The 119,326-nt window shown below is 38.1% G+C and overlaps 7 protein-coding genes across 7 annotated transcripts; 5 read left to right on the top strand and 2 right to left on the bottom strand.

Annotated features, from left to right (window-relative positions):
* Positions 1–3,014: 3,014 nt before the first annotated feature.
* On the bottom strand, positions 3,015–9,009 carry LOC134813547 (uncharacterized). The gene is made up of 13 exons (XM_063821378.1): positions 8,720–9,009; positions 8,336–8,576; positions 7,991–8,122; positions 7,739–7,842; positions 7,280–7,483; positions 6,324–6,423; positions 6,030–6,161; positions 5,585–5,695; positions 5,298–5,460; positions 4,684–4,843; positions 3,819–3,982; positions 3,525–3,669; positions 3,015–3,382 (listed from the first exon to the last, which is right to left on the bottom strand). The coding sequence occupies exons 1-13, from the start codon at positions 8,870–8,872 to the stop codon at positions 3,215–3,217; spliced, it is 1,977 nt and encodes a 658-aa protein (XP_063677448.1). The 5' UTR covers positions 8,873–9,009; the 3' UTR covers positions 3,015–3,214.
* A 14,129-nt stretch (positions 9,010–23,138) lies between these two features.
* LOC134812903 (zinc finger protein 681-like) lies at positions 23,139–25,540 on the top strand. Its single transcript, XM_063820509.1, has one exon. The coding sequence runs from the start codon at positions 23,147–23,149 to the stop codon at positions 24,743–24,745; it is 1,599 nt and encodes a 532-aa protein (XP_063676579.1). The 5' UTR covers positions 23,139–23,146; the 3' UTR covers positions 24,746–25,540.
* Positions 25,541–25,891: 351 nt separating this feature from the next.
* Positions 25,892–27,751, top strand: LOC134812902 (zinc finger protein 271-like). The gene has a single exon (XM_063820507.1). The coding sequence runs from the start codon at positions 25,908–25,910 to the stop codon at positions 27,630–27,632; it is 1,725 nt and encodes a 574-aa protein (XP_063676577.1). The 5' UTR covers positions 25,892–25,907; the 3' UTR covers positions 27,633–27,751.
* A 737-nt stretch (positions 27,752–28,488) lies between these two features.
* Positions 28,489–30,150, top strand: LOC134813126 (zinc finger protein 572-like). The gene has a single exon (XM_063820813.1). It carries the CDS (start codon positions 28,489–28,491, stop codon positions 29,740–29,742), a length of 1,254 nt encoding a protein of 417 aa, XP_063676883.1. The 3' UTR covers positions 29,743–30,150.
* Positions 30,151–39,075: 8,925 nt separating this feature from the next.
* LOC134812362 (uncharacterized) lies at positions 39,076–53,516 on the top strand. The gene is made up of 24 exons (XM_063819753.1): positions 39,076–39,133; positions 39,370–39,550; positions 39,714–39,926; positions 40,150–40,315; positions 40,888–41,055; positions 41,312–41,405; positions 41,613–41,689; positions 43,313–43,477; positions 43,830–43,984; positions 44,097–44,238; positions 44,399–44,533; positions 44,661–44,848; positions 45,006–45,223; positions 45,529–45,646; positions 45,849–45,985; positions 46,106–46,249; positions 46,440–46,567; positions 46,765–46,908; positions 47,102–47,249; positions 47,421–47,540; positions 52,333–52,479; positions 52,614–52,774; positions 52,901–53,227; positions 53,433–53,516. The coding sequence occupies exons 1-24, from the start codon at positions 39,077–39,079 to the stop codon at positions 53,491–53,493; spliced, it is 3,594 nt and encodes a 1,197-aa protein (XP_063675823.1). The 5' UTR covers position 39,076; the 3' UTR covers positions 53,494–53,516.
* On the top strand, positions 53,458–105,960 carry LOC134812361 (serine-protein kinase ATM-like). The gene is made up of 31 exons (XM_063819752.1): positions 53,458–53,561; positions 53,688–53,780; positions 53,961–54,081; positions 55,174–55,505; positions 55,616–55,895; positions 56,050–56,140; positions 56,300–56,438; positions 56,665–56,781; positions 63,025–63,197; positions 63,388–63,504; positions 63,873–63,985; positions 64,221–64,393; positions 67,497–67,625; positions 67,847–67,962; positions 68,118–68,284; positions 68,445–68,680; positions 75,564–75,690; positions 75,910–76,022; positions 77,435–77,568; positions 81,183–81,342; positions 81,506–81,622; positions 81,747–81,894; positions 82,055–82,149; positions 82,972–83,115; positions 97,826–97,936; positions 99,796–99,984; positions 100,165–100,294; positions 104,027–104,130; positions 104,325–104,453; positions 104,626–104,746; positions 105,275–105,960. The coding sequence occupies exons 1-31, from the start codon at positions 53,511–53,513 to the stop codon at positions 105,460–105,462; spliced, it is 4,458 nt and encodes a 1,485-aa protein (XP_063675822.1). The 5' UTR covers positions 53,458–53,510; the 3' UTR covers positions 105,463–105,960.
* LOC134812223 (polyunsaturated fatty acid 5-lipoxygenase-like) lies at positions 68,821–71,454 on the bottom strand. Its single transcript, XM_063819486.1, has 2 exons — positions 68,905–71,454; positions 68,821–68,862 (listed from the first exon to the last, which is right to left on the bottom strand). The coding sequence occupies exon 1, from the start codon at positions 71,358–71,360 to the stop codon at positions 69,108–69,110; it is 2,253 nt and encodes a 750-aa protein (XP_063675556.1). The 5' UTR covers positions 71,361–71,454; the 3' UTR covers positions 68,821–68,862; positions 68,905–69,107.
* Positions 105,961–119,326: the final 13,366 nt, after the last annotated feature.

A 119,326-nucleotide genomic window follows, 5' to 3' on the forward strand; every position in this document is an offset into this window, starting at 1 on the left:
CAGAGATCGTGCATCCTGCGTGCATCCTGCCTGCAGGCGGATATCAAGCAGGCCCACAGAGTAAGCAGGCACGCAGGAGCTGACTACGTCGGCAAGTACACGGCACAAGATGGCAAGGTAGCTACAGCTGATATAAACAGTTGAGAGCTGCTTGTCCATATAACAAGTATATCTTCCTCCCGCCTTACTTGCTCCATGTAGTCTCACTTTTATCCATGTCTTTTCTTTTGCTTCTCTATGTTTGTTTCGCGTGGAATGTGTTTTCTTCCGAATGAGGCTAGCTTATTCTGCAGTTTCTCGCATCTTCGTTCCGTTTTTGGTTTTCTTACCGCGGCACAGAGAATATTCAGCTGTTTGTTTTAATCTTTGGCTTTTTAGTATGGTCTGGCTTTTCAATTTATGCAACGGCTGCTTCAAATTTCTGCAGAAGATCTTAATGCCTTAACTTTGGACTGTAAAAATTTAAATACATAGAATTTTAAAACCTGCGAATGATCAATGATAGAAACAAGAAGTATGGCAACAATAACCACACCAGCCCATATTTTTCCGGACCCAAGGTTTCGGTCGCGGTTTCGGTCTTGCAAATAAGACAAAAGAATAAAAAGAATGGATGAACTTGAACCTGACGCCAGGAAACTGGTTAAAAGTTTGGTTATTACTTCCTGAAAAGTGCTTTTGTCCGAAAACCTTTGGCTGACATGTTTGATTTTAGGAGGATAGATTTATCATCTTCAATAATAATTATTTACCCGTGGTACTAATCCCACTGATATTTTTCTAAAAGATATAATATTGAAATAAATATTCTTTACATGAAGGGTCCGCTAGTTTTTACTCAACATTTTTTGCAAACCTATTGACATCATCAATATCTCGCACGATTTTATTTATCAGACTGTTTATTTCCATCGAATAAGAATGACAGACTATCTCGCCTTAAATTCGTTAATCTGTAATGTTTACTTCTATTTCAGAATTGCATGTCTCTGTTGGACAGTTTGGTCTCCCCTTAACCTCAATGTAAAGATCGATAATGTAAAGCAGGTTGGAGTAATGATAAGATCCTGATTGCATGCTGATGACCGTTGATAAGCGGTAAGGTTGGGTAAAAAGAGCTATAAAATAATCCTGATTGCCCAATCTCCATTAGCCGTCTAATTGGTGGAAATTAGTCCCCTAATGAGTTCGTACGTTTCAACTTCAGCAGGTCTGTTCACGTCTGGACTTGGCCTACTCAAGATATTTTTGCAAAGGGGGAAGTAGATCTGAAACAGAGCTCGGTTTAAGGGTGGAGCAGGGGTTCAGCCAATGAAAATAAGTTAGTTCTGCCGAGTGTGGGAGGATCGTGCGAGGCCGTTAGTCATGTCGGATCTCATACGTTTAGACCTGGAGCCCAACTCTCAGTCGGCTGGCTTCCGGCGTTGTGGAGCCTGGCGGTGTTAAAATATGTAGAATTCAGGGGTTAAAATATGTAGAATTCAGGGTTTCTGGGGAAGTGTGATATACTCCATTACTCATGGAGTATATTTAGATAGCTACCTCAGTTGAACTACCTATAAACTGCACGTACGATCATCACCACAAATCCTGCTCCTTTCTGTCTACAGATTTAAAAGCAGTTTTTAAAGACCCCGCCCAGAAATACTCGTTCTAGACAGTGGAACTGTCTCCTATAGTAAACTGTTGCAGTACTCTATCACAGCTTTTTATACACGAAGTAAAACTAAAAGGTTGCCACTGACTATACGTCTATAAGCTGCTATATATAATTATAAAGGCTTCCCTTTCTTCTTCCAAAAGAGTTGAGAGGCTAGGCTCTGGAAACTTGTAACGACAGGTTGTTTGTTTCACAAGAGACCTTGATAGCTTCAGAGATCACATAATTCACCGCTGGGAGAGTATTGGTGTGGCGTCCGCAATATTATTCAGTCGCCTTTGAAAATCTACTACTACAGATTTTCTTTCTGTACTATCATACTATACAGGGAGAGTGAACGAGCGAGGATTGCTTGCGGAGAGTGAACAAGCAGCTTTATTCAGCACTTTCTTTCTTCTTTTGTAAGCGAGGTTACAGTATCTTATAGGCTTATGTCTTATAGGCCAACCTATTGTACACTGCTAAAGCATTTTACTGCCCAAAAACATGTTCTAGCTGAGATAAAACATTTTCCAATAGGCGAGTGCTTCAGGGGCTTTTGCATCGTTCAGAACGGTTAATGCAGTAAATCTTCCCGCAGTTTTGATTATTATAAGTTCGGGCGTGAAACAAAAGAAAAATCTGTCACCATTACAACAGTTGATCAGAAATGATCAGTCTCACAGAGAATGACAGTGTTTTGCAGATAAAACAATCAATTTACATTATCTATTAACATACTCTTTATAATGGGCTATGACGAGATGACAATGTTGGACTTGGATAATACTTGTAAACACATAGCCGACGCTCACTAATGTTTTAAGTATGTATCGTTTTATTTTTTTAACTGATTGAGCTGAGATCATTCTTATTACTGGAATGACTGATGATAGCGGTAACGCGGTTTATCATTTTCTTCTCGGTTCTAGTATCAGGGATAGACACGTTTTCATTGTTCTAGATCTGAACTAGATCACCCAAGTTGGCAATGTGTCCACAATAACTTTATAACTTGACGGTAATGACTATGGCCTGATAAAGTTTGATCCGTCATTCTGAACTCGCAACCACGCCATTGGCCATGGGAATATATAAATATCTGAAGGTCCGGCTTTAAATGAAGATAATTTTGAAGAATCTAGTGCATGCTGCGAGCTAATCCCAGAACAGAGAAGTTGGATGAGTCCCACGACAAAAGAGAGAAACAGTCACGTGACATATTGGTCACGTGACCCGAACAAAGTGCGTTTGTAGCATGCACGGCCACGAGCTTGTCATGCAACGGTCACTCTGCCAAGACTCCTCGCGGTCAGGAGTCACTCTGTGAGCTCTACAGAGTTTTAAATTCGAATACAATTTAATAAAACCAGTTAGCTTGGATGTAGAGTTTATTGAAGTGTTTAAAAGTGTATGATTAAAATCATTACATTGGGTGATCAATTAATAATGAACATAAAACAGCAAAAGAAACAACATAGAGATAATTACAAATTATAATTAATAACATACTATAAATTGGAAAAAATACAAATTAAAACAGTTGACTCTCTCAGTATGAAATATTAATCCTCTTTAACAAAATTCCTGTCTGAGGCACCACCAAAATCCCAGGACGTTGACCCATGATGACCCGACATTCCAAAGAGCAAACGAACGTCCGTGTTCTGCGCATTTTATCTCATACCCGAAATCAAGTTCAAATGATTGGGTTGAAGACTCAGAATCCAGTTCAGATGTAATCTGAAAATACAATTTCCACTTAGATTTGTATAACAACAGTTTATTGCAGCAAGTGTTCCATTTTGTTTTAATTACCTGCGCGATCGAAAAGTCAGGTAATTTGAATCTAGAAATTAAGTAAAACATAAAAGACATAACGCACCTGTGGGGGAGAAGAACGTTTGGAACGTTTATCGCTATCCTCCAGTTTCAGAGCTAGAGTCAGTGTGTATTTTCCAGTCGGTGAGGTTGCGAACACTTCAGAGACTAACATAAGCGAACAAATACCAGTTGAGGAGCAGCTGAATCTGAAGATGATGAAATAAAGAATTAGCGGTATTGAACCAGGGCAGGAATAGGGGCTAATTATATTTATAGACCCTGACTAAAAATACGCCCCCAAACGAAGAGTTTAAGTTAGAAATGAGTGAGTGTAATTTTTCTTATCTGAACATACTGGCCGAATGAGTCCAGCTGTCTGTCTTGATACCCGGCTAAATTGGGAGGTGCCTCACTCTCGTAGGATGAGTTCATATAGATTAGGTAGGAATAACTGTACTCATTGTTGGATAGGAGGGTCAGGGTCAGATACATCAGATGGATATCCCTGTTCTTTAATACCTACAGATAAGTCAAATAAATAATCTAGCAAGCACCTAGGTCCTAGTTATACTTGATATTTATTATTAATCTTTCAATAACGAGATCTTTTTTTCTATACTTCTCAAATAACTCCAAATCTTTTACTCTATAAATATATCCAAAATGTGTCCAGAGACTACCCCTCCCCGGCTACCTATTCAAACTGTAATCCTACTTGAGCGGATAACGCATGTCAAGGTTTTGATACTCTGTATCCCTAACGGTTACTTTAGGAATGTACCGACATTCCTGAGCAAAAGCCAAGCGGAGTTCAGTTTAACCGTTCCACTTTGGTAAACGATCACGTGCGATCCTCCCGGGAGTTTTATACATCGATCAGTATAACAGTTCAAATTGGTGCATGCTTGTTGGAGGAGGGGTGTGACCGTTGTTGGGAGAGGGTGGTGAGGAGGTGATGCAGCAGAGTCTTGCTTGAGAAAATAGAGGAACAAACCACTTCACCAGACTTCTTGACACAAGAGAGGGGGAGAAAGTTGGAGGATTGTACTTTAAGAATTGATTGTATACTTATGTGTAGCTTGAACAGATTATGCTGAGACTTGCATGTTTTACTTGCATGCTAAAGCAGCATTGTTGATAATAAAGAGCAGTACCATATCCTAATATGGTTTACCAAAAATCGAATCTGTTAGATTCAGAAGTTTTCACTTTCCACTTACGTATTTGGGATAGATAGAGAAGTCAACAAACAGAGATTCACTCGAGTAGAGTGGACGATTTAAGGTCTCGTTGAGCTGTGAGCCGATGTTATCTCCATTACCTGCCGACACGGAAAGTAGTCTTATTGACCAGCTGACCTCAGTTTCTGCAGTATAGTACCTGAGGAAGGGTAACAAATGGTCAGTTTAAAGACAAAGTAAGCAGTGGAAACTTGAAATATGGAAGTTAGAGAGTTAATGTGGCCGAGTAAAAGTTACAGGAAGGACTTAAGTGGGAGATGGGCGAATATGGGGGTGAGAAAAGGGTTTGATAAGTTTGAGAAAGAGATAGTTGCGAAGAATGGGACAATAGTTACAGATGGATAGGAGTAAAAGGAGCGACAAATTATGCGGCGATTTAAAATAGAATGAGTGGTAAAATAAGTGTAGCATGAACAAAGAGATTACCTTAAGTTTGCTGCAGAATACTTAAAACGTTTAACTTGCTTAAGTTTAACTATTATATATTAAATTTGAAATTTGAAATTAGCATATCTCTACCGAATGCAACGATAAAATTTGGATAAATATAACTCAACGATCACAGTCGTACTATCTGTTTTTCTAAGACTTACGCTTGAGTTTCAGACTCTACTTCAATCACAACTCCAGTAGAAATAGTGGTTAGAGTGTGACCAAACCTACACATTTGGTCTGTAACCCCGTCTACCTCAGAGTTACAGGTAATGAAACCAAATTCTTGTTTCACAGACACCTTCTCTCGGGTCTTGTTCCAGCCTGTAATTTATAAGTTTATTAAAAAAAAACTTTTTTTCTCTATTCTGTGTTAAAACTCAAAATAAAGATATTATTGAAATGAATTGCGCCGAGCTTTAACAAAAGGAATTTCGGAGAAACTTACCGTTTACAAATTTAAACTGAAAGCTAATAGTATCGGACAGCCCCCTGGGTAGAAGAGAAATGGGGAATTTAGTTCCAGCAAGGTATTTGGTGTAAATCTCCGAGGTAATATCTGAGAGGAGACAGACATAAGATATCCGTCATAAATTACGTAATACCCGGCATAAAGTACGTAATATACGGATCCCGTGAAAAATACAGGACAGAGCCTCATCTACTGAATGAAATAGGTGAAAATTCTTATATAATATAAATTGTTTGTCAAGATTTCCCACAATTATACACTAATTGAATTTATTCAGAATTGAACCAGTATTTCACAAATTCTGGTTTGGATATATTTCTTGCAGGATGAAATCTTGCAATCACGGAATACTAATATTGGCTATTTACAAGCGTACGTATCTCAATACGCATCTTTTTACGTTTAAAAGTATGTTACTTACGATTGTCTCCTTTAATTTCAATATCAACATTTTGTTTGACAGTAACGAACTGGAGTGGTTCAGTGAGGTTTATGTTTGTGATGTCTAGCAGCACCCATTCGTCAAGACCATCTGAATCCAGAAAGTATGGCCCTGAAAAGAAATAGTCCCAAATTATGAACACTGATTATTTTCCGTTGTTTCATGATGAAAACAATATCGTTTCAGTATTTACAATTTAAACCATATCGATCAAAACTATGATTTTGAACTACTGTATTCATCATGGTCATCACGGTGATGTCATCGCCGTACCTGTTATCCTGAAAGACTGCGGTATGTAAAAGTAGTATTCATCCTCCGCAACGCTGAATGTCAGATTCAAGCTTACTTCTCCCTCAACCACTTCTGTGCCCTGTAATAGCACGTGTTGTGCACGTGTTGTGCACGTGTTGTGATACACTGTCTAGTTCATGAAAATGTGGAACTGGATATCGGAGGTTCAGAACCACATCAGTCACGATCTAAAGTTTAACAATAAGGCATTCATTTGATCAAGTCCATTATGTTTGCTCAGAATTGACAGAAGTGAAATCAATGCCGACTTAAAATTCACTTCACAATTCTCCCACTAAAATCCAGGCTAGTAGTGTAAAATATATCGGTTATAACAGCAACAATGAGCTTATAAACCTGCGCGAAGGAGTACTGGAAGCAGCTTATAACCCTGAGTGGATGAGTACTGGAAGTAGCTTATAAACCTGAGCGGAGGAGTACTGGAAGTAGCTTATAAACCTGAGCGGAAGAGTACTGGAAGTAGCTTATAAACCTGAGCGGAGGAGTACTGGAAGTAGCTTATAAACCTGAGCGGAGGAGTACTGGAAGTAGCTTATAAACCTGGGCGGAGGAGTACTGGAAGTAGCTTATAAACCTGGGCGGAGGAGTACTGGAAGTAGCTTATAAACCTGAGCGGAGGAGTACTGGAAGTAGCTTATAAACCTGAGCGGAGGAGTACTTGAAGTAGCTTATAAACCTGAGCGGAGGAGTACTGGAAGTAGCTTATAAACCTGGGCGGAGGAGTACTGGAAGTAGCTTATAAACCTGAGCGGAGGAGTACTGGAAGTAGCTTATAAACCTGAGCGGAGGAGTACTTGAAGTAGCTTATGAACCTGAGCGGAGGATTACTGGAAGTAGCTTATAAACCTGAGCGGAGGAGTACTGGAAGTAGCTTATAAACCTGAGCGGAGGAGTACTGGAAGTAGCTTATAAACCTGGGCGGAGGAGTACTGGAAGTAGCTCATGTCGTAACCCCCGGCCGTGACATGGTGAGATTCAGTGACCCACTCGTGAGCTGTAGTGGCGATGCTGCTGTCCACCAGAATGTGGGTGGTCAGTTTCCAGACTAGCAGAGTGGAACGCTCCAATATTTCGATACACTGGGTCGCGTCAAACCTGGGTACGTTCACACAGTCCTCCTGTGGATATCAGGTATTTTAGGAGATAGTATTTCGGGAAGATGGTTGTGTTTTTTCGAACAGTGGTCGTGGCGCCTTTTCGTGCAATATTCATATCCAAAACAAATTTATTGTTGACTTCTTTCTCTTCTTAGAGTTAGACTACAAAATGATCATGCCTGAGATATTAGTTAAACTAAAAATTGAAATTCAATAAAATGAGCTCAAATATATTAGAGTTTTACATGTCGAAAAGAGCCTTGATTAAAATTATACCTTGATTCTAATGTAAGTGTGAAATAGGTTCTTCTTGTATACAACCGCTCCATCCTTATACTCACTGGACATGTTCATACAGTTCATCAGGGTTCTTAGTGTAGCTGTTAATAATTTGTTCATGTTTGGAGAACAAAAAAGAATCTTAGTTTATTCGATTTGACAAGGGAAACAAAACGTTTTTATTTTAAGTCGTTGAACTTGAACCTCTGATAAGTCAACAGTTAGTTTTACCAAAAGCCAAAACAATACCTGACATAGCTTTGAGTGCGGATTTGTCATATTCGTTTCCACCAACAGCAATTATAGGGTTATATGGAGGTCGAGATCTCCAGTCAAAGATTGAAAGAGGTTCTCCAGAGTTGTCTTCTTTGTAAAGAGAATCTGAATAAAATCACCTAAAATAATTTGTCTCGTTCTCAATAATTCTCTCTATCTACTTTACTGGGCGGTGAGTGCTCAGCCTGTCATTCCGCCGCAGCTTAAATCTACGTAATAGTCTGGGGTAGCCAGGTAATATTTACTCTTTTAGCTCGCAGCAGAATGAAAAGGAAATATTTCTACTTAATATCTGTAATTCATTTAGCTGGAACTTACCGTTTTCTAATATATCTGATATAGTGTAGTTGTAGAAATAAGGCAAACTGGAGCAGTAACCATTCCTATATTCATCTTTCAACATTTTCATTTGTCCCAAGTTCGATATCATAGCGTAAACATCCTGTACAGGTCTTGACACGAACCCAACGATCCAAAAACCCTGCTCGTCTACTGGAACGAAGGATTCCACTCCTAGAATAGCCGAAGAGGAGTGCAGGAAGACGTCCCAGTCCGTGACCTAATCAGGGAAATTACATATGTTTATAAGTTCGAATTCCGCTATAAATGATAAATGTGGCGTTTGATAATGATAATCAATAATACGATCAATATGCTGGCTTATAAAGTTACTACGATGCAAATAATAAACAGGATTCCAACCTTTGAGTAAGCAGTTGTCTGTTGGAAACTTGACTGAATCGGAGAATCTTTCTCTTTAAAAATAAACTGATCGTCTTCGAATGAGGATGCAAACAAAGCCAAATGAATTGTGACGGTTTTAAGTAAGCAAATGCACCGATAATTAATAGACATAATTAATAGACGATTATAAGCAAAGGTAGGATTAGTTGAAATAATGTTCAGCTAGCTAATGAACTGAAGGTAAGACCACATTGCCCGTCACATGAGTTATTAAAATCGGAGTTATCTCCTCTTATCAATATTTAATCAGTGGTTTTAGTTGAGGCGTGTTTGCTACACTATACACTTTTACATTTAAATGATCGTAAGTGGTAAGGCAAAATTTAGAATTTCTCAAAAATGGATTATTGCTTTCAAATTCAATTCAAAATTAAATTATTATGTGTAGAATTAGTAGAGATCTCAAGGCTCAAACATGTACAATATTTTTTATAAAATACACATCCTCGGTGACCCGGTAATTTTATGCCAATGACCTACATCGCGTGGAAAAGAATTAAAGAATTAACAGTTTTTTTGCCATGAAATTAGAATCAATAATAAAGGAATAAATCAAAATAAAAGAGTAAAAATATTGTTCCTAACCGAAGTTATCGTCTGTCAAAGGTCATCGCTTATGAGTAATTGTATTGTGTGAGCGATTTTCAATTGCACGCCCTAAAAATCAAACTTCAAAATCTATCTTCTCCTAATCACAATGCTGGCAAGCATAACCGTTGCCCTTATATTCACAACACTATTTACCCCCTATACTATTATATCCCCTTTATTGTTTTCCAGGCATTAAGATTCATCGAAAGTAATTCAGCAGGTATATTTAAGTTCAAAACATTCTAATTCAATGTTAAAGATGACAGGAATAAGAAATAGTTATGTGGAGGTTTTTAAGAAATTTGCGCAAAATACGCGCCAGCATGTTATACGAAATTAGGTAAAAAACCCAAAATCGCCATATTCAGGTGCCTTAAAAACCATGTTAAAATTGAGTTAGAGATCTGAATCTTTGCAGAGCGTCTAGACCTTGTCCAAATCGACTGTAAAAAAAATTTCATGTTTCAGGAGTATCGGGAAGTGGGTTTTCTGGAACCCCTGTTTTACAACAGATTGTCGTGAAGATATATAATAATATGTATAGACGCTTTTTGCAGTCAATTGTAGCCTACATTTAAGTGTCCGTAGATTCAAAAGTATAAAAGATACAGTCATTTCGAACCACAGGTTTTAAAGATAATCGTTTATACTTTACTTTACTTTATATTGAAAAATAATTTATCATCATCATCATCACTTGATGACGTCATCAATTTAAGTGTTTTTAAAACTTGATTTTTGACAAAACAACAACTTTTCAAATCGATTTTACACCATTAAAGAGTAATTTTATTCAAAATCTGAGGACATTTTCACCTTAGATAATTGTTCAAGTATTCTAAAAATCTACCGGAAAAGTTTCCTACCTTACTCCTTCATAAAGATATTTGCTATTGAAGTTAGTGCTTTTTTGAAGAATAATTTTATAAAAACACAAAAGTTGTGAATTAGTATTCTCTGGTGTTGGGCTATCCCTTGGGTTGTGGAGCTCAATTTTGCTTCTTAAAGGTGTAAATTGTGTTATAGGCTAGTTTTAAAGTTAAAAATCGAAAAGTTGCACACGTGGGGACACGCCCAAATTGATTTAAAATAGCTAAAATCACTAAAAATTTTGATTTTCACGATTTTTATCAACTTTGGAGTCCCGTTGTGATCCAAGTTCTTTTTGAAATCTTCTGAAACTTTGCATGCTTATCAAACTATATATTAAATACCACAATGCAAAAATTTACGGTGATTCAATATTGTATGCGCACGCAACGTCCGCTCAAAGTTTGCACGTGCGAAAGGTGAGAATTTTGCTCATTCGTGATTTCGAATATATTCTGCTTTCCACGATATTTAAATGGCATTATATATGAATTTAATGCCAACTTGAATGAGTAAAAAGTGCCATATTCAGTCGGTTATCGACAGATATACCTAACTAAACACAAGGAAACGTTTTCAAAGGCAGAATTTCGAAATCGTCGAAATTACCTCCTTGTTAATGAAGTTTCGACTAGCTGTGTAAATTATCCTGACATTATAATCAAAAAGAGATGATATTTGACCAAAACCCATAATCATGGGTAGAGTGTACCGCTGCCAGTGTCTCTCTTTTCCAAACAAAAGGAAATGATATTAATTTGAGGAACAGTCCGCTAATGCAAATTGATACCGAGAATGAAATCGGTCGCTCGCTTTTCCCATTCATTAACGGCTTACGTATTGTAATAAAGCTTATTGAATGGGAAAAGCGAGCGACCGATTTCATTCTCGGTATCAATTTGCATTTGCGGACGGTTCCTTAAATTAATATCATTTTCTTTTGTTTGGAAAAGAGAGACACTGGCAGCGGTTCACTCTACCCATGATTATGGGTTTTGGTCAAATATCACAGTGCTGGCAAGCACGACCGTTGCATTTATTGTGGGTATACTATGTACCCCCTTTACTATCATACCCCCTTTACTATTATACCCCCTTTGGTACACGTTACACGCCTCCGGCAGGAGTTTTTCAGGCATTAAGACTCATCGGAAGTCGTTCAGCAGATTTATTTTTAGTTGAAAACATTCTAATTTAATGTCAAAGATGACAGGAATAAAAAATAGTTATGTTGAGATTTTTAAGAAATTTGCATAAAATACTCGCCAGCACTGTTATATATACGAAATTCGGTAAAAACCCAAAATCGCCATATTCAGGTGCCTTAAAAACCATGTTTAAATTGAGTTAAAGATCTGAAATTTTTCAGGGCGTCTAGACGTTGACCAAATCGACTGCAAAAAAAGTTTCAGGTTTCAGGAGCATCGGGAAATGGGTTTTCTAGAACCCCTGTTTTACGACAGATTGTCGTGATACATATCACAATGCTGGCAAGCATTACCGTCGCCCTTATATTCACAATACTATTTACCCCCTATACTATTATATCCCCTTTATTGTTTTCCAGGCATTAAGACTCATCGAAAGTAGTTCAGCAGGTATATTTAAGTTCAAAACATTCTAATTCAATGTTAAAGATGACAGGAATAAGAAATAGTTATATGGAGGTTTTTAAGAAATTTGCGCAAAATACGCGCCAGCATGTTATACGAAATTAGGTAAAAAACCCAAAATCGCCATATTCAGGTGCCTTAAAAACCGTGTTAAAATTGAGTTAGAGATCTGAAACTTTGCAGGGCGTCTAGACCTTGCCCAAATCGACTGTAAACAAAATTTCATGTTTCAGCAGTATCGGCAAGTGGGTTTTCTGGAACCCCTGTTTTACAACAGATTGTCGTGAAGCATATATATATATATATATATGATGTATAGACGCTTTGGCAGTCAATTGTAGCCTACATTTAAGTGTCCGTAGATCCAAAAGTATAAACGATACAGTCATCTCGAACCACAGGTTTTAAAGATAATCGTTTAAACTTCAGTTTACATTGTATTGAAAAATAATTTAACGTCATCATCATCACTTGATGACGTCATCAAATTAAGTGTTTTTAAAACTTGATTTTTGACAAAGTAAGAAATTTTCAAATCGATTTTACACCATTAAGGAGTAATTATATTCAAAATCTGAGGACATTTTCACCTTAGATAATTGTTCAAGCATTCCGAAAATCTACCGGAAAAGTTTCCTACCTTGCTCCTTCATAAAGATATTTGCTATTGAAGTTAGTGCTTTTTTAAAGAATAATTTTATAAAAACACAAAAGTTGTGAATTAGTATTCTCTGGTGTTGGGCCATCCCTTGGGTTGTGGAGCTCAATTTTGCTTCTTAAAGGTGTAAATTGTGTTATAGGCTAGTTTTAAAGTTAAAAATCGAAAAGTTGCACACGTGGGGACACGCCCAAATTGATTTAAAATAGCTAAAATCACTAAAAATTTTGATTTTCACGATTTTTATCAACTTTGGAGTCCCCTTGTGATCCAAGTTCTTTTTGAAATCTTCTGAAACTTTTCATGCTTATCAAACTATATATTAAATACCACTATGCAAAAATTTACGGTGATTCAATATTGTATGCGCATGCAACGTCCGCTCAAAGATTGCACGTGCGAAAGGTGAGAATTTTGCTCATTCGTGATTTCGAATATATTCTGCTTTCCACGATATTTAAATGGCATTATATATGAATTTAATGCCAACTTGAATGAGTAAAAAGTGCCATATTCAGTCGGTTATCGACAGATATACCTACCTAAACACAAGGAAACGTTTTCAAAGGCAGAATTTCGAAATCGTTGAAATTACCTCCTTATTAATGAAGTTTCGACTGTGTAAATTATCCTGACATTATAATCAAAAAGAGATGATATTTGACCAAAACCCATAATCATGGGTAGAGTGTACCGCTGCCAGTGTCTCTCTTTTCCAAACAAAAGGAAATGATATTAATTTGAGGAACCGTCCGCTAATGCAAATTGAAACCGAGAATGAAATCGGTCGCTCGCTTTTCCGATCCCATTTAATAAGCTTTATTACAATTCGTAAGCCGTGAATGAATGGGAAAAGCGAGCGACCGATTTCATTCTCGGTTTCAATTTGCATTAGCGGACGGTTCCTCGAATTAATATCATTTCCTTTTGTTTGGAAAAGAGAGACACTGGCAGCGGTACACTCTACCCATGATTATGGGTTTTGGTCAAATATATATATACATATTCAGGGATAGACGCTTTGACAGTCAAATGTAGTCAATTGTATCACGATTACACGATTTTTTACACGATTAGAAAATGTATTTGTTATACTGGAATAATAACAATTTTATAATATAAAATAAATCACTTCCCTCTGAAGTAGAACAGATGATGGGAGAGCTTCAAACATGGCGATGGAGGGAAGCGGTGTCTCACCGCTGGGAGGTAAATTAATACCCGTATCGCGATGGTATCCTAAATTTAAGTTTCCATAGATTCAAAAGTATAAAAGATACAGCCATTTCCGACCACAGATCTTGAAAATAATTGTTTACATTTTAGATTATATTGTATAAAAAAATTATTTGACGTCATAAACACCCCTTGATGACGTCATCAAGTTAACCGTTTTTAAAACTTGATTTTCGACAAAGTAATAACTTTAAAAATTGATTTTACACCATTTAAAAGTAATTTTTTTCAACATCTGAGGAAATTTTTATCTTAGATAATTGTTCAAGCATTCTGAAAATCTACCGGAAAGTTTTCTTATCTTACTCCTTCATAAAGATATTTGCCTTTGAAGTTAGTGCTTTTTTGAAAAATTATTTTATAAAAACGTCAATTTTGCGATTTAGTATTCTCTGGTGTTGGGCTATCCCTTGGGTTGTGGAGCTCAGTTCTGCTTCCTATAGGTATAAATTGTGCATTAGGCTAGTTTTAAAGTTAAAAATCGAAAAGTTGCACACGTGGGGACACGCCGAAATTGATAGAAAATTGCTAAAATCACTGAAAATTTGTGTTTTCACGATTTTTATCAACTTTGGAGTCCCGTTGTGATCCAAGTTCTATTTGAAATCTTTTGAAACTTTGCACGCTTATCAAACTATATATAAAATACCGCTATGCAAAAATTTACGGCGATTCAGTATTGGATGCGCACGCAACAACCGCTCAAAGTTTGCACGTGCGAACGGTGAGAATTTTGCTCATTCGTGGTTTCGAACAAATTCTGCTTTACCACGACAGTTCAATGTCATTATATATGAATTTAATGGCAACTTGAATGATTATAATGTTTTATGTTCAGTCAGTGATAGACCGATATGCTTACCTAAACACAAGGAAATGTTTTTAAAGGAAAAATTTCGAAATCGTTAAAACTTCCTCCTTATTAATGAAGACATCAGTTTATATTTCGACTTTATAAAGTACCCTGACATTATAATCAAAAAGAGATGATATTTGACCAAAACCCATAATCATGGGTAGAGTGGACCGCTGCCAGTGTCTCTCTTTCCCAAACAAAAGGAAATGATATTAATTTGATTGACCGTTCTCAAATGCAAGATGATACCGAGAATGAAATCGGTCGCTCGCTTTTCCCATTAATTTACAATTGTAATAGATTAAGAAGAACTACCCGAAGGCAGCTGTACTCAGCAATAAAGAATCAATAAACTTCAGCTAATTCACTAACTACCAGTACCACCCTTATCCCGAAATACTAGGTATATCGACCCGAACGCAACCCAAAGAGATTTTTACAGCATGTGATTGATTGTAAGCCGTGAATGAATGGGAAAAGCGAGCGACCGATTTCATTCTCGGTATCATCTTGCATTTGAGAACGGTCAATCAAATTAATATCATTTCCTTTTGTTTGGGAAAGAGAGACACTGGCAGCGGTCCACTCTACCCATGATTATGGGTTTTGGTCAAATTGAATATAAAGTTTTTGAGCAATCACCCTGAAATTTTCGAAATATATTCTAGAGATCATTTGAAAAAGATTACCAAAACAAAATATTGTGATAGGCCTTTTAAACATTTTAATTCGATTTTAAAATTGACAGCCCTCTAAAAATCAAGCAATACAATATGCAATATAATATGCAATGTAATATGCAATATAATATACAATATGATGATGATGAAAATCTTAATAAATAACTGGCAACGCAATTAGCATTTTATTCATTATTAACAATAAATAGTAGAGATCAAAGACTTTAAATTCCAACAGACTAATTCTGAATTCTAAACACCCACATAACAATTGTATCACGTGGTGACCCCCACTGTCGCTTCACTATAGACCCCCTGAAGAGTTTTTACGATACAGGGGGAGCTGCGCACCCGTGCGCGGCGGGTCATACAACGTATGAAAACTTTTGACCAAAACCCATAATCATGGGTAGAGTGTACCGCTGCCAGTGTCTCTCTTTTCCAAACAAAAGGAAATGATATTAATTTGAATAACCGTCCGCAAATGCAAATTGATACCGAGAATGAAATCGGTCGCTCGCTTTTTCCATTCGATCACGGCTTACGAATTGTAATTGGTAATAAAGCTTATTGATTAGAAAAAGCGAGCGACCGATTTCATTCTCGGTATCAATTTGCATTTGCGGACGGTTATTCAAATTAATATCATTTCCTTTTGTTTGGAAAAGAGAGACACTGGCAGCGGTACACTCTACCCATGATTATGGGTTTTGGTCAAAAGTTTTCATACGTTGTATGACCCGCCGCGCACGGGTGCGCAGCTCCCCCTGTATCGTAAAAACTCTTCAGGGGGTCTATAGTGAAGCGACAGTGGGGGTCACCACGTGATACAATTGTTATGTGGGTGTTTAGAATTCAGAATTAGTCTGTTGGAATTTAAAGTCTTTGATCTCTACTATTTATTGTTAATAATGAATAAAATGCTAATTGCGTTGCCAGTTATTTATTAAGATTTTCATCATCATCATATTGTATATTATATTGCATATTACATTGCATATTATATTGCATATTGTATTGCTTGATTTTTAGAGGGCTGAAAATTTTAAAATCGAATTAAAATGTTTAAAAGGCCTATCACAATATTTTGTTTTGGTAATCTTTTTCAAATGATCTCTAGAATATATTTCGAAAATTTCAGGGTGATTGCTCAAAAACTTTATATTCAATTTGACCAAAACCCATAATCATGGGTAGAGTGGACCGCTGCCAGTGTCTCTCTTTCCCAAACAAAAGGAAATGATATTAATTTGATTGACCGTTCTCAAATGCAAGATGATACCGAGAATGAAATCGGTCGCTCGCTTTTCCCATTCATTCACGGCTTACAATCAATCACATGCTGTAAAAATCTCTTTGGGTTGCGTTCGGGTCGATATACCTAGTATTTCGGGATAAGGGTGGTACTGGTAGTTAGTGAATTAGCTGAAGTTTATTGATTCTTTATTGCTGAGTACAGCTGCCTTCGGGTAGTTCTTCTTAATCTATTACAATTGTAAATTAATGGGAAAAGCGAGCGACCGATTTCATTCTCGGTATCATCTTGCATTTGAGAACGGTCAATCAAATTAATATCATTTCCTTTTGTTTGGGAAAGAGAGACACTGGCAGCGGTCCACTCTACCCATGATTATGGGTTTTGGTCAAATTGAATATAAAGTTTTTGAGCAATCACCCTGAAATTTTCGAAATATATTCTAGAGATCATTTGAAAAAGATTACCAAAACAAAATATTGTGATAGGCCTTTTAAACATTTTAATTCGATTTTAAAATTTTCAGCCCTCTAAAAATCAAGCAATACAATATGCAATATAATATGCAATGTAATATGCAATATAATATACAATATGATGATGATGAAAATCTTAATAAATAACTGGCAACGCAATTAGCATTTTATTCATTATTAACAATAAATAGTAGAGATCAAAGACTTTAAATTCCAACAGACTAATTCTGAATTCTAAACACCCACATAACAATTGTATCACGTGGTGACCCCCACTGTCGCTTCACTATAGACCCCCTGAAGAGTTTTTACGATACAGGGGGAGCTGCGCACCCGTGCGCGGCGGGTCATACAACGTATGAAAACTTTTGACCAAAACCCATAATCATGGGTAGAGTGTACCGCTGCCAGTGTCTCTCTTTTCCAAACAAAAGGAAATGATATTAATTTGAATAACCGTCCGCAAATGCAAATTGATACCGAGAATGAAATCGGTCGCTCGCTTTTTCTAATCAATAAGCTTTATTACCAATTACAATTCGTAAGCCGTGATCGAATGGAAAAAGCGAGCGACCGATTTCATTCTCGGTATCAATTTGCATTTGCGGACGGTTATTCAAATTAATATCATTTCCTTTTGTTTGGAAAAGAGAGACACTGGCAGCGGTACACTCTACCCATGATTATGGGTTTTGGTCAAATATCATCTCTTTTTGATTATAATGTCAGGATAATTTACAAAGCCGAAATGTAAACTCATAACTTCATTAATATTTATATTAATAATTAGGAGGTAATTTCATCGATTTCGAAATTTTACCTGACTGAATATGGCACTTTTTACTCATTCAAGTTGGCATTAAATTCATAAATAATTCCATTTAAATATCGCGGGAAAGCAGAATTTATTCGAAATCACGAATGAGCAAAATTCTCACCTTTCGCACGTGCAAACTTTGAGCGGACGTTGCGTGCGCATACAATATTGAATCACCGTAAATCTTTGCATAGCAGTATTTTATATATAATTTAATAAGCATGCAAAGTTTCAGAAGATTTCATATAGAACTTGGATCACAACGGTACTCCAAAGTTGATTAAAATGGTGAAAACAGCAATTTTCAGTAATTTTAGCAATTTTCTATCAATTTGGGCGTGTCCCCACGTGTGCAACTTTTCGATTTTCAACTTTAAAACTAGCCTATAACACAATTTAGACCTTTAGGAAGCACAGTCGAGCTCCACAACCCAAAGGATGGCCCAACACCAGAGAATACTAATTCACAACTTTTGTATTTTTATAAAATTATTCATCAAAAAAGCACTAACTTCAATAGCGAATATCTTTATGAAGGAGCAAGGTAAGAAAATTTTCCGGTAGATTTTCAGAATGCTTGAACAATTATCTAAGATGAAAATATCCTCAGATTTTGAATAAAATTACTCCTTAATGGTTTAAAATCGATTTGAAAAGTTGTTATTTTGTTAAAAACCAAGTTTTAAAAACACTTAACTTGATGACGTCATCAAGTGATTATGATGACGTTAAATTATTTTTCAATACAATGTAAACTGAAGTTTAAACGATTATCTTTAAAACCTGTGGTTCGAGATGACTGTATCGTTTATACTTTTGGATCTACGGACACTTAAATGTAGGCTACAATTGACTGCCAAAGCGTCTATACATCATATATATTATATATATATGCTTCACGACAATCTGTTGTAAAACAGGGGTTCCAGAAAACCCACTTGCCGGCAAGGTCTAGACGCTCTGCAAAGTTTCAGATCTCTAACTCAATTTTAACACGGTTTTTAAGGCACCTGAATATGGCGATTTTGGGTTTTTTACCTAATTTCGTATAACATGCTGGCGCGTATTTTGCGCAAATTTCTTAAAAACCTCCACATAACTATTTTTTATTCCTGTCATCTTTAACATTGAATTAGAATGTTTTGAACTTAAATATACCTGCTGAATTACTTTCGATGAATCTTAATGCCTGGAAAACAATAAAGGGGATATAATAGTATAGGGGGTAAATACTCAAATAGTATTGTGAATATAATATAAGGGCGACGGTAATGCTTGCCAGCATTGTGATAACAAATTATACCCGTAATATAATAATTGACGATGTCAATCTACTGAGCTATCGTTGCTTTTCGTAAGCGCGGCGAAGCAGAGCTAGCAACGATCTTGAATATTATATACGCGAAGCAAAAATCAGCCTGTCATGTTCATTCCGCCGAATCTCTGTTTGTGAACATAATATGTGAAAGCGCACCATAGGTAAAATAATAATTCGCGTGGTGTGTCCAGTGTCGAATGTCGGTGTGGTGACGTCCGCGTCCTCCCAAAAAACTTTATTGGCCAGGGCTGGGGCTAACTACAAAATTAAAAGACATAGTGAGCTTCCGGTTTATTTTACTGGGCCGCGCTCAGCCTGTCATTCCACCTGATCTCTATTCTTTTATGTTTATGAACATGATAGCCTGAGGTCCCCAGGTAAGGTTTTTTGCGGAATGTTCGCCGCGCCTTTAAAAAATATAAACGTTTCCCTTTTAAGAAAACGTAAAGAGTAACTTATTTTATTATGAGTTATTTTAAAATTTCCAGAATAGTGATTTTTGGCCCGATCAAAAATTTGAAACTCTAACTTGGCAGATTTCTGCACTGAGCACTTTGATTGGTTACTGGGCCACGCTCAGCCTATGTCATTTCGGTTAATTGCATAATCTTTATTCGTTAATGAACATGATACACTTTAACTTTGCAAATTTCTGCACTCTGATTGGCTGCATTGTGTCACGTGCTAGCTGCCGCTCCTACTACAAACTATATATATATATATATATATATATGTGTGTGTAAACTAGACCTGCATAAGCCAGGGGAACGGCCCGTACAATATCGCTCGCCCAAATTTTAGGAAAATTCAAGTGAAATGGTCCTGAATGTTTAAGTAGAATGTCATTTATCTGCAGCATGATTTTTAATGGCAGAGTAAATATTTTCCACTTTTTCGTTGACAAACTCTTTCATTTAGTTTTGTACTACTAATATGGAAAGTTGGGATTTTATTTGACAATGACGACAAGGTTGAATTTTGAGACGCAAGCCTAAATTGAATATTTTTATCAGATTTTGAAAATCTGATTATCTTCTGCCACTGGCTCTTACTAAATCGCTCGCCCAAAAATTTCACGTGACTTTAGTTTTTTGGTTTTGCAACCGTACAAAACGGTTTTACATAAACCCTAACCCTAACCATAACCCCGAAGCTATCCATAATCTTAACCACAACCCTAACCCTAACCTGAGCCCTAAATAATCGAATTCACGTTTTACTAGCCTGTCACGTGACCAAAACGGTTTTTCCCATAGCTATCCAGGGAAGCATTTTAACCCTACGTCATGGGGGGTGATTCGGAATCAGCGTCCAAAAATAAACCGATCTAGATCACTTTCATGCCCAAAGAGCCTTTTCACAATAATTTTCTTAAAATTTGGGCGAGCGATTTAGTAGGAGCGTCTGCCACTGCTATCAATTAAAATATGAATTGATGACCCAAGTACGAATTCGTAAATAAATCGAGGTTTGACTTTGGCCCTAAATTAACTCATAATTTTTTTCACATGGAATGATACCTTTTATTGACTTAGTTATTAACTTAGTCGACCTAATTTAGACAATGTTATAAAATCTTGCAACCAATGAATTATATGAAAAAGGAAAAAAATTCTTATTTAAATCAGTGCAAGCAGTTTTATTTCATTTTATCGCTGATAATTTCAATTATTGTCGATAACATTCAAAATTTTGTTGGTTATCACAAAAAAATATTTGACCGATATTGCAAACTTAAGAGTGTACTTTGTTTTTGGTTACTTGCTAAATCAAATTTGATTATATAATTTATTTGGTATTTTTCATGATTGAGTCGTTACAAATTGTAGTAAATAATCTTGTTATATTTAATTCTGTTCGCTTAAGACATAAATAATATTTATACAACAATTTTTATCAGGAATGTCACTTCAAAAAACAGAAAGGTTTGATGAGATTGATATCAAAGAAGAGATGACAGACGACCAACAAGTTAACACTACTTCAACCTGGTCAGTATGCAATTGTAAATGCGAGGAAGATGACAGAAGTAACAATCTGAAAGCTGAAGCTGTGCTGTGTAATCAGCTTGAAGCTAGTTCACAACACTTCAACCAAGTAGGTGAAGCTGTAAAGATTGAGGATTTCAGGATTTCCCGTGATGTCCCGGCTAAAGATGAAAATTTGGACTATAAAGAACTTCGGTGTGATAACTGTAACCTTGCGATAACAACATCGAATGTAATACCTGTGAAAAGAAAGTCTTCTTCTTTTCCTATACCTACTGAGTCTGATTTTGGTATTCAGGCTGAAACTCTATCTATTGGAGAAACCTCTCCGTCTGGAAATAAACATAAGTTGAAAAAACAGAAACAAAAACACACCGGGGAGAAACCTTATTCTTGCAGTTTATGTGATTACAAATCGAGTCAATCGAGCGATCTTGCTCGTCACAAACTGACACACACTAGAGAAAAACCTTATTTTGCAGTTTGTGTGATTACAAAGCGAGTCGATCATTCGATCTTGCTCGTCACAAATCGACACACACCGGGGAGAAACCTTATTCTTGTAGTTTGTGTGATTACAAAGCGAGTCGATCGAGCACTCTTGCTAATCACAAACGGAAACACACAGGGGAGAAACCCTATTCTTGCAGTTTGTGTGATTATAAATCGAATCATTCTGGGGATCTTGCTCGTCACAAACGATCACACACAGAGGAGAAACCCTATTCTTGCAGTTTGTGTGATTATAAATCATATCACTTTGGCAATCTTGCTTCTCACAAACGGACACACATCGGGGAGAAACCCTATTCTTGCAGTTTGTGTGATTATAAATCAAATCGATTGGACAAACTTGCTTCTCACGAACGGACACACACCGGGGAGAAACCTTATTCTTGCAGTTTGTGTGATTATAAATCGAATTATTCGGGGGATCTTGCTCGTCACAAACGGACACACACGGGAGAGAATTCTTATTCTTGCAGTTTGTGTGATTATAAATCGTATCGATCGAGCGATCTTGCTCGTCACAAACGGACACACACTGGAGAAAAACAGTATTCTTGCAGTCTGTGTGATTATAAATCGAATCAATTGAGCTATCTTACTGCTCATAAACGGACACACACCGGGGAGAAACCTTATTCTTGCAGTTTGTGTGATTATAAATCGAATCTATCGAACGATCTTGCTCGTCACAAACTGACACACACAGGAGAATAACCTTATTCTTGCAGTTTGTGTGAAATCTTGTAAACCTTTTTTGGTTCATTGCTAACTACAATTTGTAGATTGATTATAATATATTTTATTTGATAATTTGATGATTGAATACTTACAAATTATAATACACTTGAAACCCGCTAATTGAAAGCTTTGTTCGAGGAATTGTTAAAATTCAGTTATGTTTAATTTCTTTTTATCATCTAGTTCTGTACTACTACTATAGAGGGTAGGGATTTTATTTGACAATGACGATAACGTTGAATTTTGAGATAAGCCTTTGAACATTTTTATTAGATTTTGAAAAATTCTGCCACTGTTATCAATTAAAATATGAATTGATGGCCCAAGTACAAATTTGTAAATAAATCGCGGTTTGACTTTGGCCCTAAATTAACTCATAATTGTTTTCCATGGAATAATACCTTTTATTGACTTAGGTATTAACTTAGTCGACCTAATTTAGACAATGTTATAAAATCTTGCAACCAATGAATTGTATGAAAAAGGAAGAAAATTCTTATTTAAATCAGCACAAGCAGTTTAATTCATTTTATCGCCGATGATTTCAATTATTGTCGATAACTTCCAAAATCTTGTTGGTTATCAAAAACAAATATTTGACCGATATTGCAAACTTTAGAGTGTACTCTGTTTTGGTTAATTGCTAAATCAAATTCTATCATATGATTTATTTGGTATTTTTCATGATTGAGTCGTTACAAATTGTAGTAAATAATCGTGTTATATTTAATTCTGTTCGCTTATGACGTAAATAACATTTATACAACGTTTTTTCAGGAATGTCACTTCAAAAAACAGAAAGGTTTGATGGGATTGATATCAAAGAAGAGATGACAGACGACCAACAAGTTAACACTACTTCAACCTGGTCATCATCAGTGTGCAATTGTAAATGTGAGGAAGACGACGGAAGTAACAATCAGAAAGCAGAAGTCGTGCCTTGTGATCAGCTTGAAGCTAGTTCAGAACACTTTAACCAAGTAGGTGAAGTTGTAAAGATTGAAGATGTCAGAAGTTTCCGCGATATCCCGGTTAAAGATGAACTTTTGGACTATAAAGAACTTTGGTGTGATAACTGTAAACTTGCACTAACAACATGGAATGTAATACCTGCGAAAATAAATTCTTCTTCTTTTCCTATACCTACAGAGTCTGATTGTAATATTCAGGCTGAAACTCTATCTATTGGAGAAACCTCACTGTCTGGGACTAAACAGAAGTTCAAAAAACGGAAACAAACACACACCGGAGAAAACCCTTATTCTTGCAGTTTCTGTGATTACAAAGCAAGTCAATCGAGCACTCTTGCTCGTCACAAACTGACACACATCGGGGAGAAACCTTATTCTTGCAGTTTGTGTGATTTTAAATCAAATCAATTGGGCCATCTTGCTTCTCACAAACGGACACACACCGGAGATAAACCTTATTCGTGCAGTTTGTGTGATTATAAATCAAATCAATCGGGCAATCTTGCTTGTCACGAACTGACACACACTGGAGAGAAACCTTATTCTTGCAGTTTGTGTGATTATAAATCAAATCAATTGAGCGATCTTGCTCGTCACAAATTGACACACACCGGGGAGAAACCTTATTCTTGCAGTTTGTGTGATTACAAATCAAATCAATCGGGCAATCTTGCTATTCACAAACTAAAACACTCTGGGGAGAAACCTTATTCCTGCAGTTTTTGTGATTATAAATCGTATCGATCGAGCGATCTTGCTCGTCACCAACGGACACATACCGGGAAGAAACCTTATTCTTGCAGTTTGTGTGATTACAAAGCGAATCGATTGAGCACTCTTGCTAATCACGAACTGACACACACAGGAGAGAAACCCTATTCTTGCAGTTTGTGTGATTATAAATCCTATCGATTGAGTGATCTTGCTTGTCACATACGGACTCACACCGGGGAGAAACCTTATTCTTGCAGTTTGTGTGATTATAAATCCTATCGATTGAGTGATCTTGCTCGTCACAAACGGACATACACCGGGGAGAAACTTTATTCTTGCAGTTTGTGTGATTACAAAGCGAGTCGATCAAGCACACTTGCTCGTCACAAACTAACACACACCGGGGCCGGGGAGAAACCTTATTCTTGCAGTTTTTGTGATTACAAAGCAAGTCAATTGAGCGATCTTGCTTCTCACAAACGTATACACACTGGGGAAAAACCTTATTCTTGCAGTTTGTGTGATTACAATGCGAGTCGATCGAGCAGTCTTGTTCGTCACAAACTGACACACACCAGGGAGAAACCTTATTCTTGCAGTTTGTGTGATTATAAATCAAATCAATCGGGCAATCTTGCTAAACACAAACTGACACACAAGGAATTCAGGATTCAGGAGCAAGAATTTTGCTAGTTAATACATTAAAACATTATTTAATATAGTATGTTTGATAAATTAACTTGAACAGAATTTAGACAACCAAAATCTTGTCGGTCATCCCAGAAAATATATTTGAATGATATTGCAAACTTTATATTGTACTCCGTTTTTTGGTTAATTTTGCTAACTACAATTTGTGCTTGATTATAACATATAATTTAATTTAATAATTTGATGAATGAAATTAGTTACCAATTATAATACACTAGAAACTCACTAGTTGAAAGATTTGTTCAAGGAAATCTTAAAAATCAGTTATGTTTAATTTCTCTTTTAAATCATCTAGCTCTGTACTACTACTGTGGAAAGTAGGGATTTTATTTGACAATGACGAAAGCGTTTAATTTTGAGATAAGCCTAAATTGAACATTTTTATTAGATTTTGAAAATCTTGGACCACTAAAAATTGTCAAAAACCGAGGTTTTCATTCTGCCACTGTTATTAACTAAAATATTAATTGATGGCCCAAGTACGAATTCATAAATAAATCGTCGTTTGACTTTGGCCCTAAATTAACTCATTAGTTTATTCACGTGGAATGATAACTTTTATTGACTTAGTTATTAACTTAGTCGACCTAACCTAGAGACAATGTTGTAAAATGAACCAATGAATTGTATGAAAAAGGAAGAATTTAAATTAGCACAAGCAGTTTCTTGTCGGTTATCACAAACAAATATTTGACCGATATTGCAAACTTTAGAGTGTTCTACTCTATTTTTGACAATGTTGTAAAGACGACTACTCAAACGTAACAGTTAAATAGGTGTGACATACTAGTATACTATTATTTTCTTATAATTAAATCATAGGATTTGATTGCACTGCTAATAAATAAAATACTTTGTTTTACTAAAATCTTGCAACCAATAAGTCATATAGAAAAGGAAGCAAATCCTGATTTAAATCGCCAATAGTTTCATCTATTGTCGATAATTTCCAAAAATTTGACCGATATTGCAAACTTAAGATAATACTCTGTTTTGGTTACTTGCAAAATCAAATTTTATTATACAATTTATTTGGTATTTTTGATGATTGAGTCGTTACAAATTATAGTAAATAATCTTGTTATTTTTAATTCTGTTCGCTTAAGACATGAAGAACATTAATATACAAACATTTCTATCAGGAATGTCACTTCAAAAAACAGAAAGGTTTGAGGGGATTGATATCAAAGAAGAGATGACAGACGACCAACAAGTTAACACTACTTCAACCTGGTCAGTATGCACTTGTAAATGTGAGGAAGACGACAGAAGTAACAATCTGAAAGCTGAAGCTGTGCTGTGTAATCAGTTTGAAGCTAGTTCAGAACACTTCAACCAAGTAGGTGAAGTTGTAAAGATTGAGGATGTCAGGATTTTCCGTGATGTACCGGCTAAAGATGAACTTTTGGACTATAAAGAAATTCGGTGTGATAACTGTAATCTTGCGCTAACAACGTCGAATGTAATACCTGCACAAAGAAAGTCTTCTTCATCTCCTATACCTACTGAGTCAGATTGTGGTATTCAGGCTCTATCTACTGGAGAAACCTCACCGTCTGGGACTAAACAGAAGTTGAAAAAACAGAAACAAAAAAACACCGGAGAGAAAACTTATTCTTGCAGTTTGTGTGATTACAAAGCGATTCGATCGAGCACTCTTGCTATTCACAAACGGACACACACAGGAGAAAAACCTTATTCTTGCAGTTTGTGTGATTATAAATCGAATCATTCGGGGGATCTTGCTCGTCACAAACGGACACACACCGGAGAGAAACCTTATTCTTGCAGTTTGTGTGATTATAAATCATATCAATCGGGCGATCTTGCTTCTCACAAACGGACACACACCGGGGAGAAACCTTATTCTTGCAGTTTTTGTGATTTTAAATCGAATCGATCGAGCAGTCTTGTTTCTCACAAACGGACGCACACTGGGGAGAAACCTTATTCTTGCAGTTTGTGCGATTATAAATCAAATCAATCGGGCACTCTTGCTCGTCACAAACTGAAACACACCAGGGAGAAACCTTATTCTTGCAGTTTGTGTGATTATAAATCAAATCAATCGGGCAAACTTGCTTTTCACGAACTGACACACACCGGGGAGAAACGTTATTCTTGCAGTTTGTGTGATTATAAATCATATAACTCTGGCCATCTTGCTTCTCACAAACGGACACACACCGGGGAGAAACCTTATTCTTGCAGTTTGTGTGATTATAAATCGAATCAATTGAGCAATCTTGCTTCTCACAAACGAACACACACCGGGGAGAAACCTTATTCTTGCAGTTTGTGTGATTATAAATCAAATCAGTCGGGGGATCTTGCTCGTCACAAGCGGTCACACACAGAGGAGAAACCCTATTCTTGCAGTTTGTGTGATTATAAATCATATCACTCTGGCAATTTTGCTTCTCACAAACGGACACACACCGGGGAGAAACCCTATTCTTGCAGTTTGTGTGATTATAAATCAAATCAATTGGGCAAACTTGCTTCTCACGAACGGACACACACCGGGGAGAAACGTTATTCTTGCAGTTTGTGTGATTATAAATCAAATCGATTGAGCGATCTTGCTGCTCACAAAAGGACACACACCGGGAAGAAACCTTATTCTTGCAGTTTGTGTGATTATAAATCAAATCAATCAAGCAATCTTGCTTCTCACAAACGGACACACACCGGGGAGAAACCTTATTCTTGCAGTTTGTGTGATTATAAATCAAATCACTCTGGCAATCTTGCTCGTCACAAACTGACACACACAGGAGAGAAACGTTATTTTTGCAGTTTGTGTGATTATAAATCGAATCTATCGAACGATCTTGCTCGTCACGAACTGACTCACACAGGAGAATGAACTTATTCTTGCAGTTTGTGTGAAAACTTGTAAACATTTTTTGGTTCATTGCTAACTAAAATTTGTGGCTTGATTATATATAATATATTTTATTTGACAATTTGATGATTGAGTAGTTACAAATTATAATACCCTGGCCCTAGAAACCCGCTAATTGAAAGCTTTGTTTGAGGAATTTTTAAAATTCAGTTATGTTTAATTTCTTTTTATCATCTAGCTCTGTAGTTACTACTATTATAGAGGGTAGGGATTTTATTTAACATTAACGACAACCATTGAATTTTGAGATAAGCCTTTGGACATTTTTTATTAGATTTTGAAAATCTTGGACCACAAAAAATTGTCAAAAACCGAGGTTTTCGTTCTGCCAATGTTATCAATTAAAATATGAATTGATGACCCAAGTACGAATTCGTAAATAAATCGCAGTTTGACTTTGACCCTAAATTAACTCATTATTTTATTCACATGGAATGATAACTTTTATCCCTTTTATTGACTTAGTCGACCTAACCTAGACAATGTTATAAAATATTACAACCAATGAATCGTATCAAAAAGGAAAAAAACTTATTTAAATCAGCACAAGCAGTTTTTCTTCATTTTATCGCTGATAATTTCAATTATTGCTGATAACTTCCAAAATCTTGTTGGTTATCACAAACAAATATTTGACCGATATTGCAAACTTTAGAGTGTACTCTGTTTTGGTTAATTGCTAAATCAAATTTGATCATATTATGATTTATTTGGTATTTTTCATGATTGAGTCGTTACAAATTGTAGTAAATAATCTTGTTATATTTAATTCTGTGTTAACACGTAAATAACATTTATACAACAATTTTGTTCAGGAATGTCACTTCAAAAAACAGAAAGGTTTGATGGGATTGATATCAAAGAAGAGATGACAGACGACCAACAAGTTAACACTACTTATACTTCAACCTGGTCAGTATGCAATTGTAAATGTGAGGAAGACGACAGAAGTAGCAATCTGAAAGCTGAAGCCGTGCTATGTAATCAGTTTAAAGCTAGTTCACAACACTTCAACCAAGTAGGTGAAGCTGAAAAGATTGAGGATTTCAGGATTTCCCGTGATGTTCCGGCTAAAGATGAACTTTTGGACTATAAAGAACTTTGGTGTGATAACTGTAATCTTGCGATAACACCATCGAATGTAAGACCTGCAAAAAGAAAGTCTTCTTTTCCTATACCTACCGAGTCTGATTTTGGTATTCAGGCTGAAACTCTATCTATTGGAGAAACCTTTCCGTCTGGGAATAAACATAAGTTCAAAAAACAGAAACAAACACACACCGGAGAGAAACCTTATTCTTGCAGTTTGTGTGATTACAAAGCGAGTCAATCGAGCACTCTTGCTCGTCACAAACTGACACACACCGGGGAGAAACCTTATTCTTGCAGTTTGTGTGATTATAAATCAAATCGATTGAGCAATCTCGCTTCTCACAAACGGACACACACAGGAAAGAAACCTTATTCTTGTAGTTTATGTGATTATAAATCAAATCAATCGGGCAATCTTGCTATTCACAAACTAAAACACTCTGGGAAGAAACCATATTCCTGCAGTTTTTGTGATTATAAATCGTATCGATCGAGCGATCTTGCTCGTCACAAACGGACACACACCGGGGAGAAACCTTATTCTTGCAGTTTGTGTGATTACAAATCGAGTCGATCGAGCACTCTTGCTAATCACGAACTGACACACACAGGAGAGAAACCCTATTCTTGCAGTTTGTGTGATTATAAATCCTATCGATTGAGCGATCTTGCTTCTCACAACCGGATACAAACCGGGGAAAAACCTTATTCTTGCAGTTTGTGTGATTACAATGCGAGTCGATCGAGCAATCTTGCTCGTCACAAACGGACACACACCGGGGAGAAACCTTATTCTTGCAGTTTGTGTGATTTTAAATCGAAGCAATCAAGTGATCTTGCTCGTCACGAACTGACACACACTGGAGAGAAACCTTATTCTTGCAGTTTGTGTCAATATAAATCAAATCAATCGGGCAATCTTGCTAAACACAAACTGACACACAAGGAATTCAGGATTCAGGTGCAAGAATTTTGCTAGTTAATACATTAAAACATTATATAATATAGTATATAATGAAAATATATTTGAATGATATTGCAAACTTTAGATTGTACTCCGTTTTTTGGTTAATTTTGCTAACTACAATTTGTGGCTTCATTATAACATATTTTATTTAATAATTTGATGATTAAAATTAGTTACCAATTATAATACACTAGAAACTCGCTAGTTGAAAGATTTGTTCAAGGAAATCTTAAAAATCAGTTATGTTTAGTTTCTCTTTATCATCTATCTCTGTACTACTACTATGGAAAGTAGGGATTTTATTTGGCAATGACAAAAACGTTGACTTTTGATAAAAGCCTAAATTGAACATTTTTTATCAGATTTTGAAAATCTTGGACCACTAAAAATTGTCAAAAACTGAGGTTTTCATTCTGCCACTGTTATTAATGAAAAATATTAATTGATGACCCAAGTACGAATTCGTAAATAAATCGCGGTTAGACTTTGGCCCTAAATTAATTCATTATTTTATTCGCGTAGAATGATAACTTTTATTGACTTAGTTATTAACTTAGTCAATCTAACCTAGACAATGTTGTAAAATCTTGCAACCAATGAGTCATATGAAAAAGGAAGAAAATCCTGATTTGATTCGCCGATAGTTTCATCTATATTGTCTATAATTTCCAAAAATTTGACCGAAATTGCAAACTTTAGATAGTACTCTGTTTTGGTTACTTGCAAAATGGAATTTTATTATACAATTTGTTTGGTATTTTTGATGATTGAGTCGTTACAAATTATAGTAAATAATCTTGTTATTTTTAATTCTGTTCGCTTAAGACGTAAAGAACATTAATATACAAACATTTTTATCAGGAATGTCACTTCAAAAAACAGAAAGGTTTGATGGGATTGATATCAAAGAAGAGATGACAGACGACCAACAAGTTAACACTACTTCAACCTGGTCATCATCAGTGTGAAATTGTAAATGTGAGGAAGACGACAGAAGTAACAATCTGAAAGCTGAAGCCGTGCTGTGTAATCAGTTTGAAGCTAGTTCAGAACACTTCAACCAAGTAGGTGAGGTTGTAAAGATTGAGGATGTCAGGAGTTTTTATGATGTCCCGGTTAAAGATGAACTTTTGGACTTAGATAAAGAACTTTGGTGTGATAACTGTAATCTTGCGATAACACCATCGAATGTAAGACCTGCAAAAATAAAGTCTTCTTCTTTTCCTATACCTACTGAGTCTGATTTTGGTATTCAGACTGAAACTCTATCTATTGGAGAAACCTCACCGTCTGGGACTAAAGAAAAGTTGAAACCATCGAATGTAAGACCTGCGAAAAGAAAGCATTCTCTTGTTCCTATACCTACTGAGTCTGATTTTGGTATTCAGGCTGAAACTCTATCTATTGGAGAAACCTCTCCGTCTGGGACTAAACAGAATTTGAAAAAACAGAAGCGAACACACACCAGAGAGAAACCTTATTCTTGCAGTTTTTGTGATTTTAAATGCAATCGATCGGGCAATCTTGCTCGTCACAAACTGACACACACAGGAGAAAAACCTTGTTCTTGCAGTTTGTGTGATTATAAATCAAGTCAATCGGGCGATCTTGCTCGTCACAAACTAACACACACCGGGAAGAAACCTTATTCTTGCAGTTTGTGTGATTATAAATCAAATAACTCTGGCAATGTTACTTCTCACAAACGGACACACACCGGGGAGAAACCCTATTCTTGCAGTTTGTGTGATTATAAATCGTATCGATCGAGCGATCTTGCTAAGTTCACAAACGGACTCACACCGGGAAGAAACCTTATTCTTGCAGTTTGTGTGATTATAAATCGTATCGATCGAGCGATCTTGCTGCTCACAAACGGACTCACACCGGGGAGAAACCTTTTTCTTGCAGTTTGTGTGATTATAAATCGAATCGATTGAGAAATCTTACTGCTCACAAACTGACACACACAGTAGAAAAACCTTATTCTTGCAGTTTGTGTGATTATAAATCGTATCGATCGAGCGATCTTGCTCGTCACAAACGGACACACACTGGAGAAAAACATTATTCTTGCAGTCTGTGTGATTATAAATCGAATCAATTGAGAGATCTTACTGCTCACAAACGGACACACACAGCATAGTAACCTTATTTTTGTAGTTTTTGTGATTATAAATCAAATCAATCGGGCAATCTTGCTAATCACGAACTGACACACAAGAAATTCAGGATTCAGGAAGAAGAACTTCGCTAGTTAATACATTAAAACATTATACAGTATACGGTATTTGACCAAAACCCATAATCATGGGTAGAGTGAACCGCTGCCAGTGTCTCTCTTTTCCAAACAAAAGAAAATGATATTAATTTGAGGAACCGTCCGCAAATGCAAATTGATACCGAGAATGAAATCGGTCGCTCGCTTTTCCCATTCAATAAGCTTTATTACAATACGTAAGCCGTGAATGAATGGGAAAAGCGAGCAACCGATTTCATTCTCGGTATCAATTTGCATTTGCGGACGGTTCCTCAAATTAATATCATTTTCTTTTGTTTGGAAAAGAGAGACACTGGCAGCGGTTCACTCTACCCATGATTATGGGTTTTGGTCAAATATCATCTCTTTTTGATTATAATGTCAGGATAATTTACACAGTCGAATCTTAATAAGGAGGTAATTTCAACGATTTCGAAATTTTACCTTTGAAAACGTTTCCTTGTGTTTAGGTAGGCATATCTGTCAATAACAGACTGAATATAGCACTTTTTACTCATTCAAGTTGGCATTAAATTCATATATAATGCCATTTTAATATCGTGGGAAAGCAGAATATATTCGAAATCACGAATGAGCAAAATTCTCACCTTTCGCACGTGCAAACTTTGAGCGGACGTTGCGTGCGCATAAAATATTGAATCACCATAAATTTTTGCATAGTGTTATTTAATATATAGTTTGATAAGCATGAAAAGTTTCAGAAGATTTCAAAAAGAACTTGGATCACAACGGGACTCCAAAGTTGGTAAAAATCGTGAAAATAACAATTTTTAGTGATTTTAGCTATTTTAAATGAATTTGGGCGTGTCCCCACGTGTGCAACTTTTCGATTTTCAACTTTAAAACTAGCCTATAACACAATTTAGACCTTTAGGAAGCAAAATTGAGCTCCACAACCCAAGGGATAGCCCAACACCAGAGAATACTAATTCACAACTTTTGTGTTTTTATAAAATTATTCTTCAAAAAAGCACAAACTTCAATAGCGAATATCTTTATGAAGGAGCAAGGTAGGAAAACTTTCCGGTAGATTTTCAGAATGCTTAAACAATTATCTAAGATGAAAATGTCCTCAGATTTTGAATAAAATTACTCCTTAATGCTTTAAAATCGATTTGAAAAGTTGTTATTTTGTCAAAAATCAAGTTTTAAAAACACTTAAATTGATGACGTCATCAAGTGATGATGATGACGATAAATTATTTTTCGATATAATGTAAACTAAAGTATAAACAATTATCTTTAAAACCTGCGGTTCGAAATGACTGTATCTTTTATACTTTTGAATCTACGGACACTTAAATGTAGGCTACAATTTACTGCAAAAGCGTCTATACATATATATATAGCTTCACGACAATCTGTTGTAAAACAGGGGTTCCAGAAAACCCACTTCCCGATACTCCTGCAACATGAAATTTTTTTTACAGTCGATTTGGACAAGGTCTAGACGCCCTGCAAAGTTTCAGATCTCTAACTCAATTTTAACATGGTTTTTAAGGCACCTGAATATGGCGATTTTGGGTTTTTTACCTAATTTCGTATAACATGCTGGCGCGTATTTTGCGCAAATTTCTTAAAAACCTCCACATAACTATTTCTTATTCCTGTCATCTTTAACATTGAATTAGAATGTTTTGAACTTAAATATACCTGCTGAACTACTTTCGATGAGTCTTAATGCCTGGAAAACAATAAAGGGGACATAATAGTATAGGGGGTACATAGTGTTGTGAATATAAGGGCAACGGTTATGCTTGCCAGCATTGTGATTTATAATATGTTTGATCAATTTACTTGGGACAGAATTTTTATAACTTCCAAAATCTTGTCGGTTATATCAAAAAATATATTTGAATGATATTGCAATCTTTTTTAGTTAATTGCTAACTACAATTTGTGGCTTGATTATAATATATTTTATTATATAATTTGATGATTGAGTAGTTACAAATTATTATACACTAGAAACCCGCTAGTTGAAAGCTTTGTTCGAGGAACTTTTAAAAATCAGTTATGTTAATTTCTCTTTATCATCTAGCTCTGTACTACTACTATAGAATTTAGGGATTTTATTTGACAATGACGACAACGTTAAATTTTTAAGATATGCCTCTTCAAAATTTGTATTAGATTTTGAAAATCTTGGACCACTGAAAATTGTCAAAAACTGAGGTTTTCATTCTGCCACTGTTATTAACTAAAATATTAATTGATGGCCCAAGTACGAATTCGTAAATAAATCGTCGTTTGACTTTGGCCCTAAATTAACTCATTATTTTATACACGTGGAATGATCACTTTTATTGACTTAGTTATTAACTTAGTCAACCTAACCTAGAGACAATGTTGTAAAATCTTACAACCAATGAATCGTATGAAAAAGAAAACAAATTATTTAAATCAGCACAAGCAGTTTTTCTTCATTTGATCGCTGATAATTTCAATTATTGTCGATAACTTCCAAAATTTTGTTGGTTATCACAAACAAATATTTGACCGATATTGCAAACTTTAGAGTGTACTCTGTTTTGGTTAATTGCTAAATCAAATTTGATCATATGATTTATTTGGTATTTTTCATGATTGAGTCGTTGCAAATTGTAGTAAATAATCTTGTTATATTTAATTCTGTTTTAAGACGTAAATAACATTTATACAACAATTTTTTTCAGGAATGTCACTTCAAAAAACAGAAAGGTTTGAGGGGATAGATATCAAAGAAGAGATGACAGACGACCAACAAGTTGACACTACTTCAACCTGGTCATCATCAGTGTGCAATTGTAAATGTGAGGAAGACGACAGAAGTAACAATCTGAAAGCTGAAGCCGTTCTGTGTAATCAGTTTGAAGCTAGTTCAGAACACTTCAACCAAGTAGGTGAAGTTGTAAAGATTGAGGATGTCAGGAGTTTCTATGATGTCCCGGTTAAAGATGAACTTTTGGACTATAAAGAACTTTGGTGTGATAACTGTAATCTTGCTCTAACACCATCGAATGTAAGACCTGCAAAAAGAAAGTCTTCTTTTCCTATACCTACTGAGTCTGATTTTGGTATTCAGGCTGAAACTCTATCTATTGGAGAAACCTCTCCGTCTGGGACTAAACAGAATTTGAAAAAACAGAAACAAAAACACACCAGAGAAAAGAGCCATCTTGCTTCTCACAAACGGACGCACACTGGGGAGAAACCCTATTCTTGCAGTTTGTGCGATTATAAATCAAATCAATCGTGCACTCTTGCTCGTCACAAACTGACACACTCCGGGGAAAAACCTTATTCTTGCAGTTTGTGTGATTACAATGCGAGTCGATCGAGCACTCTCGCTCGTCACAAACTGACACACACCAGGGAGAAACCTTATTCTTGCAGTTTGTGTGATTATAAATCATATAATTCTGGCCATCTTGCTTCTCACAAACGAACACACACCGGGGAGAAACCCTATTCTTGCAGTTTGTGTGATTATAAATCTAATCATTCGGGGGATCTTGCTCGTCACAAGCGGTCACACACAGAGGAGAAACCCTATTCTTGCAGTTTGTGTGATTATAAATCATATCACTCTGGCAATCTTGCTTCTCACAAACGGACACACACCGGGGAGAAACCGTATTCTTGCAGTTTGTGTGATTATAAATCAAATCAATCGGGCAATCTTGCTAAACACAAACTGACACACAAGGAATTCAGGATTCAGGAGCAAGAATTTTGCTAGTTAATACATTAAAACATTATATAATATAGTATGTTTGATAAATTAACTTGGACAGAATTTTGATGACCAAAATCTTGTCGGTCAGCCCAGAAAATATATTTGAATGATATTGCAAACTTTAGATTGTACTCCGTTTTTTGGTTAATTTTGCTAACTACAATTTGTGGCTTCATTATAACATATTTTATTTAATAATTTGATGAATGAAATTAGTTACCAATTATAATACACTAGAAACTCACTAGTTGAAAGATTTGTTCAAGGAAATATTAAAAATCAGTTATGTTTAATTTCTCTTTATCATCTATTTCTGTACTACTACTATGGAAAGTAGGGATTTTATTTGACAATGACGAAAGCGTTTAATTTTGAGATAAGCCTAAATTGAACATTTTTATTAGATTTTGAAAATCTTGGACCACTAAAAGTTGTCAAAAACTGAGGTTTTCATTCTGCCACTGTTATTAATTAAAATATTAATTGATGGCCCAAGTTCGAATTCGTAAATAAATCGCGGTTAGACTTTGGCCCTAAATTAACTCATTATTTTATTCTCGTGGAATGATAAATTTTATTGACTTAGTTATTAACTAAGTCAACCTAACCTAGACAATGTTGTAAAATCTTGCAACAAATGAATCATATGAAAAAGGAAGAAAATCCTTATTTAAATCAGCACAAGCAGTTTTACTTCATTATATCGCCGATGATTTCAATTATTGTCGATATGTTCCAAAATCTTGTTTGTTATCACAAACAAATATTTGACCGATATTGCAAACTTTAGAGTGTACTCTGTTTTGGTTAATTGCTAAATCAAATTTGATCATATGATTAATTTGGTATTTTTCATGATTGAGTCGTTACAAATTGTAGTAAATAATCTTGTTATATTTAATTATGTTCGCTTAAGACGTAAATAGCATTTATACAACAATTTTTTTCAGGAATGCCACTTCAAAAAACAGAAAGGTTTGATGGGATTGATATCAAAGAAGAGATGACAGACGACCAACAAGTTAACACTACTTCAATTTGGTCAGTATGCACTTGTAAATGCGAGGAAGACGGCAGAAGTAACAATCTGAAAGCTGAAGCCGTGCTGTGTAATCAGTTTGAAGCTAGTTCAAAACATTTCAATCCAGTAGGTAAAGTTGTAAAGATTGAGGATTTCAGAAGTTGCTATGATGTCCCGTTTAAAGATGAACTTTTGGATTATAAAGAACTTTGGTGTGATAATTGTAATCTTGCGCTAACACCATCGAATGTAAGACCTGCGAAAAGAAAGTCTTCTTCTTTTCCTATAGCTACCGAGTCTGATTGTGGTATTCAGGCTGAAACTCTATCTATTGGAGAAACCTCTGCGTCTGGGACTAAACAGAAGTTGAAAAAACAGAAACAAAAACACACTGGAGAGAAAACTTATTCTTGCAGTATTTGTGATTACAAAGCGAGTCGATCGAGCACTCTTGCTATTCACAAACGGACACATACCGGAGAGAAACCTTATTCTTGCAGTCTGTGTGATTTTAAATCGAATCATTCGGGGGATGTTGCTCGTCACAAACGGACACACACCGGAGAGAAACCTTATTCTTGCAGTCTGTTTGATTTTAAATCGAATCGATCGAGCGATCTTGCTCGTCACGAACTGACACACACAGCAGAGAAACCTTATTCTTGCAGTTTGTGTGATTATAAATCGTATCGATTGAGCGATCTTGTTTCTCATAAACGGACACACACCGGGGAGAAACCTTATTCTTGCAGTTTGTGTGATTTTAAATCGTATCGATCGGGCGATCTTGCTCGTCACAAACGGACACACACCGGGAAGAAACTTTATTCTTGCAGTTTGTGTGATTATAAATCGTATCAATCGGGCGATCTTGCTCGTCACAAACTGACACACACCGGGGAGAAACCTTATTCTTGCAGTTTGTGTGATTATAAATCAAATCGATTGAGCAATCTTGTTTCTCACAAACGGACACACACCGGGAAGAAACTTTATTCTTGCAGTTTGTGTGATTATAAATCGTATCAATCGAGCACTCTTGCTCGTCACAAACGGACACACACCGGGGAGAAACCTTATTCTTGCAGTTTGTGTGATTATAAATCAAATCAATCGGGTAATCTTGCTAAACACAAACTGACACACAAGGAATTCAGGATTCAGGAACAAGAACTTTGCTAGTTAATACATTAACACATTATATATATATATAATTATAATATATACGTATTATGTTTGATAAATTTACTGGACAGAATTTTGATAACTTCCTAAATCTTGTCGGTTATCCCAGAAAATATATTTGAACGATATTGCAAACTTTAGATTGTACTCCGTTTTTTGGTTAATTGCTAACTAAAATTTGTGGCTAGATCGGCTAGATTATAATATATTTTATTTAATAATTTGATGATTGAGTTGTTACAAATTATAATGGGGGGGGGGGGGGGTGTCACGTCCGTCTATGTCCGCTTGTCTCATAGAATCCAAAAAGGACAGGACATAGGCGGACATAGGCGGACATAGACGGACATAGGCGGACATTGGCGGACATTGACGGACATAGGCGGACATAGGCGGACATTAATGGACACCTAAATTGCTAAATAAAATGTTCAATTTTTGCTGTTATAGGGGGATCATGTTTTTTGTCCGTTCGGTACCCTATATTTTCAAAACGGACAAAAAATAGAGCGGACAAAAATGGACAAAAAAGGGCAAAAATGGAAATAACATTTAGATGCTTCCTCCTCCTACTCTTCCTCCTCCTCCCCCTGGGTCTTCCTGATCTTCCTCAGTCCTCTTCCTCCTCCCCTCCTCAGTCCTCCTCCTACTCCTCCTCCTCGTCCTCAGTCCTCCTCATCAGTCCTCAACAGTCCTTCTCCTCCCCAGTCCTCCTCCTCCTCCTGAGTCCTCCTCCTGGGTCCTCCTCCTGGGTCCTCCTCCTCCTCTTCATCCTCCTCCTCTTCCTCCTCAGTCCTCAGTCCTCCTCCTCATCCTTCTCCTCAGTCCTCCATCCTCCTCCTCAGTCCTCCCCCAGTCCCCCTCCTCCTCCTCCTATTCAGTCCTCCTCCTCCTCCTCCTCCTTCTCAGTCCTCCTCACTCCTCAGTCCTCCTCCTCCTCCTGAGTCCTCCTCCTCCTCCTCCTCCTCTTCCCTCTCAGTCATCCTCCTCAGCCATCCTCCTCAGTGCAATTTCTTGCTGTTGCCAGAGGGTCTTTTTTTTGTCGAATTTAGTGTTTTTTTTCTGTCCGTTTCCGGGGGGATTTCAAGTTTAAAATATAATATAGATATTATAACTGTATACCTACTGCAAACTAGGTTTTATGTCATTTGAAGATGCATGCGAGTGGCTACATGCTGGAACAAAAACACAGCGCAAGGTATGTTCTAATTTTAGTTTTAAAACAACATTTATCTCATACCCAATTATAGTTTGAGTACTCCACCACCTTTTAGAACTGTTAATTTTTCCTTTACTTATGAGATGCAGTATAGCTCAAATAAGAAATATGGAAAACAATTAAATATTTCAGAAATGTAGTTGCCATCTAATTTGTATAAACATTAATCAATACACTTGATTTGGTACTACAATCCTAATGCCACTAACTCTCAGAAAGGTTTAGATGCGGTAACTAACCATGTAGCAGATCCGGAAATACAGAGAAAGATTGACAGTAAAACTGATCAGAATAACAAAAAACTCAACTGGACGAAGCTACTTGATTGGGTCCATGAAGCTATTATCCAAAATGTTGGCAAGCTTGGTCCCAACGACCATGTCAATAAGGCTAAAGGTTTTAAATTACCAGCTGAATTGTTAGATTAAAACTATAAATTTCAAAATTAATTAAAAGGGGATGATTTTAATCAGTTACATAAGTAAATCCTATTTAAAAGAATTTGGTTGACCAATCTAATCATCAATTATATATTAACGTCTTATTTTGCTATCTGTAGGTCTAACAAATGCATACTCCAACGTGTTACAATCTGCTGATGCTCGAGGTGAACGGATCAAGAGCAATCTAGTGATCTCATCCCATGTGATGGATGTAGTTATCAATAACAACAACTGCAGATTCTTAGGGAAGGACTACATCCGGATCATGTGCAAGTATATCCTCTCCTCGCCTCACCACTGTGCTAACATCGCCGCACCCAAATGGATGGGTATGTTTTTTCTTCTATGTAACACGTCAACTAACACTTTGTTCATTTGGGAGGAGGTAATTATTTATTCTTAATTGAATATAATATAACCTTATATAATAAGGTGTTTACCTCGTTACCTTCTGACCTCCAAGATAGATTAATGACGATTGAATGACAACTTAACCTATTAACTAATTAACTAATGACCGCTTAACTAGTATTTAAAACTCCCATTGTTCAGCCCTGCTGATGAGATTGTTTGAGGTTTGGACTTCTCACAAAGACCTTGTCCCTGCCCCCATCCTCGTCACCTGTATTTACCGAGTTGCGGCCAGCACCTCTGTCAAACACCACTTTCCTAAACCTGAGGTGTTTCTCTACTTCTCCGACTTCATAAGAATGGAATGGTAAGTGGGCCTACATATTATAATGAAAATGTTAAATTTCCTCCTAGTCCAACAAACATTTTTGTACCAAATACAAAAGTTTCTTCTGCCCTTAAAAATGTCAGGTCTTTTAAAAATTTCCTCTTTCTTTGGATAAACATTTCCTCCCAGTAAGAAGCTAGATTGTTCAATGGTCAAAATTACAGTCAAAACCGCCAAATTTCGGTCAAGGAGACAGCAGAAAAGCTTCTCTTACAAAATCTCACAAAATTTGTTCTTCTATTCTGATGATTTTCCGTTTATCCAAAGATCCAAGCTTCCTTTCGGGATCCAACTTTCAGTACCACAATTGTGTCTTGTGCCATCCTCAGTGACCTTGCTAGATGGTCATCCAAGAAAAATTCAGTCAAAACAGCGAAGGAAACGGCAGAAAAGCCCTATTTCAATGATCTGCATTCCAATCAGAACTTAAGAGAAAATAATTTGATATGAGAGTCGAAAAAGCTGCTGAAATTAAGAAGCCGAATAAATGATGTGGTGTATTTAACTCTTCCGGACGATATTTGTAACTCTCATAACTCCCACAAACTCAGGGGCCGGCACCACGAGAAGAGCAGCAGTTTCACTACATCCTGTGTAAACTTCGCCTCTCTCTACAACACCCAAATAACCAGATCTGGTGGCTCACCTCACGATATCCTGGAGCTAGGAGCCCTCATTATTCCCCTTATCTTGAGACCAAATCATGCGCTGCTGTACAGGTATTTCTAGGATTTTCTTTTTGTGTTGTGTGCTACGGTACAGCGTTTCATTTTTTGGAATTTATAGTGGTATGTTCTATTATAGATATCAGGTATATTTATCTAATTTTAATGTAATATTCCCGTTATCTTGCGACCAAATCATGCGCTGCTGTATAGGTATATCTATGGTTTTCTTTTTCTGAGGACGCCTTACCAAGTTACCAGTAGTTTACCATCTAATTCTAATGTAATATTATCCACAAATCATGCGCAGGGGGGTTAGAGGAGAGACTATGGAGTTTGTGAGTGGTGTTGTGGGTGTTTGGCAGAGTTTAGATCCCGAAGAGCGATCTGTTGATCTTCAAGAGGTATGTTTACTTGCTGATTTGTAGGAATAATTTATAGTTCAATTAGTTACAACTGGAAAATTCTCGCGGTAAACAAAAAGAGGTTCATATGATCCCAATCTTGAGTATTTGTAGCTTCTCAAATAACATTTCAAGCGTTTCGTATACCTAAATGATAAACATAAAATATCAAGAAACTCGTACTTACAGTTTTAATTTTCGTTTCAGATGATCCGACTATTACAAGATAGCCTTTTGTCTGACCTAGAAAACTCGTCTGTCAATTTAGTTTCCTCGAATACAAGGTGAAGTAAAACAGTAAAAGTTTTTATTTATTTGTTTGTAAGGTTTATTTTACCAGGCAAAAAATCCAAATTTCTATTAAGCTACAGTTCATGAATTTGGTCTTCTCTGAGGTATCATAGTATGCTTTTTAAAAGAAAACCCCGTATAGTGATGATAATAGGCAGTTACGATATTGTGATCTATTTTATACAGACCCTAATTATTAGTATTTAGTATGTGGTCGATTAATTATCTCGAATAAAACAGATTTCCCACCTCATTAACAACTAATTACTTCAGTTATTATATTAGTTTAAGTGAAAACAAATGTGGTGATTTAAACAAGTAAAGTGTTGCTGTCACGGTTACAAATACAATGCAAGAATAGAATGTTTAAATATTTAAATATTCAAATTTTAAATATTTTTATTTATGAGACAATTCAACAACCTCCCAAGGTAACCCAAAAATTGAATTGCAATCCCTTTCCCAATTTTGGAGTTGACCGCACTCCAGGACCATCAGCCAGATCAGATCCGCGGCAGTGGGACCCCCAGACACACATAGCTCAACTTGAGAGAATGTGTCTGTTCCAGAGAAACAGGTCGCTAACCAATCTCGACCTGCTTCTCCGGACATGACTAGAGTCATGGGGCTGGCACAAGGAGTCAACTACTCCCCCCACTGTGACCCCCCTTAAAGGGAGATCGTCTAAAATCGTCCTCAGTGGTGTAAAATCGTAGGGATGTGATAGTGACGCTCCTTAATATAAGGAATATCGTCTAAAATCATCATCTTTGGTTTAAAATCGTAGGGTCGCTGTAGTCCAATCTTCCTTAATATAAGGAACTGAACTACAGTCGACAGTGGTATAAAATCCTCATCCTTGGTGTAAATTGTGATGGTAGTCCACGATCCACTCAGCCACTGATGGGCAGTACAACGTCTCCAGAAAGAGCCGGTCGCACCATGAGAGGAGGCAAGCTGTTCTTCCTTTCCAGATCAGTCTGGCTTTCTTCGTCTTTTGTTAGGAGACCAAGCTCCAAATCAGGTTGGTCAGTCTGTGACCAGTTGTGGAACCTTTTCTTGCTTCGGGTTTTCATAAACATGAACTTCATGCTACTATCCAGGTGGTGCTGGAATTCACCGAACGTCCTTTCGGTGGCATTATCCAGCTGCTGGATCATCATTGTGCAGGTTCTAAGCCTGGTAGTGGCAGTCCTACTGTCTGCCTTCGTGGCCACCAATAAGTGGACAAAGAGTCCGAGTAGGCAGGACGTCAATATCAGAGTGAATATTGCCGCCACTAACATGGAGTCTTTGTCCAGTACCATATTAGTGTGTGAGTTGGATGATCAAAGTTGAGATCAAATTGCGAATCGAAGCGAATTCAAAGAGAGTTCTAACAGATTGGCTGCTGTACAGACGTGTTGCTAGGTTTTATAGATAAAAACTGCACGTGCGACACTATTTTCATCTGTGCTTGCCAAAAAATCAAAGTCGTGCGTGCAATTACCAATTTTACAGCTTGTCGCCTAGCGACGGATCTTCAAGGTATCAGGACGATTTTCTAAACTGCTGGAAACTGAAATATTTATCAAACTATATTCAAATTTTAAGTTTAACGCTCAATTTCTCCGCAGCATTGAAGGTATTTATTACAAGCTCTGCTCACGTGTAATGATATGCTGTAAAAACTTGGGATGTGATGAAACGTTGGAACCGTCCAGAAGGCGCAGAAAAGTCACATCTCTTCTGGATTTATTTCGAAGACTTCATTCTTTGCCTGACATTATCAAAACTTCAATGTGAGTTGTGTTGTGTATGCGACAGTCAATGTTGCTATGAAACTTTTCTTGGCGGGAATAAGGACGGTCGCTCTTTTTAAACATATTTACTGTAGGACGCAAAAACAATTGTCTGGAGAATAGATCAAATCGTAAGCACTTTCGCGAAAGCGCGCGCCTACCTTTCGGCATGGCTAGGCTGTCTGGATATTTACAATTTCCTCGGCTAAACATGCATTTATGCATTGGTATAACAATTAATACACCACTTTTTGTCATGCAGGACGATAACTCAATTGACTTGCTCACTAGTCTCAACCAAAGATTGTGAGGACGCAAGGGAACCTCTGTCATAACATCGATTTTCCTTTAGGTGTAGAATCGGCACATTACTGAATCAAGAAGAGTATTTTGAGAAGAGTGATTTGAAAAGTATAGTGTCAAACCTGTTGACGGCACTCAAAGAAACGAAATCAGATGCTAGCTTTGTCGATGCTTTACTAACCTTCTTGTTGGATATTTTAGAAGGTTCCCATTACCTATTTAGCACATGACACATTTTCTTGAATATTAAACATTTTTGATTAATCCTCATTCATTAATTATTTGTTTGATTTCTCAATATTACCTCTATTACCAGTGATAGATGTTCCTGATTTAAAGACTGAAGTGGTGTCCACGGTTCAGAGATCGTGTCTACTCTCGCACGAGTATCTCGCACTGAAGATACTGTATTCTATAACAACACCTCCAGATATCCTTACCTTCAAGAAACCGTCTTGGTAAATTTAATTAATTGATAATTTATTTAGTCGATAATTAATCAATTGATAATTTAGTCTTTGAGAAATTTTTGGAGTTTTTAGCGGTTTCACGAAATTCTTAGCTGATTCATCCTTAATCTTTGCCACTCCTGACAATTACGACATTTCATGACTACAGGTCAAATGTTGACTCCATTGGAGCTAATCTTGATACAGTGAGTGTCTCCGATAAGAAACTAGTGAATTGGTTGCTGAGAGGATACTGGACAGAAAGTACTTTCTACGTCTTCAAGATCGCTCTTTCTGATTGGAAGTTAGTTTTCTTATACTTTTTACTAGGAGCTATCCAAGTTTTTCTATCTGTTAAAAAACAGTTGTAAGCACTAAACTGTGTCCAAGATTTGACATATCTCAACTTCATTTTCTTAATACTTCTGCAGAGGGAGCACTCCAGCTAAAATAGGACATATTCTGGCTAATATCGTGACAAATCAAAAGAAAAGTCCTCGTAACGACCCGACCTTTCTTCTGGAGACTGGCTGTGAAGATAATCAAGTTTGCAACCATTACGGTGAAATGCAGTTCAAATCAGAGAATATCCCCGTCAAGGAATTGGCAAAAAATATAGGTTGCTATTTTAAAGATTTTAAAAGTATGTTTAGCAATTTAAACATTTTAAAGATTTTTCCTTACACTACCGATATTTTTGTATTTCTTAATGCATGATAAGTAACGCTACACTACCAGAAGGAGCGACAGTATGCATTAGCAATTTACTATTTCAGGATCAACTCCCCGCAAACTAACCGTTAACCAGGATTTAATGGACGAAATTAAGAGTATCATCCTGGAAATATGTATGAAAGTATCGACTGAGAGTCAGAGCGATTTGTTACTGATGTACGCTACTGTCATACAATCTATGTTCACAAATCTGAAGAGAAGTGGATTGAGCGAAAATGTGATATCCTGCTTGCACCAACAGTTCGATTTTATCATCGTGGTAAATACAAATCGTGTAGTTATGTTTATCAAACTTTTCTTTAGATTCAACTCTTTATTCTATATAGAAATCAGTGACCCAACAGGTCATTCTTATGAGTTAAAACACCAATTTTAAACATGATGTTGTCTGTTCCTTATGCAGCCAAACAATTTTCATCGACTTATTTTATCATAGTCAACAAATAATAACAAACCTATTCTCCAACTCAATAGTTTTTTTTGCTAGATAAGAACCAGCAAGCCCACAACTAACTCTTATAGCTTTACTTATAGCTTTACTTATGATATGACCACTTATTTCAGTACCTGAAGAATCTTCCGATGACGTCAGACCTACACCCATTGCTCCTTGAATTAGCCAAAGTAGCTTATATCGGCCTACCACTGTCTTGGATGAGATACCTTTTATCTGCTTTGGAAGGTTGGTAATTGAATGATGAGTATAAGTTTTATCATAAAAGTAGTGTTATTAAAATTGAATTTATTATCATCATATTGGGTTGATGATCTCTTTAGAATAGTAAATCATCATAATATTATCATATTATTATCTAACTACACTAACATCGATTTAAATACCCGATGACTTTGACGGTCGATTTGAGTAAATAAAACAACCGCAGGAAGTGAACCAGTAAGCAGTGAGACAGATTCAGAGGAGCTGATAGTATCCAGTTCGTTGTGGGGCGGAAAAGAGAACACATTTACCTCTGGAAACATTTCCAGCACTTTCATGTCCACCACTGTACCCACCACTCAGGTAGAACTTCTTACCGTCTCTTTTTCTCAACAACTTATCCGAAATGGTTTTGACACTTTTAACCTTGTGTCTTGATAAATTAGAGTGCAGTTAGATAATTAAGAATCTGATGTTTGCTAGTTTATGGGAGCGGACGAAGGACAGTTTGCGGAGGGAAATCTAGTTGATGCTAGCACTGAGAGGAGAAAACAGATCGTGGATATTCTGGTCACGTGGCACGAGTCTACCCCTGGAACGTCTCTTGAAATTCTCGAATCCCTCAAGGTACATGCTGGTATTATTATACATTATACATTATATATCATTATGTATAGTAAGAGGTTGATGAGTGTCAGCTTCTATTTTTAGACTTATTCTGTGATAAGAATTGTATGCTCCCTGCTATCTAGACTCTAGAGGCTACTCGAATAGCATTTATATCAGCTCTAAAAAATTATTAATGAATAATTTTCAGACGCTGTGTCAAGATCATCTGGAAGTCAGATCCTGGACTCCTTGTCTGCTGCATATCTTGAGACAACTCTGCCATCTCTCTCCGATTCTCCCGCTCAGATTTGTGGAAATTATCCCTGAAATTGCAAGGTTAGTGCCTCGTGTCACTCTCATTCTCAGATAATACTGTAAGAACTATTCTATACTTCTTTTATTGAGGACTGAATCTTTGCCATGGGTATTACTGTATTATTAGGTGCATTAAACACGGGTAAGATATGTAGTATGAAATCATCCAATCGTATAAAAGTTTCTAATTTTGGGTTAACAGATGAACCAATCTGCAGGTTATTGCTAGTAGCGAACTTTAAAGACGAGACAAAGTGTTGCGAAGTGTTGCAGAGTGTCGCGGTGTTGTTACCACACGTCACCTCCGAGACTCATAGTATAGTTGTTAGGGACATTGTACAAAATATCGTCCTCAATTTCTGGTGAGAACTCCGAATCTACTTTCCCTACTTTCGTCACACATCAATATCACATTTCTTTAATCCTCGTTACCCTTTCATTCGCTAAATCCTCTTTACGCTCCACCTTGACTTGCTTAGACTCTAAGATATGATTTAAAGTTGGCGGTCGCTACAGTGTCGTTACACCTCTCCGTTTTCTAACCCGTTATCCCAGGCAGTTCTATGAACAGGGTAAGATGTCGCCCTTGTGTCGGATACCCTTCCTAAAGTGTATTAACCACCTCGCCTCCCCTCGTTTACTGGCTGCTGTGGGAGAGCATCTCAAACCTGGGGACATCCTCGTAGCTATGGCTCAAGACGAGGTACTCACTTAGTTCACGTTATCGATCATTTTGATTTTGAGCATTTAAATCGTCATATTCTCCGGAATGTTATTGATCTTGAACTGTGTATTTCAGCCCAAACTAAAGTACAGGATGTTATAAAATGGTATTATAAACAGAACGTTAGACAAGTCAATCTGACTGTTTCAGGTGCCGGTGGTAAGACTACACGTGGTGAAGATAGTTGAAACCCTCCTCTCAACATCATCCCCGGATCGCCAGCTGGAGATGTTCAACATGTTCAGTGCTGTGTTCGATATGAAGTGTCAGGTGAGTGTTCAACATGTTCAGTGCTGTGTTCGATATGAAGTGTCAGGTGAGTGTTCAACATGTTCAGTGCTGTGTTCGATATGAAGTGTCAGGTGAGTGTTCAACATGTTCAGTGCTGTGTTCGATATGAAGTGTCAGGTGAGTGTTCAACATGTTCAGTGCTGTGTTCGATATGAAGTGTCAGGTGAGTGTTCAACATGTTCAGTGCTGTGTTCGATATGAAGTGTCAGGTGAGTGTTCAACATGTTCAGTGCTGTGTTCGATATGAAGTGTCAGGTGAGTGTTCAACATGTTCAGTGCTTGTTGGATATGAAGTGTCAGGTGAGTGTTCAACATGTTCAGTGCTGTGTTCGATATGAAGTGTCAGGTGAGTGTTCAACATGTTCAGTGCTGTGTTCGATATGAAGTGTCAGGTGAGTGTTCAACATGTTCAGTGCTGTGTTCGATATGAAGTGTCAGGTGAGTGTTCAACATGTTCAGTGCTTGTTGGATATGAAGTGTCAGGTGAGTGTTCAACATGTTCAGTGCTGTGTTCGATATGAAGTGTCAGGTGAGTGTTCAACATGTTCAGTGCTGTGTTCGATATGAAGTGTCAGGTGAGTGTTCAACATGTTCAGTGCTGTGTTCGATATGAAGTGTCAGGTGAGTGTTCAACATGTTCAGTGCTGTGTTCGATATGAAGTGTCAGGTGAGTGTTCAACATGTTCAGTGCTGTGTTCGATATGAAGTGTCAGGTGAGTGTTCAACATGTTCAGTGCTGTGTTCGATATGAAGTGTCAGGTGAGTGTTCAACATGTTCAGTGCTGTGTTCGATATGAAGTGTTAGGTGAGTGTTCAACATGTTCAGTGCTTGTTGGATATGAAGTGTCAGGTGAGTGTTCAACATGTTCAGTGCTGTGTTGGATATGAAGTGTCAGGTGAGTGTTCAACATGTTCAGTGCTGTGTTCGATATGAAGTGTCAGGTGAGTGTTCAACATGTTCAGTGCTGTGTTCGATATGAAGTGTCAGGTGAGTGTTCAACATGTTCAGTGCTGTGTTCGATATGAAGTGTCAGGTGAGTGTTCAACATGTTCAGTGCTGTGTTTGATATGAAGTGTCAGGTGAGTGTTCAACATGTTCAGTGCTGTGTTCGATATGAAGTGTCAGGTGAGTGTTCAACATGTTCAGTGCTGTGTTCGATATGAAGTGTCAGGTGAGTGTTCAACATGTTCAGTGCTTGTTCGATATGAAGTGTCAGGTGAGTGTTCAACATGTTCAGTGCTGTGTTGGATATGAAGTGTCAGGTGAGTGTTCAACATGTTCAGTGCTGTGTTCGATATGAAGTGTCAGGTGAGTGTTCAACATGTTCAGTGCTGTGTTCGATATGAAGTGTCAGGTGAGTGTTCAACATGTTCAGTGCTGTGTTCGATATGAAGTGTCAGGTGAGTGTTCAACATGTTCAGTGCTGTGTTCGATATGAAGTGTCAGGTGAGTGTTCAACATGTTCAGTGCTGTGTTTGATATGAAGTGTCAGGTGAGTGTTCAACATGTTCAGTGCTGTGTTCGATATGAAGTGTCAGGTGAGTGTTCAACATGTTCAGTGCTGTGTTCGATATGAAGTGTCAGGTGAGTGTTCAACATGTTCAGTGCTGTGTTCGATATGAAGTGTCAGGTGAGTGTTCAACATGTTCAGTGCTGTGTTCGATATGAAGTGTCAGGTGAGTGTTCAACATGTTCAGTGCTGTGTTCGATATGAAGTGTCAGGTGAGTGTTCAACATGTTCAGTGCTGTGTTTGATATGAAGTGTCAGGTGAGTGTTCAACATGTTCAGTGCTGTGTTCGATATGAAGTGTCAGCTGGAGATGTTCAACATGTTCAGTGCCGTGTTCGATATGAAGTGTCAGGTGAGTGTTCAACATGTTCAGTGCTGTGTTCGATATGAAGTGTCAGGTGAGTGTTCAACATGTTCAGTGCTGTGTTTGATATGAAGTGTCAGGTGAGTGTTCAACATGTTCAGTGCCGTGTTCGATATGAAGTGTCAGCTGGAGATGTTCAACATGTTCAGTGCTGTGTTAGATATGAAGTGTCAGGTGAGTGTTCAACATGTTCAGTGCTGTGTTCGATATGAAGTGTGAGGTGAGTGTTCAACATGTTCAGTGCTGTGTTCGATATGAAGTGTCAGGTGAGTGTTCAACATTTTCAGTGCTGTGTTCGATATGAAGTGTGAGGTGAGTGTTCAACATGTTCAGTGCTGTGTTCGATATGAAGTGTCAGGTGAGTGTTCAACATGTTCAGTGCTGTGTTAGATATGAAGTGTCAGGTGAGTGTTCAACATGTTCAGTGCTGTGTTCGATATGAAGTGTCAGGTGAGTGTTCAACATGTTCAGTGCTGTGTTCGATATGAAGTGTCAGGTGAGTGTTCAACATGTTCAGTGCTGTGTTCGATATGAAGTGTCAGGTGAGTGTTCAACATGTTCAGTGCTGTGTTCGATATGAAGTGTCAGGTGAGTGTTCAACATGTTCAGTGCTGTGTTCGATATGAAGTGTCAGGTGAGTGTTCAACATGTTCAGTGCTGTGTTCGATATGAAGTGTCAGGTGAGTGTTCAACATGTTCAGTGCTGTGTTCGATATGAAGTGTCAGGTGAGTGTTCAACATGTTCAGTGCTGTGTTCGATATGAAGTGTCAGGTGAGTGTTCAACATGTTCAGTGCTGTGTTCGATATGAAGTGTCAGGTGAGTGTTCAACATGTTCAGTGCTGTGTTCGATATGAAGTGTCAGGTGAGTGTTCAACATGTTCAGTGCTGTGTTCGATATGAAGTGTCAGGTGAGTGTTCAACATGTTCAGTGCTTGTTCGATATGAAGTGTCAGGTGAGTGTTCAACATGTTCAGTGCTGTGTTTCGATATGAAGTGTCAGGTGAGTGTTCAACATGTTCAGTGCTGTGTTCGATATGAAGTGTCAGGTGAGTGTTCAACATGTTCAGTGCTGTGTTCGATATGAAGTGTCAGGTGAGTGTTCAACATGTTCAGTGCTGTGTTCGATATGAAGTGTCAGGTGAGTGTTCAACATGTTCAGTGCTGTGTTCGATATGAAGTGTCAGGTGAGTGTTCAACATGTTCAGTGCTGTGTTCGATATGAAGTGTCAGGTGAGTGTTCAACATGTTCAGTGCTGTGTTCGATATGAAGTGTCAGGTGAGTGTTCAACATGTTCAGTGCTGTGTTCGATATGAAGTGTCAGGTGAGTGTTCAACATGTTCAGTGCTGTGTTCGATATGAAGTGTCAGGTGAGTGTTCAACATGTTCAGTGCTGTGTTCGATATGAAGTGTCAGGTGAGTGTTCAACATGTTCAGTGCTGTGTTCGATATGAAGTGTCAGGTGAGTGTTCAACATGTTCAGTGCTTGTTGGATATGAAGTGTCAGGTGAGTGTTCAACATGTTCAGTGCTGTGTTTGATATGAAGTGTCAGGTGAGTGTTCAACATGTTCAGTGCTGTGTTCGATATGAAGTGTCAGGTGAGTGTTCAACATGTTCAGTGCTGTGTTCGATATGAAGTGTTAGGTGAGTGTTCAACATGTTCAGTGCTTGTTGGATATGAAGTGTCAGGTGAGTGTTCAACATGTTCAGTGCTGTGTTCGATATGAAGTGTCAGGTGAGTGTTCAACATGTTCAGTGCTGTGTTTGATATGAAGTGTCAGCTGGAGATGTTCAACATGTTCAGTGCTGTGTTCGATATGAAGTGTCAGGTGAGTGTTCAACATGTTCAGTGCTGTGTTCGATATGAAGTGTCAGGTGAGTGTTCAACATGTTCAGTGCTGTGTTCGATATGAAGTGTCAGGTGAGTGTTCAACATGTTCAGTGCTGTGTTCGATATGAAGTGTCAGGTGAGTGTTCAACATGTTCAGTGCTGTGTTCGATATGAAGTGTTAGGTGAGTGTTCAACATGTTCAGTGCTGTGTTCGATATGAAGTGTCAGGTGAGTGTTCAACATGTTCAGTGCTGTGTTTGATATGAAGTGTCAGGTGAGTGTTCAACATGTTCAGTGCTGTGTTGGATATGAAGTGTCAGGTGAGTGTTCAACATGTTCAGTGCTGTGTTCGATATGAAGTGTCAGGTGAGTGTTCAACATGTTCAGTGCTGTGTTCGATATGAAGTGTCAGGTGAGTGTTCAACATGTTCAGTGCTGTGTTCGATATGAAGTGTCAGGTGAGTGTTCAACATGTTCAGTGCTGTGTTCGATATGAAGTGTCAGGTGAGTGTTCAACATGTTCAGTGCTTGTTGGATATGAAGTGTCAGGTGAGTGTTCAACATGTTCAGTGCTGTGTTCGATATGAAGTGTCAGGTGAGTGTTCAACATGTTCAGTGCTGTGTTCGATATGAAGTGTCAGGTGAGTGTTCAACATGTTCAGTGCTGTGTTTGATATGAAGTGTCAGGTGAGTGTTCAACATGTTCAGTGCTTGTTGGATATGAAGTGTCAGGTGAGTGTTCAACATGTTCAGTGCTGTGTTCGATATGAAGTGTCAGGTGAGTGTTCAACATGTTCAGTGCTTGTTGGATATGAAGTGTCAGGTGAGTGTTCAACATGTTCAGTGCTGTGTTTGATATGAAGTGTCAGGTGAGTGTTCAACATGTTCAGTGCTGTGTTTGATATGAAGTGTCAGGTGAGTTTTACCTGATAATTTAATCATTATACGCGTTTAATTATCAGTTATCATGGTAACTAAGTTTCTTATGACTAAAAGAATAGAAGGCCAAAATTATTGTATTTATACAGGTGTTTTTTTAATAAAATAAAAACCGCTCTAAACAGGAAGATAAAAGTACGGACCTGTCCTCACCCCTCCGGACCTACCTCCTCTTCCTAAAATCCTGTCTCGTAACCACATCTACCCTGATCCTCCCTGCTCTTAACAAACTGGTTCAGCTCGCTGCTCACGCCCCTTCAGTCACCGCTAAGGTTACTTCGTGGTTTAATTTATTGTTTTATCTAGATAGTTGTTTGAATGACCGATCATTGGAGATAAGTTACCCCATCAATTCTAAAGAATCAATAGATATAACCTAAGGATTGACGTCCTCTTACCTCCGCAGGCAGTTGAGAATATCTCCGATATCCTGGAGTACACCTCACCACGTGCACTGTTTACCACATTCAGCGAGCGGGTCTTGTTGTCTTGGTTACGTGATAAGAACGAGCTCCGCCATTTCCCCACTGCTACATTCAGTTACTCTTCCTTGTTCGAATTTTACAGGTAAAAGAGAAACTGCTGACCTTTATAGGTTATAACAATACGTTTATAATGCGCTGTAACCAATAATGTGTGATAAAATCAACCAAAACGTAAATAAAATTAATGTTTAGACTATACTTTCTTCAGAGAACAGTGTGGCGTTATAAGTCTGGCTCTACTTCTAGAAGGCGAATATACTCAGCTATCCCAAGTATTTGAAATACTTGGCACACCGCCAGAAGATGCTCTGCAGAGCATTTGCCCGCTGCTCCTTGGGGGAATTCTCCCGATGAACAATTCAGAAGATGTGAAATACAGGGAAACATTCCCGAAGATCTTTGAATACCTTAACTCTGCTCTGAGCGACCCGAAAATAGTAAAAGACTGTCTGAAGAATAACATAGACCTGGTTGTTACGGAGATGTTACTCAGAATTTCTGATCCTATGGAAGGACGGTATTCAAAGTATTCCAGGTATTTTGCTCGTTTCCAATATACTAAGATCATCAGGGGACCGGTGGCGGACAGAAAGGTGGAGCTTTACGCATTGCCCACCACCTGTTGTGCTTAACATAACCATCATAAATCTACAACTCGGTCATTAGCTGTGAATTATTCATTATAATAATATTAAACATAATAATATATATAAAACTCAATGGTACCCTTGTGACCTCAGGTCTGACTCAGTGTTGGTGAAAAACCCGCCTACTCTTCTAAGCTGGTGTCTCAATGTTTAGAGACTATCAGAGCGCAGATGAAGGACACTAAAAAACCTGGGATCTTCAAACTTTTAGCTATGTCAAATGTACAGTAAGACTTTGCTGTCAAAAATACAATATTTAGTACTAGGTTTCTTTGCCTCAAGACGCTTTTCCACGAATATTTTTCTTCTATTAAATATGAAATAGCAGCAAAATATTACCTGTTACAGGGTGGAGTACACGGAGTTTTGTTGAACCTCTACGAGAAGTATTACGAAGCTAAGAATAATCCCATCAGGAGACACTATCTCACATCCTACCAGGTACACAATACTAAATACATATAATAAAACTAAATATACTAAATTAGCTTGATCACTGCGCAGAAATAATGTATCAGATTTTCTTATGTTATGATATTTCTGCGCGGGCTTTCCCAAATCTCTCAAAAGTTGACTCCTTCTCACAAGAGCTTATATTAACAATAAATCTCACCCCATCAGTTTCTTCTTGACATGGTCCTGAAAGACCCCAACAACTGCAGCAGTATATCGGGGGAATGGCGTCACCTGGTGACCAGCATCGTCACCACCGTCACCCTGGTCCTCTCCAGACATCACCCAGGTAATAACCACAGTCACCCTGATCATCTCCAGACATCACCCAGGTAATAACCACCGTCACCCTGATCCTCTCCAGACATCACCCAGGTAATAACCACAGTCACCCTGATCATCTCCAGACATCACCCAGGTATTAACCACAGTCACCCTGGTCCTCTCCAGACATCACCCAGGTATTAACCACAGTCACCCTGGTCCTCTCCAGACATCACCCAGGTAATAACCACCCTCACCCTGGTCCTCTCCAGACATCACCCAGGTATTAACCACAGTCACCCTGGTCCTCTCCAGACATCACCCAGGTATTAACCACAGTCACCCTGGTCCTCTCCAGACATCACCCAGGTAATAACCACAGTCACCCTGGTCCTCTCCAGACATCACCCAGGTATTAACCACAGTCACCCTGGTCCTCTCCAGACATCACCCAGGTATTAACCACAGTCACCCTGGTCCTCTCCAGACATCACCCAGGTAATAACCACAGTCACCCTGGTCCTCTCCAGACATCACCCAGGTATTAACCACAGTCACCCTGGTCCTCTCCAGACATCACCCAGGTATTAACCACAGTCACCCTGGTCCTCTCCAGACATCACCCAGGTAATAACCACCGTCACCCTGGTCCTCTCCAGACATCACCCAGGTAATAACCACCGTCACCCTGGTCCTCTCCAGACATCACCCAGGTAATGATGGGTTAATATATAATACTGATATGAAGATTTGAAGCAGAGCACGCCGCACAGGGTAGTGTTTTGGTTTTGTTTCAAATAAATGGCATTTAATTGTGGATAATAATTTAAGAAACTTATTTCTGTCACTTGATGCTGTAACATTAACGGCAACCAGCAACAATTTTATTTGAACTTTTCATTTAGAATTAAAACAAGTCTTTCGTATTATGGAGCCAGGGTGTGGACTGGCTACACCCTGGTGAAAGCACTTCTATCCCATTAATAATACTCAATAAATGTGTAGTGCTGTAATAAGTTTAAATCTAATTATGCTGTAAATTGTTTACATCTTTGTATCTGTAATAAGTTCAAAACTAATTATGTTGGAAATTGTTTACATCTTTGTATCTCATCAGGAGGTCCACTACCAGACGGAACTATCATTACCCAATCCTTTGACATGTTATCATCTCTCTTCTCTCTACCTAACGTGTACAACCTCCTCGGTAACTCAGTAACACCCCTCTTGAGAACACTCTCTGTCATGACGTCACCAATTGAGGATATGACGTCATCAGATGGTTTTGTGACGTCATCACAGAGTGAGACGGTAAGACAGGTTGAAAAGGTGCTGAGGTTACTGTTGAAAGATTGCCAGTCTCCTGAGTTTTTACCGATAGTTCAGTTCAACGACTTGGAGTTGGACGACAGATATAAGAGCTGTACCCGTCTGCCACTTAGTTCCAAGGTAATTAGGTAATTAGTTGTAATTAGGTAATTAATCAAGATAACGTCATTTGGCAATCGCTCATCATGGTAATAGCTTGAATCAATATGTTTGACCCATTTCCGCCACAGGATCTGTTGAGAACCGTCCGAAGTGTAGAAGGAGCCTACTGGTACCTTTCCAGCAAGAAGTCATCCTTCAACATGACGTCATCCTTCAACATGACGTCATCAAACAACATGACGTCATCAAACGAGTCCACGACATCATGCGAGGAGGATCTCATGATACAGAACACGGCGATACACACCCTCCTTCGATCAGATGATAACGAAGCGAGACTCCTTCTGGGAACTCTGGATCATATCTCCGATCTTGATATCAGCTTGATCAACACCATTGATGATCCAAGTGAGTAAAGTTTTATTTCTGTTAATGATACTGATGTAAGAATATCTCCAATATAATAATTTTGGATTTCGAATTTTACATTAAGTATCGCACTGTATGTACTGAGTGGCATTATTTTCTCTGCTACCCTTGACATCAATACCTCAACTTGTAGATATTAGAGACTGGGGAGAAGTAGATACTGACGAGATACAGTATTGTGGGATCGCTACTGACGCTGTCAGGCCTTACTTAATCGACTCTGAGTAAGATCAAGAAGATTCTAGTCACTTAACTTTTACACTAACCTTTACACTAACTTGTTAACCAACTTCTTTACATGCCTTTTAACTGGAGTCATGTCTAGACATAATCTCAGCTTATGTCTAGAGTTTTAGGAGATTTTAGAAGTTTTAACATTTCAGCCCATTAATCCGCCGTACAGCGTACCGTGTGGCTAACAACATTTTGAGGAGCGGGACTGGTAAATCTTTTGTTAAATCCTGCTTCAACTCGGAGCAGTCCATTGACAATATTATCCCCTTTGCTATGATCGGTAGCCCTGTAAGTACACGCCAGATTGGGGGGGGGGGGGGGTTCACGCCAGATTAACATGACGGCTTAAATTTCGTTTGAAAAATATTTTTCTCTGTTTTCATCTTCGTTATTCGACGAACTTTGATCATGTTAATGAAACGTTAATGATAAATAGTAAATTTGTCATAATTAATAAATAGAATATAGAGATAATAAATGTTTTGAATTGCTTGCTAAGTTGGATGCATTTCAGGAGAAAGCACCCCCACGTGCTACCCTGAACTCTACAGTGAAATTGAGCCATCCTAGTTTGCTCACCATGTGCTCCTGTGATGTGCTCAGATATCTGCTGCCTCTCGCTACACTTAGGGTAATTAATGCAATAAACTGAATACAATTATTTAGCATATAATGGGGGGGGGGGGGGGGGGGGGGGGGGGGTTGACTGATGGAATTTTTTTGCCAATTTAACTTCAGTAAGGTACTTGGAAATCTTTTGGGGTAAGTTTAAGTACTTTAAGATACTTTATCGGTTTATCAACAATTTCATCTAATTTACATAACAGCTTGATTATTGTATCATCAAATTCCGGGACACCTATTTATAGTGATTTAGATCTTAAAAAGTTAAGAGCGTGTTTTTAACTCAGATAACTGGGTATATTGCTGAAAACACTGCTTACCGTGGTAGTTACTGGGTTATATAGTTATATAGTTATATTTGCTTATATTTTATTGGCTTATATTGGCGTTGGTATGTAGTCTTTTTCCAATACATACTTACATAGGGCTGCACTTCTTGCTGTATTCAGCTTTCTCTAATTTTTTGTCGTCACGAGAGGTTACGAAATTTGTTTTTAAATGAAAGTGTTTATCTTACATTAACAAAATATTACAGTCTGATAAGATACAAATTTTAGACTTAATATGTCTCATATAACACGATAAGTTAATTTTTTAATCTAGAAAATCAAACTTTTAAAGAAAACTTTGCGATCAAACTAACGGTTTTTAGCGTAAATATTTTAAATTACATTTAAACATGAAAATAAAGAAATTACTATCCCGATGTATGATGTATTTGAAAACAGTTCAACATTCCACTGTTCTTATCATTACCATCTATAAGTGTTACAGAGCACTTTCTAGCTAGAATCTTCTGATAACCCCAGCTTATACAATGAACACGACAGGTCTTATCTTTACAGCTGAACCGTAACAGTATTCCCACTTCAAGGGATCTCCCATACTCTCAGACAGGGTTGTTTCCCTTTGTTTCCAGAAACAAAGTGATCCCCAATGCCAGTATTTGTCAGTTATATCTTGACAAGGTCTACCATGCCACGTTATCGGCTGGGTGCAGTAGATTGTGCAGTCTAAGGTAATGTCAAGAGTAAAGTGAATATTATCAGCTAGCATGTGGGATTCTCTGTGAAAATGTATATCATCAGGGTAGAGGTTAGGATCTGTAACTAGTTGTATGTTAAAGGAATCATCGTTTTCCCCTGTTGCAGCTGTTACTCGCAGTATAAACCCACAATCCCCTTCCTTGCTGCAGTTTGTTATAGAGCCCTGATGGAATTTAAACTTGATTTCGTGATCTCGTGCAAATAGTTCTTCTGGAGAGTATTTAGATATGGATGGTATCCGATTGGAACATTTTTGAGATACCATGCTGGCTTTCCTTTGTATTTTATCAATCAGGCCACCAAGGAATAGTCCATTTTTTTGCCTCATGTATGCGAGTTCTAGAGGTTTCCATCCTCTGCTCTGCATTGTATGAGCGAATTTTTCAATAAATTCGTCCCTGATGGATACAAAAGGTGCATTTATATCAATCCTTTTCTCAAAAAGCCAATTATAAACAGCATCAAAGAAAATGTAGCTGTTTCTAACCATTGGAGACTGTATCAAAAAGGTTGTCAGCTCATCAAGATCGTTTATGTTATTGAGCTGCTGAAAATCAACAAACAAGTTTGGCAAAGCTGCGTCTGACATGGTATCTTTAATTTCCTTCTGCATCAGGGCTTTATTATATTGTTGGAGAGCCCTCACGACGAGCCTGAAGTGCTCAGTTGTGGGAGTTTTCAGTTCTGCCAGCTTCTCGAACAGTCGTTGATAGACAGTCTCGTAAGTAGAATAGCAATCTTTATAGGTCAACCTCTGGAGTATGCATCTGCTGGTTTGACCAAGAGTATTGTCAGTTCTTTCCAAGTTGTTGATAAGAGCTTCCACAAGAACATGCTCCTGATTAGGAATAAGTTCCATTATCACATCAAGATACTTTGCAGAACAGGATGAGAAATCGCTGAGGTATTTTATCACAAAATACTGTGTGCAGATTGCAGAGGATGTAAATTTCTTGATTACCACATCTATGAAAGTTCTCTTTTTCAATTTCTCCAGAGTATACATGGCCTCATCAAACAAGAATAACTGCTCGTCAAAATTATCCTCTCTTATGGACTCTGTCAATTCTTGAAAGTATTCAAAACACCTTTCTATCAACCAGTTAACCTAAAAAACGTGGACTATTTTGTTGAGATCTCTGAAGTTGAGTTTTGAGATATCTTTCAAAGTACCAGAATATGAGCCTTCTAGGAAACATTGTACTGCGCTTTTAGAGAATTCTTTAACTTCAATTTCTGTTTGATTAAGTTCTACTGTTATTTTTTTAATAATAGAGCTATTGAAGGACATTATTGCTGAGTTTGCAAGAAGAGCTTCATCTTTCAAAAGAAACTTCAGGTTGTCATGGGAGGCGGAGCCGAGATATTCCAACCCAAAGTTCATTGGTACTTGAATACAAGGAACTAGCGATACCATCCTGTTCATTCGTTTATACTGGAAAGTGTTCAAATTTAAGATAACGATATTTACTCTATTATAAGCAACAAACAGTCTTAAATCAGAATTTGCCCAGTTTCAAAACCTTACAATAAAATAGCTGGCTTGTGGTTAGAGAAACGTTATCTGCATCACATCTTAAGTGCAGGCGATTATTGACGTTTAGAAAATCCTCACAAAATCTTATACGGGTGAAAAATGGTACGAAAACAACATAAAACAAGGAAACCATCACTTGATTTCAAACATAATATTTCGGTACACTATCATCACGCAAATTAAATCAGTGCTGTGGGCTCCTTATCAGGTTTATGAGGTTAGGTCACCATTTTACGTTTCAAATAACAAGTCGCACAAGCGCCATGATTCAATTTATAACCGAGTCACACTGAAAATAACCTCAGACTTCCATTTACTTTCACTCGTCTTCATTTTAATGTTACAATTAATTAAAATCCCTTAAATTAAACCTTAAAACCAGCCAGTCGCCAATCACATTTCCGTTGTGTTACATTTCATGACAGGGGCTCAACAATGCGAAACATTTAAAAAATATTTATCTCACATAACAGCTTGGCTGTAATATCAAATATCAAATTCCACCTCCCAGGTCCTATTTATAGTGATTTAGATAAGATCTTAAGAGCGTGTTTTTAACTCAGATAACTGGGTATATTGCTGAAAACACTGCTTACCGTGGTAGTTACTGGGTGGGTCCCTTATATTGGCTTATATTGGCGTTGGTATTTAGTCTTTCCCCAATACATACTTACATAGGGCTGCACTTCTTGCTGTATTCAGCTTTCTCTAATTTTCTTCATCACAAAGGTTACGAAATTCATTTTATAACAAAAGTTTTTATCTTACATTAAAAAAATATTACAGTCTGATAAGATACAAATTCTATACTTAATATGCCTCATAATACACGATAAGTTAATTTTAATCTAGAAAATCAAACGTTTAAAGAAAACTTTGCGATCAAACTAATATAACAGTTTTTAACGTAAATATTTAAATTACATTTAAACATGAAAATAAAGAAATTACTGTCCCGATGTATGATATATTTGAAAACAGAACATTCAACTCAGTTGAACAGTTGAATTTCAGTTGAATTTCAACTGTTCTTATCATTACCATCTATAAGAGTTACAGAGCACTTTCTAGCTAGAATCTTCTCATTACCCCAGCTTATACAATGTACACGACAGGTCTTATCTTTACAGCTGAACCGTAACAGTATTCCCACTTGAAGGGATCTCCCATACTCTCAGACCGGGTTGTTTCTCCATGTTTCCAGAAACAACGTCTGTCCCAATGCCAGTATTTGTCAGTTATATCTAGACAAGGTCTACCATGCCACGTTATCTGCTTGCTAGGATAGGTTGTGCCGTCTAAGGTAATATCAATAGTAAAGTGAATATTATCAGCTAGCATGTGGGATTCTCTGTGAAAATGTATATCATCAGGATATAGGTTAGGAACTGTAACTAGTTGTATGTTAAACGAATCATCGTTTTTCCCTGTTGCAGCTGTTACTCGCAGTATAAACCCACAATCCCCTTCCTTGCTGCAGTTTGTTATAGAGGCCTGTTTGAATCTAAACTTGATGTCATGATCTCGTGCAAATAGTTCTTCTGGAGAGTATTCAGATTTAGATGGTATGCGATTTGAGCAGTTTTCAGATACCATGCTGGCTTTATTTTGTATTTTATCAACCAGGCCACCAAGGTATAGTCCATGTTTTTGCTTCATGTATACGAGCTCTAGAGGTTTCCATCCTCTGCTCTGCATTGTATGAGCGAATTTTTCAATAAGTTCGTCTCTGATGGATACGAAAGGTGTACTTATATCAATTCTTTTCTCACAAAGCCAATTAAGAACAGCATCAAAGAAAATGTAGCTGTTTCTAACCATTGGAGATTCTATCAAAAAGGTTGTCAGCTCATCAAGATCGTTTATGTTCTTGTGCTGCTGATAATCAAGAAACAAGTTTGACAGAGCTGCGAATGATGAAGTGGAATCTTTTATTTCCTTCTGGGCTTTATTGTATTGTTGGAGAGCCCTCATAATTAACCTGAAGTCCTCAGTTGTCGGGGTTTCCAGTTCTGCCAGCTTCTCGAACAGTCGTTGATAGACAGTCTCGTAAGTAGAAGAACAATCTTTATAGGTCAACCTCTGGAGTATGCATCTGCTGGTCTGACCAAGAATATTTTCAGTCCTTTCCAAGTTGTTGATAAGAGCTTCCACAAGAACATGCTCCTGATCATCAGTAAGTTCCATTATCACATCAAGATTCTTTGTAGAACAGGATGAGAAATCGCTGAGGTATTTTGTCACAAAATACTGTGTGCAGTTTGCAAAAGATGTAAATTTCTTGATAACCAAATCTATGAAAGTTCTCTTTTTCAATTTCTCCTGAGTATACATGGCTTCATCAAATAAGAATAACTGCTCGTCAAAATTATCCTCTCTTACGGACTCCGTCAATTCCTGAAAGTACTCAAAGCACTTTTCTATCAACCAGTTTACCTCAAAAGCATGGACTATTTTGTTGAGATCTCTGAAGTTGAGTTTTGAGATATCTTTCAAAGTACCAGAATATGAGGCTTCTAGGAAACATTGTACTGCGCTTTCAGAGAATTCTTTAACTTCAATTTCTGTCTGAAAAAGTTCTACTGTTATCTTTTTAATAATAGGACTATTGAAGGACATAATTGCTGAGTTTGCAAGACGTACTTCATCTTTCAAAAGAAACTTCAGGTTGCCATGGGATGGGGAGATGAGATATTCCAACCCAAAGTTCATTGGTACTTGAATACAAGTAACTAGCGGAGCCATCCTGTTCATTCGTTTATACTGGAAAGTGTTCTAATTTTAAATAACGATATTTACTCTATTTACAGCAACATGATTTTTCAAGAACAAAATTATGATAAAAACTTTATGATCTGCATTTCAAGTTATCACTTAAGTGCAGGCGATTAATGACATTTAGATTATCAAGAAAATATGTATAATTGTTAATTTACAAAATGGGGCATAAACAACAGAAAACAGTGAAATCACCAGTAGATTGTGAACATAATAATATATCGGTACACTCTCATCACGCAGACTAAATTAATGTAGTATGTCCTTTATCCTGTAACTTAATGAGGTTTGTAAATTAATAACGTGTGTAAACACATACTATTCCTCTTGATGAGTGGATTACATTCCAAGTTCATTCAAGTTATTCAACTCGGACAATAACATTATTTTGTGTAGATGTGACGTCACAAATAACAATTCGCACATGTCTCACGGTCCAATTTTTAGCAAAGTTGCACTGAAAATAACCTCCAACTTCACATTCACTCGTCCTCAATTTTATGTAATTATTAACTTTCTAAACCCCCTGGCCCTTGCGGCTTTCCTCCCCCTTTCTACCTGACTTCCATCAACTGATACCTATTTATAGAAGTTTTATTAAAGAATGTGAAGAACGATAAAATGTTAAATTACATTCCCGAACTATTATTATAACCGTTTTAAGAGTGTTCAGATTTTTAAAGGAATTTTGGGTTTTACTAACTTTTTACAATTTTTAGGCTTATGTCACTGAAGATGACGCCTTGCAACATGTTTGACGATAGCCTGTAAATTGATAGTTTGATCTCAGTATTTACAACAAATCATCTAGCTTGATTGATTCAAAGGGAGAATTAAATTCCTCTGTCCCTAACTATTAACTACATTCTAACTGCACAATGTTCCTTAGCCGGAGTTACTAGAGAAAGTGCTAGGACCGGTACTACACGATCTGATCTCCTCATTCCCCGACTACAAACCCCTGCTATCTTCTCTTTTTATGGGAGAAGTAGTGGAACACCCCCGTATTAAACATCTTCAGAGTACACAGTTCCTTTCCAACAAACCCATCGATAAATCAGGGTACAATAGTACATACAGTTTTATATATTATTGAATATTGACAGTTGACTGGCTATCTTTGCTTTGAAATATTTTTGGTTTCATCCAGGATTTAAAACTAAACACCATTTCTTTGCACTGATATTGGAGTCATGATATCCGACTAATTTACTGATCTATTTAAGATAGCATCTCAACATATCTTCACCAGGGTCCGGTACAATAACTTCTCATGGCTGGAACTAGACTGGTTGGATATGTGTAAAGCAGCTATTAAGCTGTGCCAGTACACCAGTGCTCTTCTCTATCTGGAACTACACGTGGAGGAGTAAGTCTTTTAACATGTCTATACTTGTGATTAAATAATAAAGTAGAACATTATAATCATTATGAGATTTTTTGTGAACCACTGTTGAATGGTTGGGTGACCAGTTATGATAGCTGCTTATCAAGTTATCCTTTTAGTAAGTCGTTTTTTCTGAGGAAACAGATGAACATAGTAACTTAATTCCACCGCTCCTTTCTTGTGAACTATAATCATCAGTCACACTGTTTTAAAAGCTGTTGGATGGTGACTAGTGAGAACAACCTAGCTGCTTATCAAAGTTATCCTATTAGTGATTTTTTCTGAGGAAACAGCTGAAATTGTCTTGATTTTCCGATCAAATTTAGTTAACACTATATTTTATTTTGTAGACTGGACGATGCAAAGCAGCTGACCAGATCTCAGGGCCTCTCTTCAAACGCCGATACTCAGGAATTACTGCTGGAGATTTACCTAAATCTGAAGTGTAGCGACGCTATTTATGGTTTGTGATTAACAAAATAAAATATGCAATGTTTTTATTGTTAAATATGATATCATTTCATTATTTACGTTTAGTTGGGAATATAGTAAATACCAAAATCCAGCAGAATCAATCAGCTTTATAATTTATCGCACTTAAAGCATTGTGATGCATAGTTTTTAGTTTTCAGCCAAACTTCAAGTTCAAAGTGACTACCTAATTAATTAATTAATTAATAACCCCGAGACTCCCCCAGGTACGCAGTGCAACACTGAGTCCTCTAAACTAAAGATTTACTCCTACCAACACCGATGGTACGATCTAATAACTTTCAGTGACCTAACTGGAGACAGGACACATCTGCTGACTGCTGTGAAACACACTACACCCTCCATACTGCTGCCCACCCTCCTCTCCTCTCAATCTCCGGTACGTTTTAGAGAGTCAGTACACCCCCCCCCCCCTCTTTACTATACCCTCCATACTGTAATCTACCCCTGCTCCAGTCCGTGTAACAGAACTCCTCCATGTTCATCACTCATCAGCTGTGTAGAGCACAGTGTATCTGGTGAATCTTTAAGCTGTCAACACAGGATTGCAACACAGTAACCAGTGCTCGTGGACTCGATTCCTCATGAGGGAACAATTGGGGCAGAGGAATCGTTCTAATCGTTGAAGAAAATCTTCAGTGGGGTAGATTCTAGTGGGATGGGAATTTCCGGGGGTACGCCACGTACTACTAGTATCCACGTTGATCGTTCTGAAAGAAGTATTTAGTTTAATTTAGTTCAGTTAGCTTTTTTAAGTTCTAACGATATTCTTATCCAATAAATCCCGTTAAATAACAGCTGATAGTTAAAATTAGATGCTGGAGTATTTCAGTAATGACTATAAACAGTGGTCGACTACATAAAATAACACGTTTAGACTTTAGATAGTTAGATAAACCGTTTCACAGTTAATAAAGGAGGTGGATAATGTACATTAACTTGGAACTGAGTCATACAAACTAAATATTTCCAACAAAAAATAAATCCTAAATCTTACGAGGACTTACAGACTGAGCAGCGCTGAACTGGAGTTTTGATCAGTTTATCTGGTGAGCAATGTAGGTGCAGTATCAGCAATAATGTTATTATTTATGTAGTTTCTTGAGATAAGCTAGCGCTTATTACTCCCAAGATAACAACTACGTAGTATGTAGGTGTAATTTCAATAATGATGAACTGTGTCTCCGTTGATGTATTCCTCCAGGAGCTTCGAAGCTGTTGAAGCAAGAGAGAGTTGGTTAAGAACTGAGAAAGGGTTGGAGAGATGCTATGAGTAATAAACTGTCACCCCTGCAGATTTCGTCGATTTCAGGTGCCGTCGGTACCATAAAAATTAAAAGCAAAATTTTTTTCCCTAAAATCGAACGCTTTCTGCGCAAAAAATTGACCTCAACAGAAAAAATTAAACATGGCTTCAAATCCAAATTTGAACCAGAGATTTTTCACTTCCTCTCGATAAACTCAATTTTCAACCCAAAATAAAGTCTCAAAGGGGTAAATTACTCAGGTCAGGATTGTAGGCAATGATTATGCCAAACCATACATTTTTGTAAATTCATTAAACTTTCAATTTAGCCTAAAACACCCTATTTCGCAAAATTTTTCCGGGGGGCTGCGCCCCCCTAGCCCCCGCCAATGGGGTCCGCGCCCCCAGTCCCCTGCCACAGCTTGCAGCTTCGCTCGCCGACAGCCCCCCCCCCCCCCCCCCCCCCCCCCAAAGAAAAATCCTGGCTACGTGCCTGAGCAAAATATAGGTTTAGAGCTTTTCAGATGATTTGGCTCCTCAACAGATACCGACGTACATAACGGTCAATATAATATGTAGTTTAGGTTTACCTGGCCTGTAGGTTACGAATGTGCCCGAGGAGGAAAAAAAAGCAAACTTAAGAAAATTTCTCGGGAACTTAAAAGTTCACCTCAAAACGAAATCTGCACCTATGTACACTGTCGTCTTGTGATTGGTCGTCTGTTCATCTTCCTGTTAAGGATGTCCTCAGCCGTACTCCTAATCAGTGCCTCGTTATTAAAACACATCTCATATAACAGTCCTACTTTTCAATAGGTTGTTTTGTACAAGAGAAATCAGAGTAGTAACCAGTAGTAATCGTTAGTCAAGAGTTGCGCGTTAACACAACAACGAATATCTCGCGAATATCACAACAACGAATATCTTGCAAGAAAAGCTGTGGGCTGTGGTAAGACTCAAAGGTGTCAAATAGCATGATTACGAGCTATTCTTATCTCGTGCTATTCTTATCTTGTGCTATTCTTATCTCGTGCGAGTAGGCCATTAACATGACACAAAAGCTTAGTTCCCTTTCTTTATTATCTTTTGAAATCCCGATCTCAAGCGACGATCCTTTACGTACTTGAGAACGTATTGAAATGCTCATGCTGTTCAACAATGTAAGATTTACTCTTAATGGGAGCTGATCGAGACAATTGGTCCCTACAAGTTGTTGCTTAGCTGACCTCAGACTCCATTGTAAGTTAGAGACCGGGGAGGGGCTGTCGTGGCGCCTGTTTTATAGATATAGATTATAGAGTATGCTGTAATGACCACGTGACTAATTAATCCGCAACTAGTACCGTGACCGAAAACGGTCGGATATCCATTTTCCAGTTTGCCAGACCGAACCGAGTGGCAAACAGGAGAATTACAATTTTACTGAAAAGTTTTAAATTTCCGACTGCTGGTCGCTAGGTGTCAGAAAATTAGAAAATGTATCCTAAAAGTTTTGAAATTTCCTACCTTACAAGACATTTTTGTCACATTTCGGACGTCACAGAAAATAAGGGTATTTTTCATCATTTTGTTTTCTGACACAAAGCTAAAGGAAATTCAAACTTTTCTAAAAATCGGTAAAATCATGTTGAAACAAAATGAAACTTATAAATCGATTTCTTCATCTTCCTCTAAGGGGTCCGGCTCGACTCTTTCAGTTTCACTTATTGAGTTTGGTATTAAATTGTTTATCTTGACTTAGTCTCTTATAAGACGTTTATGTTAGCACATAAATGTAATTTATTGTAAATTTAAAACGTATTACTTGACATTAAATTCATCAAGGAATATTGTGTTTATTTGTCCCACCATCATATCACTAACTTTTCAAGAACAAAATGAATCGATGAAGCCACAATTATTGGAATAAGCTAAAAATAATGCGACGGATTCTATTACGACGACCGAAATTTTGGCGGTCCGAAAATATGGCGAAATTTCGGGAAAACCGTCGCATTTCGTACGTTATAAAAATGTCTTGTAAGGTATTTCGTGTACCTCATGCCATTGGACTGTGTGATCCTATGCTAAGGACCCGGCATGTAGCTTATACACACAACTTGGGAGAACTTGGGAGCCCAAAAATTTCGCCTTTTTGGCCACGCCCTCTTGTGTGATATTCTTATACACAGTTTTTACATTCTTGGAAATAATACTCTATAATTATTGGAGTATTAAACTTACTTCCATCTGGCAGGTTACTGAGGATCACTACGAGTCTGCGTGGAGAAACTCTGTGTGGGACCTCACCCTGACAACGGAACACGGTCTCCATGGTAACATCTACAGTTCCCTGCTCGGACTCAAGACTCAGTCTTTGGAGACGGTTAGTTGGTTTTGTGGTTTTTATTTTACTTCCAGGAACACAAGGTCACCAAGTTTCTGGAGCCGCAAAATAGTTTCTGAAGCCGCAAAATAGAAAAACTGATTTCTGGATTAATTGTGTCTGTTACACAGATAAAGACTGGCTACCTGGACTTCATTGCAAACACCATTCATTTGCTAACAATTTTGACAAAACAAAGTTTCGATTTCATTCACTTTCAGGCAGCATTGCACGTGGAGAGAGCCCAGAGAGATAGCAGAGACCTCAACCCTCATGATCACTTTGTCTTTATTCAGCTGCTCAACGAGATCTCTAGTGCTATCAACAAGCAAACTAGGTAACAACTCATTTTGATATTTATAGATTGTTTGCTTAGATTTTGGAATTTGGCACCATCAATCAATCAAAATAATATGGAGATTGAATATGAAAGATCTCTCTTCAAAATGTTAAACTATTTAAAACCCGGTTTTTCACGAGTAAAATCTCTAGGCCAATGAGGTCGAGTTTTGACTACTCGAAGTGGGAGGTCCTGTACAAGTGCAGATCAGTTCTGACTGGAGTTACAGGAGATAACAATGTTAACGTGTTGCTGGATTGTGCACGTGCTGCGCGGCGCAGCTGTGAGTTCTACCCCGCAACTCGCTACCTCAGACAAGGTAAGATCATAGCTATATGCCCCTTTTTATAGAATATAGAAGGATTCTGCGAATTTCGGTTAATGATAAGTTGATAATTTTCTAATTTTCTAATTTTCTAATCGAGGTTTTTAATATAATATCACAACAACACTAATGACTAAATACGTATCCACTGCAGGAATGGCGGAAGACCTGTCCGCCCAACAGAGTCTAGTTCTACAGAGTGAACAGTGTAAACTAGAGTGGGCGGCAGGGGAGCGCCGTGTCGCACTGCGGCATCTCAACACCCTCCTCGATAGTAAGAGCAGTGCTGGAATCATACCTAACAGACACGAGCTTCTCATAACCAAGGCTGACTGGCTGACGGAAACCAATACTGAGTTTCCAAGTGATATCATGGGCAAATACCTTGAGGTTTGTTGGTTTCTTTTCACCTAGTTTTGACTTTTAAAACATCTGATAGCACATAATATGTAATACGTTACATTATAAGGTTTGCTTCTTATTTTTATGAGCAGCTCAAATAGGATGTGAAAACAAACAAAACACTCACAGAGCAATCATTTTGATTCACGCAAATTTGAAAATTTAAGGGTCTGAAACAGTGCAATAAACAAAATTAAAGCATAACATAAAACATTAAAAACATGAAAGTCTCAGCTTAAAAACGTTAATGTGGACAACAGAAATCACGTGAACAAATTTACACTCACTACTAAGTACTAGTCAAAGCACTACTTGAATACCACAAGTAACTCTCATCGCATTATAATTGTAATTAAAAAGATGTCTTTCTATCATTCTAGTCACTCTTATCTAATCATATTTACAAGATATCCTGCTATATTTGAGTTGTTATTGGAGTGTTGACCGGACTCATCACATCGTACTTCAAATACCGTCCAACATTCCGAGCATCAATCTTGCGTTTGAGACGCCGCATATCCTCCACCAGCTCGTGAATAAAGTCTTCCTGTTCAGGAGCTACCGCCATGTTCTCTCCGAATATCCCCAGCTTGTTCTCGGAGGGTGAACCCAGGTAAAGCCTCTCTATGGGAGAGTAACTGCCCAGCACTAGACACACTGCCATGGTTATGAAGGAGACTTCTTTCACCGGCAACGATTTCAATATCTCCTCCTTTGTAATCTGCTGGTCTTGTTTCGGTGGAGGAGAAGAAAGGTAGGTCGGAGCATTAGGGGTGAAGGCGTAGCTCGTGAAGGTTTGGAAGTTGACGGCTGAGTGGAAAACAGAAATGTTGATGATGATGGCGGTCAGGTATTCTATCAGCTTTTCTTTGCCCGATATCACCTTTGGGAATCCAGCACCATCTTCAAATCCGCGCAATCCAAAGTCAACCACGTCTTTGAAAACATTTTGCAGCTCAGAATCTTTGGCAACATCCTCTTCACTGGGATACGCAAGATCAACCATTTTCCTTGTATAATTACCGATTACTTCCCAATAATAGAGAATATCATCCCTAAAGAGATAATCAGGAATATCCTCCACGCCCCTGCTTTTGATTTCATCAGGCAGCACAAGGTTCTGGTAAGTGAACCGTTTGTAATAGTTGGTGAGAACCACCGCTAACCCATCCCCACCTGACAGATACATGGATACCACGTTCTTGCCTGGGTTTATCAGGACGTTCCTCGCTTGCACGTTGATGGGGATTATTCCCTGGATGTGGGGCTGAAGTAACCGGAACATTGGGTGAGCATTGGGTAAATTCCGATAAATCGCAACAGCAAACATCTCATTGGTGGCATGTGCTCGGGCGAAGTGTTTGCTGAAAGTCTGAACGTTAGCATCAGCACATCGAAACCACATTTTGGCGTAGAGCCAGGAAAGATGTTTTGGATGCTCCAAGTCGGTTATTTCAGGGCTAGGAGGTGCCCAGAAAGTAGCTGGTTCCTTGTCATTCCTGTTTTCAAGACGAATCAGGACTGGCACTATCTTCCCTTCGCTTGTCTGATAGAAAAGACAATCTGCGAGCACAACATACCATGTTTGCTTGGTTCCTGTCAATTCCTTGCTTCTTGACCCACCATGAGGTACCCCCAACAGGTCATCGTTCAAAATTTCGAACAAGTGACCCTCTTCTATAACCTCCTGCACAGATTTCCCTTCCAGCGCATATTCAGGAACAGTTCTGTCAGCCCACCGCTTATCTAATGATGTGACTTTTCTTATCTGGAGTCCATTAGGACTCACTAACATTTGTCTTCCGAATTCCTCGTCAGATCGAAATATCTTAGCGAGTTTCATCGTCTCGAATACAGTTTCCTTTGCCCATCCCATCCCAGCGGCCGTTTCCTTCACGAATTCAGCGTAATGCTCAAATGAAGGAAACCATTCCTCTTTATAGGTGCCCAGAAGCTTATCTTTCATGTTATGTACAACATTATTTCTCACTTCTTCCCTCACTGGTTTTCTCAATTCCTCGAACGCCTCCATTTGCGCCTCCCTGAACTGTAAGAAGCGAGGCAACTTTGAATAGTTCATCGTCCCAAAGAATCCTGGGAGCAGGAATCCTGGCCGAGCCTTTTTAGGATGATACCAATCAACCATTGACTGTATCGTCTCCAGGTCCTCCTCTCTTGCGTTTATAATGAACTCCTCCGTTTCAAGGTGTTTAAGAGTTCCAGCTCCCTCTCTAACTAGAAAATGGGGCGGGCACCCCATCTCAGCTACAGTTGGATTCCCTCTCATAGGATTGTGTGGGTACACATAGTTCTTTATAGGAAACCGGTATGGGTGTCTGTTGTACGTGACTGTGATCTGCCGCACAAATAGCGCGTCTTTTATTATCTCCAACTTGTTGGATTCCAGGTCCACCTTCAGAAGCTTGGGGACTCCGACTGTGGCAGGAAGCCAAAAATCTACTGTCACCGCTCCTTCGGTCTCCATGGGGAAGCATTCTTTTACCTTGATAGGAGGGGATTGGTTGTCTGACCCAGGGTTGATGTTTAGGATCATGGTCCCGTCACTCCACTTCTGCGTCTTGGTTTTGGATGGAATGTTGGATCCAGTCTGGATTATAAATGTGTAGCAGATTTCTTCCAAAACCTCGGGTGCTTCGGATATCGTCATGTTTGGATAATCTAGAAGAGATGTGACGGATAAATATTTCGAAAAATGAAGTTTAACAGAGCTTTCTTTCCGCCTAGCTTTTGATGATATTCCTAATATCTGTCCACCAATATAAAATGAACGCTAGGGCCTCCAGCGTCCAATTAATGTCCTTTCAAAAAAAGTCCGATAAAATAGGTAAAATTGAGCGCAATATACGTAATTAAAATTTACCATGTGTGCAGTGTGGAGAGGCCGACGACCAGGCCCCCTTATTATTAGGGGTCCCACGTAGATCAGATCATATCACCAATTAGTGACGTATAATTAGTGATGTGATCCATCAGTAGAATTTAACTGACCTAAAAATGGGCTAGATACAGGGTAGAGTTCACATGTCAACTCTGTACATCATGGCATTGCATTAAGAAGTAAACATGATCTTTAAGATCTGACCGCTTGACTCGTATATCACATAAGTGGTCGCATTACAAGGGGGAAGCTTCGATTCCAAAATCGTATATCGAGAGGTAGGTACTACTAACGGGTACGGGCTTCAGTAAAGTAAATCGTTGACACACCCTTTTGATCGCAACGTGTAGCAAGTAAACCGGAAAAAATATGTTAGGCTCATAATGATCATAATGATCATTATGCAAACATTCACATGACGATGACTCACCGACTTAAGGAATTGTGCGAGAAGATGAACAATCAACAAAGGCAAAGATGAGGAAATAAAATAATGTGAAATGCGTGTTAGGCATAAGGTAAGTTAGGCATAAGGTTAGTTAGGAGTTAATTTGTTAAGTGAAATTGAATCATGAGATTTGGAACAATGAGAACATTGATCAATTGTTAAGACAATATATACAGACAACATCTCATGAGGGTAAAGGAAATATTTCTATGAACGTAGTGATCAGGAGTGTCAGCTTTATACTCGGACGACGAGCCCTCGGTCCCCACAAAAGATAATCTTTATAATTATAGTTAAGACTAGTAGTACAATCTGTGTAAAAGAACTAATGGTCAGTCTATAAAACACATGAAAAGCAGTGTGCTCCATACCCCTTAGTCTCTAGCTTTGTTATCAAAACACGTGATTCGATCATGTGATGTTATCTCATTGTAAACAGGGTTTATTTGTTTTATTACGTGTAGTATGGTAAAGTATTAACACAATTTAACTAATAATATTATGTGAACAGAGTCGACATGTGAACTCTACTCTGTATCTAGCCCATTTCTAGGTCAATTAAATTCTACTGATGGATCACATCACTAATCATACGTCACTAATTGGTGTCATGATCTGATCTCCGTGGGACCCCGAATAATGAGGGGGCCTGGCCGTCGTGCAGCCGCAGTGTGTGCCTTATACTCATCTTTAGTTTCAAAATCAAAGAGAGAGGAGGAACGAAAATACTGGCAAAACATACAACATTTTTAAAATAATAGGATCTCATTTCATCCCAAGTAAAGACTAAGAACTGATTTATATGATCTGTAATGTGTGTATAAGTTCCAAAAATAATATCATTTGGAGCAAATCCAGCGAATTCAGTGATGAAAATAACTCCAATAATATACTAACGTTAGACATACAAACACATGCATTATATAGTTATACAGGGGGGGGGGTCCAAGGGGAACTTTGGGGAACTTTGGGAAAGTCCCCCAAGATTTCTGAAGTTCCCCAAAAAAAAACTCCCCAAAGTTCCCCAAAATTCCCCAAATTTATTCAAAATTATTTAAAATTATTCAAAATTATTCAAAATTTCTCTAATATACATTAATACCCATTAATGTTAACATGTATGTTATTATAAGGTATAATCTTAACTTACTTGTTGATACTTGCAGCATGATAATTTGTTTGGCATTATAATTTTTTTGGGGAACTTTGGGGAATTTTGGGGAACTTTCTGAAGTTCCCCAAAAAAAAGTTCCCCAAAATTCCCCAAAATTATTTGTTTCATTGATAATTTTTTGGGGAACTTTGGGAAAGTCCCCCAGGTTTCCTGAAGTTCCCCAAAAAAAAGTTCCCCAAAACTCCCCAAAGTTCCCCTTGGACCCCCCCCCCTATACACTATACATGCTTACGAATAAAAGCACGTAGTAAACAATAACACAGTCAAACTCTGCGATCAACGGATTAGATTAAGTTTCCTAACTAGAAAGCAAAACCTAGCTGTAAGCCTTCACTGAGTACACAAATACACGCGCTCATATTATATAAATAGACACAATATAATTAGTGATAGTACTGATTACTGATAGAACTAATGACCGTTGTTCTAGTCTCTAGTTTTCCTGAAAGTGTGCAGAAGAATCTTAACAATGTAGACAATCAGATCGGTGGGCAAACGAGTAGTTTCATGGACGACAATGATCTATGTTACACTTACATTGTATAAGCGTAAGGTTACAGCTACGTTTAGCTTTGAAATAAACATAATGAAATAAACACAATCATATATGTATATAATATATGTTTCGTACGTCGATCTAGTTATGTATTGGTATGTAGGATGCCGTCATGGGTTCCATATGTGGTGTACCAAAAATTATTTGACATAATACATATGTTCGTTTCTTTCATAAATGTAACAATAAATTTATCTAAAACTTACAACTTTTTCATTTAATACGAGAGAAACTAAACTGGACAAGTGGACATCTTCAATGTTCAAACTATTCGTCAATTTTAGATTATATACATGGTAAAAAAATGTAGCAAGCAGGTATTGATAGCAAATTTCCAATAGTTTATGAAACTTTCTATTGGCTGTCAGCATGATGTTTTGAAGTGTCGATTTTAACCAGAGTTTCAAAAAAGATGCGGTGGTTTTTCGAAATTCATTGAGACTGCAGACAATCTAGTAATATTATGTATTTACCTTCAACTATTTAATAGTTAATAGTTTATAATATTTGAGCTTGATATCCAATTACTGCGACAGATAGCAGATTTAACATAAAATAATTCATCATGTGCTAAAGATTGCACCTAATAGCACAGAGAATGGCAAAGGGTGTGAACCACAGAATGAGAAATCCTTCAAATATTTCAGGAATTACCAAGGATTTGTAGAAACAAAGTGAAAATCTAATTGGCCGCATGGAAGATAAAACCATCAAAAGCCCCCAATTAAAGAAGAACTTACGTTCTTTATAATTGCTGTACTGTAATTACTATACCTACGCTATAACTACTGTGTGCTGTTCTACCAATTTTCTTCAATGAAACAGTTGCGCAATTAACTTTTATATTGGTGCGAGACAATGGGAACCCACGTGACACGACCCACGTGACACGTCCCTGGGACAATGAGGACCCACTTCACTGCACCTCTCTCTGCCTTATAATGTACACAACTCCAATTTTACGATCATTTATCCCAGGAGGCAGTGCGGTTCCCCATTTAACCTTGTAGACCTTTTTTTCAACCTTGTGTCCCAGGAGGTTTAATCTTGTGTCCCAGGAGGTTTAATCTTGTGTCCCAGGAGGTTTAACCTTGTGTCCCAGGAGGTTTAACCTTGTGTCCCAGGAAGTTTAATCTTGTGTCCCAGGAGGTTTAACCTTGTGTCCCAGGAGGTTTAACCTTGTGTCCCAGGAGGTTTAACCTTGTGTCCCAGGAGGTTTAACCTTGTGTCCCAGGAGGTTTAACCTTGTGTCCCAGGAGGTTTAACCTTGTGTCCCAGGAGGTTTAACCTTGTGTCCCAGGAGGTTTAACCTTGTGTCCCAGGAGGTTTAACCTTGTGTCCCAGGAGGTTTAACCTTGTGTCCCAGGCAGGAGGTTTAACCTTGTGTCCCAGGAGGTTTAACCTTGTGTCCCAGGAGGTTTAACCTTGTGTCCCAGGAGGTTTAACCTTGTGTCCCAGGAGGTTTAACCTTGTGTCCCAGGAGGTTTAACCTTGTGTCCCAGGAGGTTTAACCTTGTGTCCCAGGAGGTTTAACCTTGTGTCCCAGGAGGTTTAACCTTGTGTCCCAGGAGGTTTAACCTTGTGTCCCAGGAGGTTTAACCTTGTGTCCCAGGAGGTTTAACCTTGTGTCCCAGGAGGTTTAACCTTGTGTCCCAGGAGGTTTAACCTTGTGTCCCAGGAGGTTTAACCTTGTGTCCCAGGAGGTTTAACCTTGTGTCCCAGGAGGTTTAACCTTGTGTCCCAGGAGGTTTAACCTTGTGTCCCAGAAGGTTTAACCTTGTGTCCCACTCCCAGGAGGCGGTGCGGTGGTGTCAGGAAGAAGGAGATTCTGATAAAGCTACTCTTGGTAACGCGCACCTCAAACTTGCTTTATTTGCTGACGAGCAATTCAAAATACAGGATCAATACTTTAACTCAACAGGTAGGCAACAAATACAAATTGATATATTTGTACAGGTCACTGGGTACTAGTTACTAGAATTACCGCTAAATCTGCTGAGGAGAAGCCTGGAAATGCGTGTATTCTGTGTTTTAAAGTTGATAGTTGCTTACTTATATTTAATTATTATACAAGCAAGGAAGCAGTATTCGGTCAAACTATAAATAAATATATTAAAACTGAATAAACCCTCATTCTCAGAGTACAAAGCAGAGTTGGCGATCCTGGAGAAAACGGAGAAGGATCTAGCAGTAATCACAACCACTGGTAACAAGAAGAGAAACCCTAAACAATACAGCACGTTTCACATGCAGGTTTTTATAGGTCACATGGTGTGTTATCTAGTCACGTGATGTTGCGTGCTTCCTTTTGTTTTGACAATGGTGTTGTTTTATTTATTTTCTGTAACAAGGAAGGATTTCCTCTGATTGTTTATTGTTTCAAGAAGTAGAGTCAGTAAAAGTGGCAAATTATTTGCATGCCAGGAGAGCAAACTTCAAAACATATCAGAAATTCAACATCATTACAAAATTCATTATTTAAAGCTGCCTTCGAACGTATCTTAATTGTAAAATGTAAATGTCCATCTAATCATTTCCGTTTGATCATTACGAATATACTACCAAAAAATCACCAGCATTCCCGGAAACACCCGAGTACGTCTTCGTCAATATTGCTGGATCTTGTGAAATCAGAAATGTCACTACCTGTTCCCACCCTCCCCGTCGTAAGCAGAGTCCGTGTTGACCTCACCGTCACCAGCGGCCCCGTTCTCCTCCACCCAATTATCGTACGCTGCCTGCCATATTTGGTAGCCTCCTTGAGCTTGCATCTCCTCTACCAGCAACATAAACGAGATCAGGATAAGTATAGACAGCTTCATGGGCATTCAATCTGTATCTCGACCAAATCAAACTAATTATAACCGCTTGCTGCTGCCCTTTTATACACGAGCTATTGTATGTCGCCCTACCTTCTGAAGGTATGATTTTTAGCACTGTCACGATATAAGTCATCATACGATCTACTTTCTCAGTCTTATCTACACGTGATGCCCATATAAGGAGCAATAAAGGAGGTTCTCAGTCTTATCTACACCGGGCAAGTCAACATCTTCATTGTGTGACGACAGGAGGCTCCAGTTTTGAAGTTGAGGTGTCGGTTACCCGCTGTAGACAAAGAGAGGATTTGTTAATAGCAGGAACTTGAAGAATTTGCGAGGCGTGTAAAGAAATATAGAGACAAGAGAGTAGTAATGTTCTGTACGATAAATCTGTTGGGGTAATGTGTACGGGTGTTCTTTTCTTTTTTCGTTATATATAACGAAATATTGGTCACGGCTACAACCGGCTTTTTCTGTAGTTGCCACAAGTACAATATCACATTCCCAAGAATTTCCTCCTGCACACAATAATACCGTGCCAATAATCTGCTGGTAAGTGGTAACTATAGTAACTGTTGGTAACTGGTAACTATAGTAACTGTTGGTAACTATAGTAACTGTTGGTAACTATAGTAACTGTTGGTAACTAGTAACTATAGTAACTGTTGGTAACTATAGTAACTGTTGGTAACTGGTAACTATAGTAACTGTTGGTAACTATAGTAACTGTTGGTAACTATAGTAACTGTTGGTAACTAGTAACTATAGTAACTGTTGGTAACTAGTAACTATAGTAAATGTTGGTAACTATAGTAACTGTTGGTAACTATCTAAAATACCAAGGTGCGGCAAGACAAGAACAAGATGGACAAGAGAAAGGAGGAGAGGGTGGAGTACCTGTTAATAACTGTTAGAAACTACATCTCCTCCCTCAAACTCAACTCCTACAGTTTGGAGAACGATCTCATCGTGTTCAGGTACATTTATATCTTCCGAGCAGTGGCTCCTCCCCCCCCCCCCCCCCCCCCCGCACAGCGGGGTCAGCAGGGTCCTTCGTTACGCCACCGCTTCTGAGTTCTAGTTATGAAATAAATAAGTCATCGTAAATAAATTTACCGTGCCGAGAACATTAAGCCTTTCTCTAAATATAATTTGCGTTATAATGTTACTACTTTAATTACTTATAGTATTTTAATTAATACTTCAAAAAAGTCTTATTAACGTAGGTCTGCCCACGCTACTGCATAAAACAATTAATGGTGTACAACAAGTTTTTTAGATTACCTTGAGGCCAATAAATTTAGTTCACAATAAATTTGGCTACAAAAATGTTGATTACCATAATTTAAGTCACAAATTTCGCAAATATTATTCATTATTTTTCATTCAATTCATTTGGTTTTTTTTTCCATTATTTAGCTAGTTTTTTTTTCCCCGATAAAGTCACACTTTAAGCTTTAACGTCAGGCATGTTGATTAAATGATTTGTTGCAATAAAGAAATAAAACAAATAATTTGTAAAATAAAATGATATCTATTAATTCGGCAATGAGCACCCGTCTAAGCGATTTAAGCTCAATGTAAGTTCAATGTATTTGTTAGCTCAATGTAAGCTCAATGTATTGGTAAGCTCAATGTAAGATCAATGTATTTGTAAGCTCAATGTAAGCTCAATGTATTTGTAAGCTCAATGTAAGTACAATAATATTCATGTCAAATATGCTTTACTAAAATTTAGGTCTAATTTTTAATTAGTCGCCGAAAAATTAAGTCTCAATAAATTTGATTTACATCAATTTGAGCCCAATTTGGCCAAATCACCTTAACATACCCAAAAGCCTGATTTTAAATTTATGTGTTCTACGTGTAGCTAGTGGTCCCCTGAACTCGTATATAAAGTTTCATCAAGATTGGGCATCGGTATTAGGCCCCCTTTAAGGTATTATGAGGTTGGTATTAGGCGGTTGTCTCAACTAAAGTGTTTAAGTTTGTTTCGTTTTCCTGTTGTTCAGCTCTACTAGGTTGTATTTGCCTTCTTGTAGGGAAACGTTTCTTGACAAAAACCTTGAATGGGCTCGAGATGATCAGAAAAGAAATTGAGTTGAACGCCGATTGAATCAATGGTATTCCGTAAATGTATGTAAATATACTAAAGTCCATAGCTGTAGTATGCTTTACTCGTCCTACATCTTCAGGATCACGTCTATCGACATCAAAAATAATAATGGACATTCCAAGAATTGAAAGGATGACCAAAATATTGAACACATTCATGGCCACAATAGCGACGATTCCTCTCCGTATATTTCTTGCTGAAGCATCTGATGCAGCTGTGTCCGAATTCTTGAGATGAATAATAGTAAGTCCACTGAAGAAGCCCCCGATCAACAAAAATAAAAACTTCAAGCCAATTACGATATAACTTAATAGTGGCATAAGGCCCGTAATGTATTCGATATTTATTGAGGTGACAGAACCAGAAATTCTGGAGTAGCCCAACGGTCCATGAAAATATCTTGATAATATGAATGCCACTCTAGAAACGAGAATTATCAGAAGAACAGATGAAGATGCCACGTTCCGTTTTGTAGCTGCTGTCAAAGGACGTCTTATGGCCAAATATCGAACTACACAAAGGACGATTAGCATTTCCGTCTGTATTCCAGTCGATGCAGTGAAGATATGATTCAAGTAGGAAGTCCAATGGATTGAGGTTGGGCTAAAGATATAGTAATAATCTTGATCATCCTGTGGTGATAGTAATCTAGGGAGGAAGACAAGGGGAAAGTAGATGCTTTTTATCTGGTCGATCGAGCTTATCAGTAGGAATAGAATGTTCGCGAATGACCTGTTTTGTTTTGAGTGGTAAAAGATGATGAGAGGATTGATAACTATTCCGATAAGAAGACAACACATGAACAGTAGAGCGAAGAAATAGTTTAGGAAAACGTCCCAGTTATTCCCTTCTCTCATTACTTGATCGTACATCATATCCTGATCCTGACTTTCGTTCCAGTTGCATGGAAATCGTGCTATCGCTTTTCCAAAGATAGTCATCACTTTGATATGCTGAATGCTGAAGATAACAATTTTTACACCATGCAATTTTTGATCGGTAATAATGTGATGATTATTAATAACAGTCATTTAAGCAATATTTATCGGTGCCAGGCCAAATGGTTTGTCAAATAAAAATGTCCAACTAAAAAAGGGTTACGCTGGTCTCTGCTGGAATTTCTAACCCTAACCCTAACCTTAACCCTAACCCTAACCCGCCGTAGAGTCTCACGCCGTAGAGTTCGGACCCCATCAAGACATCTAACTATTTCTAACAGTTTACATGTAATTCAAGTCATCACAACGCGAGCTGAATATTTAAAGTTATCCACTAAGGTTATTACAGTACAGGATGAACGTTATATAGCGCAGGTAAAACTTTAATTACTTTCTAAAGTTGATAATTAATGCACGTGCGGACGCCGCTCCAGACGAGAGGGAAGATGCACGTGCAAATATACCCAGGTTGATAAGGGAAGATGCACGTGCAAATATACCCAGGTTAATTAATAATTATGCCGCTTTTACCAACGACAAGGTGGTGCTTAAGGCAGCTGCCTTAGCTCTACAATCTAGGTCTTAGAGTTGGGAAATATCATCGCCATTATCAATATTATAGCTGAGGGACTAAAATAGTTTACTAAACAGCAGCAGCTAGCAGTATTGCTAAAACATTTTACGTTATGATACGATAGAGTAGTAAAAAAACATTTAAATAGTATTTCCAAGCACCAACTATGATTCCCCAAACGCCGGTGAATAACAGTCATAATTCTGAAGAGTCAATTATATAGTCTGACTTCAACTCAATAAATGTATAAATTCCAACCCTTCACTTAATAATAACCAGCATCTAACGAAGGTTAATTAGTAATTGTTCCGCTCTTACCAATGACAAGGTGGTGCTAAAGGCAGCGGCCTTAGCTCTACAATCTAGGTCTTAGAGTTGGGAAATATCATCGCCATTATCAATATTATAGCTGAGGGACTAAAATAGCTTACTAAACAGCAGCAGCTAGCAGTAATGCTAAAACTTTTTACGTTATGATACGAGAGAGTGGTAAAAAAAAACATTTAATTAGTATCTTCCAAGCACCAACTATGATTCCCCAAACGCCGGTGAATAACAGTCATGATTCTGAAGAGTGAATTCTTAAGTCTGACTTCAACTCTATATGAATAAATGTATAAATTCCAACCCCGCACTTAACAATAACCAGCATCTAACGAAGGTTAATTAATAATTGTTCCGCTCTTACCAATGACAAGGTGGTGCTAAAGGCAGCTAACTTAGCTCTACAATCTATACTTTTTACTTTTTGATAATATGATACGATAGAGTGGTAACATTTTTAGCCGAAAAAACATTCAAATAAAAAATATGAGCAGCTTCTTCACGACACCAATTTGACTCCACAAATACTGGTGAAAAACAAACACAACTTTTCAGAGTGAATTCTATAGTCCGATTTCAACTCAATAAATGTATAAATTCCAACCCCTCACTGTCTTCTCTAACCATTCCCTTCCCCAGGCTGTGCTCGCTTCTATTTGACAATGCAAATATAGAGGAGCTCTGTGATATGGCAGTAGAGGAGGTGCCCCAGATTCCGACCTACAAGTTACTACCACCCATGTACCAACTAGCTGCTCGACTCGGAACTTCCGGGAACCTTAACGATCTCGTCATAAAGGTTGCTTGTTTTTTTCTTTTTCAAACGATTGTTTTTTTTAAAGAGCTTTTGGCGAATTTCGCCTGTTGGCAGTGTGACAGAAACATATTTATTTATTATACAATATACAGTTGACCAGTATGAGTTAATAACAAGATTGTTATTTGATTACTGCATTCCACAGCTGATCACAAAAACAGCAAGGGAGCACCCCTTCCACGTGCTACCCATCTTGTTTGCTCTAAAGAACGCACAACTTGACTGTAAATACATCAAGGGCTCCAAGCATCTTTCTAACGATGTAAGTATACTCAAATTACATTATGTAATGGATCAATTATCATATCATTGACAAGTCCTTGGAGATCTCTGAGAGAAACCTATCGAATTAAATACAATTTGCCGCATATTTCGCAAATTTTCAGGCTCGAACAGTCCAGTCCAAAGATATCTTGAAAACGCTGATGAAAGAATCTGCTCTAAAGAAAATCATTACTGACATGGAAAAATTGACTGACGCCTATGTGGAATGGGCTAATTACGACCTGAAAAAAGACCCTGCATACCAGATGGGTAAAAAGAAGTTATTTTCATAGTATATTATATATAGTTTTGGGCAGTATCCAACTCCAATAAGCCAGACACAGCTCATCATGGGTGAAATCACATCTTAATTCAACTTAAAGATTGGAGACTGATGATCAAGTGCTTATTAACAACCGTTTACATTCAGCGGCTCGAAGTTCGACTCTCAAAATACCATCAACTTTAAAGATAACAAAGATCAAGGATATTGAAAGTTTTCCACTTTTAACCCTCGAAATTCCGGTAACAAATATAATTCATTATTTTTCAAAATTTAACATTTATTCAATCTTTGTGCTCCAATAATCTCGGGTTATCAACACTAACTTACCAGCCCGAGTTCTTCGGGGAACCTAGCTCTGACACGTGAAATAATGTTTATAACACTGTTTATAACATGCTTATAACACTGTTTATAACATGCTTACAACACTGTTTATAACATGCTTATAACACTGTTTATAACATGCTTATAACACTGTTTATAACCTGCTTATAACACTGTGTATAACATGCTTATAACACTGTTTATAACATGCTTATAACACTGTTTATAACACTGTTTATAACATGCTTATAACACTGTTTATAAAATGCTAATAACACTGTTTAAAACATGCTTATAACACTGTTTATAACATGCTTATAACGCTGTTTATAACACTGTTTATAACATGCTTATAACGCTGTTTATAACACTGTTTATAACACTGTTTATAACATGCTTATAACACTGTTTATAAAATGCTAATAACACTGTTTAAAACATGCTTATAACACTGTTTATAACATGCTTATAACACTGTTTATAACTTGCTTATAACACTGTTTATAACTTGCTTATAACACTGTTTATAACATGCTTATAACACTGTTTATAACATGCTTATAACACTGTTTATAACATGCTTATAACACTGTTTATAACATGCTTATAACACTGTTTATAACATGCTTATAACACTGTTTATAACATGCTTATAACACTGTTTATAACATGCTTATAAAACTGTTTATAACATGCTTATAACACTGTTTATAACATGCTTATAACACATTGTGCAGGTGAGATGTGACGGTAACTACTCCTCCAACCTTCTTTCTGTGGTCGGATTTAACACAGAGTACCAGACCCCAGGAGGTGTTAACCTTCCCAAGGTGACCTTTGCTCTCTGCTCGGATGGTGTAATTCGGAAACAGCTGGTTAAGGTACGATTACCATATATGGGCATAGGTCCATGTTACCATATATATGAACATAAATTCATATTTTTCGTTTTATGAGACAGATTTCAAGAAATTGAAAATCAGAAAATATTTGGAAAATTGTGCGATTCTTTAACAAACGCATCAAAATGAGAAGTCTTGGTAGGTTATAAACCTACAACATTGTCAAATAAAATCCATATCTTTTACCGTACGGAGTTAAATAATGAAGTGAAATTATAACACTGATTTTTTAAATCTCCTCGAATAAAGCTTTAGACTATCGGGTTTCAACTTCTAGCATAAGGTATTATACTATTATATACATTTCAATAGCAGTTTTATTTAGTTTATTACATCCCATAGTCGCTGTACTGGCAGGAAATATAAGAGGGAGAAGGAAACGTTGTAGAGTAGGTAGGTGAGATAGTAGGAGCAGGTGTAACAACAGATGGACCAGGTGAGAAGGTGAGAGGAGCTGCAAGGTGAGCAGGTGTAACAATAGATGGACCAGGTGAGAATTTGAGAGGAGCTGCAAGGTGAGCAGGTGTAACAACAGATTGACCAGGTGAGAAGGTGAGAGGAGCTGCAAGGTGAGCAGGTGTAACAATAGATGGACCAGGTGAGAATTTGAGAGGAGCTGCAAGGTGAGCAGGTGTAACAACAGATGGACCAGGTGAGAAGGTGAGAGGAGCTGCAAGGTGAGACATGTAATGTTCTGGTTGGTCACTGGGGAAGAAACCGGGAAGTAATCTGGAACTAGGGAGAACAGGGTCAGCGAAATCCAGGGGCTTTACAAATGTGAGAGTCTTCACGAAAGGTAGAGGCTTAACAAAAATGGGTCTCTCGACGCTACTGTTTTGGGAGTAATTCGAAGCCTGGCTGCTTTCGTGAATAAAATGTGATTTCTCTTCAATGCCGTCCCGCTGATACGGTTTTTCACCGGTATGAGTCATCTGATGGTGAACTAGGTTTGATTTTTGGCTTGCACTGTAGGAACATTCAGAGCATTTATACGGTTTTTCACCGGTATGAGTCCGCTGATGTCTAACCATGTCTGATTTTCGGCTTGCACTGTAGGAACATTCAGAGCATTTGAAAGGTTTTTCACTGGTATGGGTCCGCTGATGGCAAACCAAGTTTGATTTTTGGCTGGCACTGTAGGAACATTCAGAGCATTTATACGGTTTTTCACCGGTATGACGATTCCGATTATGTTGATCCAGGCCTGATCTTCGGCTTGAACTATAGGAACATTCAGAGCATTTGAAAGGTTTTATGCCGGTATGAACGCTCTGGTGGCAAACTAAAGATGATATTCTGCAAGCACTGTAGGAACATTTAGAGCATTTGAACAGTTTTTCACCGTTATGAGTTTGCTGATGCGAAACTAAATTTACTTTTTTGATTGCACTGTAGGAACATTCAGAGCATTTATACGGTTTTTCACCGGTATGAGTCATCTGATGGTTAACTAGGTTTGATTTATTGCTTGCACTGTAGGAACATTCAGAGCATTTATGCGGTTTTTCACCGGTATGAGTCCGATGATGTCTAACCAATTTAGATTTTTGGCTTGTACTGTAGGAACATTCAAAGCATTTGAAAGGTTTTGTGCCAGTATGAACGCTATGGTGGGAAACCAAAGATGATTTTCTGCAAGTACTGTAGGAACATTCAGAGCATTTGAACAGTATTTCACCGGTATGAGTTTGCTGATGTGAAACTAAAGTTGTTTTTTTGCTTGCACTGTAGGGACATTCAGAGCGAATGTAAGCATTTTCACTGGCATGAACCCATTGGTGTGGAACTAATGCTGATTCCTGATTGGGACAATACAACTGAGAAACACCATTCGAATACACTTCTGATTTGATTACAAAATTATTTTCCTCCTTCTTAATCTCTGTCTTGATCAATTCTGGTGGAAAACTTTCTTCTTCCATCTTCATCTCATCTTTAACGTATGGAACATTTTTCTGCTCCATTTCACTAAAAAGTCAACGACCTTACAAAAGTTGCCTTTTAACAATCGTCACTAGAAAATAAAATTAATATAAGTTCGAGATATCTTCTCTCCAAAACTAAATTCCAGTGTTAATTTGGAGAGCTTTTCGCTTTGGTTACATTAAGAAAAAAACAAGTGTAAAAGTAGTAACCCAGCAAATAGAAAAATAAGCGAAGAAGGTTAACAAATTGGATACAAGTTTGACTTAAGGTTAACAAGGTATTGCTGATAGTGTTGATATTAATAAGGCAGCTCATGTTACCAAGGTAACACGTGTTACCAGGATGATGTAATAACATAGTAACCGAGTGTAGCTATTAATAAGCTTTAATAGAACTAGCAGGAAACCGTATAACCCTAAAATGGTGTCAAGACTCAAAGAGACTAAAATAATTATTACCTATTTAAGGGAGGGGGGTTCACCCTTTTTTTTTCGTGAAACTTGGTTTCGAGATAGCAGTTGACCAACAAACTAGGACCGGTGACCGAACTTTTGAGGGGGTCCCGGACCCCAACGGCCAAACGGTGCCGCGGGGTAGCCACGCCCATGTTTGGTTCAAATTAGGCCCAATTTAGCCAAATACCCTGAAAATGCCCAAAAACCAGATTTCAGATGCTCTACTTGTAGTTAGTGGTCCCCTGAACTTGTATATGAATTTTCATCAAGATTGGACAAAAAATGACTGAGTTATGAGCCAAAAACCATATGGCCATATTTGGGCATACGCGCCAAATTTGATCAATTTTGGCCCATAAATTGGTCAAATATCAATATTTTTGAATAAAACTAAAAAACTAACTTTATATGGAAGGTAAGCCTATACTACACAATCTCTATGATTATCAGCTCAGTATCTACCTAACTGTGGATTCTGTGTTCAAATAATTGCAAATAATGAACAAAATCGTCCATATCTCAGTTCGCGATATTTGCGAAACTGATTTCGCTCAAAACAATAGAACTCAATAGGTTTTCAATATTTTTACATGAAATTTTCAGAATCAACGTAGAATCGCATTTCGACCTTAAGTTTTGTATTGGAATTTTGAGTTAGGCCTTTTTAAAAATTTGGCGGCCAAATTCTGAAAAATGCCAGGCAAATTTTGTCTCCATAATGTGACAAATGAATCAATCAGTAACGTGTAATACTTATCGAATTTTTGAAATGTGATTATCGATTCATTACCTTTCCTTTCAAAATGTCATTACAACTTGAACATGACATATGATTCAATTGTCACGCTTTAAAGAAAATTACATATTTGGTAGCTAGATTTATGTGATTTTTGAATCATTTAAGCACCCAGATCAAAAATTATCGCTCAAAGACCTGCAATATGGTATAAGCTTAGACATGGATTCAAAAATCACATAATAATAATCATAGAATGGATATAAATTGTCATATCGTGCACTTAATTTAAGGCTTACTAAAGTGTGACTTAATAGCGCCATATTTGGGCATACGCGCCAAATTTGATCAATTTTGGCCCATAAATTGGTCAAATATCAATATTTTTGAATAAAACTAAAAAACTAACTTTATATGGGAGGTAAGCCTATACTACACAATCTCTATGATTATCAGCTCAGTATCTACCTAACTGTGGATTCTGTGTTCAAATAATTGCAAAAAATGAACAAAATCGTCCATATCTCAGTTCGCGATATTTGCGAAACTGATTTCGCTCAATAGGTTTTCAATATTTTTACATGAAATTTTCAGAATCAACGTAGAATCGCATTTCGACCTTAAGTTTTGTATTGGAATTTTGAGTTAGGCCTTTTAAAAAATTTGGCGGCCAAATTCTGAAAAATGCCAGGCAAATTTTGTCTCCATAATGTGACAAATAAATCAATCAGTAACGTATAATACTTATTGAATTTTTGAAATGTGATTATCGATTCATTACCTTTCCTTTCAAAATGTCATTACAACTTGAACATTTCATATGATTCAATTGTCACGCTTTAAAGAAAATTACATATTTGGTAGCTAGATTTATGTGATTTTTGAATCATTTAAGCACCCAGATCAAAAATTATCGCTCAAAGACCTTCAATATGGTATAAGCTTAGACATGGATTCAAAAATCACATAATAATAATCATAGAATGGATATGAATTGTCATATTGTGCACTTAATTTAAGGCTTACTATAGTGTGACTTAATAGCGCACCTTTAACGAAAATGTGACTTTTGAATCATATTAACTGGTTTTAATACTATTTAATACTATTTTGTACCTTAAAAAATGATAGAAAGCCAATAAAAACGTTAGATGATTCAATAATCACTGCTCAAAATAGGCTCATTTCCAACGTTTAAGTTGTGATTTTTGACTCATTTTGGCACCAATAACAATTTCAGATAAGACATTCCATTCCTTACATGCATTATAGTCACCATATCAATTTTGGCTTCTTTGTGAATAGTACTTTTCAGATTATCTAGTGTTGATTCATCTTGCATTTCTAATTGTGTGACTTTTGACTCATTGGCACACTAATAACGATAACTCCTGTGATATAAGCACTAGAGACTCCGTGATTTCAGGATCATGAAATTTAATCGAATTTCTAAAGGTATAGATAGATATATCAACCAACAAAGTGCAATGACTATTTTTAAAACGCATTTTAAAAAATCAATCTCTAGTGCCACCTTTTTTTGAACGTGTCCATATACAAGTTCAGGGGACCACTAACCATAGGTGCAGATTTCGTTTTGAGGTGAACTTTTAAGTTCCCGAGAAATCTTCTTAAGTTTGCTTTTTTTCTTCTCCTCGGGCACATTCGTAACCTACGGGCCAGGTAAACCTAAACTACATATTGATCGTTATGTACGTCGGTATCTGTTGAGGAGCCAAATCATCTGAAAAGCCCTAAACCTATATTTTGCTCAGGCACGTAGCCAGGATTTTTCTTTGGGGGGGCTGTCGGCGAGCGAAGCTGCAAGCTGTGGCAGGGGTCTGGGGGGGTCCAGGGCGGACCCCATTAGCGGGGGCTAGGGGGGCGCAGCCCCCCGGAAAAAATTTGCGAAATAGGGTGTTTTAGGCTAAATTGAAAGTTTAATGAATTTACAAAAATGTATGGTTTGGCATAATCATTGCCTACAATCCTGACCTGAGTAATTTCCCCCTTTGAGACTTTATTTGGGTTGAAAATTGAGTTTATCGAGAGGAAGTGAAAAAACTCTGGTTCAAATTTGGATTTTTTTAATTTTTTTTTTGAGGTCAATTTTTTGCGCAGAAAGCGCTCGATTTTAGGGGAAAAATGTAAGTTTGCTTTTAATTTTTAAGATCCTGTCGGCACCTGAAATCGACGAAATCTGCAGGGGTGCCACTAACTACAAGTAGAGCATCTGAAATCTGGTTTTTGGGCATGTTCAGGGTATTTGGCTAAATTGGGCCTAATTTGAACCAAATATGGGCGTGGCCACCCCGCAGGCACCGTTTGGCGGTTGGGGTCCGGGACCCCCTCAAACGTTCGGTCACCGGTCCTAGTGTGTTGGTCAACTGCTATCTCGAAACCAAGTTTCACAAAAAAATCAGGGTGAACCCCTCCCCCCCCCCCCCCCCCCCCCCCCCCTTAATTCGCGTTTTTGACACCACTTAGGGGTCCAAATGTTTTGGCTCTAAAATTCCTATTTCATGCTGATCTGGAGGCCATTAAAGCATTTGACCCAGTCAAAAAACTTTCAGTTGTATTATGTATATCTTTTACGGTTTTTGCGGAAAGTCGCGGTAAAGTTGATGCCGTGGTGTCAGTAAAATAGTACGGATAAACACATATATATATATTATATATATCGTCTCGCTTTATATATAGTAAGATAGACGGAAAACTTGATAGATAATTTACGGAAAGATTTCAACATCCAGTTCTCCGCGACACTCCGACATGGCCAAAAGGCAGTTATCCCCACTCTGAAGAAATCTAGCAGTCAGCGCAACCAAACGCTCTATAACAATTTGTTTGCAGTTATCGGACCTCGATTGTGAAACATAATCCCACCAAACATGCATACTATCGAAGACCCCTGCACTTTAAAGAAACTAGCAGGAACCCGTATAATATAACACCACTTGGGGGTCCAAATTTTCGGCTCTAAAATCATTATTCCTTGGCCTATTTTTTATTTTTTCATGCTGATTTGAAGGCCATTAAAGCATTTGACCCAGCCAACAAAAGTTCCAGTTGTATATCTTTTACGGTTTATGCGGAAAGTCGCGTTAAAGTTGATGCCGTGGTGTCAGTAAAATGGCACAGATATTATATATATATCGTCTCGCTTTATATATAGTAAGATGCTTACGACGTTTGTGAAATCATTCCTGGATGAGCCTCCAGTGGCAGGATACAGCTGTAACCTAATTGTCAAGGTAACAACCATTCCAACTGCTCTGTACTGAACAAAAAGCAACGTATTATAACACATATAACACCGGCACGCACAGGGATTATATTTCAATTCGAGCGACCACGTACTATAAACTTATAAAGCATAAGTTCATTATTAATCCATTTCTTTGATAAATGTAATCCGCATATTTTCATAATCTAATATCCTAGCAAGGTTGTCTCCTAAACTCTTGAGTGATGTTCCAAATCTCTTCCTAGATCGAAAAACACATACCTTCGCTGTGACGCAAGGCAAATTTCCGTCGTTTCATAATTATTGGGGGAAGACTGTGTACAACAGAAATCAGGATACCTTGCGTCCATATGATGATAGCACTTTAGCACAGCTGCTGTGTCCAGCTTTATACGCATTTCTCCATGGGCCTGTATATTAAGCAACCTGCCTCTGAGTTCTGTGTAGTGTTACTGTTATCAGGGAAAGTAATTTTCTCATACCATTCAATAGACAGAGTGGCCTCAAACTCTTGAGTGGTCCTTAAGGTTTTACTGGCTTTTGAAGAAGAGTCAGAAAGCCTTTTAATGGAGGTATGTAATATGGGGTCGTTCGCATATTACGTAATCACTTTTTGGACAATTTATACCCCTTCTGTTATCAGCTTTACACAATATATCTATTGTATCAAAATTATTTTTTTTAATTGGTCGGCGTCGACAGTAAGCCTTCCTTACGGTGGCTTTCGCAACGCGTCCCCATTTTCCCAACTACTGCTGCTGCAGAGAGAGACTCACAAATTATATACCATAAATATATTAAACATAGATATTGACAACAGACTCCGAGAATCTTGAAGTTCTGTTACCACCGCCCCTGGTGCGAGCCCGGACGACGGAGAGACAGGGACTTCCAGGGGAGTTCATGGCTTGCTACGTGCAACTCTTAGGAGTATGCAATGTTCCTGTAACGTCACTGTAGACCGCTCCTCTATCGTTTTTTTAGTGGCCAATCCACAACCAAATCCTGGAGTTACACGAGACATGGAAGCCTGTGAGCGTGTCAAATCCTGGGGTTACACGAGACATAGTAGCCTGTGAGCGTGTAGACCGCTCCTCTATCGTTGTTTTGAGTGTCCGATCCAAAACCAAATCCTAGGGTACACGAGTCTTTGTAAGATAACCTTCATATACATGATACAATATCTGATGTCATCCTATACTCCTAACCAGGGTAACGATGATATGAGACAGGACGCAGTGATGGAGCAAGTATTTAATGTATACTCCTAACCAGGGTAACGATGATATGAGACAGGACGCAGTGATGGAGCAAGTATTTAATGTATACTCCTCACCAGGGTAACGATGATATGAGACAGGATGGAGTGATGGAGCAAGTATTTAATGTATACTCCTCACCAGGGTAACGATGATATGAGACAGGACGCAGTGATGGAGCAGGTATTTAATGTATACTCCTCACCAGGGTAACGATGATATGAGACAGGACGCAGTGATGGAGCAAGTATTTAATGTATACTCCTCACCAGGGTAACTATGATATGAGACAGGACGCAGTGATGGAGCAAGTATTTAATGTATACTCCTCACCAGGGTAACGATGATATGAGACAGGACGCAGTGATGGAGCAAGTATTTAATGTATACTCCTCACCAGGGTAACGATGATATGAGACAGGACGCAGTGATGGAGCAAGTATTTAATGTATACTCCTCACCAGGGTAACGATGATATGAGACAGGACGCAGTGATGGAGCAAGTATTAAATCTTTTAATGTATACTCCTCACCAGGGTAACGATGATATGAGACAGGACGCAGTGATGAAGCAAGTAGTTAATGTATACTCCTCACCAGGAAAACGATGATATGAGACAGGACGCAGTGATGGAGCAAGTACTTAATCTTTTAATGTATGGACACGTTCATTTGAGTTTGAGGATATTGGTAAATATAAGTGACCCTATTAAAAGGCACAGTGTAGTTGACTTTGTCACACTATGAAATTACTTAAACCCTTGATGGTTAGGATAATCGTCTCATCCTCTAGGCTAACTTTGTCACCTAACGATATCTTAATCAGGTGATAAGATATCGCTTAAATACGGCCGGCACGGAAATGGTTACATTGTCACACTATAAACATGTGACGGAGTAAATATGGACCCCTTGCTGCCGTTTTTGACCAAATTTTTGAGTGTCCAGTTGATTGGATGGGTACATATGACCATTACCTACATATTTGACGACTTTTTTTCGTTAGATGGTGCATTCAGGTTTACTTTGTCACACATTAAAGAAAATATGTGATGAATGTTTAGGGCACCCTGATAAGCAATGCTGAGTAGTGTAAGTTTATTTGATGGCCTGGAAGTGCTGGGAATTGTTATTATATCATATAGTCGTAAGGAATTAAAACACAGAAGGCACAACCAAGCTTACTTTGTCACATAATCTTGATAATATCTGAACATGTGTGAAATTGAACAAATAATGATATACCAGCTTAAACCCCTTATATTATACGTACTATGGATCAAACAACACTGCTAGTACCATGCACCAGTCACATAAATCATTATCAGGTGGTAATATGTTAACAGTGTCACAATTAAACTACCGCTACATGGTCAAAAATAGGGTATTTTTGTCACAAAAAATTATTATAACTCTGTTAGCTCCTTGCTGGCAAAATAACTAGTTTATCGAAATTTTTTTGATGATAAAGTTACATAATATTCTAATAGAGGTATAGTTCTTCAAAATAGGGGCAAGACATGTTTACTTTGTCACATCAGTTATTATAAGAGTTAGGTAATCGTCATCAGATTAAAAGATATTTTTCGTAGTTTGGATCGATTAATACTTAAATATACCTGTAATAAATCCTATGCCAATTTTAACACACTATCTTGACTTGATACTGTTGGGGCAGGGAAAGTTAATTTTGTCACATTTTCAATGTCTTTGACAAATTAATCTAAATTTTAAAAATTGAGTTCTTATGTTCTGGACAATATTCTTCCAATCATTTCTGAAAGAATGTTGAATTCTAATAGAGTTATAGATCTTCAAAATAGGGGCAAGACATGTTTACTTTGACACATCAGTTATTATAAGAGTTATTATAAGAGACTATTTCATTCTATAATCATTGTTTTTAATCTATTTACGATTTCGTATAATTTTTGTGACAATGTAAACATCAACTGATCTTAACTTGCATCAACTACATTGTCATCATATAAAATTTTCCCGCCTTTCAAACCAAAATCAGATATAAATTATTCGCCAAAAATTTTAAATTTCATATATTGTGACAGAATTAACCTCATTTCCCAATAACCAAGTGCCTGTATTAGCTAACTATTCAAAATAACATATTTTAGGGCTATGCTTGGTAGAGCAACCATAAAATAATGAGTTGAAAGGGTTTTTAGGACACCTCACAGTAGAATAGAGGTATGGTATCATGAGTGTGACAAAGTTATCCAAATATTACCTTGTAACCGTTCGATCCGTGCCCATTAACCAATGTTGTATCATAATTGTTAGATTGACCTAATTTACTATATTTCAGACCAAGGCATGATAATTAGACAACTGCAGTTAACTAAGTCACACAAAATGTGACATTTGAAACATTATAGTGCCTAACAACAATAGATTTTCTTTCTGAGCGGTGCATATGGGAGTATGGGTTACGTGGCTAATGTTCAGAACTTCTGAACGTGCTAGGTTAATAGATGTCAAAATTAAGCCACTATCGTCAAAAACGCTATTATTTTTGTTTACCAATATCCTCAAACTCAAATGAACGTGTCCGTATACTCCTCACCAGGGTAACGATGATATGAGACAGGACGCAGTGATGGAGCAAGTATTTAGTGTATACTCCTCACCAGGGTAATGATGATATGAGACAGGACGCAGTGATGGAGCACGTATTTAATGTATACTCCTCACCAGGGTAACGATGATATGAGACAGGACGCAGTGATGGAGCAGGTATTTAATGTATACTCCTCACCAGGGTAACGATGATATGAGACAGGACGCAGTGATGGAGCAAGTATTTAATGTATACTCCTAACCAGGGTAACGATGATATGAGACAGGACGCAGTGATGGAGCAAGTATTTAATGTATACTCCTCACCAGGGTAACGATGATATGAGACAGGACGCAGTGATGGAGCAAGTATTTAATGTATACTCCTCACCAGGGTAACGATGATATGAGACAGGACGCAGTGATGGAGCAAGTATTTAATGTATACTCCTAACCAGGGTAACGATGATATGAGACAGGACGCAGTGATGGAGCAAGTATTTAATGTATACTCCTAACCAGGGTAACGATGATATGAGACAGGACGCAGTGATGGAGCAAGTATTTAATGTATACTCCTTACCAGGGTAACGATGATATGAGACAGGACGCAGTGATGGAGCAAGTATTTAATGTATACTCCTCACCAGGGTAACGATAATATGAGACAGGATGCAGTGATGGAGCAAGTATTTAATGTATACTCCTAACCAGGGTAACGATGATATGAGACAGGACGCAGTGATGGAGCAAGTATTTAATGTATACTCCTCACCAGGGTAACGATGATATGAGACAGGACGCAGTGATGGAGCAAGTATTTAATGTATACTCCTCACCAGGGTAACGATGATATGAGACAGGACGCAGTGATGGAGCAAGTATTTAATGTATACTCCTCACCAGGGTAACGATAATATGAGACAGGATGCAGTGATGGAGCAAGTATTTAATGTATACTCCTAACCAGGGTAACGATGATATGAGACAGGGCGCAGTGATGGAGCAAGTATTTAATGTATACTCCTCACCAGGGTAACGATGATATGAGACAGGACGCAGTGATGGAGCAAGTATTTAATGTATACTCCTCACCAGGGTAACGATGATATGAGACAGGACGCAGTGATGGAGCAAGTATTTAATGTATACTCCTCACCAGGGTAACGATGATATGAGACAGGACGCAGTGATGGAGCAAGTATTTAATGTATACTCCTCACCAGGGTAACGATGATATGAGACAGGACGCAGTGATGGAGCAAGTATTTAATGTATACTCCTCACCAGGGTAACGATGATATGAGACAGGACGCAGTGATGGAGCACGTATTTAATGTATACTCCTAACCAGGGTAACGATGATATGAGACAGGACGCAGTGATGGAGCAAGTATTTAATGTATACTCCTCACCAGGGTAACGATGATATGAGACAGGACGCAGTGATGGAGCAAGTATTTAATGTATACTCCTCACCAGGGTAACGATGATATGAGACAGGACGCAGTGATGGAGCAAGTATTTAATGTATCTACTCCTAACCAGGGTAACGATGATATGAGACAGGACGCAGTGATGGAGCAGGTATTTAATGTATACTCCTCACCAGGGTAACGATGATATGAGACAGGACGCAGTGATGGAGCAAGTATTTAATGTATACTCCTAACCAGGGTAACGATGATATGAGACAGGACGCAGTGATGGAGCAAGTATTTAATGTATACTCCTCACCAGGGTAACGATGATATGAGACAGGACGCAGTGATGGAGCAAGTATTTAATGTATACTCCTCACCAGGGTAACGATGATATGAGACAGGACGCAGTGATGGAGCAAGTATTTAATGTATACTCCTAACCAGGGTAACGATGATATGAGACAGGACGCAGTGATGGAGCAAGTATTTAATGTATACTCCTAACCAGGGTAACGATGATATGAGACAGGACGCAGTGATGGAGCAAGTATTTAATGTATACTCCTTACCAGGGTAACGATGATATGAGACAGGACGCAGTGATGGAGCAAGTATTTAATGTATACTCCTCACCAGGGTAACGATAATATGAGACAGGATGCAGTGATAGAGCAAGTATTTAATGTATACTCCTAACCAGGGTAACGATGATATGAGACAGGACGCAGTGATGGAGCAAGTATTTAATGTATACTCCTCACCAGGGTAACGATGATATGAGACAGGACGCAGTGATGGAGCAAGTATTTAATGTATACTCCTCACCAGGGTAACGATGATATGAGACAGGACGCAGTGATGGAGCAAGTATTTAATGTATACTCCTCACCAGGGTAACGATAATATGAGACAGGATGCAGTGATGGAGCAAGTATTTAATGTATACTCCTAACCAGGGTAACGATGATATGAGACAGGACGCAGTGATGGAGCAAGTATTTAATGTATACTCCTCACCAGGGTAACGATGATATGAGACAGGACGCAGTGATGGAGCAAGTATTTAATGTATACTCCTCACCAGGGTAACGATGATATGAGACAGGACGCAGTGATGGAGCAAGTATTTAATGTATACTCCTCACCAGGGTAACGATGATATGAGACAGGACGCAGTGATGGAGCAAGTATTTAATGTATACTCCTCACCAGGGTAACGATGATATGAGACAGGACGCAGTGATGGAGCAAGTATTTAATGTATACTCCTAACCAGGGTAACGATGATATGAGACAGGACGCAGTGATGGAGCAAGTATTTAATGTATACTCCTCACCAGGGTAACGATGATATGAGACAGGACGCAGTGATGGAGCAAGTATTTAATGTATACTCCTCACCAGGGTAACGATGATATGAGACAGGACGCAGTGATGGAGCAAGTATTTAATGTATACTCCTCACCAGGGTAACGATGATATGAGACAGGACGCAGTGATGGAGCAAGTATTTAATGTATACTCCTCACCAGGGTAACGATGATATGAGACAGGACGCAGTGATGGAGCAAGTATTTAATGTATACTCCTCACCAGGGTAACGATGATATGAGACAGGACGCAGTGATGGAGCAAGTATTTAATGTATACTCCTCACCAGGGTAACGATGATATGAGACAGGACGCAGTGATGGAGCAAGTATTTAATGTATACTCCTCACCAGGGTAACGATGATATGAGACAGGACGCAGTGATGGAGCAAGTATTTAATGTATACTCCTCACCAGGGTAACGATGATATGAGACAGGACGCAGTGATGGAGCAAGTATTTAATGTATACTCCTAACCAGGGTAACGATGATATGAGACAGGACGCAGTGATGGAGCAAGTATTTAATGTATACTCCTAACCAGGGTAACGATGATATGAGACAGGACGCAGTGATGGAGCAAGTATTTAATGTATACTCCTCACCAGGGTAACGATGATATGAGACAGGACGCAGTGATGGAGCAAGTATTTAATGTATACTCCTCACCAGGGTAACGATGATATGAGACAGGATGCAGTGATGGAGCAAGTATTTAATGTATACTCCTCACCAGGGTAACGATGATATGAAACAGGACGCACTGATGGAGCAAGTATTTAATGTATACTCCTCACCAGGGTAACGATGATATGAGACAGGACGCAGTGATGGAGCAGGTATTTAATGTATACTCCTAACCAGGGTAACGATGATATGAGACAGGACGCAGTGATGGAGCAAGTATTTAATGTATACTCCTCACCAGGGTAACGATGATATGAGACAGGACGCAGTGATGGAGCAAGTATTTAATGTATACTCCTCACCAGGGTAACGATGATATGACACAGGGCGCAGTGATGGAGCAAGTATTTAATGTATAGTCCTCGCCAGGGTAACGATGATATGAGACAGGACGCAGTGATGGAGCAAGTAATTAATATATACTCCTCACCAGGGTAACGATGATATGAGACAGGACGCAGTGATGGAGCAAGTATTTAATGTATACTCCTCACCAGGGTAACGATGATATGAGACAGGACGCAGTGATGGAGCAAGTATTTAATGTATACTCCTCACCAGGGTAACGATGATATGAGACAGGATGCAGTGATGGAGCAAGTATTTAATGTATACTCCTCACCAGGGTAACGATGATATGAAACAGGACGCACTGATGGAGCAAGTATTTAATGTATACTCCTCACCAGGGTAACGATGATATGAGACAGGACGCAGTGATGGAGCAGGTATTTAATGTATACTCCTAACCAGGGTAACGATGATATGAGACAGGACGCAGTGATGGAGCAAGTATTTAATGTATACTCCTCACCAGGGTAACGATGATATGAGACAGGACGCAGTGATGGAGCAAGTATTTAATGTATACTCCTCACCAGGGTAACGATGATATGACACAGGGCGCAGTGATGGAGCAAGTATTTAATGTATAGTCCTCGCCAGGGTAACGATGATATGAGACAGGACGCAGTGATGGAGCAAGTAATTAATATATACTCCTCACCAGGGTAACGATGATATGAGACAGGACGCAGTGATGGAGCAGGTATTTAATGTAGCAAACCAGCTCCTCTCCAAGAACCAGCTGACTCACCATCTCAGTATGAGAACCTACAAGGTTTGTGATTAACATAAACTGTGTTCTGATGAGAGTTGAAACTAGGAACCGACCGGATTGGGGTTTTGGCTGCCGGACCGGATTCAGCCGGATTTGGATCTCAAATCCGGCAAGCCGGATTTTGCCGGACCGGAACCGGTGGTTTCAGAGTGAAATAAAAGGCAGCCGGATTTTGCCGGATGTTGCCGGAAAATTTCCTTCCTTTCCACGCCTAATCTTCATCGAGCACTTCTTGCAGCTTGCATAAGGGATCCCATTTTCTTCTGAGTAGAACAACCAGACGGACGATGTTTTAGATTTACTACTACTCGACTCGACTTAGGGCGGCTTCAACGTCCGAACAGATATAGTTTTTTTACAAATCTTCCTATCTACTACTAGACATTGCTTAAACAAGCAGTACGTAGCAGACACAATGTAACACGAGTAGACACGAGACACGACACTAGACGAGTAATAATCAGAAATGATATCTAATTGGCATATGCTGCCAGACCCCGGCCCTGATTGAGCGCGTTTGTGCGAATTCCCTTTTTTTCATGCAAGTCTGAGTATCATTGGGTCACGTGACTTACAACCAGAGGTGCTTAATAAGGTTGTTCATAAGCAGGCACTGTCTAGTACAGTACTAATCACCGTCTGGCGTCTAGAGCTGAGTCACATGATTGCAGTAATGAGCTAATTAAACCCTGAACACGTGAATTTAATATTTCGTATTTCATAATCAGAAGATTAAATACTGCCAATTTTGCGATTATAGCCGGGGGCTAGCCCAGGGAGGTGGCCCAAAATATTTTCCGGTTTTTTCTAAGTCCGCACCTACCCCTCGATACACTATTCTGTATTCTGGACTCAAGGTTTCCCCCGGTAATGCGATCTCGGAAGGCAGGCCTCCCCTTTGCAACACGAGCTCGGAAGCGGGAGCTCTCGATACAGGAGGTACGTCTCGAGAACGACTCGGACCGAAAACTTTTAAGTTAAAATTTTTCGAAGTTTTTCTGAAAACCAATTTTTTCCACGATTCAGGCTACCCTGTTCATTATTAGCCGAAAATATTTTTTCGGTTTTTCGAAGTCCTCACCTACCCCTCGATACACAATTTTGGACTCGAGGTTTCCCCTGGTAATGTGATCACGGAAGGCAGGCCTCCCCTTTGCAACACGAGCTCGGAAGCGGGAGCTCTCGATACAGGAGGTACGTCTCGAGAACGACTCGGACCGAAAAACTTCTAAGTCAAAATTTTTAAAAGTTTTTCTGAAAACCACTTTTTTCCACGATTCAGGCTACCCTGTTCATTATTAGCCGAAAATATTTTTTTGGTTTTTCGAAGTCCGCACCTACCCATCGATACACAATTCTGGACTCGAGGTTTCCCCCGGTAATGTGATCTTGGAAGGCAGGCCTCCCCTTTGCAACACGAGCTCGGAAGCGGGAGCTCTCGATACAGGAGGTACGTCTCGAGAACGACTCCAGACTCGGACCGAAAAACTTCTAAGTCAAAATTTTTTAAAAGTTTTTCTTAAAACCACTTTTTTTTCCACGATTCAGGCTACCCTGTTCATTATTAGCCGAAAATATTTTTTTGATTTTTTTTTCGGTAAAAAAAACTGAAATCCGGCAAAAATCCGGCAAATTTTTTTCCAGCCGGAGCCGGAACCGGAACCGGATTTTGAAGCCGGTCGGTTCCTAGTTGAAACATTACAAATGTTTGACGCAATTGTATGGAATATTAAGTGTGTTAATTAAAATGAACAGTGATAGCTCCTGGTAATCGTCCGATGGTATTTTAAATATATTAAAGCTCACAATCCGTAAAATGGCTTCACATTATCACGTCCTATCAACTTATGTCCACCCAGGTGCTACCCTTGTCCCAAAGATCCGGTCTGGTCGAGTGGTGCGAGAACACCATACCTATTGGACTCTACCTAGTGGGCCGGGGCAGGGATGGGGCTCACCTCAAGTATAGACCAAAAGATACCAAGAGCTCTGATGTACGAGCTATTTTAAAAGCTTGCAGGGACAAAAGCGAAGCTAAGCTTACCATGGTAAGTAAGGTTCTGTCTTTCAGTGTATGATTTCTATTTTGCTAGACATCTTAAACACTGCCCGTGTAACCCATGGCGCGGCTACCTCTCCTTTCTTTCAGATGTGTTTACTAAGCATTAATTAATTAATTAATTAATTAATTAATAACTAGTTAATAACTAATTAACTACTCGTCTCAGGAGTATAAACGGCAGTGTGAGAAGTTCAAGCCAGTGTTCCGGCACTATTTCTCTGAGAACTTCCAGAACCCAACGGAGTGGTACAAACAGAAGTGTAACTATACCTACAGTCTTGCTACTACCAGTATCGGTAAGTAAACAGAAGTGTAACTATACTTACAGTCTTGCTACTACCAGTATCGGTAAGTAAACAGAAATGTAACTATACTTACAGTCTCGCTACTACCAGTATCGGTAAGTAAACAGAAGTGTAACTATACCTATAGTCTCGCTACCACCAGTATTGGTAAGTAAACAGAAGTATAACTATACTTACAGTCTTGTTACTACCAGTATCGGTAAGTAAACAGAAGTGTAACTATACTTACAGTCTTGCTACTACCAGTATCGGTAAGTAAACAGAAGTGTAACTATACTTACAGTCTTGCTACTACCAGTATCGGTAAGTAAACAGAAGTGTAACTATACTTACAGTCTTGCTACTACCAGTATCGGTAAGTAAACAGAAATGTAACTATACTTACAGTCTCGCTACTACCAGTATCGGTAAGTAAACAGAAGTGTAACTATACCTACAGTCTTGCTACTACCAGTATCGGTAAGTAAACAGAAGTGTAACTATACTTACAGTCTCGCTACTACCAGTATCGGTAAGTAAACAGAAGTGTAACTATACCTACAGTCTTGCTACTACCAGTATCGGTAAGTAAACAGAAGTGTAACTATACCTACAGTCTTGCTACTACCAGTATCGGTAAGTAAACAGAAGTGTAACTATACCTACAGTCTCGCTACTACCAGTATCGGTAAGTAAACAGAAGTGTAACTATACCTACAGTCTTGCTACTACCAGTATCGGTAAGTAAACAGAAGTGTAACTATACCTACAGTCTTGCTACTACCAGTATCGGTAAGTAAACAGAAGTGTAACTATACTTACAGTCTTGCTACTACCAGTATCGGTAAGTAAACAGAAATGTAACTATACTTACAGTCTCGCTACTACCAGTATCGGTAAGTAAACAGAAGTGTAACTATACCTATAGTCTCGCTACCACCAGTATTGGTAAGTAAACAGAAGTGTAACTATACTTACAGTCTTGTTACTACCAGTATCGGTAAGTAAACAGAAGTGTAACTATACTTACAGTCTTGCTACTACCAGTATCGGTAAGTAAACAGAAGTGTAACTATACTTACAGTCTTGCTACTACCAGTATCGGTAAGTAAACAGAAGTGTAACTATACTTACAGTCTTGCTACTACCAGTATCGGTAAGTAAACAGAAGTGTAACTATACTTACAGTCTTGCTACTACCAGTATCGGTAAGTAAACAGAAATGTAACTATACTTACAGTCTTGCTACTACCAGTATCGGTAAGTAAACAGAAATGTAACTATACTTACAGTCTCGCTACTACCAGTATCGGTAAGTAAACAGAAGTGTAACTATACCTACAGTCTTGCTACTACCAGTATCGGTAAGTAAACAGAAGTGTAACTATACTTACAGTCTTGCTACTACCAGTATCGGTAAGTAAACAGAAGTGTAACTATACTTACAGTCTTGCTACTACCAGTATCGGACATCGGTAAGTAAACAGAAGTGTAACTATACTTACAGTCTTGCTACTACCAGTATCGGTAAGTAAACAGAAGTGTAACTATACTTACAGTCTCGCTACTACCAGTATCGGTAAGTAAACAGAAGTGTAACTATACCTACAGTCTTGCTACTACCAGTATCGGTAAGTAAACAGAAGTGTAACTATACTTACAGTCTCGCTACTACCAGTATCGGTAAGTAAACAGAAGTGTAACTATACCTACAGTCTTGCTACTACCAGTATCGGTAAGTAAACAGAAGTGTAACTATACCTACAGTCTTGCTACTACCAGTATCGGTAAGTAAACAGAAGTGTAACTATACCTACAGTCTCGCTACTACCAGTATCGGTAAGTAAACAGAAGTGTAACTATACTTACAGTCTTGTTACTACCAGTATCGGTAAGTAAACAGAAGTGTAACTATACTTACAGTCTTGCTACTACCAGTATCGGTAAGTAAACAGAAGTGTAACTATACCTACAGTCTCGCTACTACCAGTATCGGTAAGTAAACAGAAGTGTAACTATACCTACAGTCTTGCTACTACCAGTATCGGTAAGTAAACAGAAGTGTAACTATACCTACAGTCTTGCTACTACCAGTATCGGTAAGTAAACAGAAGTGTAACTATACCTACAGTCTCGCTACTACCAGTATCGGTAAGTAAACAGAAGTGTAACTATACTTACAGTCTTGTTACTACCAGTATCGGTAAGTAAACAGAAGTGTAACTATACTTACAGTCTCGCTACTACCAGTATCGGTAAGTAAACAGAAGTGTAACTATACCTACAGTCTTGCTACCACCAGTATTGGTAAGTAAACAGAAGTGTAACTATACCTACAGTCTCGCTACTACCAGTATTGGTAAGTAAACAGAAGTGTAACTATACTTACAGTCTTGTTACTACCAGTATCGGTAAGTAAACAGAAGTGTAACTATACTTACAGTCTTGCTACTACCAGTATCGGTAAGTAAACAGAAGTGTAACTATACTTACAGTCTTGCTACTACCAGTATTGGTAAGTAAACAGAAGTGTAACTAAACCTATAGTCTCGCTACTACCAGTATCGGTAAGTAAACAGAAGTGTAACTATACTTACAGTCTTGCTACTACCAGTATTGGTAAGTAAACAGAAGTGTAACTATACTTACAGTCTTGCTACTACCAGTATCGGTAAGTAAACAGAAGTGTAACTATACTTACAGTCTTGCTACTACCAGTATCGGTAAGTAAACAGAAATGTAACTATACTTACAGTCTCGCTACTACCAGTATCGGTAAGTAAACAGAAGTGTAACTATACCTACAGTCTTGCTACTACCAGTATCGGTAAGTAAACAGAAGTGTAACTATACTTACAGTCTCGCTACTACCAGTGTCGGTAAGTAAACAGAAGTGTAACTATACCTACAGTCTCGCTACTACCAGTATCGGTAAGTAAACAGAAGTGTAACTATACCTACAGTCTTGCTACTACCAGTATCGGTAAGTAAACAGAAGTGTAACTATACTTACAGTCTTGCTACTACCAGTATCGGTAAGTAAACAGAAGTGTAACTATACTTACAGTCTTGCTACTACCAGTATCGGTAAGTAAACAGAAGTGTAACTATACTTACAGTCTTGCTACTACCAGTATCGGTAAGTAAACAGAAGTGTAACTATACTTACAGTCTCGCTACTACCAGTATCGGTAAGTAAACAGAAGTGTAACTATACCTACAGTCTTGCTACTACCAGTATTGGTAAGTAAACAGAAGTGTAACTATACTCACAGTCTTGCTACTACCAGTATCGGCAAGTAAACAGAAGTGTAACTATACCTACAGTCTTGCTACTACCAGTATCGGTAAGTAAACAGAAGTGTAACTATACTTACAGTCTCGCTACTACCAGTATCGGTAAGTAAACAGAAGTGTAACTATACTTACAGTCTTGCTACTACCAGTATCGGTAATTAAACAGAAATGTAACTATACTTACAGTCTCGCTACTACCAGTATTGGTAAGTAAACAGAAGTGTAACTATACTTACAGTCTCGCTACTACCAGTATTGGTAAGTCTAGACTCTATAGCATGTGATCATGTGGACTCTTTTTTTCGGCCATTCTATTGGGGCCGTGTAAGGTCAGGAGTGATCTCTGCACTGTATCTTCTGGTGATATCTCAATAAATATGATAAAAAATGTAGCTTTATACACTGTACAGTTCCTAACTATTTCCAACTTATTCGAATCATCTTCAGTGGGCCACATAGTGGGTCTTGGTGACAGACACGTCCAGAACATTCTCATCGACAAGGCTACCTCAGAACTCATCCACATCGACTTGGGGGTCGCTTTCGATCAGGTTTTACATTTTGACATGAATTCGTATTTCTATCTATTCTTTAGTTGTTGTGAATTGTGAATAATCACTTTTTATACTTGTATACTCCTCTCCCATCAAGTTACACTAACTGCCTATATCTGAGATTTGAAGTTTTCCTTGATTAATTTCTGTAAGATAATTCTACTTAAACTGACGAGTTATCTTTGGCACAGGGCCAGCTGTTGCACATACCGGAGAAAGTTCCCTTCAGACTAACACGTGACCTAGTTGACGGACTAGGTATAACTGGTACAGAAGGGACCTTCAGAAGATCTTGTGAGCATGTAATGCGGGTCCTGAAGGTTAGTTGAATTGTTAAATAGATAGTTTGAGGAGGCCACCTGGTATGCATGCTCTCAATCTAAATTGACTTTTCAAGAGACTGCAGTTAACTTTATTGATATGATCGAACACGAATTATGAAGTGATATACTGTGAACGTGAACTTTCCTAGTAAATCATTTCATAATCCAGGAGAACAAGGAGCTGCTATTTGCTATAATTGAGGTGTTTATCCATGATCCTCTGTTTAACTGGTGTATCAACGACACCACCACCGACACCAGCAAGGAACAACATGACTCACCCAAATCTGGTGAGTTAGACCCATTCTAGACGAGGGAGGTAGGGTGCCATTTCTCTACTATTGTAACTTGACACCCTACCATGGCAACATACTATTCTCGTCTAGAAAGAAATTGGTAGAGATTAGCAGGTATATATAATATATATAATATATAGATAACTACCTCCATTGTCCTCTATAATTCTAAAAACCACCTCGCGCGGCGAGATTACAAAGACCTGATTGTTTGAACACACTGCACTCCTAGACAATGAGGCTCCTCTGTCGGCTGCATGTTCAGCATAGCACTTGTTAAATTAGCGCCCATTATTCATTAAGAGCGGGGGAACTTTAACACGCACTAGTCAGGGACTATTAACATCTGGTAATTCTAGAAATTGGGGTCTAATAATTCTTTAACTTATCAGCTTACATTTTTCTGGTATTCTATTTTCCTGCCCTGTCTATCACAATAATTTCAAACCTGTGGCCCTGGAAGACTAGCGGAAGCTGAGATGAAATAATTCGTTTAATAACATACAGTAACTCTTTTTACAGACGAAGAAAGCCAGGATAATAGTAACAACCAAGCACAGCGTGTCCTGGGATCTCTGAAGAGAAAGCTGGAGGGTATTGAAGAGGGAGTGGTCCTGGGGGTGGAGGGACAGATTAACCATCTCATTAGAAAGGCGCAAGATCCCGCCAATCTTTCTCGTATATTTGTTGGCTGGCAAGCCTGGATATGAACAATTATTAGTGAATAGTTTCAAGTACTTTCCTGCTGAGATGGATATACTAAAAGTTATTTGTTACTCGAACGTTATGAAATATTGAAGTATAAAACTATAAATAGAACAGAATTCTAGTAAATAGTAGTTAGGAATAAGTTTCCTTAAGGCTCACCCGCCTTCCTTTGGGCTCACCCTGATTTTTTTGCGAAACTTGGACCAACAAACTAGGACCGGTGACCGAACTCTTGAGGGGGTCCCGAACCCCAACCTCCCGCGGGCACTGTTCGGTGGTTGGGGTCCGGGACCCCCTCAAAAGTTTGGTCACCGGTCCTAGTTTGTTGGTCAAACCAAGGGTTTCATGCGCGATCAAAAGGGGTTGCAGCGCGTGTCAAGGCCCATCGCATGATATGCATCATATTGCAGAAGGACTAACAATTATGTGGTCTTAATTTGGTACCTGCATAATATTTTTATGTTAATAGAATCATATTAAAATTGTAACTTTTCATTTTTAAATTTTGAAGTTATTTCTTTGTTAAATTTCCCACGTTTTACAAACAAATCTTTAGTCTTTCGAGTCAGATGTCTGTCTTTCTCCGAGGCCGTTACCCGAGGAGAAATTAAACCAACTTTCTTAGATGGTCATGTTACGTGATCTAAACAGTTTTTCGCCCGGGGACCATTTTGACCGGAACCCTATGTCAGGTGGGGTGATTCGGAATTAGCGTTAAAAACGATTCAAGTTGACAAGTTGGTTTCAATTTGTTTTAAATTTCGAAGTTCAACTATAGTTTATACTTATAGCGATTTAGCACGCTCGGAAATACATGCAACACACGGTCTTTGATTATTTTTTAGCGTCGAATGTTCAGGCTCCAGATCTTTTAAAAGCGAGCCTGCATACATTATTATTACTAGCAGTAGCAGGAACCCTATTATTAACCCTATTATTATATCGAGTTCTGTCCAATCTAAGGATAAGACCGGATCTGGAGGAGTCATTTTAGCCTTAGGACCTACGAAATAATTAACCTGTGACTCGAACCATAGCGGCACTGCATTGACCTTACCGGCGGAATAACAGGCTGAGTGCGGCCCAGTAACATTGACCATTTTTATTTTATAAAAGATCACGTAGTACGTAAAATTAACGATAGAAATAATCTAATGCGCACTATAGCAGGTGTTCTCGGTTCACTTACCAAACACTCATATTGATAAACGGATACCTATTACAAGTCTGAGATCATCCAGAGCTTTTTTTATAAGTATTTACAGAGCAACAGAGCTGTGCGCCATGTGATGGATCATTTTTCGTAGCATCACTAGTCGTTTGTACAACCCCATATAACAAAAGAAATAAAGCTTCAACACTTTGAATTATCGGAGACTGAAAAATATAATTATTGATAAATGAAAATCGATTAAGTTTTTTTAAAGTTTGAAATTTTTTCCTTTATCATTATCAATAACGTTAAACTTAAATGACCTGGTCATTTTAATTTGATAAAAAACGGATCTTCATTTTTGCTTTTTATATTTTGGAATTGGACAACATATCACCATAGGATATTCCGTCAATAGATGATAACCATCGTCACCTGGGCCTGGCCTCGTGGTGTGAATCGTGACAGTAAGGGCTTCGATCTGTTGCAGTTGATAAAAACTATGCCAGCCTTTACTTTTGAGACGAAATTAATATTTGAGCCCCTATTTGTGGCTCTTACTAATTCGCTCGCCCAAAAATTTTACGTGACTTTGGTTTTTATGGTTTTGCAACCGTACAAAACAGTTTTACATAAACCCTAATCCTAACCCTTACCATAACCCGAAGCTATCCATAACTCTTACCACAACCCTAACCCGAGCCCTAAACAATTATCGAATTCATGTTTTACTAGCCTGTCACGTGACCAAAACGGTTTTTTTGCCCATAACTCTCCAGGGAAGCATTTTTACCCTACGTCATGGGGGGTGATTCGGAATCAACATCAAAAAATACACCGATTTAAATCAATTTCATACCCAAAGGGCCTTTTCTCAAGAATTTTCTTAAAATTTGGGCGAGCGATTAAGTATAGGAGCGCCTATTTGTATTCTGCAGAACTACATATATAGGGGCATTTTGTTAAAAGTGGAATCGCACTTAATTTCGGCCGGGCCACGGTTGATACTGCTTGAAGCTAAATATTTAAATTACTTAAATTCATCAACTGATCTCCACGAGTTACGTCATTTAACGATATTCACCTTCAGTATTGCTATACTAAAGTTATGGCTATCTTTGGGAAAGCGATAGCGCGATTTCCATGCAAATGGGACGAATGTCAGGATATCACAGTGCTGGCAAGCACGACCGGTGCATTTATTGTGGGTATACTATGTACCCCCTTTACTATTATACCCCCTTTACTATTATACCCCCTTTGGTACACGTTACAAGCCTCTTTCGTGCACGCGAAGCGTGCACTCCGGCCGGAGGCGTTTTTCAGGCATTAAGACTCATCGGAAGTCGTTCAGCAGATTTATTTTTAGTTCAAAACATTCTAATTTGATGTCAAAGATGACAGGAATAAAAAATAGTTATGTTGAGATTTTTAAGAAATTTGCATAAAATACTCGCCAGCACTGTTATACGAAATTCGGTAAAAAACCCAAAATCGCCATATTCAGGTGCCTTAAAAACCATGTTAAAATTGAGTTAGAGATCTGAAATTTTTCAGGGCGTCTAGACGTTGACCAAATCGACTGCAAAAAAAGTTTCAGGTTTCAGGAGCATCGGGAAGTGGGTTTTCTAGAACCCCTGTTTTACGATAGATTGTCGTGATACATATATACATATATATATATATTCAGGGATAGACGCTTTGCCAGTCAATTGTAGCCTGTATTTAATTGTCCATAGATTTAAAAGTATAAAAGATACAGCCATTTCCGACCACAGGTCTTGCAAATAATTGTTTATACTTTAGTTTACATTGTATACAAAAATTATATGACGTCATAAACACCCCTTGATGACGTCATCAAGTTAACCGTTTTTAAAACTTGATTTTTGACAAAGTAATAACTTTTAAAATTAATTTTAAACCATTAAGGAGTAATTTTATTCAAAATCTGAGGAAAATTTCATCTTAGATAATTGTTCAAGCATTCTGAAAATCTACCGGAAAGTTTTTCTAGCTTGCTCCTTCATAAAGATATTCGTCATTGAAGTTTGTGCTTTTTTGAAGAATTATTTTATAAAAACGTCAATTTTGCGATTTAGTATTCTCTGGTGTTGGGCCATGCCTTGGGTTGTGGAGCTCAGTTCTGCTTCCTATAGGTATAAATTGTGTCATAGGCTAGTTTTAAAGTTGAAAATCGAAAAGTTGCACACGTTGGGACACGCCCAAATTGATAGAAAATCGCTAAAATCACTGAAAATTGCTGTTTTCGTCATTTTCTGTCAACTTTAGAGTGCCGTTGTGATTACAGTTCTTCTTAAAATACTTTGAAACTTTGCATGCTTATCAAGCTATATATAAAACAATTACATGCAAAAATTTACGGCGATTCAATATTGGATGCGCACGCAACGTCTGCTCAAAGTTTGCACGTGCGAAAGGTGAGAATTTTGCTCATTCGTGATTTCCAACAAATTCTGCTTTGCCACGACAGTTTAATGTCATTATATATGAATTTAATGCCAACTTGAATGAGTATTAAGTGGCATATTCAGTCAGTGATCGACCGATATGCTTCCCTAAACACAAGGAAATGTTTTTAAAGGATAGATTTCGAAATCGTTGAAACTTCCTCCTTATTAATGAAGATATCAGTTTATATTTCGACTTTATAAAGTACCCTGACATTATAATCAAAAAGAGATGATATTTTACCAAAACCCATAATCATGGGTAGAGTGGACCGCTGTCAGTGTCTCTCTTTCCCAAACAAAAGGAAATGATATTACTTTGATTGACCGTTCTCAAATGCAAAATGATACCGAGAATGAAATCGGTCGCTCGCTTTTCCCATTCATTTACAATTGTAATAGATTAAGAAAAACTACTCAAAGGCAGCTGTACTCGGCAATGAAGATTCAATAAACTTCAGCTAATTCAATAAGTAATACTAATAACTACCACCCTTACCCCGAAATACTAGGTATCGACCCGAACGCAACCCAAAGAGATTTTTACAGCATCTGATTGATGTAATCAATCGAAACTTATTACAATTCGTAAGCCGTGAATGAATGGGAAAAGCGAGCGACCGATTTCATTCTCGGTATCATTTTGCATTTGAGAACGGTCAATCAAAGTAATATCATTTCCTTTTGTTTGGGAAAGAGAGACACTGACAGCGGTCCACTCTACCCATGATTATGGGTTTTGGTAAAATACAGATATACAGATATACAGATATACATATATATTCAGGGATAGACGCTTTGCCAGTAAATTATAGGCTATATTCAGGTGTCCGTAGATTCAGAAGCTTTAAAGATACAGCCATCTCGGACCACAGGTCTTGAAGATAATTGTTTAGACTTTAGTTTACATTATATTAAAAAGTAATTTAACGTCATCATTACCACTTGATGACGTCATCAAGTTAACCATTTAAAAAACCTGTTTTTTGACAAAGTAATCACTTTTAAAATCGATTTTACGCCATTAAAGAGTAATTTTATTCAACATTTGAGGACGTATTGAAGTTAGATAATTGTTTAAGCATTCTGAAAATCTACCGGAAAATTTCCCTACCTTGCTTCTTCATAAAGATATTTGCCATTGAAGTTAGTGCTTTTTTGAAGAATTATTTTACAAAAACTTCAATTTTGCGATTTAGTATTCTCTGGTGTTGGGCTATCCCTTGGGTTGTGGAGCTCAGTTCTGCTTCCTATAGGTATAAATTGTGCATTAGGCTAGTTTTAAAGTTAAAAATCGAAAAGATGCACACGTGGGGACACGCCCAAATTGATTAAAAATTGCTAAAATCACTGAAAATTGCTGTTTTTACCATTTTCTGTAAACTTTGGTGTGCCGTGGTGATTACAGTTCTTCTTGAAATACTTTGAAACTTTGCATGCTTATCAAACTATATATAAAACACCAACACGCAAAAATTTAGGGCGATTCAATATTGGATGCGCACGCAACGTCCGCTCATAGTTTGCACGTGCGAAAGGTGATAATTTTGCTCATTCGTGATTTCGAACAAATTCTGCTTTACCACGACAGTTCAATGTCATTATATATAAATTAAATGCCAACTTGAATGAGTATAAAGTGGCAAATTCAGTCAGTGATCGACCGATATGCTTACCCAAACACAAGGAAATGTTTTCAAAGGAAAAATTTCGAAATCGTTGAAACTTCCTCCTTATTAATAAAGATATCATTTTATATTTCGACTTTATAAAGTACCCTGACATTAATCAAAAAGAGATGATATTTGACCAAAACCCATAATCATGGGTAGAGTGGACCGCTGCCAGTGTCTCTCTTTCCCAAACAAAAGGAAATGATATTAATTTGATTGACCGTTTTCAAATGCAAAATGATACCGAGAATGAAATCGGTCGCTCGCTTTTCCCATTCATTTACAATTACAAATGTAATAGATTAAGAAGAACTACCATACCTGAAGACAGCTGTACTCGGCAATAAAGATTCAATAAACTTCAGCTAATTCACTAACTACCACCCTTATCCCGAAATACTAGGTATCGACCCGAACGCAACCCAAAGAGATTATTACAGCATACAGTGATCGATGTAATTTATCGAAACCTATTACAATTCGTATAACTATAAGCCGTGAATGAATGGGAAAAGCGAGCGACCGATTTCATTCTCGGTATCATTTTGCATTTGAAAACGGTCAATCAAATTAATATCATTTCCTTTTGTTTGGGAAAGAGAGACACTGGCAGCGGTCCACTCTACCCATGATTATGGGTTTTGGTCAAATTCATATAATGCACGATTATGTAATAAGAGAAGGGAATGAATGGGACGTTTTCCTAAACTACTTCTTCGCTCTACTGTTCATGTGTTGTCTTCTTATCGGAATAGTTATCAACCCTCTCATCATCTTTTACCACTCAAAACAAAACAGGTCATTCGCGAACATTCTATTTCTACTGATAAGCTCGATCGACCAGATAAAAAGCACCTACTTTCCCCTTGTCCTCCTCCCTAGATTGCTATCACCACAGGCTGACCAAGATTATTACTATGTTTTTAACCCAACCTCAATCCATTGGAGTTCTTACTTGAATCATATCCTCATTGCATTGACTGGAATACAGACGGAAATGCTAATCGTCCTTTGTGTAGTTCGACATTTGGCCATAAGACGTCCTTTGGCAGCAGCTACAAAACGGACCGTGGCATCTTCATCTGTTCTTCTGATAATTCTCGTTTTTAGAGTGGCATTCAATATCTCAGGATATTATCATAAACCGTTGGGCTACTCCAGAATTTCTGATTTTGTCACCTCAATGAATAAAGGATACGTTACGGGCCTAATGCCACTATTAAGTTATATCGTAATTGGCTTGAAGTTTTTATTTTTGTTGATCGGGGGCCTCTCAAGTGGACTTACTATTATTCATCTCAAGAATTCAGACACAGCTGCATCAGATACTTCAGCTAGAAATATACGAAGAGGAATCGTCGCTATTGTGTCCATGAATGTGTTCAATATTTTGGTCATCCTTTCAATTCTTGGAATGTCTTTTACTATTTTTGATGTCGATAGACGTGATGCTGAAGATGAAGGACGAGTTATAAAGCATACTACAACAATCATGGACTTTATCATATTTACATTCTATTACGGAATACCATTGATTCAATCGGCGTTCAACTCAATTTCTTTTCTGATCATCTCGAGCCCATTCAAGGTTTTTGTCAAGAAACGTTTTCCTACACGAAGGCAAATAAAACCTAGCAGAGCTGAACAACAGGAAAACGAACTTTAGTTGAGACAACTGCCTAAAAAGTAATATCAACCTCCTAATACCTTAAAGGGGGCCTAATACCGATGCCCACTCTTGATGAAACTATGTATACGAGTTCAGGGGACCACTAGCTACACGTAGAACACCTAAAATCGGGCTTTCGGGCATGTTAAGGTGATTTTGCCAAATTGGGCTCAAATTGTTGTAAACCAAATTTATTGAGACTAAATTGTTCGGCGACTAATTAAAAAGTAGACCAAAATTTTAATGTAGCATATTTGACATGAATATTATTGAGCTTACATTGAGCTTACAAATACATTGAGCTTACATTGAGCTTACAAATATATAATTATATTGAACTTACATTGAGCTTAAATCGCTGGAACAGACAGGTACGGTGCTCATTGCCGAATTAATAGATATCATTTTATTTTACAAATTAATTGTTTTATTTCTTTATTGCAACAAATCATTTAATCAACATGCCTGGCCCTGACGTTAAAGTTTAAAGTGTGACTTTATCGATACGAAGAAAAAAACTAGCTAAATAATGGGGGGAAAACAAATAAATTGAATGAAAAATGTTGACTAAAATTTGCGAAATTTGTCACTAAAATTATGGTAACCAACATTTTTGTAAACAAATTTATTGGCCTCACGGTAATTTAAAAAACTCGTTGTACACCATTAATTCATAATTGCTTTATGGAGTTGCGTGGGCATATCTACGTTAATTAGCGTTTCTTGAAGTATTAATTAAAATACTTTAAGTATTAAAGTATTAACATTATAACGCAAATTATATTTAGAGAAAGGCTATATGTTCTCGGCACGGTAACAAAACAGATCATTCGCAAACATTCTATTTCTACTGATAAGCTCGATCGACCAGATAAAAAGCATCTACTTTCCCTTGTCCTCCTCCCTAGATTGCTATCAGTATCACCACCGGATGACAAAGATTACTACGATTACTACTATTTTATACACTTACAGAATACAGGGTGAGTTGAAAATAGTGTGTACTGTGTAGAATGTAAAAATCGATAATTTTTTATGAAGGAGCACATTTTGAAAGGTGAATTGCTATCAGTCCATAAACGTTTCAAATTTCATTCTTGCCTCTCACTTGATTCTAACTCATAATTTGGTTGATTTTTCGGACGTGGAAGTTGAACCTCAGCTTCAAGAACTAGAAGGAGAGCAGTTCACGAGGTCTTCGACACTTACGGGTGACCAGGCGAGACCGGATATAAAAGCTCGTGGTTTCTATAGGGCAGGCCAAGTGGCTTTTTTCGATGTTAAGGTAATTAATCCTAATTCTAATTCCTACCTTCAACATTCGACAAAGAAAGTCATGGAGAATGCCGAGAAACAGAAATCCAGATGTTACAACGAAAGGATTTTAAATGTAGAGCACGGATCATTTGCTCCATTAATCTACTCAGTGACGGGTGGCATGGGACCGCAGGCTAAGACGTTCGAGAAACTACTATGCAATAAACTTGCATATAAACAAAAACAGAATTACAACGATATTATTAATTATTATCGGTGTAAGTTATCTTTTTTAATTAGAAAAATGATTTTATTATGTATAAGAGGATCTAGAAAAACCTCAAATAGAACTGTAGAATTATCTAACATGGATGATTTAGAATTTAACTCTTTCGAATCGAAAGTTAATTAATTTTTTCAGTCCCATGGACTGGTTTTTATTTTTGACAATGATGATATTCATTATATATAACCTGTAATACTATTCTGTATATATCTAATTTCGTTTTCCAAAAAAAAAAATTTTTGGCAGTTTTCCAAAAAAATCGTAAATTCGTTCTAATATAATGGGGTTCTTAGAATTAGATCGCGTGCCCTGAAAATGGAGTCTAAAAATCTATCTTCTCCTACATTTTTGAGCAATCACCCTGAGCTGAAACTTTCAGGATATGTTCTAGGGATCATTTAGAAGAGATGAGCCAGACAGAATTTTGAGATAGGCCTTCGATTTTGAAGGCAGGGTCATAGTAACTGTACAGACAGATCCGTCTGAAAAATCGATTTAACGACACACGAAGCTTTTTAAAGTTTTATGACGTTTTTTGAGTTCCATTCGATACCCTAAACGGCTGACCAACTTTCCGATAACTTTTCCACGTGTCTTAAGGCCACTTTTTCCACTTTTGCCACTTTTGCTACTTTTCACCACCTTTCTTGTTTATCAAATATCTTTAGTTACATATGAACATCGTAAAAAGTTGATACAGGGCGCTCCAAACAAAACATGACCTTTTTTATAGAGTAATTTAAACTAGAAAAGATATCTGATCTTCCTGAAACTATCAAACTAGTTATAGTCTTAACCTTTCTCTCGGAAGAAACGAAAAGTGAACGGTATATAGAGGAGGAAAAGAATTAGAGGCCCAGTATTAGTATATCCAAGTACCCTGTACAGTGTATAAATTGGCACGGTTGTTATCGGTATAGGCATAAAGGTTTTATTTACTGCACAAATGTGATTATCTTAATCCCACTGATTAATCATTGAAATCAACAAAATAGCTTTCGATTCTTAAATTAATAGTACAGCAGGTTATCGGTTCTAGCATCAATGATGCGTGAAATATAGCATCATTTCACGCTATATGACGCTAGATACCGCCAGTTAGCGACAATAGCGACATTGCCGCCAATTGTCTTGGAGGACTTTGCCGCTTCGACGCGCCGCGCGAACTATCATTCTTGCTTCGCAGTGCAACGATCTCGATGGGTTGACATCGTCAATCAACCAATTGTCGTGTGTCGTGCACCTTTTCAATGTTACTAGATAGCGCTAGATAGCGCTAGATGACGCTATCTTAATCTAGCGTAATTTAACGTTATAGTTACGCGACACTGTCACCAGGCAGTCACCAGACAGCTAGCGCAGACTTTGCACAGAATTTCGCTATTTGCACAGAATTCCTTTTTGTGGGCGACATCTAGTGCTGTTTAGCGCTATCTAGCGCTTTATGTCGCGGCGACATCTAGCGCTAGATAGCGGAGAATATCGGTTTGCTACAGTTCACGCTAAATGTCTCGGAGCTCGCTATTTGTCCATCATGGGTGTCGTGATATAAACGTTATATTATAACGCTTAACGGGTGAAACTCGTATAAAATATTTGTTCCAAATATTATTTCAAGACTGTTGAAGAATCCAAATTGTTACTTAGCTTGTATTTGTAATTGGTCTATTGTTGATCGCTTCTCTCAGGAAGCCGCGCGTTTTGTTAAGTTATTAATCTACAATATAAGTATAACGCACCCTCAAGCACTGAACCTTTTAATTGTGTGAATAGTTAGTGTTGATTTAGTATTAATTTTGGGCCTGCGGCATTTTTGATTGAACGACTTGTTTCGATTTTATTTTATCGATTCAATCAACTTCAAGTTGGGCGTTGTAACCGAACCACAAACTATATAGGGGGTTTGTTTGACTCTAATCGTAATTAATTACATTTTTATTAAATCTTTGTAACACTACTTATACTACTACTTTGTGGTAGTAGTAGTACCAGTATTATTCATATATTTGATTTTGTGTTGTAGGTTTATAACCTACCAGGACGCGCGCCGAGTTGGACTCGTCGACGGTCCTGACGGTCCTAATATATGGAACAAATATTTTACGAGTATCACCCGTTAAATTTTGTGTAGAAATATTTTTAATGATGTCAGAATGATCATTATATTTTGATTTGATTTGTAATCAAATCTGTTACTACCTTATCGGACCTTATTTGGACGGACATTACTTGAATAGAAGTTGAACGCTGGAGCCGACACACTAACACATGTAATTGTTTTTTTTATAGGACTTATAATGTAAAAGAACTACGAAGATATTATCCGAATTGTGATGCATAACTGCTTAACCAACGTATTATATTATTTATATATAATAGGTTACTTAACGAACCTGGACAAGGACCGGAATTGCAATTTTGCGCTTCTGTCAAACTTCCCTCACAATCAGCACCACCATTAGCTGGGGCTGGGTTATTACAGCTTCTTTCCCTGGTCTGTTGTCCTTCTCCACAATTAGCTGAGCACTCTGACCATTCTCCAAACGCACTGAATCCTCCATCAATTTCTAAGTTGAAAAAGTTGTTATAATTATATATCAAAAGACAAAAATAACAGATTTTATTTTGCGCTTATACTCTCTGAACTTTGCGAAAAGTTAATTTGATTTTTTGTGGTTATGTTTTTTTTTCATACTGAAGTAACCTTTGAGGGAGTCCCGGACCCCAACCGCCAAACGGTGCAGCCACGCCCATATTTAATCCAAATTAGGCCCAATTTAGCCAAATACCCTGAAAATGCCCAAAACCCAACTTTTAGGTGCTCTACTTGTAGAGTGAGGATAAATCAGTTTTGTAGCTGTGAGCATGATCCGCAGCAAACACATACAAAAAGAGCGCACTGGTGTCATTAGCATCGTCTCTCGGATTGAAAGGCTCCAACAATGTCACCACAAACAAAAAAAGCTCTGTGACCTTCTCGAAACCTGTGAGACCACTGGTTCTAAGGAAACCGCAAAACTAGTCACACACCTTATAAAAAACTGGAGGACACCGTGATCAAATTTGAGCTCCTAGCAAACAGCCTCCCACTGAGCAATTCAGCCAGAGAAAGGAAAACTGACCTGGTTACGTTCTGCACAAACCGACACGTAAGCAGCGAAATTACTAGGCTAGTGTTCGATAGTCCAAATGAGGAAGCACCTGGAAACTCGATTTGTAGTAACGTCATACAGTCGCAGAATACGGAACATTTTGATAGCGAGCCAAGTCCACACGACCCGGGCGATTACATAACCCCTGGTGGACCGTTATCCGGCAGCTCCGACACAAAATTTGATTTCTTAACACCCCAGGCACATCAATGCCCCAAAATTCCGAAAAAGAAAAAGGGGAAGAGCAACAAAAAGAAAAAGAGAGGGAAACGCACCGATGATCAAAGCTTATCCATCTCAGGTGACACTCAGAAATCTCACCGAAAAACCTCTGATGCCTCCGTTACAAATGATGCTAGGATTATCACCAATGAGCTTACCACGGAAGCCAGCGATGGAAACCAACCAACTCGTGATGATAACCCTGAGGATCACCTGACCCTGATCGGTTGCAATAACTGCTCAGACCTGAAACATTCGATGTCTGTACTTCAAGACAGTCTACTCGAACTCAAAGAAGAGATGCTTCAACAAAAAGCATTCTCTGACCTCATCCTATCATCCCCAACCACATCTGAAAAAAGTGTGTCATCCATCTTTAAAAAGAAAGTTGGCCCAATAGAGACCAAGCTTAATGGAATTCGGGCTGACCTCGACCAACTTAGATCAGCAGTAGACGAGCAGAACTTAATTCTCGAGAGACTGATCAACTTCAAAGCTCAGTTCTCGGACGAACTAAACACGATACAAAGTACGACTCTGAAAGTATTGTCATCTGCCAATTCCGCTAACAAACAGAGGATCGAGACCCTCGAGATCGGCCAAGAAAACTTGACGAAAGCCACGAAAGGAATTGCCAAGTCTGCACTCAATCAATCACATGCCTCAACCCAAGAACTTAAACATGAGCTTCGCCCCATCGTCGAGGCAATTGAAACCACAAGCGCATCGAACAGTTTCAGAATTGAAACCCTGGAGATCAACTTAGAGGACACGATACAAGCTCTAAACGCTGCTGAACAACCCGCAGTGAATAATATACCAGCGGCACTCAATAGTCCTTCCACAGGGAACTCCAAGCCAACACTCAAACGCAAGAAATTCAGAGTACACCGTAACAGCTCCAGCGATGCCACAGCACGTTCAGGTGAAAGCGAGCTCAAGCAAGCAGAGATGTCCTGGGCAGAGAGGGTTGATCAAAGCAACAAGACGCCATTCACGGTGGCAAACAAGCAGAACATGAAAAACCACAATGAAAGGGGCTCTAGAGGCGATCGACCCTCTAGCGAAATGAGGCGAAGTCGGGAGAACCTCAACACTAGAAGCCGCCAACATGACCTCGGAAACAGAATAGAACATACTAACCCCCCCCCCCCCCCCCCCCCCCGATCGGGGTTCCAGTGAAACAAACTCTGCCGCTGAAGCTAAGGCTAGCTACAGGCGTCACACAGCTCTTCTCATCCATGATGAGAGCTTTGACGAGTTTGACCCGAGGCGCTTTAACAGCCAGTTTAATGTTCACTGTTTTAAAGCAGATAGTTACTCAGATATGCTGAAAAAATCAAAGAAGCTCAACAACACTATAAAAAGACTAAGACCTGAGTGCATTTACATTCACACAGGGAGCAATGATTTCCTTAAAAAGAAATCAAGTCTTGTAAGCAATGTGAAGGAACTCTACGAACATTTACTGAACACCACAAAGGCTCAAATATGCTTTTCAGCGCTGATACCCTCCTCCAACAACTCTAGCATCAATGAAAGAATACAAGTCGTCAATGAGGAGACCAGAAACCATGTTAGCTGGCTCCACAAACACAGGCCGGATGTCAAAGATAGGATCTTCACCTTTTCAAACGATAAAATTGGCGATCAAAATTCTTATTCGTTCAACACTGGATTCGAGCTAAGGCAGAGAGGTCAAAAGATGCTTTGGCTTCGCCTCCGGGAGGGTCTGAGGAAGACCCTGCGACTCCCCCGAATAAGCTACCACGACAATGATAAAACAAGACGCAGCACCAACAGGTTTAGCAATGACTAAACCCACATCAACGAGGTCCCGCCACTCCCTTAAGTTTCTGTGCTGGAATATCAACCACTCTCGGGACAAAATTGAAGGAGCCAAGGTTGATATAACCGAAATTCGTGAACTACTTGACAACCACGATATTTTTGCTCTGCAAGAAACAAAAGGGGAGATCAACT

Source organism: Bolinopsis microptera, chromosome 3 (assembly GCF_026151205.1).
Source record: "Bolinopsis microptera isolate Bmic1 chromosome 3, MBARI_Bmic_1.0, whole genome shotgun sequence".
Lineage (NCBI taxonomy): Eukaryota > Metazoa > Ctenophora > Tentaculata > Lobata > Bolinopsidae > Bolinopsis > Bolinopsis microptera.

What these genes read in the sequence shown, in the direction of transcription:
- LOC134813547 (XM_063821378.1), bottom strand. Translation starts at nt 8,872, where the DNA reads ATGTCTATTAATTATCGGTGCATTTGCTTACTTAAAACCGTCACAATT. An exon ending in ACACTTACATTAGAATCAAG is followed by an intron (nt 7,484 to 7,738) that starts GTATAATTTTAA and finishes TGATATCCACAG; the next exon opens with GAGGACTGTGTGAACGTACC. An exon ending in TCTCTATCTATCCCAAATAC is followed by an intron (nt 3,983 to 4,683) that starts GTAAGTGGAAAG and finishes ACTTATCTGTAG; the next exon opens with GTATTAAAGAACAGGGATAT.
- LOC134812903 (XM_063820509.1), top strand. Translation starts at nt 23,147, where the DNA reads ATGTCACTTCAAAAAACAGAAAGGTTTGATGGGATTGATATCAAAGAA.
- LOC134812902 (XM_063820507.1), top strand. Translation starts at nt 25,908, where the DNA reads ATGTCACTTCAAAAAACAGAAAGGTTTGAGGGGATTGATATCAAAGAA.
- LOC134813126 (XM_063820813.1), top strand. Translation starts at nt 28,489, where the DNA reads ATGTCACTTCAAAAAACAGAAAGGTTTGATGGGATTGATATCAAAGAA.
- LOC134812362 (XM_063819753.1), top strand. Translation starts at nt 39,077, where the DNA reads ATGTCATTTGAAGATGCATGCGAGTGGCTACATGCTGGAACAAAAACA. An exon ending in TTAGTTTCCTCGAATACAAG is followed by an intron (nt 41,690 to 43,312) that starts GTGAAGTAAAAC and finishes ATTTCTCCGCAG; the next exon opens with CATTGAAGGTATTTATTACA. An exon ending in GGAATTGGCAAAAAATATAG is followed by an intron (nt 44,849 to 45,005) that starts GTTGCTATTTTA and finishes TTACTATTTCAG; the next exon opens with GATCAACTCCCCGCAAACTA.
- LOC134812361 (XM_063819752.1), top strand. Translation starts at nt 53,511, where the DNA reads ATGAAGGACACTAAAAAACCTGGGATCTTCAAACTTTTAGCTATGTCA. An exon ending in ACAGCACGTTTCACATGCAG is followed by an intron (nt 76,023 to 77,434) that starts GTTTTTATAGGT and finishes TAAAATACCAAG; the next exon opens with GTGCGGCAAGACAAGAACAA. An exon ending in CCAAGCATCTTTCTAACGAT is followed by an intron (nt 81,623 to 81,746) that starts GTAAGTATACTC and finishes GCAAATTTTCAG; the next exon opens with GCTCGAACAGTCCAGTCCAA.
- LOC134812223 (XM_063819486.1), bottom strand. Translation starts at nt 71,360, where the DNA reads ATGACGATATCCGAAGCACCCGAGGTTTTGGAAGAAATCTGCTACACA.